At 37.5% G+C, this 121,896-nt stretch overlaps 5 protein-coding genes and 1 non-coding gene across 17 annotated transcripts; 3 read left to right on the top strand and 3 right to left on the bottom strand.

Moving 5' to 3' along the window:
• Positions 1-378: 378 nt before the first annotated feature.
• tns2b (tensin 2b) lies at positions 379-26,766 on the top strand. The gene is made up of 26 exons (XM_067373000.1): positions 379-705; positions 4,500-4,605; positions 4,808-4,845; positions 8,000-8,032; positions 8,975-9,009; positions 9,180-9,363; positions 9,449-9,499; positions 9,633-9,755; positions 10,282-10,346; positions 11,976-12,059; positions 12,138-12,250; positions 12,717-12,777; positions 13,282-13,357; positions 14,520-14,649; positions 14,740-14,802; positions 14,891-15,007; positions 16,901-18,196; positions 19,486-19,555; positions 19,662-20,488; positions 21,118-21,342; positions 21,447-21,524; positions 21,606-21,683; positions 23,427-23,595; positions 23,919-23,987; positions 24,259-24,288; positions 26,048-26,766. The coding sequence occupies exons 1-26, from the start codon at positions 592-594 to the stop codon at positions 26,190-26,192; spliced, it is 4,380 nt and encodes a 1,459-aa protein (XP_067229101.1). The 5' UTR covers positions 379-591; the 3' UTR covers positions 26,193-26,766.
• An 888-nt stretch (positions 26,767-27,654) lies between these two features.
• On the bottom strand, positions 27,655-27,726 carry trnaq-uug (transfer RNA glutamine (anticodon UUG)). The gene has a single exon. It is a non-coding gene; the product is annotated as a tRNA-Gln (tRNA).
• A 2,576-nt stretch (positions 27,727-30,302) lies between these two features.
• Positions 30,303-63,528, top strand: vdrb (vitamin D receptor b). Of its 5 annotated transcripts, none has more exons than XM_067372652.1 (9): positions 30,303-30,492; positions 45,495-45,639; positions 45,797-45,927; positions 46,921-47,105; positions 50,454-50,553; positions 52,401-52,587; positions 54,778-54,929; positions 58,553-58,669; positions 58,779-63,528. In XM_067372652.1, exons 1-9 carry the CDS (start codon positions 30,423-30,425, stop codon positions 59,030-59,032), a joined length of 1,341 nt encoding a protein of 446 aa, XP_067228753.1. In that variant the 5' UTR covers positions 30,303-30,422; the 3' UTR covers positions 59,033-63,528. The 5 variants fall into 5 exon arrangements, with proteins under 5 accessions (XP_067228753.1, XP_067228756.1, XP_067228755.1 ...); XM_067372655.1 differs by having other exon boundaries at positions 30,364-30,539; XM_067372654.1 differs by having other exon boundaries at positions 30,364-30,629.
• Positions 63,529-73,293: 9,765 nt separating this feature from the next.
• On the top strand, positions 73,294-98,113 carry hdac7b (histone deacetylase 7b). 7 transcript variants are annotated; one of them, XM_067373856.1, is made up of 21 exons: positions 73,294-73,491; positions 73,573-73,630; positions 75,277-75,379; positions 75,831-75,894; positions 77,636-77,733; positions 77,855-77,971; positions 78,113-78,213; positions 78,575-78,689; positions 78,773-78,942; positions 79,023-79,308; positions 83,928-84,061; positions 84,150-84,335; positions 84,415-84,470; positions 84,978-85,065; positions 93,458-93,577; positions 93,712-93,809; positions 94,259-94,377; positions 95,129-95,262; positions 95,346-95,430; positions 95,518-95,656; positions 97,334-98,113. In XM_067373856.1, the coding sequence occupies exons 3-21, from the start codon at positions 75,277-75,279 to the stop codon at positions 97,377-97,379; spliced, it is 2,259 nt and encodes a 752-aa protein (XP_067229957.1). In that variant the 5' UTR covers positions 73,294-73,491; positions 73,573-73,630; the 3' UTR covers positions 97,380-98,113. The 7 variants fall into 7 exon arrangements, 6 of the variants coding, with proteins under 6 accessions (XP_067229957.1, XP_067229958.1, XP_067229959.1 ...); XR_010893449.1 differs by having other exon boundaries at positions 73,294-73,630; positions 95,346-95,414; XM_067373857.1 differs by having other exon boundaries at positions 73,294-73,630; positions 77,636-77,724.
• A 202-nt stretch (positions 98,114-98,315) lies between these two features.
• On the bottom strand, positions 98,316-103,257 carry slc48a1b (solute carrier family 48 member 1b). 2 transcript variants are annotated; one of them, XM_067373863.1, is made up of 4 exons: positions 103,055-103,256; positions 102,812-102,943; positions 99,967-100,134; positions 98,328-99,859 (listed from the first exon to the last, which is right to left on the bottom strand). In XM_067373863.1, exons 2-4 carry the CDS (start codon positions 102,939-102,941, stop codon positions 99,723-99,725), a joined length of 435 nt encoding a protein of 144 aa, XP_067229964.1. In that variant the 5' UTR covers positions 102,942-102,943; positions 103,055-103,256; the 3' UTR covers positions 98,328-99,722. The 2 variants fall into 2 exon arrangements, with proteins under 2 accessions (XP_067229963.1, XP_067229964.1); XM_067373862.1 differs by having other exon boundaries at positions 98,316-99,859; positions 102,812-103,257.
• A 734-nt stretch (positions 103,258-103,991) lies between these two features.
• On the bottom strand, positions 103,992-115,604 carry bin2b (bridging integrator 2b). Its single transcript, XM_067373612.1, has 13 exons — positions 115,462-115,604; positions 115,159-115,344; positions 114,559-114,639; positions 113,677-113,731; positions 109,701-109,795; positions 109,522-109,617; positions 109,071-109,178; positions 108,886-108,971; positions 108,449-108,524; positions 108,078-108,160; positions 106,350-106,971; positions 106,174-106,269; positions 103,992-104,890 (listed from the first exon to the last, which is right to left on the bottom strand). The coding sequence occupies exons 2-13, from the start codon at positions 115,264-115,266 to the stop codon at positions 104,777-104,779; spliced, it is 1,620 nt and encodes a 539-aa protein (XP_067229713.1). The 5' UTR covers positions 115,267-115,344; positions 115,462-115,604; the 3' UTR covers positions 103,992-104,776.
• Between the last annotated feature and the right edge of the window lie 6,292 nt (positions 115,605-121,896).

The following is a 121,896-nucleotide window of genomic DNA, read 5'->3' as shown; positions in this document are numbered from 1 at the left end:
TGCGAGGCGAGTACTGCTAGGATGGAGCGGATGTGAAGGAACGAGAACAAATGCTTTGTTGTCTCATTCTGCCAATGAAAGATAGAGATGAGGAGGAACAGAAGACCTAATGCTTTCTGTGTGTGCAGACTTAGGGACTGGGTGGTGGAGAGACATTGGAATACAAGCCTTAGGGGTTGTGTGTGCGTGTGTGTGTGATGGCTCCCAGTGGGTGAGCAGAGCTCAAGTGCCAGAGAAGAGGAAGGGTCTGACGTAAGCCTGCCAAAAACAGCTGCGATAGAGACGGAGGAGGGCGTTACAAAGTGTGCATGTGAGGGGGCAAGAGACAGTCAGAGGGAGGACACCCCGAGAGACACTTGAGAGAGAGAGAGAGAGACATTGGAAGTAGGAGAGAATGTGTGGAAAAGAAGGTGTGAGAGATATGATTCTGTGTTGGAACTGGACGCTAAGACATTGAGGAACAAGGAGACGTCCTTGAGGAGACAGGAAACAAGGAGCAACCTGGACTGAAGACTAAGGAAAACAAGGGCTAAGAAAGTGTAAGAGGAGAAGGAAAGGATATCTAAGGAGGAATAAAGCAAGAGAAGTAGAATGGGTTGTGTCTTCAGCAAGCAGTGGTGGGCTAAACAGAGGAATTCCCAGCCCCCGGATCCCCCGAAAACACGAGACCTCACAGAGGATGCAGAGATTCTCAGCTTAAGAGAGGTACGCGTGTGTGTTTGTGTGTGTGTGCACATGGGGTCATATGTAGGTAAGATGATCTCCAGGCAATGATTGCTGTGGGTCTTCCGCAATGCTTATGTTTTATGTCTTCTGTAAATCATTCCATATTTGCAATCTTTAGAGTCAGGGGTTTTCAAATAGGGGTTTGTTGACCCTTGCTTGTCCATGGAGAACATGTAAAACATATAGAACTTGTTATAACAATGATATGTTTAGTTAATGTACTTGATAAGTTGATCTGATTAACACTTCATAATGACGTTCAGTTTGTTAAAATTACTTAATGCATTAGTATCATGAACTAACAATTTGTACAGCTTGTTTATTGTATTAATATGCTATTGTTTAACTTTAATTCATGTTCATTCATGATACATTAATATTCATTTTAAATAGCTTGAAATGTTAAAATGTATGTAGAAATTAACATTAATCTAGATTAAAAAATCATCTAAAAGTACTGTTTGTTAATGTTGCCAAATGCATTAACTATAGGCCTATAATTGTTATACACTGCCCAGCCAAAAGAAAAAAAAATATTTGTCTTTGATGGAAATAAATATTGTGATGTTATTTCCATCAATTTTTGGTCAAGATCTTGTATTGATAATGCAAGAGGTGAGCACTCTGTAAAGTCTCCTCCAGCACATCCCAAAGACTTACACTGAGGTTAAGTTAAGGTCAGGATTCAGAGGTGCCACTTCGTGTGTGGAAATGATTCTTCATGCTCTCTGAATCATTCTTTAAGTTTTAACCTGATGAATATTGGCACTGTCATCCTGGAATATGTCCATGATTACATCTTCTGACATGATTGTTTAAGAAATGAAAAGCTACACTCTAAAAAATGCTGGATTAAAAACAACCCAAATTGGGTTGAAAATGGACAAACCCAGCAATTGGGTTGTTTTAACCCAGTGGTTGGGTTAAATGTTTGCCCAACGTGCTGGGTAGTTTTATTTAACTCAACTGTTGTATAAAAATGACTGTTTTGCTTGCTTAAAATGAACCCAAAATATGCTGGAAATTAACATTTATTAATATGTTTAATAAATGAGCATTTATTAATAATATAATGAATAATAAACAATAAACTTTTATTAAATTGCTTATTAATAAATGTACACCTTTTGATTATTATTGTTGCCTCTAGTAATTATGTGTCTGATTTTTAATTTTGGATTCATTTTAAGCCAGCCATATAGTCATTTTTAATCCGTAGTTGGGTTTAATAAAACTACCCAGCAGGTTGGACAAACATTTAACCCAACTGCTGGGTTAAAACAACCCAATCGCTGGGTTTGTCCATTTTCAACCCAACTTGGGTTGTTTTTAACCCAGCATTTTTTAGAGTGTACACACTCCATCTGTTAGGGTTAAAAGAACTATTGCCAAACATAAAACATGCTAGAAACATAATATAATGATAGACTCATACATTCTTAAGCATTTGCCTATTTAAGTATAAAGTGTTTTTTTGTTGGCTTTTTTACTCCTGGGGTTCCTGAGTTGGTTGACAATCCATATGAGTGTTTATTTCCCCCCCTCAACAAAATTTCAGGTTAAAGTTTATATATGTAAGTGCTGTCAGTGGTCACTTCTTGTTTTAAGTGGTTCTGTTAATAATATTTACACTGCTGTCACTGCTCATAATGCAGTATAACGTACAATACAACAGAAAGTGAAAGAAGTAAAACTATTTTTGCTGAAGGGATATTCCTGTCAATGAACATTTACCCCCACACACAAGCGCTCACTCACAATCACACTTCCATATCCGTCATTAGGCGGCAGGCTGAATCTTTGGGGTCAGACAGCTTTAGTATGTTATGTGCCCTTAGAAAACGAACCTATAGGATGGAAAAATGAACCTCCTTAGAGATTTAGATGCATGTAAATAGAATATTTCCACTTCACATTTCACTGTAAGCTGTGACAAGCACTTACATGTCATATGTGTGACATAAAAAAGGAACATATATTCCATAACCACTCTCAAATAGCCAGATTATCATACCCATGCGAGCATACACACAAACGCATACGTTTCCTAGGGGTCCTGTGGTCAGAAAGACTGGTTAAAAATAGACAGTGGAATTCTGGGACGGTGGAAGCATACCTCGGCCTTCCCACCTGCTCCCGTCTACTCCTGCCCGGAATGTGAGTGTGTATGTGCGCTTAAGAGAATTCCAATTAGCAGGGCCAAAACTCTATTTCAGAATGTCTGCAGCAACAGTAGCGGTCTCTCGCTCTCTCTCTCTCTGTCATATAAGCCTGTACATTTGACTTTGGGAGAATTCTAGTAGCCTAACCTAAACAGTGAGTTCATTCTGCTCTCTTCAAAGAAGTAAGAAGGCATGGGGAGAAAGCTGTGTTGTTGGATATGTGGAGGGAAATGCTTTATCCATGAGCCAACCTTTGGCTGCAGAGAGAGAGAAGGGTGGAGAGCTGAAAAAGTGCTTGTAAAGAACCATATTTGAAAAGAAAGAAAGAGAATAAAGAAACTTAAAACCAGAGTTTCCCTTATATCTGTGTGTTTACATTAATATCTCGATGTCACAGGCTCGCAGTATACGTAAACATAACCTCTATGAAATGGAACTAGTTTGCACTAGTTTAGTGAACGGCTGTAGATGTGATTTTTAAAACATCCTCTGTGATTGTAGAACAGTTATATTTCCTCTGAAACATTTAGGTAGAGCGGTTAAGGTGTTATACAACGCGTATGAATCACGCGCTTCCTAATATAGAGATTGTTTACTTCCCATTTACAGCCTGTAGATGGCAGCATTGTCTAGCGGATAAACTTAATAATGTTTTATAAAGGCCTACACTGCGTTTCAAAGGTTGGGGACCATGAGATTTAAAGAAATTAATATTTTTATTCAGCAAGGACACATTAATATGATCAAAAGTGACAGTAAAGACTCTCTAAAGTAATTGTAAAATTGTTATAAAAAAAAATATATATATTTCAATTAAATGCTGTTCTTTTGAACTTTCTATTCATCAAAGAATGCTTAAAAAATGTATCATGGTTACCACAAAAATATAATAAGCAGCACACCTGTGTTTACTTGAGCATCAAATCAGCATATCAGAATGATTTTTGAAGGATCATGTAACACTGAAGACTGTTTTTACTGTATTGTTTTTAATTTTTGATCAAATAAATACAGCTTTTTTGAGCATAGGAGACTTAAACAACATTAAAAAATCTTATACTGACTGCAAACGTTTAGTGTATATACAAATGTCTTATAAAATATAATGTCTTTAAAATCATTACTACCATTTCATAAACAAAATATTATAATTGCTATGAATTTCCTATAGCATTCATAATATTATGTTGATGAAATGGTGTGTAGACGTAATTAGTTGTATTAAGTAGAAAAAGAATCACCTATTTGCGGGGTACAATAATAAAGAGTCATGTCATTCAGTGATTGTCAAATCATCCAACTGTCTTATGCAACATCTGTTCAGTGCATCAAAAACCGTTCTATCATCACATTACTCTTCACCAATTCAAACATACATTTCATTTATCACCTCCAGTGTATGAGTGATTGATTTATGCTCCTCATATTACCACGACTGGGGGCGTGTGGACATGTGTGCTCAGTGCTCTTTAATATCATGTTTGTGGTTGGCAGATGTGTTTGGGTTTATTTCTTGCCAAATGTACATAGATCCCAATATAAATACATTTGTGAAAACTGATCTGCTACTGTATAATTTTGAGGTCTTTGTGTGTGTGCTTACATATGTAGTTGGAGAAAATGGGTTCACACTCCTTTAAAGAGAGGAACTTCAAGAAGAAACGCCACTGTGCTGTCTGCAGACAAACCCTGGAGAGCCATGGCATGTACTGCAGAGGTGAAACACACATTCGCTTTTCTATCATTACTTTACATTTATTTCTGTTGTTTTTATACTTAGTATTTAAGTATCCTGCACCCTGCTCCAATGTATGTGATTTCATCTTTGTGGGACATTTGGTCACATTGTTGGCAAAACCTGACAAACCTGATAATGTCCTTCAATATTTATTAATGTAATCCACATTTTCTCCTTGCAGAGTGTAAAACTGCAGTGCATAACAAATGTGAGGAAAAGGTATGTTTCTTTCTCTGGCAGCTGAAATGCTGTTTCTACTCTTTGCTTATGATGTGAAGTACATTGAATTTGGCCAAACTTTGATTGAAACTGGATTTGGCTATAAACAATAAGGAAATGTGGCAGAAAAATAGATACGCTTATTGTCAGTGACTGTGCATATCTTTTAGTGCTATATGTTCATCTGTGATCATAGTGGCTTTTGGTCTTGTGATGTTTGCCACTCACAAATATAGTACAAATAGATCTAAATCAGATGAGTTATGAACTCTGGTTATCTTTGGTATTAATAGAAATTGCAATCAGTCACCGGATGCCATCAGTGCATCACACGGATATACACTAGCGTATCCACACGCTACACGCCACAGCTGTTCCTCTCGTTCTCTCCTTCATTATCTTTTCATGCACATTTCCCATTGCTTATGTTTTGAGTTTAATTCATTTATTATTATTTTAAGTAAATGTCTTGCCTCAACTTAAAATATCAAGTGTCAAAACAATGCAATCATAATTATTCATGCTGGTGAAAAAAAGGTCAATGGGACTGGAATACAAATCATTTTTAGTGTTGTGTTTCACTATTTAATTAAAATAATGCATTATGCAATTCACTATGCTAGCTATAGTTGATTTGAATAATATTGACTAATATTTTTACGTTTATATATATATATATATATATATATATATATATATATATATATATAATATACATGTATATATTATCTATATATATAAATTTATATATATTTTATCTATCTATCTATCGAGATATATATATATATATATATATATATATATATATATATATATATATATATATATATAAACAAAAAAAAAAAAATAGAGATAGTCTGAAAAAATGCTTTTCTTACTTAGAGTTTTTGTCTTGTTTCTAGCCCAAATATTTATTTTCTGGACAAGGAAAAAATTATCTTGTTTTCAGAAAAAAATAAGTCAAAATTAAGTGAGTTTTTGCTTATTTCAAACCGAAAAACAAGATTATTTTGCTTACTCCATTGGCAGATTATTTTTGCTTGTTTTAAGCAAAAACTCACTTAATTTTGACTTATTTTTTCTGAAAACAAGACAATAATTTTTTCCTTGTCCAGAAAATAGATATTTAGACTAGAAACAAGACAAAAACATTTTATATTATTTTATATATATATATATATGGTAACACTAGTAATATTGGTATACACTAACATTAGTACATTATAATTAACATGAACAATGAAAATTACTTCTAAAGGATTTATAAATCTTAGTAAACAAACATCTACTAATACATTATTAAAATCTAATTTTGTATCTTTTAATATTATTTAACCTGAGCTAACATTTCCAATGAACAGTTGTATTTGTATTAACTAACGTTAACAAATATTAATAAATATTGTGACAAATGTATTGCTCATTGTTAGGTGATGTATTATTTTAATTAATTAATTAATGGGACCTTATTAAAAAGTGTTACCGGTTCAGTTAAAGCAGGTATCATGAGCTAACAATGAATAATCAAGTAAATCTTTGGACATTTTTAAAGCATAATTTACTTGATCTTTTTCCAGTGCATGCCCATGGTTTTAGAGAGAGAGGGAGAGAGAGGAAGAGTTGGGAGGTAGCAAGAGAGTGAGAGGATCAGAAAGAGAGGAGAGCACTCGTGTGTGTGTGTGTGTGTGTGTGTGTGTGTGCTACAGGAACTCTAGAAAACTGGACTTATCTGAGAAAGGTACAGACACTTTTACTTTTTAAACAAAGGGGTTTCATATTGCTTTTTGCAAAAGTTAATATTGGATGATATAATCATTTTTTTTGTGTTTGAAGTGAGAAAATGATCTGTTTGGCACTACTGTAGAAAAGACAGATAATCACCATTTGATGAAAGTGTAAGACACACTGACACATGAGAGATACAATCAGATGGTTATTATGGATTATAGACGAACATTTATCTTTGTTTGTTTTGTGACTGAGAGTTTGTGAGCGTGATTGTGTCTGTGTCTAGCAATTAGTTGCTACCTGCTAAAACAGGATGTAGTTAATGAACCCCTGTGTGTTTCCTTATCCCACATAAAGGATTTGTTTTGTCTGCACTGTAACATGATTTTATCATTACACTCTTAAAAACAAAGGCTCTTTATTGGCATCGATGGTTCCATGAAGAAACATATACAGAATCTTTCCATTGCTTTATTGTGGAAAATGGTTCTTTTAAAAACTGTTCATTGAAAGATTCTTTGGGGAACCAAAAATGGTTCTTCTATATGGCATCACTGTGAAATCCACTTTTTGGAATCTTTGTTTTTAAGAGCGTATGTTGCAACATGTCAGCTTCCAACAATTGTATTTTTGAGAAGTCACTCTACTCTATAGAGCTCAAATAATGAATAAAATTACTTTTATAAGGCAGCAATGTAGAGAACATTACATTACTTTGGCTTGCATGGTGAAAAAAAATACTCCTACAGACTCATGATTAGAAAGAGCCACAGGCCAGCTGATCATCTGAAATAGAGTAGTGGAAATAGTTCACAAAGCCAGCAGGCATTTCATCCGTTCTGGATGGAGAGATCAGCTGTTTTTGTTTCTCTTTATATACGTGTCTCCACCCTCTGTCCACATCAGCCTCCCTGTCTGTCAGTCTGTCAGAATATCCCACATCACACTTTCACCCTCCAGTATCCAGAATGGTGGTCAATTAAGGGTTTCAGTGACAGATGCTCAAACGTTTACCTGCAGTCTTAAAAATATGGTTCATTTAATTGCATATGCTAACAAAAATGTATTAAATCCATATATAGTATATGCAAAGTCATGTGTGTTAGAGTCTGTAAGTTAAAATGTTAAGTACTAATTACTGGAAAGGAAGCAAAGTAAGCGTGTGCACCCACACACTCGCACACAGTGTTAAACAGTACCAGATGTCCCCTGGTGTGATAATAACCTAATGAAGACAGAGAGGATGTCTTTAAATGGAGAGTCACCCAGTGGCCCCAAAGTATGCTAGCTGCATATGTGTATGTTTAAAAGACTGGTATGTGTCTCTGTCATGGTCTCTGATGTCTAAACGCTCCATATCATGAGTCAAAGATGTTTGATTCAGTGTATCTGGTTTCCACAATACAAACCTTTTTATTTCTTCCAGGTCACTGTCCCCTGTGAAGTTATCTCAGATCCAGTGAGTATCGCTAATTGCTAATTTATAATTAACTTCCATAACGTCTTATGACTAAGGATGAATTGCCCAACATTTAGGCTAACTGTTTGGGGTTTGAGAGACTCCTTTTTAACAAATATCTTAAAAAACATATTTAACAGTGCATCTACATTGCATTTACATTAATTCAATAGTGGAACTGACATATCTAATGTCAACTTTTATATATTCAGTAGGTTAATCAACCTTTAAAATAGAGACGCAAACTTTTTTTTAAACTTTAGTTAGTGTGTATGTTGCTGTTTGAGCATGAACAACATCTGCAAAGTTACACTGCTTCAAGTTCAATGCAAAGGGAGATATTTTCTTTTACAGAAATCGCTTTTTAAAGACTACTAAAAACGGCTGGTAGAGACTACCTTTAGAGAAGAGGTAGAGTGTTGTTGCCATGCCGTCATTTTTCCGCCGGACTGCTTCACAAACAAGGGTCAATTCAACGCTTGATTTGCACAAAAGATTAACATGCTAGTCGATGAGTTAAATCAACTCCACAGCGACTACATAAACTTATCCACTAACCATTCAGAAATGTGCAGTTGCATTCTAAAAGATGTAACTTCTTCCTGATTCTCTCCATCAGTGTCCGACTCCGGTTTGAACAATGTAAGACTCAACACTGTTAATGATAAGTCATTTTGGCTGCGTGAGATTTTCCAGCTTTGTTGTTGTTGAGCAACTGAAGCACAAGCTGTTAAAAGGGGCATTATAGGTCCCCTTTAAATTACTATTATTTTTACAAAGACATAACTGCTGGCAAACACAAAAATAGTGAAGTCATTATTAACAGAAATGGAAGTTTAAATGAATTATGAAGTGTTTTTGATGTATTGCAATTTAAAAGCAATGTCTGTATCATGTCTGCCTGCCTTTTACTCACATTCTCTTAACTATGATCTCTCCTAGCCTCCATTTCCAAACCAGCTGAACATCCCTCCCAGGTAAGAGCAAATTTTATATAAAGCTAACTCCTGGTTAACTCCTAATAATCCTGGTTGGGATGGCATGTGGGTGACGAAATAGGCAAATTTCTTATTTTCAAGCATAAAGTTCCTTCAAGTTTGCATGTATTTGTATATGAGTACTTCTTTTTTGTATGTGTGTTTCACAGTAGAGACAGCATGGAGAGTGTTATGGAGAAGTTGATGGGCAGTCAGTATGATTTCGATCTGACCTACATCACTGAGCGTATCATCTCTGTCCTCTACCTGTCTGACCTGGAAGAACAGCATTACAGCGCTAACCTTAAAGAAGTGGCGGCCATGTTGAAATCTAAACATCAAGACAAGTTCTTGGTCAGTTGTATTGTTGTTTAAAATCATTGTTGAGTTTTAATTCCATATGAATCAGCACTCTTATGTCTCTTTTACTCCTTCTCAGCTTATAAATCTGTCAGAAAAACGCCATGACATCTGCAGGCTAAATCCAAAGGTATCTTCCTGCTCTTTGTTATTCCATTGTCTAGATTTGCAAACAACCACATTTCAAAGTCACTCTATAGCTTGCTTGTTTTGATGTATGTTCTGATTCTGTATTTTTGGGATGATCCCTTCCCCTACCTCAGGTTGAGGAGTTTGCGTGGCCCGATTTACATGCCCCGCCCCTCGATAAAATATGCGCTGTGTGCAAGACCATGGAGAACTGGCTTAACTCTGACCCCCACAACGTGGTTGTACTTCACTGCAAGGTTGAGATCAGAAGTTATTTAATTTTTAATAAAAGAGCTAAAAGTGTCTAAATGTCATCACAGTCTTATTAAAAGAATAGATCATCCAAAAATGAGAATCTGTCATCACTTACTTACGCCAAAGTTGTTCCAAACTCGTATGACTGTCTTTCTAATGGAAAAGTTTAGACTAATGTACTCTCTGGTCCATGCAGTTGCAACGAATATGGACTGAAGTGACAGAAAAGCACTATAAAAGTAACATAAAAGTAGTTCATACACTTGTATTCCTAGTATAATAGGATAATTCCTATGATTGTCTTCCCCATAGTGGGGTGATAAACGTTGTGACCGGATCAGAGTCAGCGAGTTAAACTCAATAACTAGATCAGTCTGATCCAACATATAGACTTGTAAATGATGACAGAATATAAATGTTATCAAAATTTCATGTCATAGAAATCATAACCCCAAATTAGTATTAGTTGTTGAACATATTGTTTCTTCCCTGTCCTTCTTCCTTTCTCTCTACCTGTTACTTTCTTAGGGAAACAAAGGAAAAACAGGGGTGATTGTGGCAGCTTACATGCACTATAGCAAAATATCAGCTGGGTACTTACACACACACACGCACACACACACACACACGCACACGCATATAAAACATAAACCATAAAACATGGGATTCCATGTTGTTTGGGGACTTTCCATAGACATAATGATTTTAATACTGTACAAAGTGCACATTCTATCCCCTATAGCCCTAACCCTACCCCTAAACCTACCCATCACAGAAAATGTTCTGCATTTTTACATTTTCAAAAACATTTAGTATGATTTATAAGTTGTTTTCCTCATGGGGACCAAAAAAATCTCCCCACAAGTTCAAAAATGTATGGTATTACTATCTTTAACTTAGGGTTTACCAGGAACACACACACACTAAAACTAACCAATTATGGATATTCATACATTTACACTACCATTCAAAAGTTTGGGGTCAGTAAGATTTTTTATTTTTATTTTTTTTTTTGAAGGAAATTAAAGGTGCCATAGAACTTGTTTTCAAAAGATGTAATATAAGTCTAAGGTGTCCCCTGAATGTGTCTGTGAAGTTTCAGCTCAAAATAACCCATAGATTTTTTTATTCATTTTTTTTTTGGGACATCATTAAATATGTGCTGATTCAGGCTGCGGCCCCTTTAAATTCTTGTGCTCCCCACCCCTGGAGCTCACGCTTGCCTTAAACAGCATAAACAAAGTTCACACAGCTAATATAACCCTCAAATGGATCTTTACAAGATGTTCGTCATGCATACTGCATGTATGCGTCGGATCATGTGAGTATAGTATTGATTTGGATGTTTACATTTGATTTTGAATGAGTTTGATAGTGCTCCGTGGCTAAAGCTAACATTACACACTGTTGGAGAGATTTGTAAAGAATGAAGTTGTTTATGAATTATACAGACTGCAAGTGTTTAAAAATTGAAATAACGACAGTCTTGTCTCTGTGAATACAGTAAAAAAATGATAACTTTAACCACATTTAACAGTACATTAGCAACATGCTAACGAAACATTTAGAAAGACAATTTAAAAATATCACTAAAAATATCATGATATCATGGATCATGTCAGCCACGACATCCAGACGTTCTGCCCTTGTGTAATGCCTTGAACATGAGCTGGCATATGCAAATATTAGGGGGGCGTACATATTAATAATCCCGACTGTTACGTAACAGTCGGTGTTATGTTGAGATTCGCCTGTTCTTCTGAGGTCTTTTAAACAAATGAGATTTACATAAGAAGGCGGAAACATTGGTGTTTGAGACTCACTCTATGTCATTTCCATGTACTGTTATTTAACTATGCCAAGGTAAATTAATTTTTTAATTCTATGGCACCTTTAATACTTTTATTCAGGAAAGACTCTTATGACAGTAAAGACATTTATAATGTTAAAACAGATTTCTATTTCAAATGCTGTTGTTTTAAGCTCTGCCATCACACAAGTAAATGACATTTTAAAATATATTTAACAGGAAACTGTTCTTTTAAATTGTAAAACTATTTCAAAGTATTACTGTTTTACTGTATTTTTGATCAAATAAATGCAGCCTTGGTGAGCACAAGAGATTCCTTTCAAAATCATTTAAAAATCTTACGCAGTGCCTATTTATTATAATTCATGAATGGTATTCATATGACTTGACTCTTATTGGTGTATGTGTGCAGGGCAGATCAGGCTCTCTCAACAGTTGCTATGAGGAAATTTTGTGAGGATAAAATCTCTTCCTCTCTCCAACCATCTCAGAACAGGTATGACCAATGTTTATTTCTGTTTGTTCCGGAATAACTTGTTCTAGTTTGGCCATGATGTTCTTTCTGTCATTGCAGGTATATATATTATTTTGCCGGTCTTCTCTCGGGTGCAATAAAGATGAACAGCTCACCACTGTTCCTGCATCAGATTCATATTCCAGCTTTGCATAACTACCAGTCTGGAGGAGGTACACAACATGTCTGTTCAATCAAACCCAGGCCTTATTTTGTATTGTCTGTACTGGGTTTGGGGAGGGGGAAAAAACTACAGAATTCTATGTAAATGTTTTGAATGTGTTTAAATATGTTAAAGTGATAGTTGAACCAAAAATGAAAGCATCATTTGGTCATGTCCAAACCTGTGTGACTTTCTTTTCTTGGCAGAATACAAAAGAAGATATTTTGAACAATGTTTCAATTGATTTTGCTTATACAATGAATGCCACTGGGTTTCAAAACAGCTTTGGTCCCTGTTGACTTTTATTGTATCAAAACAACAACAACAACAAGAAACACTGAGACATTTTTCAATATATCATCTTTTATGTTCTACATAAGAAAGAAAGTCATACAGGATTGGAATGACAGAAGAGTGAGTAAATAAATGAATGTAGCATTGTTGTTTTTCCTCATATTTTCCATTGCATTTTGAAGGTTACTCTCCCTTTCTGAAGATCTATCAGTCGTTGCAGCTGGTCTATTCTTCAGGCAAATAGTAAGTGGGTCTATTTTATCAGTCTTGTAAAGTGTGAAATATTTTTCAGGCATGGTGGTCACTGTGTGCTTTCTGATATGTTGACCTCAAGACTCCAAAAATAACCATTTTAATAACCACCATCCTGCTGTTTTTAGCTGCTCTAAGCTGGTCTAATCTGTTTTAAGTTGATCTTGATCTCGCTCTGGCCAAACTGATGTTGCTCATCTCCAAGCTGTGCCAAGCTGGTATTATGCTGGTCAACAAGCTGGTCTTCCAGCTGAAAAGTGCCAAAACCCCTCTAAAACCAGCCTAAAGACCTGCCTGACCAGCTTAGACTGTTTAAAAAAAAATAAATAAAAAAATAAAAATTCTGCAGGAAATCCAGGCAATGTGAGTTTAAGTCTGGCTCACAGTGTGTCCAAATCCCATTTCCCCTCTCTTCTCCTCATGTCATGTCTTGACTGACCTATGAAAACAAATCAGATATCATACTTTGCTGACTTCTTTTTGCTTATGTTACAGTGATATTCAGAGCCCTAACAGTAAGATGCTGTGTGTGAATATTGAACCAGCTCTACTGCTGAAGGGAGACATCCTGGTGAGGACTCTCAATCTTTTCACATGAGTACATTCTTGTTAAATTAGATGTTCCTAAAACCTGCTCACAAGCCACTGCTTTGAAAGGAGGTAATATTTCTAAATACATATTTAAAAACATCATCCCATTAATAAATGTATGATAAGACACCAGAAAATCGCACGCAATGCTTGGGGTTAGAATTTATCAAAAGCTTTAACTCCAGTATTAAACTTCAATTGAGAAGAAGTGTGCTATTAATTTGCCAAGTTATCTGACATAAAGGGTTAGTTCACCCAGAAATGAAAATTCTTTCATTAATTCTTCACCCTCATGTCTTTCCAAACCTGTAAGACTTTTTCATCTTCAGAAGACAAATGAAGATCTTTTTAATGAAATCTGAGAGCTTTCTGTCCCTCCGTTGACAGCCTATGCAACTGCCACTTTCAAGCCCCAGAAAGGTAGTAAAGACATCATTATAGTAATCCATGTGACTTCAGTGGTTTAACCTCAATTTTATGAAGCAACTTGACTGCTTTGTTTCCTTTAAAGGGATAGTTCACCCAAAAGTTAAAATTCTGTCATCATTTACTTGCCCTCATGTCATTTCAAACCCATATGACTTTTAAGATCATTTTAATGAAACCTGAGAGGTTTCTGTCCCTTCATGGAAAGTCCAGGTTAACCAAAACATAGAAAATTCAAAAAGGTCTTAAAGGCATTGTAAAACGAATCCATAGGAATTGAATGGTTTAATACAAGTCTTGTGAAAAGACATGATCACTTTATATGATGAACAGATTTAATTTAGGCTCAGGTTTCATTAAAATATCTTAATTTGTGTTTCAAAGATGAACAGAGGTCTTATTGGTTCGGAAAGACATGAGGGTGAGTAAATGATGACAGAATTTTCACTTCTCGGTGAACTATTCCTTCAAAGATAAAAAAGGTGAAAAACCCAAGCCACATGTCTGGATAAGAATCTCACAGACACTTGGTGGGCCATTAACCACCTAGCAGCCAACCAGAACACCCTCTCTTCCACATAGCAACACTTTTGTAACACCTTTTGAACACATTAAAAACCACTTAGCAACGCCCTGGCAATCACCCACAACACCCAAGCAATGTGTCGGTGAGTATTTCCTTCAGTAAAAATGTTCTTCTGACTGTCTTTCTTTAGGTGAAGTGTTATCACCGTCTCTCAGATGTGTGTAAGAGAGAATGTGTATTCAGAGTCCAGTTTCACACCTGTAGTGTTCATGGATCTCAGCTTGCTTTTGGCAAAGGGGAACTTGACCATGCTTGCACAGGTAAATATTGGCACTGTTTGTTTGACTGCCCACTCCAGTAATAATGTGTGTTTTCTGTATTATTATTCTGATATGTGTTTTTGTTTGTAGACGACCGTTTCCCTGCAGATGCCACAGTGGAGTTGCTATTTTCTTCTGGCCCACAAAGGAGAGGTAAACATCTGTCAGCTGAACTCTTCCACCATTCCTCCATCCGTTAGCTCTGTCTTAATGCTCTATGTGTGTGTTTGTGTGTTCTGAGGTGGAGATGTGCAGGGAAATGAGCCGGGAGTATCTGTGGATCATGGCACCACAGATCCTGTTGTGCGCTGGGACTCGTATGAGAACTTTAACCTTCACCATGAGGATAGTGTTGAGGGTATGTGCACTCAGTGTAGCTTGTACCTTGGCAAACCACAGGTTTTTTGCTAGACTGTTTAAAAAAATAAGATTTCTCATCACATCTTTTTCAAATCAACATAGGTTCACAAATGTTGTTCAGATAACATAATATCTTGAGATTCTGGTGAATAAACTAATCTTTTACTTTGCATCAAGTCAAATTTTTAGTTTAAATGAACTCAGTTTTAAGGAAACCAGGTTAGGCTACTTACTTGAAAGTACAGGTGCTGGTCATATAATTAGAATATCATCAAAATGTTGATTTATTTCACTAATTCCATTCAAAAAGTGAAACTTGTATATTATATTGATTCATTACACACAGACCGATATATTTCAAATGTTTATTTCTTTTAATTTTGATGATTATAACTGACAACTAAGGAAAATCCCAAATTCGGTATCTCAGAAAATTAGAATATTACTTAAGACCACTACAAAGAAAGGATTTTTAGAAATTACTGCAGCAATGCGGCGTGGCAGGGAGTCAATCAGTGTGTGGCACTACTCAGGTGTTATGAGAGCCCAGGTTGCTCTGATAGTTGCCTTAGATTTTCTATGGTGTTAAGGTCAGGCCAATTCGAGTTTGCTGGCCAATTAAGAACAGGGATACCATGGTCCTTAAACCAGGTACTGGTAGCTTCGGCACTGTGTGCAGGTGCCAAGTCCTGTTGGAAAATTAAATCTGCATCTCCATAAAGTTGGTCAGCAGCAGGAAGCATGAAGTGCTCTAAAACTTCCTGGTATACAGCTGCGTTGACCTTGGACCTTAGAAAACACAGTGGACCAACACCAGCAGATGACATGGCACCCCAAACCATCACTGACTGTGGAAACTTTACACTGGACCTCAAGCAACATGGATTGTGTGCCTCTCCTCTCTGCCTGCAGCCTCTGGGACCCTGATTTCCAAAGGAAATGCAAAATTTACTTTCATCAGAGAACATAACTTTGGACCACTCAGCAGCAGTCCAGTCCTTTTTGTCTTTAGACGCTTCTGACGCTGTCTGTTGCTCAAGAGTGGCTTTACACAAGGAATGCGACAGCTGAAACCCATGTCTTGCATACGTCTGTGCGTAGTGGTTCTTGAAGCACTGACTCCATCTGCAGTCCACTCTTTGTGAATCTCCCCCACATTTTTGAATGGGTTTTGTTTCACAATCCTCTCCAGGGTGCGGTTATCCCTATTGTTTGTACACTTTTTTTCTACCACATCTTTTCCTTCCCTTCGCCTCTCTATTAATGTGCTTAGACACAGAGCTCTGTGAACAGCAAGCCTCTTTTGCAATGACCTTTTGTGTCTTGCCCTCCTTGTGCAAGGTGTCAGTGGTCATCTTTTGGACAAGTCAGCAGTCTTCCCCATGATTGTGTAGCCTACAGAACTAGACTGAGAGACCATTTAAAGGCCTTTGCAGGTGTTTTGAGTTTATTAGCTGATTAGAGTGTGGCACCAGGTGTCTTCAATATTGAACCTTTTCACAATATTCAAATTTTCTGAGATACTGAATTTGGGATTTTCCTTAGTTGTCAGTTATAATCATCAAAATTAAAAGAAATAAACATTTGAAATATATCAGTCTGTGTGTAATGAATGAGTATAATATACAAGTTTCACTTTTTGAATGGAATTAGTGAAATAAATCAACTTTTTGTTGATATTCTAATTATATGACCAGCACCTGTACTTGAACTAAACTGAAAAACATAGTGATGTACAATTTTTTTTTTTTTGAGAATCATTTACTTGAGGTGGTCCCAAATGGGAGAAATCACGTTCTGGGACAAAAGATACAGACATTTTTCATACACTCCAAATTCATGAGATCGTAAATAATATGGTTTTGTCTATGTATTTCCCTGTGATCTGTAGATATCTGTCACACACGTGGGCCTTTAGATGGTAGCCTCTATGCTCAAGTGAAGAAGCGTCGAGCACAAGGCTCCAGTCCCAGCAGATGCCCGACCTCCATCAAAGCCTCCACACACTTACCCAGCCATTCCTCACCTACTCCTCCTACTCCTACTCATCTCTCCATCCAGCCTCCCTCACACAACAAAGACGCAATTCGCTCCTCTGCACCACCTGAATCCCTCTCTCCACTTCCAAGAGAAAAAAGAGAGAAGGACGAAGACAGGGAAAGACACAGAGAAACCGCTATACTTGACGATGGTGACTGCTCTCCCCTGAGACCAGATCGGCCCGTTCATTCTTGTTACGGTCGCCCGTATTCCCACACTCATTCATTTTGTGGCCCAGACCTGACTAGCCCGAATGCGCTTACACAAACGCTCCACCCCAAACACCACACACTTCCCTGCAGCCGCACCGGCCCACTGCCAGTCCGAGACCTGTGTGTATCCCAGCCGGATCTTTTATGGGAGAGAGGGCGCTGTCTGCACCATCCCTACCCAGAAACCATCAGACACCTATACTCATTTCCCCCTCAAGGAGCCAACCCTCATTCGCCACTTTCCCTCTCACAGTCCTCCCATTCCCACACACTTCCTGTACAGACACATGCATTCTTCACTGGGGAGGCATGTCCTCTGTTTCATTGCTCCGCCCTCCCTCAGGGCCATGCCCATATCCCTCCTTCTCTGTCTCCTAATCAGTCACTGCTCTCCAGTCCATACAGAGAGTTACGTTACAGCACAACATCGCCAACATCGTGCTCCTGCAGGGATTGTTCTCACTTACGAGAGGACGTTGCTCTCCACTCCTTACATGGCAGAGAATTAGAAGCTCTACCTTGGTCTAGAGAGGCGGAGTTCGGGATTAGGCGGGAGCTGCCTATCCACTGGAGGGATGGAAGAGTGGAGTCTCATTGGGAGGGAGTTCAAGAGGCTGAATACTGGCGGCGCAAAATAGCAATGTCACCAGTAACATTATCATATGGACATTGCCACGCTATCCCAAAACAAGATCAAGCGGTATATGTCACAGACACCCAACCCGAACATATTACCCCACTCAGTCCATATCCCAGCCCTCAAAGCAGTGGCTACCACAGTCCGCATCCACCTTGTCCCTGCTCTCCACAACCACTCAGAGAGAGTCCTGGTTACGCCTCCATCAGTCATTCCCCAAACTCCTCCCCCATTGCTGTCACACCATCTCCAAAACGATCCAATCACAACAGTGCCTCAGCTGAAAAGAGTCAGCATGGTAATCACATTGCATTTTTAAAACCATTTTTATTAGATGTATATAATAGAAATATTTGTGCTGTAATATAATGCAAATGAAGTGTCAGACTGTACACTACTGTTCAAAAGTTTGGGGTCAGTAAGATTTTCTTTTTAAAAAGAAATTCATACTTTTATTCAGCAAGGATGCATTAAATTGATCAAAAGTGTCAGTAAGGACATTTATAATGATTCCTATTTCAAATAAATGCTGTTCTTTTGAACTTTTTATTCATCGTAGAATCCTGAAAAGGATCATGTGACACTGAAGACTGGAGACATTTCTACTGAAAACAGATTGCCATCACAGGAATAAATTATATTTTAAAATATATAAAAATAGAAAACAGTTATTTTAAATTGCAATAATCTTTCACAATATTTCAGTTTTTACTAGAGATGCAGCAATACTAAATTTCTCCACTGATACCGATTATTCAGAGTGATATCTGCCAGTACTGATAATAATACTGATAGTTTGGGGGTTATACCTTCTTTTAAATTGATGATAATTTCATTAAAATTAATAATTAATCATTATATTTTTAATTATTCTATTTTGAAAAAAATGCTAATAAAAACTTTATTCTCTCCATTTCATCAACTTGTTTCAGAGTATCTGGTATCAGTTATAAACAAACACATTACTGAAATTTAATATTTATTAACTTTCTCAATGTTATTATTAATTATTATAATTACTATTAATATTGACCATCAAACTGGTTTCTTAGCACAAAGCACAAATTCAGTGCATTTTCCTGCCCTCTTTTGATTGACAGGATATATCAGCCCTGACTATCGGCTGTTTTTAAACTATCGGCTAAACTAAATTTGCTTTTATCGGCTGATACTGATTATTGGCCGATATATTGGTGCGTCTCTACTTTTTACTGTATTTTTGATCAAATAAATGTAGCCTTAACAAGCATAAGAGACCTCTTCCAAACCAAACTTTTGAACGGTGGTGTATATTGGGAGAGTTCAACAAAAAATGAAACTTCACTCTCAAGTCGTCCGAGCAAGTATTTTTTTCAACCATATATTTTGTACAGTGTACACACTGCTCTTTTCTGTACACACAATTTGTTGGTGATTGATACTGTCTAGCTCTGAAAAGGAAAAGTGACATAAAAGTTACATAGTAAAAAATTCCATATGACTAAATGATGTTAACAATGATATAATTTTAATTTTGGGGTGAACTATCCCTTTAACTCAAGCTTTCTTCCCATTTCTAATCTGTTCTATTTTTCTTTCTATTTGTAGATAGGAGTATTAAGGTCTTAGATGTTGATAAAAGTCACATTGAGGCCTTTTCTCATCCTACCCAGGACAGGTAATTATGTTTCCTCATGTACATTAATCTCATGTCAACCACAGTGTTTATTTTGATAGTTGAAGATTGAATTTAATGTACTATCAACCTATGTGTATTCTAACAGTAAACCATTGGAGGCAAGAGAACCAATAAAAAGCAAAGCCCCAGAGGGTGAAACTTTCCCTGGGTCTCTGATCACAGTCAGTGGAGCAGAGGAAAAGACGCAGAAAACGCCCATATTAGATTCTACATCTAACACCACTGTCATTAGTAACCCACCATCATCCAAGGGTGTGGAGTCAGTGCAGGTACAAACGCACAACCCCAGACCTCTCAGTAACGGTGTTTCAGAATCAGTGCAGGATAAAGGGGAGCGCCCCGTCTCATGCTACACCTCAACATCAACCTCAACAAGTCCTCAACCACCTCTTTGCTCTTCAGAGAGAAGCTCCACTTCTGAATTCTCTTCATTTAACATAAATGCTGAAAGGCAAAGCCTGACACCCTTGACCGACTGCAATGAGGAAAGCAGCAACAGTGACCTGACAACATCGTCCCCTGACCCTGATGGCTACGTCACACCCACGTTCCCTATAGCGTCATACTGCTACCCTCTTCTGACAGTGCCTCATGTACCATACACAGGCTACACAGCAATTACCATCCCGGCCTCCTTACCCCAACCTCCTCTTCCTGAAAAACAACGTTCACCCCCCATTCAGAACGTGTCTAATAGCACTGGCACTTCCTCTGTAAAATCAACTGGAAAACCTTCTGTTTTACCTGCCCAGATCCATGTGTCCTTCTCCCCTTCCACCAGTGAATTACCCACATCTAGTCACAAAGTAACCCCCTCTAGTGGTGTGGAGGAGCCAGAGAACCGCCTCAGCTCCAAGTTTGTTCAAGACAGCTCCAAGTACTGGTATAAACCTGGCATCTCCAGAGACCAGGGTGAGAACATCTACATTTTTATTGTTGCTTGTGTCAATATAACATATATACATTTATTTGAAAGATTTTGTATGTATTCTCTGTTAATTGATCCCATGATCATAGCATTGCTAGCCCTATGCGCTACAGTTTTACTATTAGTGATGCACAATATATTGGTACCATTAGAAACTTCTTTGATTTATGGGTATTGGGTGATATTAGCTATTTAACCGCAAATGCTCATTTACCCTGTTTTTACATTTAGATTGCCTTGCAAGATGTTAATGTTTATAATATCTTAATATCTTCGTACCTTTTAGTCAGAAGTGTTTAAACAAAATGATAAAGAATATTAATATTGGCCATTTATCAGTTATCAACTATATCATGAAAAAATAATAATCAAATTTTCTTATTGGTCAGAATTTTATCCAATATGATTAATCGATACTCAGTGCAAGTAATAAACACCCAGCAACTCCATAGCAATGCAATAAAAAATTTAAAATCTGAACATATTATGAGCAAATAAAATGTAGGAATCAAAACATTTAAAAATCTAGTTGTATTAAATGATCATTCTTTAGGAGCTGATGTATAAATATTGCTGTGACTTTATAAAAAAAAAGATCTCTTTCCTCATTTAGCTATTGCAGTATTAAAAGATAAGGAGCCTGGCTGCTTCCTCATTAGGGATAGTAATTCATTCCAAGGCGCATATGGATTGGCCCTCAAAGTCACCACACCTCCAGCCCACGCTAGTAACCATGGTGAGATGGGCAACCCACAGGAGCAGCTAGTTAGGCACTTCCTGATTGAGAGTGGCGCTAAAGGTGTGAAGATCAAAGGCTGTCAAAATGAAACATATTTTGGTGAGACTAAAATGATTATTCCTGGTTTATGGATGTTTTTTTGTAATGCTCTGTGTAGAAAACAGCGACCCCTGTTGTATTCTGATTCTTCTCTTTCCTCCCAGGCTCCTTGTCTGCTTTGGTGTATCAGCACTCCATTACTCCTGTCTCTCTTCCATGTGTACTACGGATCCCAGATAGAGGTCATACAGACATGTAAAATTTTGGAAATGCATTCTTTTTTTTCATAGGGAGTGTATAATGACTGTATAATTGTGTTTCAGACCTTGTTGGTGAATTGCAGGAGTTGCAAAGTGGAACTAATACCAGCACAGCTGCAGACTTACTGAAACAGGGGGCAGGTAAGTTTATTTTTTATTTTATTTTTCTATGTATAGATGGTGGGAGTAAAAAAAGCTATATATAAAGGTTTTGATCAAAAATACTTTAAAAACAGTAATGATATGAAATATTGTTAAACTTCAGCATCATTACTCCAGTCTTCAGTGTCACATGATCTTTTAAAAATCATTCTAATATTCTGATTTGGTGCTCAAGATACTGGACAGAGTGCTTATTAATATTTTGTGCATATGATACTATTTTTTATTCTTTTATGTATAGAAACTTCAAAAGAACAAGATTTATTTAAAATTTTGCAAGCAACACTGTCACTTCTGATCATTTTAATGCATCCTTGCAAAATAATAATAATAATAAAAATCTTACTGACACCAAACATTTGAATGGTAGTGTATAAAAAAACCCTTGGTGATAAACTTCATAGTTTATATTAGTTATATTTCAAAATAAAAAAATGAAACAAATTAATACAAGGTTCATGAAACTCTAGATGGCACAGGCTGATAGGTCCTTAAAGGAACACTCCACTTTTTTTGAAAATAAGCTCATTTTCCAACTCCCCTAGAGTTAAACAGTTGAGTTTTACCGTTTTCAAATCCATTCAGCCGATCTCCGGGTCTGGCGGTGCCACTTTTAGCATAGCTTAGCATAGTTCATTGAATCTGATTAGACCATTAGCATCTTGCTCAAAAATGACCAAAGAGTTCCGATCTTTTTTCCTATTTAAAACTTGACTCTCCTGTAGTTACATCATGTGCTAAGAACAACAGAAAATGAAAAGTTGCGATTTTCTAGGCCGATATGGCTAGGAACTATACTCTCATTCCGGCGTAATAATCAATGAACTTTGCTGCTGTACCATGGGTGCAGCAGGCGCAATGATATTACGCAGCGTCTCTCACAAATGTCTCCATGGTTGCAAGGCACGTTCCCTGTGCAAGCAGGGGGTCACAGGCGCTGCGTAATATCATTGTAATATCAAAATATCGTAATATCAAAATATCGCCGGAATGGGAGTAGCCATATCGGCCTAGAAAATCGCAACTTTTCATTTTCCATCAGTCTTAGTACACAATGTAACTACAGAAGAGTCAAGTTTTAAATAGGAAAAATATCGAAACTCTTTGGTCATTTTTTAGCAAGATGCTAACGGTCTAATCAGATTCAATGATCTATGCTAAGCTATGCTAAAAGTGGTACCGGCAGACCCGGAGATCGGCTCAATGGATTCAATAAACGGTAAAACTCAACTGTTTAACTCTAGGGGAGTTGGAAAATTAGCAAATTTTAAAAAAAAAGTGGAGTGTTTAACTCAGCAATCACATCATTCTCTATAGGGCACAGCTGATTGGTTCCTGCTGTATCTATAGCCAGTGAGCTTGTTGCTCAACCTTCAAATACTTGGTCAGCATTTGCTATAGCAGTTGCAGCACACTTTCAGAAACCCTCCACCTTCCCCAGCTCCACCTGTATAGATCTGCTACACGTAATTCATATTGTACAGCAGCAGCATGCCTTACTTGCTAATAGCAGCGTGTCTTGTATGAATTGGTAGTAGCGAGTCCCGTACTTGCTCTGCAGCAGCAGAAGTAACCGATAGCAGCAGCGTTGCAGATCTATGATTGCTAAACATATCAACAATTGTCATATCCATTACCATGGCAAACACTCCAAGAGATGTCATGACAGAAATGTCCCTTTTCTCCATCTAATATTCTACTCTCTCTCTCTCTTATTGTCAGCTTGTAATGTTCTCTACCTAAACTCAGTGGAAACGGAATCTCTGACTGGCCCGCAAGCCGTCTCCAAGGCAACCAAGTGCACTTTGACCCAGGAGCCTCGTCCTTCACCCACAGTCGTCCACTTCAAAGTGTCCACACAGGGCATCACCCTCACTGATAATCAGCGCAGGTACAGTACAAACACACATGTTGAATAACACTTATGTTTTGCTTCGCCAAGCAAAACAATTTACATTGTATCATGGCTTTATTAATAACACTCCCCAAGCATATTTTTAGCACCATCCTTCAAATATGAGATTAAAGTTACTTATTTTAGACATTCAAGTAAACTACAGGCCTTTACGGCTCATATCCAAGACATTAATCAGAGACACTGAAAAGTAAAAACAGTCTTCATTGTCATATTCTGTCCCAAAAAGGACACATAGCACAGATAAGCATCTAATCCATATCCTCTTTCTTTGTTTCTCTCTCTTTTTATTTATATAGACTCTTTTTCAGGCGACATTACCCTATTCATAGTGTGACTTTCAGCAGTGTGGATCCGCTGGATCAAAGGTAAAATTCAAGATGGAATCATTAGGAAAATACAACTCCAATCTACAACATACTGCATTGTTCATGGCCAAGCCAATATGTATCGCTTTGAACGTAGTCTAGTAAAGATGGCTAGACAAGAGGGTTTGCCTCTCATGCTGATCTAAGGCTGTCAACGTGCCATTATTTTTTTGCACAAGGGCTCTTCTGCTCTCTTTTATGCTTCTCTCTTACTTGCTCTGCTTGTACATGTTGCTTAGCCTCTGTGTGTGTGTCTGTGTCTGCGTGCCAGGTGGATTGATGCTGATAACACTTCCTGCAAGTAAGTGTTGCTACTTATACACTCATATATTCTCTTTCGGTGTAGCATTTCTTATGTTTTCGGGAAGTTTATTCCCAAATATGTAAATTTAGGAGTGAGACCACATTTTTATGCCACACTTAAGCAAGTTTCTTAATTTAAAGTGCCCCTTTCATGCTTTTTCGGATATTAACTTTCACGTAGTGTGTTTTATAGCTGTTTAGATCTGCAAAGTTTCAAATATCAAAATGCATGACAAATGGAGTTATTGTCTGCCAAAAGAAAGAACCAATTCTAAACTGCCTGAAATGAGTCGTCAGTTATTCCAGTCTTCCTGCACAAACCTGTATGGTTTGTAACTAATTTACATAATGCACGCCTATGGTCTTCACTGGCTGCCCAAGAACTATGACGCCATCCTCACTGTAAACAAGTAAACAAGTGCTAAGGGAGACTCTGGGGCTGAAATTCAGATTTGGTAATGGCTGTTTCATTCCTGACACGCACTTTAAGAGGTAGACCAATCACAACAGACATGGCCATCTGACCAATCAAAGCATGGTAGCTATCGTAAAGGGGGGGTTTAGAGAGAACGGATCCAGTGTTGCCTAATCTGTGGTTTTGGGCTACTTTAACCCTTTGAGTAGTACGGTCTTACATATGGGATTTATAATGTTCAGCGACGTCACATAACTGCCAGATTCAAACTGTGCTTTCGCGCTCTGGCTGCGAGAAAGACGCGCTCAGCTCTTGTCATATATCACAGCTATGCAGTGTTCTCAGCCACATAATGTTTTTTTTAAGGTTTCATGCATAAGCACCATTATTAGTTTATAAAATACAAATTGATGTCAGACATCAGTGGAAGCAGCAATAACAGTCAATTCAAATATAATTTGCCGACATTTATTCATATCAGCCACACATAAAGGGCCTAAGTAACTATAAAGTTTACTCTATTATTCTTCCAGTTCACCAGCCACTTACTTGCATATATTTTGGGAGAAACTGATGAATTCACCTGCTGTAAATCCGACTCTGCGAACTGCGGGGCAAACTAAGATGGCAGTGCCCATCTCGCATTATAGATCAAGTTAAAAAGATCATTTATAAAGGTTTTTAAATGACAAAACACACTCACTTACACATATTTGAGAATCGGAATATGAGATAGTTGATGACATGGTAAGCAAGTTTGTGAATATTTTAAATACAAAAAGGAAAAACAAAAGAATAGCGATCCATCTGTCATACAGTGTTATTGTTGCTGTGTTCAGCGTACGTGACATGCATGACACGTCACCATGGAAACAATAAGGAAAAATGTTCTAAAATAATGGTCGCCTTAAAAAAACTCACGCTTGAAAGGGTTAACATTGTTGCCTTAGGTTGTTTTTCATGTCCGCAGGTTGAAGCGACCACAAATAATTTGATAATTAGCCCCTGGAATGCGAATTTTACAAGGAGAACCCCACCAAAAACACGGATTTTTCCCCTCTGAATTCGATTTTTACAGAGGGACTCACCCGAAACATGATTGGGATAGTTTTGAGTAGTAAAGGCGGGTTTTGTTGTGAAAACCTGGCAACCCTGACTGGACTCTTGATTGAACCATTTCAGACACTGTGAGAAAAGAGGTGATGCTACAATGTGAGAAAATGAAAGTGTTTTTGACCTTAGATACATGTTAACCTATAAACAAAATTAGGAACCTTTAAAATTGCATAATAGGGGCACTTTAACAATCTGTCATGGTCTGACACATACTTGTTTTCTATAGGATGTTTGGATTTGTTGCACGTCGCAGTGGTGGTTTGGGAAACTTGTGTCACCTGTTTGCAGAGCTAGACCCAGAGCAGCCAGCCACAGCCATTGTGAACTTCATCAATAAAGTCATGCTGGGACCTCAACAGCTGCGAAAATGAACACAGTATAGAGAGATGGAGAAAAACAAAATTGAGAGAACAAAGGACAAGATGGTAGTCCAGTGGATATTGTCAGTGTTACATTTATACACAGAATCAGAGGAGTGTTTGACATTATAGACACAGAGAAAAATGACATTTATGACAACTCAGTATATGCAAGCTTCCACTTTTTCTCTCATGTTCACATGTAGTATAAATCAGTGAGATAAGGTCAGGGTAAAATTGAGTGCATTGTAAAGTGTTTTTAAATTATATGCTTTTTAATAAATAAAAATGGTTTATATGAGAAAAACAACAACTGGACATTTTCCTGGCAAAGTATGTCTAATGGAAAAATAAATGATAGACAAAGTTTTTAAACACTCAAATCTATTTTGGGTTGAGTAAATGGGACTTTTAATCCAGGATGCCAAAGTGTATGACTGTTATTGTGTTGTTCTGTTTTTATTTTCATTGATTTTCATTGATTTGACGTCCTTGTGTGTTTGTTTTCAGCTAAAATGGTCAGAATGTTTTGGTAGTTTGTTTTCTATTCAAAATGCCCTTTACCAGACAATCATGTTTTCAGCAACTGATGCATTTTTAAATTCATACTTTTTTGGTATTTAAATAAAGTATTAATAAAAATGGAAAATATGAATAACTAAAATGCCTAGACTCTCATTTTTAAAATAAAGTAACTGATTTCCAGTTATTTAGGTTTGCTGTCATGTTTGTGTGTTTTTTTTTCTTTTTTTTTTCTTCTTCTAAATTTGTTAATCATGTTGTGCTTTTCTTATGTTTAGTACAGACAAGCACTAGTCTTTGCTTGTTGCCAGTTAGGCGTAGTTCACTAGGTGTGGCATACAATCCTAAACTTGGTTTTATATGATTTTATCCTTGTAACCATCAGACTGTAATCTAAATATTGCTTATGTGCTGTGCAAAGTGTTAATTAATAATATGTTTTTATTTAATTGTGTGTTTATTATGAAATATATGTGTACGATATTAGCAAATGAAATAGGTCGCAATAGTTTGACAGGTAATAGAGTTGAAAAGAAAAAAATCACTGTAAAAGAGATACACAAATTATTTGATATTCACACATATACTTACTGTGACATATGTGTTAACAATAATGACCATTGCAACAAGGCACCAACTAGAGGGGCTGTTTACATTGTGCTGATGTGAATGTATTTTACTGTCACAAATTTTGATGACTTAAATGCCATAACCAGCTATCAAATATCAAAACCAGCCCATCCTCATCAATAAATGAAATATGAGTGTACTCCCGAGACTCTTCTTGAAGACACTGTCATTGCTTGTTTTGTAAACAAACACGTGCTCAATTAGCTATCACTTCACAGAGGTACATTGCTGATGCTTTGGCCTTTGGTTTTCTAATTCAACAAGACTGCATTTGTTTTCAATCTTCGACTTCAGTAGCTTTTTCTGCAATTTCAAAAGGACGAGGTCCCACCGAGATTTGAACTCGGATCGCTGGATTCAAAGTCCAGAGTGCTAACCATTACACCATGGGACCGCACTGCCATGTGGAGCGACTTCGAGATAATTATTCAATTATGTCGCTATTAGTGTTGTTTTATACAATTGTATCGTATTCAATCGTGTGTGTGTATGTATATGTCTTTATAGTGAATTTTCGGGCATATATTTGGTGCTTGGCTAGCTTAATTAGCTACGGCCGCTTCAGGTTCACGCAAACCAACAGTATTTTTGGCTTGTTAAATCGTTTTAACCGTTGTGTAAGTTATAACCTACTTACTTTCATATCTGTCGAATTTTATCAGCTTATTTTTTGCTTTCTTTTATTTATATTATTGCTAATATGTATTTCATATCGTATGTTGTTGCGCTTAACGCTAACATATAACGTTACTTTAACTGTAACTTAAGCTCAGTCAGTGGCGCGAACTGAAGGCACATCTCTCACGCACTCACAATCTCCCCTGTCAAAAAAGGTTTTAATCGTGTTATTTACTTATTTCTACCTTTCTACCGAACAACAGGCACATCAGATTATTACAAAACGGTATTCCCCTTTCATTATCCTGAAATCGTTACAAGAGATGACGGCCATGCACCAAGTGTTTACTTGTTAAATGTATTTATTTAATTGTGACAAAAACATCTGCAATAGATTCTTTAAGCATTTGCAAGAGTCAAATTTGAGGCTGAAAACTGCCTTTATTTTGGTCAAATTTTCCACTGTTTATCCAAACCTTTCTCCATGAAATCAAATGCTTTTTTTGGTGTTGTTATTGTGCCATTTATGAGTAAATATGTAGCAATAAAGATGAGTGTTTTCTTTTTTTGTTTCCCTTTGTGCACTTCCTATAACAGTACATTATACACAATTACACACATCTAACCCTTAACCAAACCCTGTAGTAAGTACGTTCATTAAAATGACTTAGTACTTATTCATGTAATTACACAGTAACCAGGATACCTTAAAATAAAGCGTAACCCAAGTTTTATCTAATTTTACAATGCCAACTATGAATCCAACAAACTCCTTATCTTGCACAAAAGTAAAGCACAAAAAAGGCATACTGTATTAATGCTGTTTACAAAGTCTATTGTTGATAACGTTTTATTGTTTATAGCTTTAAAAATTTGAATGATTTCCATGCAGAATCCTGATTGGCTGGCTGCCCTTGACTTTTGACCTAAAATGAAGTAACATTCTATGTTCCTCGCACATTCCAGCATGATCTTTGTAGTCTCTGAGCGGTTATGACCTGTTACATCACTGTAACCGTCAGAACATTTTGTGCATTACAAATGGAGAGAAAAGAACAAAGGTTTTGGAAAAAAAAAGTGAGTATGATCATATAGTCTTTAAATGCAGGAGTCTATCGTGAGAGGGATCTTTTATAGGTGAACACCATGACAGAGTCATCTGAAGGTCACAAGACCAGATTAAACATCAAAAGCACATAGCTTCACATATTATTTTGTTGATAGTGTAATGATTATGTACCTATTCCATAAGCCTCTGAATCTTTTATTTCTCTCTGCTTTTCTGTTTTAAGTGGACGTACAAAGAATGCTTAGTACCCTAAACGTGCCCCTCTATATTTCCAGACAATAGCCCATATGTTCCTGTGAGAGGACAACGGAAACAGCCAGGGGATAACCATAAGAGGCCCCTCTCTCTGTATCTTTTACTTCCGTTCATGCTTCTACGATCTTCCTTTCGCTACGTCACCCCATCACGTTCATTCACGTACATTCACCATCAATCTTTACTGCTCAGATATTATATACATACAAATGTAATGCACACAAACATGACACAGAACCATTCTTCTCACACTGGGTGCCACAGGGATGAATTTCCCCATGTGATCAGGCTTACACAATCAAACTTGTATGTTATTTTGCTCTTATGAATACACACAAGCACACAACATGTGCTGAGTTTAAGGCCTAAAACAGAAGCCTCTGCTATACTACTCAGGCAGACACACCCAAAAAAAACATGAACTCATCTCCTTACAAACCAAAATATTATATTTAAAAAGACTAGCCGTCATAGATGGCTGAACATTTCCATGAATTACTGCGGTTACTGTAGTGACTGGAAATCGCATACTGCTATTAGGTTAAGTAGGTTATTGGCTCGGCCATAAATTGTTTTGTGTTGTATTTATGTTTTTCTTAAAGGAGCAGTAAAATACAACAATAATAATATTTTTTTCTCATCATTTAGTCACCCTTATGACTTTTTTTTCCACAAAAAAAGGAGAGAGAGAGAGAGAGAGAATAAGGCAGAATGTTAGGGAATGATAGCCGTTTAGCTTTTTTATTTACGTAAAGTGAATAGTACAGTGACCGAGGCTCTTTTGTGCTCCAAAGAAGAAAGTCGGGTTTGCAACAACAGGATGAGTAAATGATTTTCAATTCATATAACGCAGTCAAACACCGAATTAAGTGGCTGACACACATTTCTCCTCATTTATACACGAACATAACGCTCGACCTCATGCGGACAAACTGTTTACCTCGTTGGTGCCTCTGACGTCACGACACACCCCTCGCGCGCGTGAGTGTGTGTGTGAGTGTGTGTGTGCGCGCGCAGTCGCTGCCTGTGAATGCAGTGGGGTTCGTGCGTGCGTGTGAGTGAATGTGTTTTGCTTGTGGAATGTGGGAGTTGTCCCCACGCGCTTTACGAACAACCGACCTGTCCAAACAGTGCGCGCGTGGCAGAGGATGTCACACCAACCAAAACAGCGGACGAACGCTCACAGCACAGTCTTTGGAGGAAAATCCACCGTACAGGGTAGAGTCGGGGCGGGGCGTAATTACACGGAGTCCCATCTATTTAGGGTCAAGTACAACATTTTTACAGTCCTAACCAGCGTGGGTTCAAAGTTTGTTTTGTGCCCGGAAACTGCGAATCACCCACAGGGCGCGGAGGTAGTGCTTTCAGATTCGACTGATATTTTTGTACTATTTGTGTTTAGTTAATTCATAGACTCGCGATAAAATCTGCACGGGATGGATTGCAAAGCAGCAATAGCCAGCGTAATTCGTTAGCATCTCATCAACTAGCTCCTCCGGAGGCTCCATCGCGAATACGGGGCTGCGGTGCGGCTGGACGCGGAGCGAGGCGACCCTCTGCGGGCTGCGCTGCCGAGGCGGTGGGCGTGTTTTCTCGGCGTGCTAGCATGTGAGCTGGCGCCAAGTTCTCGGCGTGAAAAAAACAAGATTTACAAGTTACGGGCTAGAGTGAAGCAGCAAAAGTCACATCACGCTTGATCGGAAAAGTTGCACGCAGGTACGAAGCGAACTGTTTACTCTAACACACATTATTATCAAAGTGAACCTTGTGCGCACACTAATGCAATTCAAAACAAAAGCTGCTAGTCTGCTAATGTTAGGTAACCTACTCAAGTGACTGTTTTTTTTTTAACATGGCACATGAGATCCAGATAGAGAGAGAGTTCATGTGGGTAGTTTCTGAGCTAAAACACGTTCGTCACTAGAAAACCTGTTTATTTATTCGTTCTGTGTCTTAGAGGCATTTTTCTCGTAGCACTGATTGAATGCAATTTAAACACCGATCTTGGCAAGTTATACAACGTGGAAAACTTTGCACATGCCTCCAAGTACACACAGTTCTGAAGAATGACTTAAAGCAGGACATTAGTTCTAATGAGCATTGATTCTATTCAAAGCAACATAAAAGCGTGTAATGAGTTTGATAGTATAGCTGCGTATCTGCTCATCTGTTGCAGTAATTTGTAACTGCGACATCATGCAGCCACAACGACAATATCTCTTCTATAGCTTTACCAGTACTTATAAACTTACTGCTTTGAAGATTTTGCTGACTTTTCTAACCAAACACTGTAATGTCAGAGATATACTGAACTAGGAATTCATAAAAATGCAGGCTTTAGTGATTCACAGCGGATACATGTTTTTTTTTTTTTTTTTTTTTTTTTGATAGCTATGGGTTTGCGGTATGACTTTATAATATAGTTTTCTTTGATAATATTTCCATACATTAATGCATTTCGTAATGCTTAATAGATCATTAGTTAATATACATTAGAATAGTTACAATGTAATTAAACTTTCATTCATATATTTTCACATATTTAAATGTACATTAAGACATGATTTATTATGCACTTGCCTATTGTTTATAATGTTTAATAATTTTAAGTGAAAGTAATTTTTCCAATTAACTATTTAATTGCTATTTTTGTACTTGTTAATTTTCTGCAATCACAATAATACACATTATTGTAGTTTTTCACATATTCAGAAAAAAGTGTTTTTTCTGATGGATGTTTTATAAAACCTTATGATGAAAGTGAAACATAAAAATGCTTTATTAAAAACCTAATAATGGTAATAAATCATATTAACCTCAGCAGTATTGTTAAACATAATGCCCTTCATATAGGAGAGAGAGGGAGCGTGTGACATGAAAGCACATTGTGCTGTTGGTATGTTGAGAATCTGTTGTAGTCCGCATAGTTTGTTTAACATGTCTGTTGAACTGGGCTAGGACTTTTTCAGCATTCCTACACTGTAAGAAATAAAAACGGAAAATGTACTGGTAATTTTCTGCCAGGACATTATGCAGTAATTTTACGGAAATTCCCGTTAACCCTAAAACACAACACAATGCATAATTTAAGAAAAAACAGGCAAAACACCTGTATAAAAAAAACAAACAAAAAAAAAAAAAAACAATATGGGAAATTTCTTCATATTTATACTTACATTGTGGCCTATTTTTACTGACTTTTTTTTTTCTTACAGTGTATTGGATAACTAGTTAGGGCATGTCAGACAAGCATGGTCAAAAGAAAAATACCTGGCCATATTAATTCCCAGATATAACGTGTTTATGTTTTGTGTTGCTATTATGCATTTGGTTGCTTTGTGAACGATGCTCCATTGTTTAAATTCATGGTTGCTATTTTCTAATTTGAGGGGAAATAGTATGAGATATCCAACCATGTAACAAGATTAGACGTGATACCCTGGAAAGGTTTCAAAACCCTCTTTCCCCCTTTATTCAGTACCACTGTCTTTCGTTTGTACACTACCATTAAAAAGTTTTTGGTCAAAACATTTGTTTTAAAAGAAATGAATACTTTTATTCAGCAAGGATGCATTAAACTGATCAAAAAAGACAGTAAAGTTTTTGATGTTACAAAAGATTTCTATTATGAATAAACAGTGTTCTTTTGAACTTTCTACTCATCAACGAATCCTGAAAAAAATCTCTCATGGTTTCCACAAAAATATTAAGCAGCACAACCGCTTTTAGCATTGATGGTAAAAATAAATGTTTCTTGAGCAGCAAATATGCTATTAGAATGATTTCTGAAGGATCATGTGACACTGAAGATTGGAGTAATGGCTGTTGAAAATTCACTTTTGCCTTCACAGGAATAAATTACTCTTTAAAATATATTAAAATAGAAAACCGTTAGTTTGAATTGTAATAATATTTCACATAATGACTGTTTTTGCTGCATTTTGGATCAAATAAATGCAGCCTTGGTGAACAGTTCTTCTTTCTTTGTTAGAGACCTTTTTTTTCCTCTTCAAAAACATTAAAATCTTTGATAATGTATACATATGTACACATTTTCCCCTCTTTCTCTTAATTTTTGTTAGTTTTACTAGATTATCAGTGCAAGAGAAGTTACTAAAACTACATGGCTTTGTGCTGAGCTCCAGAATGCACAGCAGTAGCAAAATCTATATTACTCTATACAGGACGTTTACATGTTCAGTATGTTCCAGAATTCCCATGCACCTGTGTGTTTTGATCACAATCATGATCGTTTCTGAGCCTGTGTCATACTGGACTTCCTTTCTATACATCTTGCACTATGTAGGTTGCACTGATATGTTTCTTTTGTTTAAAGGAATTGGATTGTGATGTTTAGGTTGTTATTGTGGCGGTGTTCATTTCAGAGGCTGGAATGTGTGGGCCTGTGTGTAGTTTCTGTAACTCTAGGCAGAAGCTGTGAGGCCTTGACTGTAGCCCTGTAGAGAGGCCCATTGAAGGGGAAGTTGGCTCTGTATGTGTGTATGCGTGTGTGTGCATGCAGACCACTGGGATTGGACACAGGGTAGAAAGACCCCCTGTACGGAAGGAGGGAAAAGGGAGGAAAGAGGAAGGAGGAGTCAGTTACACTTTTCTGGTCATGTGTGTGTTCTTGCCCCATGTTTGCATGAGCAGAGTGAGTGGTCGCATTACGGCAAGGGTAACCAAAGACGAATACGTAAAGCTGAGAAAGATTTCTCATTAGTAAACAGCCTAATTTTGACTTCAGGCCATTTTGTAATGTAACTTGAACAGTGCTGGCCTGATGCTTGTTTGTTTACTGTGGTGGCTAATGTTTTACAGTGCTATCTTTGTCTTTGCATCTTTTTATAAATAATATTTGTTTGCTTATGGTGAATTTAACAGTTCAGAAATAATTGATGTTCAGTGTGTGGAGGTTTTTCAGCATGATGGAATGATAAATGATTAATGTATGTCTTTGCACAGCATCTACTGTGGATTGGTACTATTTGCTCAGATGCTTGACATTGCTATATATGGCTTCACTAAACCTACATGGGTTGAGAATCAAATAGACTGAAAAAAGGAAATGTATGATCTTTTTTTTTTTTTTTTTTTTTTTAACTTTCATTGTTTTTTATTAAATCCTATAGATATTTAGCATTTTCTAGAAGTATGTAAGGCATATACAGTCAGTCAGTCATTACCATGAAGCAGGGGGATTTTGTTTCACTATAATTATAATGGTAACACTTTACAATAAGGTTAATTTGTTAACATTAGTTAATGTATTACCTAACTTGATCTAACCATGAGAAATACATTTGTTACTGTTTTTGTTAATCTTTGTTAATGTTAGTTATTAAAAATACAGCAGTTCATTGTTTGTTCATGTTACTTCACAGTGCATTAACTAACGTTAACAAATACAACTCTGGATTTTAAAGATGTTGTATGTAAAGTTGAAATTAACATTAACAATTATTAATAAATGTTGTAGGGTGTAGTTCATTATTATTTAATGTTAAAGTTGCTGTCCGCGATTTTTGGCCCACTAGCGGTTAATAAACAGAACTGCACGCGTCTTGCGGAGGAACATTCTAGCCAGAGCTACTTTTCTCTGTGTATGTCTATGGCGAGTCACGCAGTTACTGTGATACTCTGCGGCGAGTCCTACCAGTCCGGTCTGAAATAGTCTGAATATAAACACTTATTATAAGTGTACCATAATGATTCAGGATAAGACAAAAACACGGTTTGGAAAATGGATTCATGTTGTATATTATCATTATATAATTTTTGTAAATCTTTAACACAAAAAAGTTGTGGGCTGCAGCTTTAACTAATGAACATTATTATAAAGTGTTACTATAATAATAGACCCTTTTCACATTTCCGAGTTTCTCAGAAGCGGAAGTTGTCATAGTTGGGTAAAATTCTATAGCGGTGAATGAGAGAATACATTAAATATATTTTTTGTGTTTCCATTTGCTCAAATAGCAAAAGAAAAAAAATCAACAATAGTGTTTTCACAACTTTCATAAAGAGGAACAAAATGGAGAGTGATTTGATAACGGGAGTCAGAAGAGAGAAAGATGTCACTTTTACTGTCGCTCCCATGGCTGCTGTATTAGAAACACTCTCACAGCAGCATTAACTAGATTTTTGTAATTTGATGCAACGGTAATATAATACTAAGTATAGCGTTATAAATGTACCTACATTTAAAAAAAAAAAAAAAAGAAAATATAACGATATGATATTGATGATCGCTAAAACGCGTCATCACAATCTGTGAAAAGGGTCCATTAAGTTTTAGTGGTCATTACACGAATAATGCCGCTATTGACCAATTAGAGGTGGATGTTGCTGAGGCTCAGTTGAGGTTCTTCTTCAAACTGTCTTAAGTTGTTTCACACTCGGTTATGTGTACATCATCGACATTTCGAGATGCACGTTTGTCCTTTATTGGACAAGTTTTCTGATATACAGTCAAACCAAAATGTATTCAGACACCTTGAATATTTCATTCATTAATACAGTTCATTCACTATAGTTTAAAGAAAATGGTAATACAGATCTCAGAGTTAAACTGTTTTAGAAAAAATAATCTTAATTATGTCAGATAACACTTAAGCAAAACATGGTCAGGTCAAAGTGTCTGAATAATTTTTGGTTCCAAATTTGTATCAGTTTTACTGGTAGTCCACTGTATGAAGAATTTTTAGGTATAATATGTCACAGTTTACTTTATTTTGCAATCCTCACTTACATAAATGAACTATAGTGTCCTGCACCCACTTGTAAAAATATATCAAAAAATGTCTGAATAATTTTTGGTTTGACTGTATAAGTAATGCAAACAATAAAAATAAAAAAGAAATCCATAGGTTAAAGTAATAAAAAAAAAAAAAGTGGAAATGAAAAGTGCAGCATTCTCCACCCAAAAATGTAATTTCTATCAACATTTTCATTTACTCACCCTCATGTCATTCCAAACCTATGTTTTCTTCAGTGGAATATGAAAGAAGACATTTTGAAGAACAAAATGAATGGTTTTTGTTATCTTTAAACAAAGAATTCTCTAAATATTTTCATTTATGATGACAGAACTTTAATTTTTCGGTGAACGATCTCTTTAATACAGAAGAGAATGCTGCACTTTTCATTTCCACTTTTTTTAACATTATTTTGCATTACATATCAGAAAACTTGTAAAATAAGAGACAAATGAACATCCCTTTAAGTTGGGTTTATGCAAAGATTTTTTGTTTTTTGAGGATGTGATGTTGGCTCACATGGATTTGAATTTGTGTTTCTCCTCAAGTTGACCATATTTCTTGAGGTTAAATCTAAACCAGCTTGATTTCAAGGAATATATCGGCTGTTCCGGTTTCTGAGAGGTATGTTAATGTAAATGCTGCCTGTGGTTAAGCATCTACTATAAACAATTACTTATATTTACATAATGTGTATGTTTTTAGCCTATGCAGATGGAAATTTCTGAAAGAATCCAACAGAAAAATGACTTTACCATGTCCTCATAGAGTGTTGCTTGGCATGAGTCTAAGTTTGTATTTGTGTGGTGTACTTGTGGAATTTTGTGTGTTGTGTATGTGAGAGAAAGACTTTGTGTGTGAGTGTGTGGCAGTGTTATAATCTGGCAGTGTGTTTCCAGTCAGGTTCGCTTGAGGACAACAGCAGTTTCTGTGTGTTCTGGACCCGAATTGACCCAACTGGCTCTGTGCATTACACATACGCACACATTTCCGTGGCATGTGTGTGTGGAGAAAATGTGTAGGACAGTTTCTCTCAAAGTCTCTGTCTGTTTTTATGGTTTTTATGGGTCTGCTGATCGTTCTTGCATTATAGCCGTCAACGCCAGTTTGCCGGTTTGCTCAAAGTGTGAGAACATTTCTATGGAGTCTTAGTATGTGCTGTCGCATGTGTTCCTGTGTTTTCCACATGGTCTCTATGCCAGGCCTGGCATTCCTGCCTTGTGAGTCTGTCTCTGTCTGTTGTCATAGCTAATGAAGGTTTATGAAACCCTGACAGCATCTCTGTCCTGTCCTGCATACAGGCGCCCCTCCGCCTCTGCTGTAAGGGCTGGGGTGCTTTTCTCTGTTTACTTAAATTTATGACCTAACTATGCCTAAATGTCGCACTAGTTACAAAGTCGAACCACGTTATTCAGTTGCAGGAAGTATTTATTGCGAAGGAACCATAGTTACGTATGATGATTGAAGTATCACCATAGCTACATGTTATAGAGTTACTATAGCATGAACACTGTATGTTACACAATAACCACTTGCAATATGTTATGGAATATGCTAATCCATGCTTATCCGCAATGACTTTGCTCTTTGCTTTTTTTGTGTTTTGAGGAGTTCAAAGTCAATTCTTAGTCAATCCTCACTTTCAGTTTTGACTAAAAGATAGTGATCATGCATGTTATTTCATTGCTGATCTTCTCCGGTTTAGTCATGGTGTACATCATGTTCTTTTTTTTTTTTTTATGATAAACAGGCCATTGCACTCACAACCAGGTCATCCTTCTGAAGAGGGACAGTCTTTCTCGTACACCTTGGCCTACATACTTGTTAGTGCTATGTGATGCTTCAGTCAGTTCAATCATTAACTCTGCACTACCTTAAAGGGCATTGTGGTCATACATATAGTGAGGCCTCAGTCAAAGTGTCAGTCATGCCGTCTTCACATGTCCAGACCTAAAATATCCCAGGTGTTCTCAGATTTCCTAAGATGCTATGTGGCATAAGATGGAACATTAACCTGACTGCCCAATTAAGACACATTTAACATTTTCTGAAAGTCTCTTATCTCCTTCATGCTATGTGTGCATTGATAACAAGAGCCATATACTGAAGCAAGTGCGAATAGCGGAGATGTGGCATGTGCATTGTGCACAGTCCAGAATTTCAACAAAACACACACTGTGCACACGCAGTTAATGATTTTGGAGACTTGTGAAAGCAAAGACTAAATTTATCCAACAATTTTTTAGAAAAGGAAAGAGAATTCTGTGAGACTTTCAGCATTATATTCTTGTTTTGGTCTCACTTTATATCAACTGTCTTAAAGGGATAGTTCACCCAAAAATTATTCCATGATTTACTCACCCTCAATCCATCCTAGGTGTATACGACTATCTTCTTTCAGACAAACACAATCTGAGATATATTTTAAAATATCCTTAGTCCTCCAAGGTTTATAATGGTTGTGAATGGTACCCCAAATTCTGAAGACAAAAAAAACAAAAATGCATCCATCTAGGGCTGGGTGATATATCGCATGCGATTGTCACGTACGCATTTCGTCAGTAAAGCTGGTTCCCTGATTACCTCTAAATCGCCATCACCTGCTTTCAAATGGAGCGCCATTTAATAGACAGAACCGTAGATCACTGACAAGCTACGCAATATCGTGTTCATATCGCAGATGAATCGCCTTTGATAATGAACGCGATATTGCGTGGCTTGGGAACTGACGAAATACGCGTGACAATCGCATGCGATATATCGCCCAGCCCTACATCCATCCATAAAAAAATGAATCCATTCAACTCCAGGGGGTTAATAAAGGCCTTCTGAAGTGAATCGATGCGTTTGTGTAAGACAAGTGTCCTTATTTAAAACTTTATAAAGTATAATAATGAGCTTCTGGCGCAACAGCCATACGCATTTGACGTACATCCAAAAAACGTTAACTTCCGCGACGTAGTACACAATGCCATGACATTCTACACTACGCCATGATGTACAACGCATAGTACGTCATGTCATTGAATTTGGGGTAACATTCACAGCCATTATAAACCTTGGAGGACTAATTATATTTTTAAATATATCTCAGATTGTGTTCGTCTGAAAGAAGATAGCCATATACTCCTAGGATGGCTTGAGGGTGAGTAAATCATGGAATAATTTTCATTTTTGGGTGAACTATCCCTTTAAACTACTATGTACTAACATTTCAATTAAAGGGGTGATGACATGAGAAACCAAATTTGCCTTGATCTTTTAGCATATAAGAGGTCTTTGTACCATTTAAAAATTCCTGCAAGTTTCATAGCTTAAGACGTCCTCCCCATTATAAACAAAGCATTTATTTAATCAAGCTCCAAATACAGCTCGTTGTGGATCCTACGGGGCAAGGTGACATCATAGCTCCAGTCGTTTGCATATGACCGCCTCCAGCGCACGACAGCTATGCCTAATTTTGCATCATCGCATCATTGTCACGCCCACAGCTGTTCAGTCGATGTGCGGCGAGTGGATATGAAGAAGTAGCTGTTTACAATAAGATTGCGATGCCACGCAGATGTGCCATTCCTGGCTGTGGAAAAACATGTTTGAATATGTTTATTTTATACAAAATGGTTATTTTTTGCGAACGCCCCAGTCACGTCAGTGTTAATTTACGTGCGTGTTCACTACATTTCACGGATGAATGACAGTTTAAGAAAAAAATGAATTGCAGTATGATGCTGGCTTTGCCAGAACACTTTTGCTCAAAGATTAGGTTAATACTCAAACATGTAGATTAACATAATTATTATTAATAGTCTTTTAGAATGTGCACGTACTGGGTCTTCATGCAGCATTTATGTTCTTTCTCAGTGGGCATTGCACCACGATTGCCATAAGTGCACCTGTGAGTGTTTATAGCAATCGTATTTTTGGTATTTTTGGAATTTTATGTAGAATTGTCATTTTAAGGGTCTTTACAAATATTACTTTTTATCACTTGCTAATATAAACACTCACACAAGCGAATTATAAAAATATGTTGCCTCGTTTCTAGTACATGTGGTACATAAGTACAATTTTGCCATATCAATGCTGCATCTTCAAATATGACCTGTGCATGCACTTTGTCAGTGGTACACCTATCATTTCATTGAAATTAGTTAAATAATGTTCAACTGTTAGCAAGTTACTCGATAATTAGGCAACAATAACCTGTTTTCAAGTGTCTCGGGTTACAAATAGATATGACATATAATTTATTCGAAATATTTTCACATTTTCATGTGGACACGGGCTGATCCATTCTTAGTTGTTGTGTTCATTTTCATCTAATTCCAGCTCAAACATATAAGGCTGAATCATTGCAAGAGCCATCGCCTCATAGCAATCGGCAGCACCCGCTACTATTGTAAACAGTTCCGCACATGTTCTGATTAGGGGGCGTTAATAATTAATGCATAGGCACTGACTTTAGCCGATCATAACAGTGGCTGGTTACACTGAACTTTTAAAGGGGAAAACCCCCAAAACTGACTGTTTGAGTCAGAGGGAGAGAAACGGGTTGGAAAAAGTTTTTTTCCAACAAACAAACAAAAAACATGTCATGACCCCTTTAATAATTTGATACAATGCAGTTATTGTGTACATAAATGTTTTAACATTGTGCATATATTTAAAAAATACCAGCATGTAATTACAGCTTTGTTTCTGTAGTTACATCTATAATTACACTGTTGACCCTTCCCTTACACCTAACCATACCATCAAACCTTTCCCTAATCTTTCCTGTATTCCACCTCAATATCAGCAAAAGCAATTTTGATGATAGTACATATTAGTTAAAGACACCTAATGTGAAGTGTGAATAGGGCTGCACAATATATAATTTTAGCATTGATATCGCAATGTGCGCGTCTTTGATAGTCACATTGCAGGATGCGTCTATCGCAGGATTAATTGCAAAGTTTAACCATCATAGAGCGAAAGTTTATCATTTGCACGTGTTTTAAGTCCTGTCAGTTTAAATATTCAAGCAATTTTAAACCATTTGAGTGCAAGTAGACGTGAAAGAGAACTCAATTCGGAACTTGTGTGCTGTTTTCTGTGCACAAAAACAAAAATCCATTCACCTCTGCATTTGTGCTTGAACAGACACATAAATGCAAAATTATGTCAAAATGCCCATCTTGGTGGGTATCCTTCCTCGCAAACGCAATGCATTCTGTCTGAGAGGCGGCTTTCTGTGCACGCGCTTCGGTTGTATGTCAGTCAGCGCGAGCACCAACCACATTAGTTCTTTTTCACAGCTTATTGCACTCAACATCAAGCACATCTTGTTTTTTTTTTCCTTCATGCATGTTTCTTTATCACTCTTATGTGTATAACTTTAAGTAGTACTGTGCTACGTGGATGCATACCACGATATAAATGATCTAGTAATGATAGACACTTTATACCGTTGTCACGATATACCGTCATACCGCCCAGCACTATGTGAATGTAAATGAAACGTTGAGAAAGAAAATTCATTATATTATAATGAATCATTATATCCATGCATTTGGTCTTAAAGTGACAGCAGCCTAATGTTTCTTCTGCAGTTGGTGTCATTTATGTTAAGGCAGGAACACTCAAGCCGGCGGTCGGCCGACTAAGTTTTCTCAGTGTGTTCCGCACCGTCGGCTGAAGTTGGTCCTCGTCGGCTTTTTTTCGGCCGATTCGAGCTCGTTGGTCCATCGGGCCATCTGATCATTCTGATTGGCTGTTCAGCTACTGCCGCCTGCTGGTTCGGAAAGGCATTTCATCTCACGCAGGCGCAGAACTGACGTGCTACTTGGCCGTCGGCTGTTTAGCGTCGGTTTGGTGTATCAGGGCAACTTTGGACACAGACGCTGCCGACGTGAGCCAACCCCGCAGTCTGCTTTCGTCGCCACTAGTTCGTCGGCATCAGCTTGGTGTGTTCTGGCCTTTAATCAAACAACAGAATACAAAGAGAAACTCACTTTTGTAGCTTTACTAAATATTAAGTTCATTAAATTTATACATTGAAGATTATGCATTATTTTACATTTGATTATTACATTTCTGCACCTGAATACTGTTAGACTTGCCCGAAAAACATAAAGCACTGTTTATTTAATTTTTTCATCTTTGTTCTTTTGTATCACTCCCCTACAAAATCACCCCAATAATTCTAGAATGATTAATTCTGTCCAAATAGAGCTATTCAAGTCATGTGGTGAAATTGTTTTCATATCACAGTATATATCACAATGCCAGTTTTTTCCAGTATCGTAGAGTCCTAAGTGTGACCCTTGTTTTTATTATCAGATGAATAGTTGTATTAACTGGATTTCCCAGGAGTTTCCAAACATGGTCCTAACCGTCTTTTTTTGTTGAACCTTAAATGTTAAGCTCATTTTAGCTTATTGTGTAATGTGGAGCATTGCTTATAATATTAGTTGGTAAGGACTATATTGTATAGCAAGGCTAATCAGTCATACAGCTCACTTCACTAAGTCTACTTTATTATTTAAAAGATTTTTTTTTCCACAGGCTGTTGAGAAATTAGGCACAATCCAGAATAAAGAAACTCAATGACTTTTTTCTTGCACTTGACTGCATCGATATGCGAATGCTTATGTAAGCCTGTATAAAGTAAAAATGATTTAAGTTTAGTCATTACTTTATCATTACTATCTTTGAAATAAATACCACTTTGTTTTATATTTTCTTATATAATGAATGACTGACACATTTAAACAATTATTTGGGACCACTGTAGGCCTGTACTTCAAAGTTCACATACATTTTATTAAGCTGTTTTTTTTTTCTTCTTTTTTTGTTAATTGTTTATTTATTCATTTTAATTTAATTTATTATAATGTGATTTATTTCCATCCACTTTTTGAAGACGTCTGATTATTGACAACCAAAATCAATCATTATCATTACTGGAAAAGCCAAGAAAAATAACAACGTCCATCTGCAGGTTACCTTCAAAAATATGCACATAAGTAGTGCCATGTTTATGGCTGACTGCCAACTAAATCTTCACAAACGGGGATTGCAAATGTTTCACACATTTTGAATAGATGAATAAATGAACAGCCCAATTTAGATAAATGCATCATTATGTGCTGAAGTGTTTTGAAATGGTTTTATTAGTGTGAGTTTTCTGTGTGCATAAGAGTAATTTGAGAACTTTCTCTTGAAGAGGTCACATGTGTATTAGACCTGAACTGGTATTTCTTTTGTGGAACTTGCACTATATGAAGCTTTCAGCATATTTTCAAGTTGAAAGATTTTGAGTTTATACAGAAGAGCTCACAAAAAGGAGTGAAAACAGGAAAACCGTGACATCACTCTCTTTGCCGAGTTGTGTTTATTTGGTTTGCGCTGTTCCTGTTTGTACACACAGAATCGTGATGTCCCTGTGACCTTTCACATAGATTTCCACTTCATTGCTGGTCACGTTTACCACGACAGTGAAGGGGTTAATCTCGTGCTATTATCATAGACACATTTATTGTGACAATATTCTTATCACCTGATGCTTTTTAGCTGTTTGAGTTGGTGCGTCACTGTGACCTCTGACTCATCTCAGCACGGCTGCTTTTCCTCATGGTTTGTTCCATAGAGCTATAATGACTTTATGTTTATGTGTTTGCTGACCTTGTTCTTTTTTATTTTTTGAAAAAAGCTTCCGATGGATATATCGAAGCTGACATCTGTTTGTTTTCATTTGCACGGTCTCCTACAACCACTCCGATCTTCCGAGCGGTCTAGCCCTTCCTCAGTGGTGTAGCACTGATGGCTAATTAATATTCCCCTCTATCTCATACGCTCTTTATCAATGCGCATACATTAGTGATGCTTATATAAAGAACTCTGTTTTTCTCCCATTTGGTTTGTTACACTGGTCTCATAGCTTTAATCAGAATGATATATTGTTCTATTAAAGGATTGTTAATTATTCAACACTTACTAAAGAATGTCAGTTATGATTTGTGGTTTTGTTATGCTGTCGGTCATTGCTGAAGAAATAGGGAATTTCCTTTTTGTTTTGTTTTTTCTGCCGTACACTACTGGTAAAAAGTTTGGAATAATTAAGATTTTTAAAACAGTAATATTGTGAAATCTTATTACAATTTAAAATAAATGTTTTCAACTTTAATATATTTTAAAATGTAAATTATTTCTGTGATATCAAAGCTACATTTTCAGCATCATTACACCTGTCGGTGTCACGTGATCCTTCAGAAATATAATTTGCTTATTTGGTGCTCAGTTTTTATCAATTATTATTGGGGCTCAATTATTAAAAATAGGATAATGTTTCTTGTTTTTTAATGTTGAAAACAGTTCATGCTGCTTAATATTTTTTTGGAAAATGTGATCGGTTTTTCAGGATTCTTTGAATATGAAGCTCAAAAGAATAATTTGGTAACACTTTACAATAAGGTTCATTAGTTAACTACATTACTTAACATGAACTGATAATGAACTGCATTTCTACAGCATTTATTAACCTTTGTTAATGTTAATTTTAACATTTACTAAAACATTGTTAAAATCTTGTTACCATTAGTTAATGGACTGTTAAATAACATGAACAAACAATGAAAAACTGTATTTTCATTAACTAACATTAACGAAGACTAGCAAATGCAGTAAATGCTCATGGTTAGTTCATGTTAGTTAATACATTAACTAATGTTTAACTAATGAACCTGATTGTAAAGTGTTACCTATAATTTTAATGTGTTCTTGTTAAATAAAAGTATACATGTCTTTTTTTTTTTATCTATCTTACTTACACCTAACTTTTAAATAGTAGTGTATCACGGTTTCCACAAAAATAGTATCCAGCAAAAACCGTTTTCAACATTGATAATAAGAAATGTTCTCCAAATAAGCATATTAAAATGATTTCTGAAGTATCATGTGGCATATAAAATATAATAAAATAGTTATTTTAAATTGGAATAATTTTTTTCTACTAGCATTTGACAACCAGAAAGTGTCCAGATACCTTTTGTTTTAATTTTGAACAATATTTGTATTATTTTATATTTTGAAACCTAATAAACCTTTTTTTTTTTTTTTTTTTTTTTTTTTACCAAATGTTTGCTATATGTCAAAAATAAATGTCATTGGTTTGATATTTTGTTATATATTGCAGAGACATTTGAACAAGTGTTCAAATACTTTTATGGTTCACTTTTTTTTGTTTATTAGGTTAATCATTTTTCACATTATATAACTTTTTACTATATCTTTGATCAAATAAATGCTGCCTTGGAGAGCAGAAGACATTACAAAAACCATAATTAATAAAAAAACCTTAATTACAAAGTCTTTTGACCAGTAGTGTACATTACACAATGTTCTTCCCATCATCCCATAAATGCACAATTTTGTATGTATGTATGACTCTGACTGTCTCTTCTCCTCCTTCATCTCCTACAGAGATGGAGTCAGCCGTTAGTACATCCACTCAAGTGCCAGATGAGTTTGACCGTAATGTTCCACGGATCTGTGGTGTGTGCGGAGACAAAGCCACTGGCTTTCACTTTAATGCGATGACCTGCGAGGGCTGTAAAGGCTTCTTCAGGTACACACTCATATTTTCTCTCATCCAATTTGGTATTTACACATTTACACGGATGTTCATTAGGAAACACATTAACACATATTATCTGTAACCAATGTGATACTGCCAGACTATTTATAGTTTATGCGTGTGTGCGTTTTACGTGTGTGTTCATTAGGCGCAGTATGAAGCGCAAGGCCAGTTTTACCTGTCCTTTTAATGGAAGCTGCACCATCACTAAAGATAACCGTCGCCACTGCCAGGCCTGCAGACTCAAGCGTTGCCTGGATATTGGCATGATGAAAGAGTGTGAGTTACTAGCCAAAATGACACATCTTGGAACACTGATCACGAGGAGCCAAGTCACTTTGTTATATCATGTTTTAATTATAGTTTCGATTTTATTTAACCTGGGTAAGAGTCTCAACGTGTCTCAACTGTCATTTTTACAGGCTCTGCAGGAAGGGAAATTTATTTATAAGGTTGTACCAAACAAAAGCGAGGAAGGTGATTCTTTCACAAAAGGTCCTTTACACAAGGCAGTTAGCAAAGAGATACTTAGTATAAGGAAGTAGTTTTGCTATTTGTGATCCTGAGTGGCCATTCTTTGCAAGTCATTTTGAAAGTGGAAGGTATTTCAAATTAGGGATTTCAAAATGCTCAATTGCTCTTGTTTTGAAGAGTTATCAGCAGAAAGTGTAGCTTGTATGTTGTGTTGTTTTTTTTTTAAAACAAACACCACACACAGAAAGATAAGGTAATTTATCATAAAGCAGCAATATTGATAGAATTGTTTTATTGACCCCAACAATCATAACAGCTATAAAACCTGAATATTGCTAAAGGTCACAGTTTGATCCAAAATAAACTGGTAGTAATGCACATTTTCATATAGGACATTACCCCATGTTTTCAAATAAACTTAAAAATAAATAATTTTTTGAAAATGAATAATAATAATTATTCTCAGCTTAGTGTGGAAAATAAAGAGAAATATCCAGTAGATATAGCTGTTTTCTGATATTGTGTTTCAGTTTTTTTTTTTTTTTCTCCCCAAATATTTCTGCAAGTAATATCAGTCTGATGGAATTGTTCTCCCCCTTATCAGTGTCTGTGTGACTGAATTTAAAGCTATTGATTATCATCAGCAAACAACTAAATTATGATGAGTTATGATCATAATAGAACACTGGAAAACAACATACGATTTTAGTTTCTCATTCATTTTTTATATGCATTTTACCTGTAATAGAATTATATTACATGAGTATAGTAATGATACTCGTCTGTCTTTTCCTTCAGTTATACTGACAGATGAAGAGGTTCAGAGAAAAAAGGATCTGATCCAGAGGAGAAAGGATGAGGAGGCTCAGAGGGAGGCGCAGAAACCCCGGCTCTCAGACGAGCAGCGCCACATCATTGACACGCTGGTGGATGCGCATCACAAAACCTATGATGATTCCTACTCTGACTTCTCACGTTTCAGAGTAAATACTCATCTATTTTTTTTTTTTTTTTTTTCCCTCTTCTGCATATTCTCTCATTTTCTACCAGTAAAATGGCACCAATATGTTTTTGTACACTTTCAGTGACCAAAAAAACTCCAATAATAATAAATATCAAACCAAGTGCCTTCCTTAAACAAATTCTCAACCAACTGGAGCTAAATTGATTTTGTCAAATGTGAGAATTTTCAGCAGCCATTAAATGATCCTTCAGAAATAATTCTGTGTTAATTTGCTGCTTAAGAAACATTTCATAATATTATAAATGTTGAAAACAGTTGTGGTGCATATTTTTATGCAAACCATGCTATATTTTTTTCATTATTCTTTTGGCACTTTTCCACTGCATGGTACAGTTCGGAACGGCTCGATATGGCTCGATACAGCTCACTTTTTGGTGCTTTTCCACTGCATGGAACGGCTCGGTATGGTACGGTAAGGCTCGCTTAAACCGATACTAAATGTGACATGTAAACACTGCAGATTAATGATTGGTCAGAGAGAATCATCACTACCAGCGTCATTGGATTTGAAACATGAGACAACAAACCCGCTGGATTTAAATAGTAACAGCCACCGCAGTATCATTTGTTCGCGAAACGACTTGCTTTAAACGACTGTCGCACACAACTTGAAAAAAGAAATGGGTGTATCTTGGTTAGTAGATGAGGTGCAGAATCGTTGGTGGACAAGAAGTGGATCCATAGCAGTAGAAGCGGCACAACTATAACGATCAGTCTATCCCACCCACTTTAAAGCGATACTAACCGCAATGGTAAAGCAAACTGAAAGTAAAGCGAGCCGAGCCGAGTAGTACAAGCAGTGGAAAAGCGCCATTTGTTGAATAGAGTGTTCCAAAGAACAGCATTAAAATATACATTTTTATAACAATGTGACAGTCCTCACTGTCACTTATGATCAATTTAAAGCTCCTGTCCTTAACTTTTTTTGGGGTTAAAAATAATCCAAAATCAATTTTTGAGCAAGTACAGTGCTCAACCCCCTCTGAAAAGTAACATTTTGAACACAAAAACAATTCCCAAAATACTGACAAGGCTAAGTTTAATATAACATCTGTTTAACTTATAACATGAAAGTAAGGTTAATAATATAACTTAGATTACACATTTTTCAGTTTTACTCAAATTAGGGTGATGCAAAAATGAGTACACCCCACAACAAAAACTACTACATCCAATACTTTGTATGGCCTCCGAGATTTTTAATGACAACACCAAGTCTTCTAGGCATGGAATGAAAAAGTTGGCAACATTTTGCAACATCTATCTTTGTCCGTTCTTCAAGAATGACCTCTTTTAGAGACTGGATGCTGGATGGAGAGTGATGCTCAACTTGTCTCTTCAGAATTCTCCATAGGTGTTCGATTTGGTTCAGATCAGGAGCCACTGAATCACTTTCACACTGTTCTTCTTCAGAAATCCAGCAGTTGCCTTAGATGTGTGTTTAGGATCATTGTCATGTTGGAAAAGTGCACAACGACCAAGGGCACAGAGTGATGGTAGCATCTTCTCTTTCAGTATAGAGTAGTACATCTGTGAATTCATGATGCCATCAATGAAATGCAGCTCCCCGACACTTGTAGCCTTCACCTTTCTGGTGTAAAGAAATTATTTTCTTTCTCAGGTCTTGTGACATTTCTCTTCCATGTGGTGCCATTGCTGACAGCATGAAATGGGAAGTGGTTTTAACACCCTTTTATAGTCAGCTGTCTGCTGGACACCTGTGTAATGAATAATTAGACTCACCTGTGGTTGAATTCTTGTTAAATTACACATTTGTAGTGTAAAAGTTAGCTTTGCTCCAGAGACTTTCAGTGGGGTGTACTCATTTTTGCATCACCCTAATTTGAGTAAAACTGAAAATTTTGTTCTCTAAGTTATATTATTAACCTTACTTTCATGTTATAAGTTAAACAGATGTTATATAAAACTTAGTCTCATCAACATTTTGGAAATTGTTTTTGTGTTCATTGAGATATTGTTTAAAATCTTACTTTTCAAATGGGGTGTACTCATTTACTGAGCACTGTACATAACCAACCAATAAATGTTCAAAACATTTGTTACTTACTTGTTCAGACATTTTCTGGTGAAAATTCTTATTTTGGTCGTACTTCCAAGATGTAGAAACTGTAATTCCGAAGTATAGTGTCCACACCAATGTGGTGACTGACAGCAAACATTAGATTCATCCGCACTGAAGAGCCGTGCCGATGTAGACTGGGTAAACACAGCCTGATCTGCCGGCGATTTGATTTCGCCCAGCAACTCAGTCTGGAAACCCGTACATTCATTTCTACTGCTTCTGTTACACTTTTGCGGGAACCAATCACAGACTGGCTTATCCACCTAGCTCGCTATTAGGGGGGGTTTAACACGATGACGATAGAGAAGCAACGGCAAGCACGACCGTCAATCCAGTTCCTTTTAACCTCTTGACGATGCTGAATGACTTCTTTAGTTTAGCAAACAAATTGCTCAAATGGGTGTAAATACCACTCACTTTCATGTTTTTTTGCACAAATCGCTCAATGCCATTGCTGCTTCTGCAAACCGCTGATCAATGCTGCCAACTAAACCTGTCTGGAGTTTTCGCGTCGCTCTGCAAAGTACGTCACCCGGATCGTTGATCTGATTGGTTGAAGGACTATCCAATTGCGTGAATAATTCTTGTTGATCATGCCTCTTGTGCAGTAGAAAATACTTAGCAAACTCCCCAGACCAATGTTCAATTTTAAATTGAGCTTGGTCTGGTGATAGCCAGACAAGTGCCAATGCACAACCCATGTAAAAATGACAATTCCACAAATAACTGTAATTGCAAGTTTCAAACAGAGATGCTGACAAAGAGGCAGAACTTATGGACTGCAGCTTTAATATGTCCTTCTGAATAAAAGTCAACAAAAACATCTTACTAACCCTAAACGTTTGATCTGTAGTGTATATATGATATATATATATATATATCTCCTTGGAGAGCAACCATAGTTTAGTACATTAACTATAAACATTTTCCACTAGCATTTGACAACCAGAAAGTGTCCAGATACACTTTGTCTCAAGTTCAAACAATATTTCTTTTATTTTATATGAAACCTAACAAACCTTTTGTTTTTTCTGACCAAATGTTTGCTATATGTCAAATAAATGTCATTGATTTGATATGTTGTTATATAGGTAATGCAGAGACATTCATACTTTAAGTGTTCAAAAACTTCTATTATTCACTTTTTTTGTGTTTATTAGGCCTCCATACATTGGTAATTTGTTCAATGTGTTCATGTTTACGTGTGTGTGTTTTATGTTGCAGCCTCCAGTTAGAGAGGGTCCAGTTACACGTAGTGCCAGCCGAGCTGCGTCTCTTCATTCATTATCAGATGCCTCCTCAGACTCCTTCAGCCACTCTCCAGGTGACACACACACACACACAAATGTGTATACATGCTAAACAAATGCATACACACAGTCGTTTGTGCGTAAATCACCTGTAAACTTCATTCTGAGAAATGTTTTTCAGCCCAGTGTGAGGCGCAGGCAGGCGTGTGTGTATGTGTGTTAGAGGTATGTGTGTCTTATATGCACAGCAGGCTCGGTCCATCTCACCATGTCTGACGTCATAGGAGAGCCACTCTAATGACAAACAGACTATTCACATACACACACACACACATATATATGTTGGGTTTCCATGTTTTATGGGGACTTTCCATAGACATAATGATTTTTAAACTGTACAAACTGTATATTCTATCCCCTATAACCCTAACCCTACCCATTAAAGAAAAAAATCTGTATTTTTACATTTTCAAAAAAAACATCATTTAATATGATTTAAAAGCAGAATTCCTCATAGGGACCAAAGAAATGTCCCCACAAGTCACTGGTATTACTATCTTTGTGGGGACATTTGATCCCCATTATGTAGGGTTTACCAGGACCACACACACACAGGGCTCGTACTGGAAGAACAAGTTGTTTTTGTAACATTAAATATGACATTTTTTTTTTATAAATTCTGTACTAGGGATTATTGGTGTGACCATAATATTACATCTCACAATATGTGTACTTTTATATCATGTTTTTTTTTTTCTTTTTTTCTGGGTTTTATATATTTCTATAATATACATATATATATATATATATATATATATATATATATATATATATATATATATATATATATATATATATATTTATATAATATAAATATATATATATATATATATATATATATAAAAAACCAATTAGAAATCTCTGTTTTTGATAATAAACAGTTCAGATTCATTTTTCAAAGTGTCGATCACAGCATTACATTTTACATCTCTTCGTTATATGATATGATGATATTGTTTGCTCTATAGAAAAATGGAAATAAGAGATTTATTCTGCTGTGTTGACTGTTGACAGCTTTGTTTATTGTTATGAAGGCGTTTGCAGTGTGGAACACAGTACGCTGACAGTCAGTGAGCTTGTGCTGAGCTGCAGGCTTAACCAGTCACGTGTACCTGTGGAATCATGCAGGAAAGACATCTTCAATGATTCTAATGCAAGCTGTGCATAATTTATTACAAATCCGAATAACAAAAAGTCCAAATTGTTAAACAGTTACAATATCAAGGGTAACAATATCGATATGTTTGCCCCCCATAATCGTTCATACATAATACATAATGCAGTTTAATGACAGCAAATGAAATGTACACAAAATTGCTGAAATGTAAAAAGATTTTCACATTATTTCCATACAATTCACTAAACATTAACAGCAGAAGTTGTTTGTTGTCTGGCTGTATTATATAAGGCTGATGGCAGATTTTGGAACAGACACAAGGGGGAGATAACACTTCTGTTATTTAGCTAAGTAGACAGAGTTGTCGGCCAGTGTATCAAAATAGTGTGCCTGTCCTTTTTTTTTCTTGGGTCATTTAATTCAGATTTTTACTTGCCAAACCAAGGTTTTCACTGGCCCACCACAAAAATCATTAATAATAAAAAAAAAAATTAATCATTAATTTTATTTAATGCAAAGTAATCAGTCAAAGAATGATCACTTTCCTTTGATCTGTTGGCAACTGTTCAGAGTGTAAATTCTTTAGTCAACATTCAAAAAATGCTGGAAGACTGCAGTGTACCTGTTAGATGAATTGTTGAAGATTGCTGAGATGAAGCAAAGCATTAATCCTTATTTCTTTTCTCTCTCTCTCTCTCTCGCTCTCTCTCTCTCCGCCCCCCCTCTCTCTCTTCACATCTGTAGAGTCAGGAGATCGTAAGATGAATCTGAGTAATCTGTTGATGATGTATCAGGAGCAGGGTTTGAGCTCCAGCCCGGACTCAAAGGAAGATGAGGGCACCGGTCTTTCCATGCTTCCTCACTTGGCTGACCTGGTTTCCTATAGTATTCAAAAAGTCATCGGCTTTGCTAAGATGATTCCTGGATTCAGGTAAAGTAAATTCATGAGTTAATTTTAATTGATATGTGTGTGTATATATATATAATATATATATATATAATATAATATATAATATATATATATAATATATAATATATATATATATATAATATATATATATATATATATATATAATATATAATATATAATACACACTCACTGGCCACTTTATTAGGTACACCTCTTCAACTGCTTGTCTCAACGGGACGACTCAACCTTTTACCAGAGCGTACCGCTCGCGGGCGCCACCTAGCTACAAAAAAATGATAATCATGTTTTTCAAAATTGGTTAACAAAAATTTTTTTTTGTACTCCAATGTGTCAAAAGATCATACAGCTCAGATAATCATGTTATATGTCATTTGAAAGGTCTCACGGAGTAGGATACAACAAGCATAATTGTTTTGGGCTTTGACTAAACTTGAGCAAGTTTTTGTTCTTGAAGCACCGCATAACCCATATGTAAATAATAAACCTGTCTTCTGATGGATACTTCCAGCAGGATAATGCACCATGTCACAAAGCTCAAATAATCTTAAACTGGTTTCTTGAACATGAAAATGAGTTCACTATACTGAAATGGCCTCCACAGTCACCAGATCTCAATTCAATAGAGCACCTTTGGGATGTGGAGGAATAGGAGATTCACGTGGATATGGAGCTGACAAATCTGCAGCAACTGCATGATACTATCATGTCAAAATGGACCAAAATTACCTTGTTGAATCTATGCCACTAAGTATTAAGGCAGTTCTAGCAAGGTGTACCTCATAAAGTGGCCGGTGAGTTTTTCATCTCAGAACACATTTTCTGAGATGTGAACCGATATGTACAAGCTGCACATAACTGAAAACATTAAAGCACTCATAAATGTAATCACAAAGTAGAATTCTTATTGTTTTTTTTTTTTACTTTTTTCTGGAAAATTTCGTTCTTCCGGGTTGAAAAGCAAAATTGAAGCAACGTCACGGAGTCTGATGTAGAAGGGTGCATCCGGAGTGTGTGATTGGCTGCTGAGGCGGCATCATCTGGTTCTACGTCAGCCGGTTCTGAGCATTTTCTCTGCATTTATTCATGAGAATGAACTTGTATAATCCAGTCACTGCACTGTATTACGCATGAGATCACGGTACAGCTGAGAATTAACAGTGAGTTAACAACGCTCACAATCGATCAAAGATCATATACTGACTGGAGTAAGCATGTATTAAGTTTTATGGACATATTTCACATACTCATATATTTGATCACGTCTTCAAATGAAATATATGTACAAATAATGAACTTATGAACGCGATGACATGAGGAATTATTCTAATACACAGAAAAGAAGACAGTGATGTAAACCGAAAATTCAAAGACCAGTGGACAAAAAATAACTGTCCTTATTCTTTTGTGTTAAACTGATGTGTGACGTTTGTTCAGAGACTATAGTGCTTGTAAATGTAATGAAATTTTTATTAGACCTTTTAAATGTTCTTCCGTGTTTCTCCCTCATTCTTGGGAGTTTGTTGTTATATGGTTATATTTTTAAAACGCATAAAGGTGCCCTCAACTCTGTCATATTTTAATATTCACAATGAGTGTGTTGCAGGTCTGTGTTTTATTGGATGTTGTCTCCCCTTTTCCCACCCTCTATTCTTGACAATTTAAATTTTAATTCTCTGTCTTGTTTGAATTCAAAATTGAATTGCCTTGCTCAGTTCAACTGAGTGGCGCACAACCCCCCGATATCTGTGTGTGTAACAAGGGCGGGGTCTTAATTTCACAGGGCCTGGGACTATAACAATTTGTGGACCCTGAGCAACGGTGTTCTGTACATTCCTTTCATCCATTTAGTGGTGCTTGTTTGTGGAAAGTTCCACCATTTTCAGGTTATTGTTGACATGACTGTCATCTATTTGATTTCCTCAGGAATATAAAAATAGTTTTGACCTTATAAACTGTCACTCTCAGTACGTGTTTCTTGCCTGCCTCTGTGCACTTCCATGTATTTCCCAGCTTCCTCAGAATGTGCGTACATACATATGCATTAAGGACCGCAGGTTGCTGTGGTAACCATAGGAGTGTCATGTTATCTGAACTGAATTCACCCACGCCCTCTACATCTGCCATTCACAGAATCCAGCATGAGCCAACATTTGATGTGTATGTGTTTGTGTCTGTTCTTGTGTGTCTCAGAGAGCTGACAGCTGAAGATCAGATTGCTTTGCTGAAGTCCAGTGCTATAGAAGTGATCATGCTAAGGTCCAACCAGTCTTTCAGTCTAGAGGACATGAGTTGGAGCTGCGGAGGACCAGACTTTAAATACTGCGTCAATGATGTGACAAAAGGTACACATAAACTCAAGCTCACACTGATGGACATTGTTTCATGCTTTGACTTGCAACAGTTGCAGTGTTATTGTTAAACGATTTTTGTTAAATGAAATAAAGCTGATATAAAATATGAATAACTTAAATCATGATGTACTAAAATGATAGAAAAAAAATAAGTTGAATAAGTTGAAATAATAAAAAAACCTACTAAAAAAAGAATAACAAAATTACTAAAATTAAAATGAAAACTGAAAACATAAAAAGCTAATTCAAAACGTAATAAAAATACTGTAGTATGTAATCATACTACAACAACACTGAACAGTTGCATGTAATGTCAAAGTTTTCCTTGATTTTGAAGAGGAAGTTTTACTGCATTTTATATCTCATCAACAATTAATCTTATGATTTATGAAAGTGAATTGCAAGGTGAAATGTGTTATTTTTAAAATAATTTTTATACTGTTTTAATGCTTTAAGACAATTACAGTGGCTCCAAAAAGTATTTTGAAAATTACACCATACACGAAAATGTATGCAAATCTTTGTATTGATGATAAAATATCAAACTAAGTAAATCTTTTTTTTAAATAAATATAGCACAAGCATTTCACAAAAAGAAGTTTTTAAAATTAATCATTATGTATCACAAACTAACAATTAACTAAAGTTTTTTTTTTAATCTTGGTTTGTTAATTTATAAACATACTATTGTACATGAATTCATATTAGTTAATACGTTACCTTGAAATTAATCTTCAGATTTTTTAAAGTCGACCTTTACGTGATTAAAGTCGAGTAGACATCGACTAGTCGCTGATGACATCATTAATGAACAAATAAGCCTGAACCTCGAGCTGAGACTCGAACGTGGCTCGCCTTATGCACAGCTATGGCATATTGCTCTTACATAACAGCTTATTTTTATCAGTTCTTTTGTCTGGGTCGTTATATTTTTCACAGATTTCTGCTCATTCTAAATCAGATACAGATAAAGTAGCACAGTAAAGATTCCATTTATATGAATGCATTAGTGAGAGAGCATTTGTGTGTGTGAAGTAATTCTACCTGGCAGCATCTTTCTACTAATTGTGAAGCTATGGGTTATAGTTACTAAGACATATATGCCAGAACTTTTCAGTTTCTAAGGTATTTTATTGATAAATCACAGAACAGTGTTGACAATACATTTCTGTGCTACTGAATGTTTCTGTGCGTGCTACTGTCTATATGTGTGTGTGTGTGTGTGTTACAATGTAGCAGCGCATTAGTTTAGCATGACATGCTGCTGTACAATATAGCATACATCAGTTACCTGTAGCAGATCTACAGGTGGAGCTGGGGAAGGTGGAGGGTTCCTGAAAGCGCACTGCACTGCTAAGGCAAATGCTACTCATGTATTTGAAGACTGAGCATGCAAGCTCATTGGCTAATAATACAGCAGGAACCAATCATCTGTGTCCTGTAGATAATGTGATTTCGAGCAGGTAAAAGGACCTATTAGCCTGCGCATTTAGCGTTTCATGACAGAACTTTGTACCTTGTGGAGCGCTCCCGGAGTATGCATTTTATTTGTTATTAACTGTTTGATACACAGTGTAAATGTGGACTTCAAAGATTTCTTCTCCAGTTTTGCCCTTTATTGGCAATGATCACCGACTAATCAATGTCAAGTTTAAAGCGTCATGGCAGAGAATTGAAGTCGACAAATTAACATTAGAATTTAGCATAAATGTTAACAATATATGCTATGAAACTATGAAAGTATTGTTGTTTTATGACATTTTTAGGTTTCAAATTATTAATAATATATACATAAAAATATAATATAACAATAATATATAATATAATTTATATTATTAATTATAATAATTATTAAATTAGAAATTCTGATAAATGCAGATCAATACATGCTATGCTAAGTATTCTTTATTGTATTGCAATTATAATTTTTAAAATTATTATAGTAATTCTATAATATTATAATATAAATTATAAAACAATAGCTATATTGTTCAAAATTTTGAATATTTTTTGTGTCACTTTCAGGTTATCAGAAATAATAATAATAACAATAATAATTAAAAAAAAAGTTTGTAGATGTACAGCAACCCATGGTTATCAGGGTTTCCGCGGGGTCTTAAAAAGTCTAAAATTCTGAACTTTAAATTTAAGGCCTTAAAAAGTCTTAAAAACGGCCAGATTTTCATCCGAGGTCTTAAATTTCATTTAGTCAGGTCTTACATTTTTTTACCCATTTCCAGAAACGCTACCTGCTGAAAGTTATTACAAAGTAGCAAAAAAGTAGCGAGTCGTAGTTCTTTCTGGGGTATAATTGGTGTTGGTATACGCGGTGATAAAACTACAAATCCCGTGATAAATGCAATACCTGCCCGCGAAATACGTCTGCGTCTCCTCAGAGTTTGTTAAAGTTCGGCTACGTGTGGAAAATGGGAAAGTGTACTTTCAACGAGACATGGCTAGATCACAGCGATTTCTGCTGTTGGTTACAAGCGGTACCCAGCTCCAGGTACGAGGCTCACTGCAAACTTTGCAAAAAAAAAAAAATTCAGTTAGAGAGTCTGGGTGTGAAGCGGTGTAAAGGCGCTGGAGTCACACGCCAGAGCGGAGAAACACAAGCTAGCCGCAAAATCTTTTCAGCGGACTCGGCCAATTAGCCTCACCACTGCCGTCGTCCTCCTCAATGCCTGGTCCCTCCGGTCTCCAGCGCAATATCATCACAGCTCCGTCGAACAACCTTCGGGCTACTTTTGGAGCGACTGACACATCGAAAGCCGAGGTGATTTGTATACACACGGTGACCTAACACCACTCATTTAATAGCAACAGTGAGATTAACGATCTCTTCCAAGTGATGTTCCCTGATTCAGTAATCGCGAAGCCGTTCTCTTGCGGGCCCAACAAGATCGCTTATGGCGAGATTTGGATTGGGGGAGTTTATAAAGAGGGAATTGATTCGTACTCTTACCGGGCCGTATGTCGTAACGTTCAATGAAAGCCAAAATCAGACCAACAGGACCATTGTTCTGGAACAATGAAATTAAGTCGAGGTACCTGGACTCACAGTTAATGGGACAGTGCGGGACACACACACACATACATATATCAGATAATCCATGTTAGATAGATACTTACCTCGGGATAATTAGAGTATCTATCTAAAATGGATTATCTGGTGTGTGTGTGTGTGTGTGTGTGTGCTACATTGGTTGTTACATGGGTTGGAGTAGCCTGTTCAATCTTTATTAGGCTATTAATATGCTGTTTTGTAATGTAAATAAATAATGAGATGAAATCTATTCTATTTGAGGGCAAGTTTGTCTAAAAAGCCTAAGGTTTTGGGCATTTGGCACATTGATGTGTGTGGAAGGTTACTAATGTGATTGCTTTATCTGTAAATTAAATTAATGCTTTTTCAATGACTGAATTCATTGAAATAAAATGATTTTTTCAGAATTTCTTTGATTTGAATATTTTTTGGTAATGCGTCGTGTAGGTCTTAAATTTCAGTCTTTATGGTCTTAAAATGTCTTAAAGGTCTTAAATTTGACTTACTGAAACCTGCATAAACCCTGCTCATGAATTAATCCTGATTTTGTGTATGTTTGGGGACGCAGCTGGACACACTCTAGAGCTTTTGGAGCCTCTGGTGAAGTTTCAGGTGGGCTTGAAAAAACTCAATCTACATGAGGAGGAACATGTGCTGCTGATGGCCATTTGTCTGCTGTCTCCAGGTCAGCGAGTATCCCAAATACACAAAACATCAGACAGACTGAGATTTTAAAAACATGCCCATGCTTGCAAACAGGAATCTCATTTGTCTGTGTTTGTGTGTGCTCATAGACCGGCCCGGGGTGCAGGACCACGTGCGAGTGGAAGCGTTGCAGGACAGGTTATCTGAGGTTCTGCAGGCGTACATCCGCGCGCATCACCCGGGGGGCCGTCTGCTCTACGCTAAGATGATCCAGAAGCTGGCGGACCTCCGTAGCCTGAACGAAGAGCACTCCAAGCAGTACCGCTCCCTTTCTTTCCAGCCCGAACACAGCATGCAGCTGACCCCTCTGGTGTTGGAAGTATTCGGCGGACAGGTCACCTAGTAACTTCACCCGAGTCAGATCAAGATGTGCGGGTTAAACATTGTGACCCGGAGGGGTGTAGAGTGAATGTACGGACAATCACCTTAAAATGCATACAGAGTTTCCAGGACGAAGTTTGTGAGTGGTGTGTGTGTGTGTGTGTGTATATGTGTATCCCTCATCATTTACAGATCGGCTAGGGAGTGCCATAGATGTTTCCGTTTGTTTGTTGTATGTAAGGAGAACATTCTTACAAGAATGTCATGGTGTTTTTCACTGTGGCACCTCACTACAGTAATATTTTACTGTATTATCAATAGCCAACAGTATTACACTGCATGTGTAGGATGAGTGTGTGAGTGTGCGGTCCTGTTCAAAACCTCTGCATGGTCCCCAAAGCGCTGTCCACTACTGCTGATGTCCTGTCTCTTCACCTCCTGCCTTTAAATGCACAGGGTTAAAAATACTAATGCAAGCACACAGCTCTAACTCACCCCACGCCTAGCCACTTAACCAATCAAACGGCAGCTCCGCCCCCTTCCTCTGCCTCCACAGCTGATAGGTTGCTGAACAATGGCTGTCTTCTGTAATGTTTGCCTCTGCTGTGATTGGCCAATTATCTAACGCCTCTGCAAAGTGGTTAGTGCGGCATTAGCGCTTGCCACGCAGCTAACCTGTAAATAAGACTCGGTATCTATATTCTTACCTTTTTCGATTAGTGTAAATAGAGTTTAATATAAGCGCTTCTTGTGGCTTATGGTAGAATTTAGCAGAGGGAGACCCTGCAGCCCTGGCTGGCTATAATCAATATGTAAAGACTACAGTTTATACTGCATTTATGCAAACACACAGGAATTGGAACCATGAATTATGTTTTTTAAAAACTGAGAGCTTTACCTCACATCTGTAAATCATATAGGTTACATATATCTCAACTCTTGCATTCCATCATTCGTTTTTTTTTACTTTTTTAATATTCTTTTAATTTAACTAATTGTTTTCCCTAACAAAGATTTACCCTTTAGTTCCATTAGTCATCACATTTGATTTTCCTCATAACAAAATCCTAAATGCTTTTTATCATGAATTTGAATTTTACCTTTTTTTTATATTTATAGTACTTTCACAAAAAGCAAGAGTTACAAAGCTATAATAAAAAGGATTCTAGGGCATATTTCAACACAAAAGAAAAAAATCACCCCAAATGCATTTTAATAACTGTAATATGATATGGAATATAGGTAACACTTTACAATAAGGTTAACTACTTTTGTTAACATGAACTAAGAATGAACAGTTCTACTACAGCATTTATTGATCTTAGTTAATGTTAATTTCAACATTTACTAAAACATTATTAAAATCATAATTGTATTTGTTAAAGTTAGTTAACGCACTGTGAACTAACATGAACAATGCATTTTTATTAACTAACATTAATAAAGATTAATAAATACTGTATTGCTTATTGTTAGTTCATGTTAGTTAATACATTAACTAGTTTTACCAAATGAGACCGTATTGTAAAATGTTACCCGAATATATAATCTATATTACAATTATCTATTCATAACATTTTAAATATTTTCTCTTCATATTCTAGTGAGGATTTTTTTTTTCTCACAAGGGTAATGAAAACTTGTTAGAAAAATTTCTTAATGGAAAAATTAATTGAAAATAATATATATAATAATTTTGGGGTGAAATATGACATGGGTATCTTGGGTATCAGGTTTTGGGAGAATCATATAATCTTTTGGTTTTGAGCATCACACACTACTAGGAATGACTTTACTGAGAAATAAGACTGGTTCTCACTTTTTTTTTTAAGGTAACTCTAATAGCAGCATGCTGGATAATGAATGATCTTGACGTTTGTCATCAGTAACTACAGTTTTACATGCTACCTGGGTGTTTTTGCTAGTTGTTTGCACAGGCAGGTTCTTCAAAGCATTATCTAATTACAGCATAACAAAACTCAGCACATTCTTTTCTTATGCTGGGTTGTTATTATCTAAACAGTAATTACAGACACATAATACCATGTCAGCCATGGTATAGACTTTTTGTTGCATGTCTTTGTTCACCGTGTTAATATCACTCTGGCCACTGCCTGCATTGTGTCCTCTAAACCAAACACGGCTGCCTTAGCTTGGCCTCAGCTGTTCAGTTATTCATTTTAATTGATCTTTTTATGCTTTTTAAGTACGTAAGAGTCCTTTTCTCCACTGTGTATAATAGCTGTATGTGATATTTGCGAGACTGTCGACTCTCTGAGTCGCATTAGAGGGCTGATACTTACAGAGCACTATCTCTGTTGCTTTATATATCTTGTTCTCTCCACTTTCTCTTTTTTAAATCACGTCTGATTTGTATGAATCTTCTACTTCTCGGTCAGGGCTCAGGGTCATTAGGAAAAACTTTTCTGTGGTATGAGAGTTAATCATCGTTAATGAAGATTGTCTGTAGGTGCGAGTTTGGTGTCAGAACTGGGTCGGCGATTTAATGATCATGTAAGCTGAATTTAACTACCTGGAAACTGCGGTTCCTCAGCTAGGCGAGCGCAGTGCGCATGTGTCTGTGGAAGCGTGCGTTTATGAAGCGAGGGCGATGCATAGCATTTACCTATACACCAAGTATATTCATATTTGATTGGGTGTCACATATTCGGCCCAGCATAGATGGGTATTTGTGTGTGAGTGAAAAGGTTATCGTTTCCTCAGTATATTACTAATAAATAACTTAGTCATGGCACTTAAGATTTAATGATATGGAAGGTTTGCTTTATATATATATATATATATATATATCTTTGAGTATAACTTTGCAAATGTAAAAGATTAAAATATTTTCTTGTAGACTAGTTTTGATATTCTGATATCTGTACAGGTGGAGGCACAGGGCAGATGGTTGTGTGTGTATGTTTGGGTAGGTAGGTATGCAAATATAGGAAAGTACGACTGAATGCTAACCTCCTGCCCAGTGCAGGTGAATTATATATATATATATATATATATATATATATATATATATATATATATATATATATATATATATATATATATATATATATATATATATATATAATATTATTCACTATCTTATTGCTCTCTTTCAGACTGTCTACAAGTTTTAAAGAGAACAAGTGAATATATATTCACTATCTTATTGCTCTCTTTCAAACTGTCTATTTTATCGTCTTCATGCCTTCTCTCTATACTAAGCTGCTCAGTACTTTGTGGGATAAGGGTGTACACTCAATTTTAAACTGGAAAACAATGAAATCTTCCAGTTTTGAGCATTTTTGTAATCATTCACTTATTTGTTTTGTTCTGATTTCGTGACGAACGAGTGAGAATATATCCCTGCAGCAGTTACCATAAATTTATATCAGACAAACCAGGACAACATGTCATATTTAAACCGTTGCAAGAATACATTATGCATGTTGATGATGATGCTGATGATGATGATGATGATGATGGCGAGACGTGAGAAGGATGGGGAAATTGATGTTGGTCTCTTTTCTGAGTCCAAAATGTAACCATAACAAACTACCTCTCTGGGGAACAGACACATTTGATTTGTATTTTTTTATGATTCATGTTTGTATTTATTGCTGTGCAGTGGCTCACATGGACAACCCAGTACCTCATGTATGAATATCACTTAACAACAAAGACGCCTTAACAGTTGTTTTATCAGATTTTTTTAAACTATTATCTGCGTGTACAGTATTTGTATCCTTAGCTTTCTCCAACACGTTCAAACATTGACATACACGGACAGACAGACAGACAACATGTTCATTACACGTTCACAAGAAAGCTGAGAGCTGTTAAGGCGTGGTCACTTCCATGATTGACAGTGTTCAGTTGCTGCTGGGATTGGTTGGCCATCCTCAGGCCCCTCCCCCTCTTTATTCTGACTGCTCAGTTGGATTTTGCTGCTCTGCAAAACAATTACACAAAACATGACAGAGCATGGCCTTCTCTCTTTTTCTCTTTTTAAACGGTGATCTGTCAAGTGGACATCATCTACCCTGCGAATCACACATGCTCAAACGTTACCTCGTACAAAAATGCATATATACACTCTATGGTCAATACCTCATGCCAGGTCAATCCTAAAATGGAGTAGAAGATGGATTTGAATTGATGACAGGGTCATCTGTGACAAAGAGTTGATGAAGAGAGACATGCTCTTTACCTCTCCTCTTCTGTCTGGGCACCATAGGACAGGAGATCAATAGAAAGTTTGTGGCACTAAATGGCTCATAAGTGCTGAAGCACTTCTGTCTCTGAGTGAATGGGTACCATAAAGAAAACTGTAATGCAAATGCTAGCTGTTTACAGGCTAACAGTAGTATGCCTGCTCACCAGGACAAAACCAGTTGAATATGACCATTCATGAAACTGTTAAAAATGCCTGTTTTTTTTTCTTTTTCATCATAAAGTATTGTAAATTCATGTTCCTGATTTCATGTAATATTGGTCAAATGTTTTACAAATCAATAAAAGAATATAATAATAAAGGCTGGTTACTTTGATTTTCTGTCATATAGGGGAGAGTGGGGTAGGCTGTGTCAAGCAAAATTAACGATTTTGTAATGTCATATGTTTAGAAAGGGCCCATAGAATATTCTCAAACCTGTTTGTCAAAGCAAATTTCTCCCATGTAATATTACATTTAAAATACAAAGTTGTCCAGGTAGGCTATATTAAGCTCACTTGCATTTCATGTTTATGGCCACTAGATGGAGACTTTGTACACACTGTCGCTGAGGCAATCGGCCTGTGGAACAGATTATGCTGATATTCAACTGTGTGCTGCTAACTGCTAAGCTATGTTACTGTAACTTCACGACATTAAAAAGATAAAAGCAACAGCAGCATTAACTCTGGCCCTGACAGCGCTGTCGTCCTGAAACGGTCAGACTCAGTAGATATATTTGAATGGCCGTCAACAGAAAAGAGGCCTCTCAGTATGCTGGATAGACTTATTAATAATTAATATAACACAAATAATAAATTGATTGGCAGTGTGATAGTCTTCAAAATGTTTGTCGTGGCTACAGAAAAGTTTTCTTTTTAAGAGAAGGCATGAACATTTTGCAATAGCCTAAGTAGGATTCACTTGCGGCGTTTTAGCGGGAAGGGAACGCAGCTTCGGCCCTTCACGAAGTGCTCTACCACAAGGCCGTTATATTATAGGCTACTTTAATGTAGCCCTATCTCAGTTAATACCTATGGTTAATACAAGCTTAGATTATGGATTCGAATACTTTCACACAGCAGCAGAAAATGGTTGTCAGTCCTTTGAGTCCTTAAAGGGTTATAGTTCACCCAAAAAATGAAAATTCTGCCATTTATTACTCACCCTCATGCCGTAAGATCTTCATTAATCTTCGGAACACTAATTAAAATATTTTAGTTGAAATCCGATGGCTCCATGAGGCCTTCATAGGGAGCAATGACATTTCCTCTCTCAAGATCCATAAAGGTACTAAAAACACATAGATCTAAAATGCTTCAGGAAGCATCGGAGCACAATGAATCAGCATATTGATTCAGATCGTGTGTCAAACTGGCAACGACTGAAATCACGTGACTTAAGTGCTCCGAACCGTTGATTCGACACACGCTGATTCATAACGCTCTGATGCTTCCTGAAGCAGTGTTTTGAAATCGGCCATTATTGGGTTTTTTTTTTGCACACCAAAAATATTCTCGTCGCTTTATAATATTAATATTGAACCACTGTACTCACATGAACTGATTTAGATGTGTTATACCTTTATGGATTTTGAAAGAGGAAATGTCATTGCTGGCTATAAAGGCCTCACGGAGCCATCAGGTTTCAACTAAAATATTTTAATTTGTGTTCCAAAGATTAACGAAGGTCTTACGGGTGAGGAACATTTTATGTTAGGCATTTTATAACCAAACCAGCTTAGAACCCAAGAGGCAACAGTCTGATCATTTTTGGGTAAATACTGGACCATAGAATCCTTCACATCTTAATACACCCAAAATCGGCGAATTTCACTGCCAAATCAGAAGCGCAATAGAACAGTTTTTTAAATTGTCACCAGTAGCCAAAATTTTATGGCACCTACAGTAAATGTTGTATTTTCTTATATATGTTTTATTTTACCAGTTGTGGAATCCAACCATTCATCTGAGGTAGCCTACTTTGAATATTTCCATTTTTTGCAACTTTAAGTTACACATTTATTAATAGTAAATTAATAATAAATAAATTTAAGATCATCGATCATGTTTGCAGCGAACAATATATTTCAGACCTACTAGTGGAGTAATAATAGGCTAACAATAGTATCTAGGTCTGAATTTAAATAATTGTACGTTTTAATGGATCACGCTACAAACATAATGATCTTATAATAGATGCACTGCTGTGTCCATTATCACATAATTAACACTTTTGGACACTTTTGCTTTAACGGACATTAGACAACACTGCAAAATCAAGCTGTTATTTACATATTTATTGTCCAACATTCTCAATTTTTATGATACATGTCCTTAAATTAATTTTATATGTTGGTATTAATTCAGTGTTTATAATGCTTTTAATCTTTTGATCTTTTAAATAATTTTAACCCAAACTGACTGGGTTTCTAGAGAGCAAAGTTTTTTGAAAAAAGTGGAAGACTTAAACACAAAGTCTGTAAAATAAACTGTTAAAAGGATTTGATGATCAAGTGATAGTATTTTATTCTGTGTTGTCATCATTCAGTTTGGATTTTAGCTTTAATGTACATTTTTTAACAACGCAGCTGATATTGCCATAGAAAGTGGAGTGGAGTTGCTGTCACCACAAAATGGCGGAAACGCAGGCCCGCTGCTGGGCGCCGGTGTTTCAATGGAACGTTCTATTTCGTGTCGCTTCTTGTTAGTGTGTTCTTTGACCTATCACGTCCGTAAATTTTCAAGACTCACAACCGCATTCTCGGAATTTTCGCGCTGTGTGAACGGAACAGAACGGAACTAGTTGTCTGTAACGTCATACAGTGCGAGAGAGCCGTTGTTTTGTGTGTGGTTTCGCTTTCGGTAACTTACTGTGACAGAGACATGAGCTGTGTGTCATCTGAAGGAGTTCGATCCAATCACTGTTTTCTACCGGAGGCGGAGCGGCTCCCGTCAGTTTTGTGTTTCTTTTCCAAATTCAAATGCCGTGTCATGCGCGAGACGTCGCAAAGGACACTACACTCCCGTGTTTACATGCTGCTGTTGGTGAAAGGGTTAGTTCACCCAAAAATGAAAAATCTGTCATTTATTACTCACGCTCATGACGTTCCACACCTGTAAGATCCTCGAAACGCAAATTGAGATATTTTTGTTGAAATCCGATGGCTCAGTGAGGCCTGCATAGGGAGCAAAGACACTTCCTCTCTAAGATCCATAAAGGTACTAAAAACATATTTAAATCAGTTCATGTGAGTAGGCCTACAGTGGTTTAATATTAATATTATAAAGCAACGAGAATATTTTTGGTGCGCCAAAAAAAACTAAATAAATTAATTAGTGATGGCCGATTTCAAAACACACCTTCAGGAAGATTCGAAGCAATGAATCAGTTTGTCAAATCCGCAGTTCGGAGCGCCAAAGTCACGTGATTTCAGTAGTTTGGCGGTTTGACACGTGATCTGAATCATGATTCGATACACTGATTCATTATGCTCCGAATCTACAGTGTTTTGAAATAGGACAAAAGTGATGAGACTTTTCAGTTTTATGGACGTCGCCATCTTACGTTGGTCACTGTCGTTATGGTTACTAGTAAGAGAATATGGGCTTGACTCTCGTTGCACGTTCATACAGTGTTTCAGATGATACTGCAAGTTGCTGTGGTAATGGGACATTTCGAGACTCACACCTGTAAGTAAATGTGGTTGTCAATCCCAAAAACTGACGGTGTGAAGGTGGCCTATATATTGAAAAAATGATGGTTCTATATACTCTAATTTGGAAAGAAAATTAATACATATTTTGCGTTACCTTTTCTAATCTGTTGCGTTTATGAACACTAGTTTTAATAAGTATTAGTTAGTCACTAGCATTCATTTTAATTTTGAGTTGTAGCTATGTTATCTGGAATATGCAGAATGAAAAAACAAATCTTGTGAAAATTGTTTGGAAGAGACTGTCAATTCACGTTTCTGTGTTTAGGAGGCTCGTGACATAAATTTCCAATATGGCAGATGTATCAAGGTAATCGGCAAAATAATGTTGTATCTGTTAATCGAATTCGAAAAAGTACCCGGATGACTACTGCTTCTGAAGTGAGCATCCAATGGACACATTACTATCCCATGAGGCCAAAAGAGAGGATCTGTGAATGACAGTGAATGAAAACATGACAAATATAGTACATTCATACTATACACATGCTATATACTATATATGTGTGTAGTATGAATGTGTATGGAAGTACGTATAATTCAGACATAGTGTATGTCTTCAAGTTGCTTTCTTTTTGAGGAAATGGGATCTATGAGAGTAGATCCTCAAAAAATATTGGCTGGATGGGTGTGGGATTGCTGGGATTGAAATTTGAGTGTTTGTTTGTGGCTGTGAGTGGTAGATCTCATCTTTTGAGCTCCTCTCAGATATCTAATACAGTGCAGACATGTTTTTTTTCCACAGCTGACTGAGTACCTTCATCTCATTGTGGTGAGTGTGGGTGTGAGAGAGAATAAGGAGAGAATGGAGTTTATCAGGGCGCACAGTCACAAGATGAACGTTAGCAGAGCGTAGGTTGATTTTCGTTGCCATGCGGGGAACAGGAGATAAGGTGCCTTGTGCCACAGAGTAGATTGTTGGTCGTTACCCCAAACCCATGAGAAGAAGGGAGGGGAGACTGAACCAAAGTCAGTGAAGCTATGTGATGGGTGGTGGATTTCAAACTGTCTCCAAAATCAGAGACAGGCCTTTTCTACATCTCTCCAGGCCAGTGGTCTCAAACTCAATTCCTGGAGGGCCACAGCTCTGCACAGTTTTGCTCCAACCCTAATCAAACACACCTGATCCAGCTAATCAAGGTCTTCAGGATTACTAGAAACTTCCAAACAGGTGTGAGTTGGAGCTGGTTGGAGCTAAACTGTGCAGAGCTGTGGCCCTCCAAGAATTGAGTTTGAGACCACTGCTCCAGGCCTTTCTTGAGTCTTCACACAGGAAGCCTTAAATCATCATCAAGATGAACACTTTGAAAGAACACTTTCAGAGTGTTTAAAATACTTCTCCCACCTGCAAGCATCATAGCTTGACACTTTGGTGACTTCTAGTGCTTTCATAAACCCTATTTAAGGCTTGCATGAGAATGACCTTTGCATTTGACCTTTTAAGCCACTTTAGATCCTTCACATATATAATATGCCTAAAATCTGAGGAACAAAATTACAGAGGTGTTTGATGAGCTGTTTATTAATCGTATCTTATGCTTAACCTTTTTAGTAACATTTTATGGACTGAATTTTGTAACAAAAAACTAAATCAATTGAAAGCAAAACGATCAAACCATTGTTTTGGTCAGCAAAAACTGTAATTAAAAAGGTTTATACAATGACAACATATAAAAACATTGCGTCAATATCATTGTGCAGACTTGTCGAAATGAAAATATGCTTTTCGTGATTCAGTGCAATGTTTTGTTTGAAATCTACTTTAACTTAGTTTAATCTAAGCTTAATGTAACCCAATGTATGTTTGTTTTTCTTCTGGTTTACATATATATATTTGTGTAAGTTACACTAAAAAAGTATTAAAAAAATTAATTACTAGCTACTAATTACATCTTCAATAGTGTAATTAGATTACTTATTATTTCATCAACTCTAATCAACTTAGTATTTCATTACTAATTACTATGAACAGACATGAAACGGCTCTTTTAATTCTTGCATATAAATTAAAGCATATTAATAAATTACATAAATTATTCATGAACAGACTAAAGTATTTAAAGGGAGAAGGTTACGTTAAAAACGTACATTTTAACATTAAACATAAAATTTTTATGTTAAATCCACTATTGTTTTATATAGAATTGTTCTATAATTAACAGTAATTAATGTAATTACATCAGAAGTAACTGTAATTAAATTACAGAAACATTTAGAGTAATCCCTTTCTTTACATTTTCAAGAAAAAAGTAATTAAATTACAGTCATTAATTTGCAATGCATAACACCCAACTCTGTATATTAAGAAAATATAACCGTCTGTGTTAAAATATGCAGAATAGAACTTGTCTTGGGCATGCTGACCTTAAAGAGTAGTGGTGTGTGTGTGTTTTAATGTATAAACATGGTTCTCAATTGGGGTGGGGTGCAGCATGTCTTTTTTAGATAAAGTTGCATAAAAGCCGAAATATTAATGGCTGTCTTATCAACTCCTGTCCCTTCTCTATTTCTGTCTGGGTATTAATACTGTGGGTGTTGCCTTGGAAGCGTGCCCTAGCTAATATGAGTTTCCTGGTGAAGATCAACTGCCTACTGAGAATTTGGTTAGCTTTACTGTAAGTGTTTCAAACCAGGTGTTTGCCTAAAACACAGTCTACATTCTGTTGACTTTTAATCATTACATTTGGGACAGTGTTTTTGAGCCAACTGAAGTCCTACTGAAGTATTGGCATCAACTATTTAATGAAATAATTTCACTTAAATTTTTATAGGATTTGTTTTAGTGAAATTCTTTATGTGAATAGGCCTACTAGATCTGAAATATAATTCTGTTTTATATAATCATTTTTAAGTGATTTAATCATTTTTAGTTCATACTATAAAATAAACATTCTTTTTTTAATCAGCATTGAAAATACAAATACAAACACCACCATAATAATGCATAAATACTTTTTAAATATTTTTAAAAACCACACACAGGCATTACGATAATGAGATAATGAGTGAAATGTGCGTAATTGTCTTCAAAATTGCCGAGAGCAATGTGTCCTTCAATCTGACATGTAGAGCAGTTGTTCTTCGGGCAACCCAAGTTTGAGCCTCGGCTTGTGGTCTTTTCCACGGACCTTTACGACAAAAACGCAGCCCTGAAGCATCAACTTAACTATCCCCTGCGAAGGCTTCCTTCCCTTTCCTTTCCCTATGTATAGATAAAACATTATCAAAATTATTCCAGTTCGCATAGGTCCGCAGACACAACTAATTTTTCTGTATTATGCAGACCATACAAGTAATTGGGCGATGTCACTTTGTAAAAAGACCAAGCGTCTGCACACATACACATTCAAACGCGTAAATGAACGACAAGAATGCATTAAAGGTCTTCGGTTTTTAGTAGGAAAGGTGTCATTTAAGCGGCCCCTAAGTTAATAATTAACAATTTTTAAAATGGAAGTTATTCAGTCAAAAACCTACTTTAGCTTGAAAATAATATTTTCTTAGAGCAGCTGTAAAGCCAAAACAATCTATTAATTAATTTTCCTATTATCACTGTGAAGCTGCTTTGAAACAATCTGTATTGTGAAAAGCGCTATATAAATGAAGATGACTCCTTTCCCATTCCTGTCCCCTCTTTCTTTGCTTCTGCCCGTTCTATATATTGTCCCATCCCATAAAAAGCTCCTTTAACGTAAAGGTCCATCCTTCAAATGAGATGTTAAACTCAAGTCCTGACTCTCTGTGGAAAAATCCCAGTAGGGGATGTAGGGGAGTAAGGATGTAACCCCAGAATCCTGGCCAAATTTGCTCATTGGTCTCTGTCCATCATCATGGCCTCCTAATCATCCCCACCTGATTGGCTTCATCACTCTCCACCAATAAGCTGGTGTGTGGTGAGCATTCTGGTGCAATATGGCTGCCATTGCATCATCCAGGTGAATGCTGCACATTGGTAGTGGTTGAGGAGATTCCCCTCTTTCATATGTAAAGCGATTTGAGTGCTGTGAAAAGCGGTATATAAATGTAACAAATTACATTATTTAAAAGTACTGTACAAATTTTATAAATAAATAAATGCCATTTGACTCTGATTCAAGCCATCTCACACAAAGCACTTCAGATCATTGTAGTGTTTCATAACATCCAACCAGGGCAACAAGTTCAAACGTTAGTATGTGCTTAAAGCATACAGGCTAAACTTTAATTAGTTATAATGAAATATAATGATATGCTGTCTTGAAACAACCTTATATTAATGTTATATAACCATGAGAAGGCCAATTTAGTTAATCTTGGTTGTGTCAGTGTAGGCTTGTATGTAAAATTAGTAAATACAGGATAAGTCAATATAGAGCTATTAAAGTCAATCGTCCCACACATCGAGTGGAAAACCCCCACTGCATCGTGCCTCCTCAGTTTAGCTCATGCTCAGAATGTCAGTGTGTCAGTGAAATGTCATTCAAACACAGTCACAGATACACAGATCTGGGCAAATGGAAAGGAATGCGGTGAGGTCAGCACAGGTATTTACTGGAACGGCTTACAAAATAGTTTTTTTTTACTTTCAGAACATGATGGACACTCATGGGCTCGGTTTTGAAAGTGAGTTTGGGGATGCATTTGCAGGTGGTTGTGCAAGTGGCCTGGGGTGGTTCTTATATGGGGCAGCCTTCTCGCATCTGTTTCTGAGTAAAACCACATTGTCCTCGCTGCTGTCTCAGCAAAGAGCCCAGGTATCTGCAGAGACAAACCTGGATAGAGAGCACAAACAGAGAATGAGAAAGTCTCAGTGAAGGGGGGTGAGGTCAAAGTTTCCTGTAAAGCGGTAGAGCAGGTGCAAAACCAAACACAGACACATATTCACACAGGAACACTATATGCATGTTGAGCTCCAATGTACAAATTGGAGGGCCATTTAATATCATCATGCAGAGTTGATAACAAATAGTTAGTGATTATAGGGATTATATAAAGGAAATCATTCTTTTGATGCCAGTGCAAATGCAGCGGTGACAACTGATTAAAAAGCCACAGAACCACCAACAACTTCTACATTACTTGCAAACTGTCTCATATATCAGCCAATTAACCAGCTTAGAAAGGACAAAAAGAATAAGTTAGGTGAAGAATAAGAAGGTGAATCAAGGGTAAAATAAAGACAAGCAGATTAACTAATTTGTATTTTCCCACTATTAAGATCTCCTCTCTTTTAGTAGGATATAGCCTGCATATCTCAGGGTTAGTTCACCTAAAAATAAATTCTGTTATTAATTACTCTAATTACTCACCCTCATGTCGTTCCAAACCTGTTGGACCTTCGTTCATCTTCGGAACACAAATTAAGATATTTTTTTGATGAAATCCAAGAGCTTTCTGACTTCCAATAGACTGCAACAGATTTATTAAGGCCCAGAAAGTAAAGACATTGTTAAAATAGTCCATGTGACTAAAGTGGTTCAACCTTAATGTTATGAAGCGACAGGAATAGTTTTTGTAACCTTCTAAGCAAATTTTTTTTACAATATGTTTGGTTGTAAGGGAGACCGGGGCTGTGTTTTTCAAAAGCATCATGAGCTAAGTTGATCGTAGAGACCATTGGTGCCAATGCTTCTACAATCTAGGCTTTTAAGAAATGCAGCCCAGGATGGTTGCAACACTTTTTGTCTAATTGCAATTTGCAAATAATAATGGACAGTGAATGGATGAAAAGAATGACAGTCAAAAGGTTGACTGCATTTGGGTGCGTTTGTGAGTTCCAGATTTTTGAAAATGTCTTCATAAATACAATAAAACAAGTCGCCGTGAGGGCATTTGAAGTGGTCCTCACTATATGAGAAGTTCCTAAATTAGCCAAAGCATGTTTTGCATTAAATCTTCTTATATCAACAGGTTTGTGTGGGTTTGTGCTTAGCCAATGTCAGAACTTCTGTGCAGTATATATAAGCCATTGTGCCTATGAGATGTACTCATATAATGGAACCAACATGTTTGTGTTTTGCTTGACATTTTGGGACAACTAATCCATGTTACAATTATCACTGTGGTCCCTCCTGTTGTAAATCATCTTATGGATCTTATATAATTAGCGATTTGGTAAAAAAAAAAAAAAAAATTAATTAATTGCTTGTATTGTACCTCAATTTTTTTTCTCACTTGAATGTCTTTAGACTTTCCATCCCAGAATAACCTTTTACTGTACATTAGATGGTAAGTGTGGCACCAGATAATAGCGTGTGCCCTGCCTTCCTTATCTTTCAAATACACACTCTTCCTTTACGTGACTCTGGGGGTAAACCATTATGCATGCTACATTGTGGTTATTGCAAACATTTAAGATATCCATCATTTGCATGCACAGCTTAGGGATTCTAAATGAAATGATCGATAGATTTGTTATAGAGAGAAGCAAACAACTGTTGATGTAGTGAGAAGAGAGGAAGCTCAACAGGAGGGGCTTCAGAGTTGGCAGTGTGAACATAAATGTAACTAGATATCACTCAGCGAAATCACACCTTTGGAGCTCGCTGTAGTTGAGGGCTAGTGTCGCCTGCAGGTGGTTTGAATTCAGATCTGCTTTTCATTCTGTGAAGTGGCCAACCAGAGAGTGCAAATGCATGTTATGTGTCATTTTTAGATGAGCACTTGATGCCTGGAAACATATTAGAGGTGGAAAAGCTATGTAGACGTGACAGGTAAGAGATCTACATGTGTTTAAACTTTATTTGCTTTGTTCAGTTACCATATAGACTACTGAAATTTTGCACTATGAGCTGCTACTTCACATGCTTCCTGTAGCTTAATAGGTCAAATAAAATGACATCTGTGATCAAAGATTGAAGTGTAATGTAGCATTCCATTTTGGATGTAACTATTGGTCAGTTTACAAAAAAGAAACGTTGAGTCTTTTTGAGTATGATTATTTGGTTTCTTTAGTGTAGAATTAGCGGTCATCATGACTAGCAAAAAAAATATACACACAAGCATGGCAATCACCTCGCCTGCTATTTATGTGCATGACTTCACAAATGCTTGAAAGCCTTAAAGTGCGAGTTTTGCACTTGTTGGTCCTTCAGCTGGTTTTGTTCATTCTTAAATCATAATGGATGAATAAATAAAAGATTTTAAGCTGCAAAAATCAACCAGAACTTTTGGAAGTTAGACTTTAAGATTGTTCTGCATTGGGATGATTTTGTCATCTTGACTGAAAAAGAGCCATATAGGTCAGGCAAATTGTAGGATGAGAATAGCATACCATACTTGCATAAATCACCCCTAAATCAGACAAACAATTCTAATTTTAGCTTCAGGAAGTGGATGGGTTTCTTCAATGTGCGTTTTAATAGAGCACTTCCTCGTCAGCTGGAGGGTTACCATAGTGATCCAGCCCAGATTGAGTGCAACATGGTTTCTGCGGTAGCTTACAACGAAATGGTAATGATGTTTCGGTATGTGTTGAGTTCATAAAAAAAAAAAACTACATAGAAGGACACTACAGAAACTGAAAAGTGAGAAGACATTTAATGTCTTCTTACATTAGGGGAACTGTTGTGAACTAATTTTAACTGTATTGTTTTTTGTTTTGTTTTGGGGTGGGGGTTGGGGGGTAAAGTAAGCCCTTCATTGCTGAACCCATTGGAGTAAGGAGGGTTGTGATACTTTTTGGCTAAAAAACTGTAACTCAGTAACTTTTTTTGCACCATTCTCTGAAACAAGTTGGTTTGAAATCTTTATCTCTTCATTCAAAAATGTAATTATTAAGAGATATTTAATTGATAAATAAAATAGACTCATTAAACAAACATAACAGACTATGTGTTTGTGTTACTTGCAATCACGGTTGTTAAATGTCAGCTTATACACTGGCAAAAAATATGAGAAAGTTTTTATACATCGTCCCATTTTGTGCATTCTACATTACATTTAATTCAATTTAATTAAAGTAAATGTAATATCTGAGTAAAAGTTATATTCTGTTTCTGACACACAAACAATGCAATTATTATTTCTTATAATAAATCATAATTAGTGGCATTTTGTGAGAAGGATCTTTGTTCATTTCTGCTTCAGTCAAATGCATGCATTTGGGATGCTTCATGTCCAGGTAGTGGCATTGAAACATATGATAATAATCCACTTGCAACATCCGAATCTTATTTAACAAACTTTATACAGTTACATTTGTGATATAGATATTATCTTCATAGACCCCCACTGTTAAAGCCCCTGGTTAGCATGCATACTGCAGTGTAATTTTGGAACTCTGCAGCCTGCTCTGGAACCATTGGAATACAATATTCCAGTTTCAGAACTGATATTCTGTCTCATCCTCATTACACAGATGTCTCAACATCCACACAGGAAACTGGAGAGAGGGAGGGAGAGCGCACAAGTGGGAAAACAGCAATTTAAACAGCCTTTGAATAAAAAGAAGAGTGAAGAGAGTATGCTTGTTTTGTTTGTTTTTTTTTTTTGTTTTTTTACATATAATACTTTTTTATTGTATTACAGTGTCAGAAATTAACTTTTGTTGTTGTTAAGGATTGATATTTGGCTGGATTTGGCCTTGGATTGATTTTCAGGGGCATTTTTTACTTTATATAACAGTGGGTTGTCCATTTATAGCCAAAACTAATTAAATAGCAGCTGAAATGCTTACTACAGTGTCTGAAATCATATGGGCCTAGAATAGATTATTATGAAATTTTTCAAATGTCAGATAAACAAACACTGGAGTTCACCATACAGCGTTTTTTGCTCTGACATTTCACGTTTTAATATAACACTTTAATATCTGCATTTTTCACCAAGACGTTAATTTCTGACCCTGTTGTATGGTGTTTCTAAAAACAATTCCCTGGTCTGGTCTGATTTGATGATTGTTGTGATTGGCAGGTGCCGTTGCCAGTCCCTGGGTGAAACAAATTCTAAATCAGCATATTCGTAAAAAGCTGCAAAGGTTACAAACAATAAAAACCTGCCCTTACTGTCACCTTACTCCTTACTGTGGTCAGAAATATTGGTCCCCTTGGTAAATATGAGCAGAGGCGGCTGTGAAAATAAATCTGCATTGTTTATCTTTTTGATCTTTCATTCAGAAAAAAATCACAAAAATCTAAATTTTCATTGAAGTTTAGAACAAAACAAAAAAAATGCGGGAAAAAATCTCATTATGAAATAGATGTTTTTCTCTAATACACATTGGCCACAATTAGGCCCCCTTTTTTCAATACTTTTTGCAACCTCCATTTGCCAAGATAACAGCTCTGAGTCTTCTCCTAATGAGGTTGAAGATCACCTCACTTATTTTCTATAGGATTCAGGTCAGCAGACTGGGATGGCCATGGCAGAACTTTTATTCTGTGCTCAGTGACCAGTTTTTGTGATGATTTTGATGTTTGTTTTGGATCGTCTTGATGGAAGATCCAACCTCATCCCATTATAAGATTTCTAGCAGGGCAGTCAGGTTTTGATTTTTTATCTTTTGGTATTTTATCGAATCCATGGTGCCATTTATCTGAACAAGATGTCCAGGTGCTCTGGCAGAAAAATAGAAAAATTTTCAGTTTCATCTGACCATAGAACCCTGTCCCGTTTGAAATTCCAGTAATGTCTGGCAACTGAATATGCTGGAGTTTGTTTTTGGATGAGAGCAGAGGATTTCTTTTTTTTTTTCTTGAAACCCTCCCAAACAACTTGTGGTGATGTATTTGTTGTTTAACTTTTATATGATGTTTGATATATTTGTTTTGAGGGTTTCTGACCCCAATACTCAACTAATTTCTGCAATTCTTCAGCTGTGATCCTTGGAGAGACTTTGGCCACTCAAACTATGCTCCTCACCGCGCATTAAGACAATATAGACACGTCCTCTTCCAGGCAGATTTGTAACATTTCCAGTTGATTGGAAATAATTATTGCCCTGATGTTGGACATTTTAATGTTATTTTCTTACAGCCAATTTTATTATTATTATTATTATTATTTTGTAAAGCTCAACAATCTTTTGCTGCACAAAGTTTTGACATGAAACTCTAGGTGGCACAAGCTGATAGGTCTGATAACTCGATCTTCTTGGAATCATATCATTCTCTATAGGATACAGATGATATAGCCAATGAGCTTGCTGCTCAGCCTTCAAATACTTGGTCAGCATTTGCTGTAGCAGTTTCCAAGGCCATACATATCAACATTGTCATATCCATTACCATGCCAAACACTTCAAGAGTTGGCATGACAGAATTATATTCTTTGGTGAATATTGTGATGGATTATTAACAGAATTTGGCCTTTGTGTTACCATACATTTATACTCCTGTGAAACAGGAGGTCATGGCTGGACAATTTCATGTTCCTAGTCACCCTGGTGTGCTAAAAAAAAAAAAAGTAAATATAAATGGGAATATACTATTTTTACTCATCAGAATTTCTAGGGGTGCTATTAATTGTGGCCAACATGTATTGGGAAAAAACATTTCATAATGTAGTTTCCCCCTACTTTCAATTGTTTCACTTAAGTGAAATGTTAGATTTTTGTTAGATTTGAATGAAAGATCAAAACAATGCAGATTTTTTTCACAGCTGTCTTTGCTCATATTTAATAAGGGGGTCCATAATTCTGACATCAACTGTATATATATATATATATAGGTTGCATTTTAATCATGGAATTGGAGTTTGTTTTCTTTTTTTCTGTTCAGGGAATCTGGAAGTCAAGATCCACACCAGCTGTGTGCATCCGATATACCAGATACTTATTTTGAGGAGGAAAGTCCGTTAAGAAGAACAGGTGACACATGTACACATTCACACAAACATTTGAGCTTCAAATAAGCAAAAATCAAAGAGCTTTTTTACCTCCCTAAAAATTATATAATGAATGTAGTCTTAAATTTGTGTGTGTGCATGTTTGTGACAAGCCTCAGAGCCAATTCTGAAGCTGCGACCAAAGAGAAGTGTAAACTCAAGACAGAACCCCCTGCTGCGTAAAACCAGTGCGCCCCCTGCTGTCAGAGCATCTGACAGCATCTCTATGGGTGTGTGTATTGCTGTTCAATACTGTCATATTTTTCATTTCTATTATATATAAAAAAGCAAAGATATAATACATTTTGCAGTGAATATTGTTGTAATTTTGCTTCATGATTCTGTAGTGACCAGCTGTTTGCATTTTGTAGTGCTATCTTCCAGTTCTGTTTCAGCGTTTAAGAGAAGTTCATCACCAAATAAAAGGATGAGCCGTCAAGAGCCACAAACCTGTAGTGCATCACCACACAAGGTCTGTCACTGGTTCCAAAATAATTCATCTTTAATTGTTGTAAAGCTGCATAACAATTCTTTTTTAAATTGAAGGAAAACTTTTATTAAAGTTTATAGAAATGAATATTAAATATATTTTATATTTTAAAATGTAATTTATTCCTCTTATGGCAAAGTTGAATTTTCAGCAATCATTACTCCACACTTCAGAGTCACATGATCCTTCTGAAATCATTCTATGCTAATTTGGTGATCATGAAACATTTCTTATTATTATCAGTGTTGAAAAAAGTTCAGCATTGACCCAAATTTTTGAACAGTAACTTTAGTAGGTAATGCTACGCTAAGCCCGCACCTGCTGATTTTAGCTATTTCCTCAGGGTGAATCTCTACACATTGACATTCAGAACCACATCTTATGGTCTAGATGTCCTGCCCCTGTTTTTCAGCCACTGCACACACAAGTCTTTACCTTGCATCCACATTTTCTTACAGGTAACACACACACTCACTGATCTTAAGAGCAAAAAATCAGTGTAAAGAAATGGTTTGTGTAATTTGCACTTTCTCTCCCACAGTTCCTGAGCAATGGGCGGTGATGCCTCATAGGCCTTTGTGCAAATCCCAGTCGGCACCTTCTCATATACAGCATTATACGCACATACACACTCAGACTCTTATGTTTCCACACCACATGTACCATCAGCAGTTGCCACAGGAGACATTCCAGCACCGCACTCCAAAAAAGGTGAGACAAATGCACTTTTTTTTTTTTTTTTGCATGCAAACACACAGAGTTCTTTTTCACACGCCTTATCTCTTTGTAAGGTACCCGTTCGCTCAGTGTGGCCCGTATCTCCTGGAGAACTGGCAACGGACAGAGAAGAAGCAAGAGAGGCAGTGCACATTCCATCTCAATCCCAGCTTGATAACTGTGGTAGTAATCAATTGGGAGAACAGCACAGTGGAGAATATCGGGATTGGCGAAACAAAAAATATCACCGGAACCTTACACGTGTACATTCCTCTCCAGGCACTTTTGACGGAAGGCTGCCTTCACATTTAACCTCACCTCTGGCCCGGCATGTCAGGAGCAAACCAAACTACACCACAGGTAGGAGGAAAGAGCATGTCACAACAGAACATCTGCTTAATTCTGGAAAATGTCCTAGAAAAAATAATTTTGGGTGTTTAAAATCGAAACATATTTCACATACAAAAAATAAATATATAAATGTTTTTGCATAATTTAAAGGTCACTAATCAAATAAGTAAATTTGTGTCATTGAGCATGTGAATTCCTTTGTACAGATGGTCAGATGTTCTAGCTTCCATTGAAGCACAAGATTAGCAAGATTTAGACAAACTTGTGATCATGCAGCTCAAGCACTACTGTCATAAAAAAGGGTGACATGCTAACTACCAAACATTATATTCTAAGTACTAAAAGTTAAAGGAACAGTCCACTTTTTTTGAAAATAGGCTAATTTTTTAGGCTAAGTTTTAGTGCAATGATATTACGCAGCGTCTCTCTCACAAACGTCTCCATGGTTGCAAGGCACGTTCCCTGTGCAAGCAGGGGCTCACAGGCGCTGCGTAATATCATTGCACTGCTGCACCCATGGAACGGCAGCAAAGTTCCTTGATTATTACGCCGGAATGAGAGTATAGTTCCTAGCCATATCAGCCTAGAAAATCACAACTTTTTATTTTCCCTCGGTCTTAGTACACGATTTCACTACAGAAGAGTCAAGTTTTAAATAGGAAAAATATCAAAACTCTTTGGTCATTTTTAAGCGCAATGCTAACGGTCTAATCAGATTCAATGAACTATGCTAAGCTTTGCTAAAAGTGGTACCGCCAGAACCGGAGATCGGCTGAATGGATTCAAAAACGGTAAAACTCAACTGTTTAACTCTAGGGGAGGTGGAAAATTAGCCTATTTTCAAAAAAAGTGGAGTGTTCCTTTAATATTAAAGTGTAAGTTTGCCAGTTTTCAACCCGCTTTGTATTGTTACAATGTCAGTAGTATATGTAAATGAATAAAGTTTACCCTTTATTTGTGTTACCTTTAACCGCTCCAGGTCTTTTGCGAAAACTACAGACTAATACTTCCACATTTTTGTATCCCTGCCTACGAACAGTTGGATCAACAAAACAGCTATTGTCAGAGTAGGTTTATCATTAAAAATTGTATCGTAATTTGTCTACTCTTTAAACAGCATTATGGTAAAAATGGAACAGTAGCGAAACAGCTTTCTTACCTGTACGCGACAATGTTTTGCATAGCGGGGTTGGGCAGAAGGTGCAGCTTGTTCCTTTTCTTCCGAATTAACTGATGGAATGGGCTCAAACACTGTGTTAGTAGTCATCCAGTTTGAAATGATGACTCCAAACATGGAGGTTAATCAGATTTTCCATTGCGGCATTCTCTCCAAATTTACGATCCTTCTTTGGAAACTGAAAATAACAGTAACACCCACTAAACATTTAATCTTTGAATTCACCCGGGAACAATACCTGTTTACACCATTGTGACTAAAAGTTTGCTAAGAAGTATTTCCTTCTCAAGCAAGGCAGTATTTGGGCCTTATCATACAGCCGGCTCAATGCGGCGCCAGGCGTGACGCAAGTGTTTTTTGCTAGTTTTTTCAGCCCAATGCAGTTATCATTTTCACTTTCTGCACAAAGAAATAGTAAATGCACTTGCACCCATTTGTGTGCCCATGGGTGTGCTGGTCTGAAAACGAGGTGTTTTTAGGTTCATTGTTGGCACGTTACTATTTTGAGGCAACTGAAAACGCTGGGCATGCCAACCATTTTTCTCGTCCTTAAACTAGCAAAAGTGAATTCAGACACGCCTTAACTGACTTGCACCGTGCACTTTAGACCATGCACTTAGATCGGTAAAATAGGGCCCTTTCACTCTAGTCAATCCTGTTTGACCCTCTCAAGCCTATTCACAGGGTCTGCGTAACAATCAAAAACAGGGCCAATGACCATATCCCAAAAATCAAAAATCAAAATATGCCATTCCCATACCTAAAATACATATTTTATAGTCACTGTTATGCAAATAGAAAACCACTATATTGTAGGGTTTATAAACATAGCTCAGAAGCTCCCAGTGGGCCTCCTTCACAAAACTTTTAGCACAGTTTCATCATTGTAATAATATAAAATATTTAATTAACCCTTTGATGCACAACATGGGTCAAAAATGACCCGGCTGAGTTTTTATTTTCTATATCTTTGCAAGAAATTATTTTAATCATTCAGTATTCCAGATATTCCTCAATTAACTTGTTTTTGATCATCACAAATCCTCATTTTAATTTTTTCTTTCTTACTTTTTTAATAAAAATCATTTTTGTATCACTACCCTTCTAATGCGCAACATGGGTCAAAAATGACCCGTATTCATTTCCTATGTAATTTCAATCATGGTTGAGTGTTTCTTTGCTGAATCTTTAAAAGAAATGTATTTTATCATTCATTTATTCCAGGTATTCCTTAAATATCTTGTTTTTGATTGTAAAAAATCATTATGTTCATTTTTTCTTTCTTACTTTATAAACAAACACAGTTTTTGTCTGTCTACATCAATTTTACACACATGGGTCAAAAATGACCCGTATTCATTTCCTATGTAATTTCAGTCATGACTGAGTGTTTCTTCGCTGAATCTTTGAAAGAAATTTATTTTATCATTTATTTATTTCAGGTATTACTTAAATATCTTGTTTTTGATTTTCTACAAATAATTATGTTTATTTTTCTTTCTTACTTTATAAACAAACACAGTTTCTACATCAATTTTACACACATGGGTCAAAAATGACCCATATAGAAATCTTTAAGATTTGCAAATTTTTGCAAGTAGGAACATATTTACTGCAGACAACTGTTCATCTGCCACACATTTTACATCTTAACTAGGCTACTTTTGTATATTTGATGGATGTAAGTCTTATTATATTTAATATATTAGGCTATATATTTCATAATTTTTAATTTTTTGTCATAAATCGATGCAATTGGTCATCCTTTATGTCTGTCAGCGTTCCTGAAATGTAACAGTTTTGGACAAATACAAAAGTGACCCGAATTAGTTATTTTCTATATCGCATATATTACAATAAATTAATTTTATCATTCATTATTCCATCTATTACTCAATAACCAAATCCTTATTTTAATTTTTCCTTTCTTTTTGAATGAATTTTTTTGAATGTGTGTGTCATTACCTTTCTAAAGGCCAACGTATACTTCACTTTTTATGTGTACGTGAGGGTCAGCATACAGATTTTTGTAACTTTTTATAATTTCCAGCGGATTTCTGTAACTGTGTATGTGCAACCCTGCACATACACATTTAAATTGCGTTTGACTGTTCGCAAAGTACACTTTCAGCTTTTTTTACAGTGATGTCATCATCCACCTCAGTTCTGTTGAGGACCAGCCATTAACACTCTAGATAAAGAAATTCAAAATCACTGTTGATCGATACACTTATTATATATTTTCCCTGTTGGACAGAAACCTTGTTCAAAACTGTTACTTTTCAGGAACACTGATAGATGTAAAAGGTGACCAGTAGCATTGGTTTATGACAAAAAATACAAATTATGAAATATAATATACAGCCTATTATATGAAATATAATATGTCTTTCATCCATCAAATATACAAAAGCAGCCATGTTGAGACATGAAATGTGTGGCGGATGAACAGTTGTCTGCAGTAAATATGTTCCTTCTTGCGAAAATTTGCAAAGGTTTCTATATGGGTAATTTTTGACCCATGTGTGTAAAATTGATGTAGAAATACAAAACCTGTGTTTGTTTATGAAAAAAAGAAAGAAAAAATAAACACAATGATTTGTTAAAATCAAAAACAAGATATTTAAGGAATACCTGGAATAAATAAATGGCAAAATACATTTCTTTCAAAGATTCAGCGAAGAAACACTTAGTCATGACTGAAATTACATAGGAAATGAATACGGGTCATTTTTGACCCATGTGTGTAAAATTGATGTAGAAACTGTGTTTGTTTATAAAGTAAGAAAGAAAAATAAACATAATTATTTGTAGAAAATCAAAAACAAGATATTTAAGTAATACCTGAAATAAATAAATGATAAAATAAATTTCTTTCAAAGATTCAGCGAAGAAACACTCAGTCATGACTGAAATTACATAGGAAATGAATACGGGTCATTTTTGACCCATGTGTGTAAAATTGATGTAGACAGACAAAAACTGTGTTTGTTTATAAAGTAAGAAAGAAAAAATGAACATAATGATTTTTGTCAATCAAAAACAAGATATTTAAGGAATACCTGGAATAAATTAACGATAAAATACATTTCTTTCAAAGATTCAGCAAAGAAACACTCAACCATGATTGAAATTACATAGGAAATGAATACGGGTCATTTTTGACCCATGTTGCGCAGTAGAAGGGGTTTTCATAGCTTGTGCATCAAAGGGTTAAAAGCATTTTAGTAAAATATAATTTAATATAATAAGGTATTTTATGTGTGTGTGTGTGTGTCCTCACTTATATTGTGAAATACATTGATTGGTCCTCACTATTTTTTTCTCAGCCAAAAGAGGTTTTTATTTAAATCTAATGATGTTTCTGTGATGGGTAGCTTTATGAGTAGGGGTTGGGTTAGGTGACCTCACTAAGACAGCAAAGCAAACCTGTGTGTGTGTGTGTGTGTAGGTTTGGTGTATGACTTTCAGATGCTGAATCATGAGTGTGACTGTGGAGATATCAGCTTTCACCGGGAACATGATGACAGAATTACAAGTATCTGGTCAAGATTGCAACAGTGTGGCCTCAGGGATCGGTGTAAGGTAAGTAATGATGAACTAATCATATAGCTGTAACTATTATTGCAGTGGTGAGAAGTTACATTCATGTGTGTGTGTACTTGTGTTTTAGTGGGTTAAAGGCAGGCTGGCCACTTTTGAGGAACTACTGTCAGTTCATTCAGCACAACATATTTTTCATTATACTGGGCCCTCAAAAACAAAATCTTCAAATAATTTCTGCAGTACAGCAGCACGGAAGATGGCAGTCGGCGGTGTGATTGAGCTGGCTCTGCGTGTGGCTAGAGGAGAGTTAAGGGTGAGTTTCCTATTGTCCAAAATTCCTTCTCCTATAACCACAAAGATTCTCACTCCTTGTTTTGCTGACTCATCCTTAGAATGGTTTTGCTGTGGTCACACCTCCAGGACACCATGCATCACATTGTCAAACATAGTGAGTTTTTAAAGTCATGAAATGGTGTTGACAGCATATTTTGCATAAAGTATAAAACATACACTACCATTCAGAAATTTGGGGTCGGTATGATTTAGAAAAAAAAGAAATGCATAAATTTATTCTGCAATGATACGTTGAAATGATCAAAATTCAAATATAAAGTAACTTTTATATTGTTACAAAAATCTTTTTTATACATATTCTGTATATTAGGCAGAACAGTTATTTTAAATTGCAGAGATATTTCACAGTATTACTGTTTTACTGTATTTTTGATCAAATAAATGCAGCCTTGATGTGCAAAAGATCAAAAACATTAAAGCGTCTTACCTGACCCCAAACTTTTGAATGGTAGCTTATGTAGGTCAATATCGCAGTATATTACTATGTATTGTTTGGAGGTTTTTTAATCATGTACATCAATGAAACTATCACAATAAGTACAGGAGGGTTTTTCATAAGTAACACTACAAAAATTGATCTCTCTCATTCTGTCTGTTACAGTGGTTCCAGCATGTTTAATTCTGTGGCCATTGCTGCTAAACAGCTTCAGGACCGATTGAAGGTTAAAAAGATCCTAATAGTAGATTGGGTAAGACACACAAAAACACAGTATTTGCCTTTGTGGATTTATTTCCACACTTACTCATATTTCCACTTACTGATAAAGGGTGTCTGACCATGAGATTTTAGATTTTAGGTTAGAATTTATATAATTGTAAAGATAGTGTATATTTTTGGTACTGTGCATAATCAGGATTTCTTTTAAACCTAAAGGGTTAGTTCACCCAAAATGAAAATTATGTCATTAATGACACCCTCATGTCGTTCCAAACCCATAAGACCTCCGTTCATCTTCAGAACACAGTTTAAGATATTTTAGATTTAGTCCGAGAGCTTTCTGTCCCTTCATTGAAAGTGTTTGTATGGTAGACTGTCCATGTCCAGAAAGGTAATAAAAACATCATCAAAGTTGTCCATGTGACGTCAGTGGGTTAATTAGAAGTTTTTGAAGCATCGAAAATACATTTTGGTCCAAAAATAACAAAAACTATGACTTTATTCAGCATTGTCTTCTCTTCCGGTTCTGTTGTCATTCCGGGTTCACGACTCCGCAGTGACAGTGCTGACGTGTTATCCGGTGCGCCCGAGCACCGTCTGAGGGAGACGCACGCTGTATTCAAGCTATTCTACATTGTTTGTATTTTGGTATTGCTATATTTTTTAAAATGGTGCATAAGTGTGCATGTCGTGGATGTCCTAATCGCCAAAAACAACGACGTAAAAGTGCATTACCAACGCCGACAGATGAAAGGATTCAATGGAATCAGTTCAATGGAATCAATTCAATGGAATCAATTCAATGGAAAGGATTCCGGAAGAGAAGACAATGCTGAATAAAGTCGTAGTTTTTGTTATTTTTGGACCAAAATGTATTTTCGATGCATCAAAAACTTCTAACTAACCCACTGATGTCACATGGACTACTTTAATGATGTTTTCATTACCTTTCTGGACATGGACAGTATACCGTACATACATTTTCAGTGGAGGGACAGATAGCTCTCGGACTAAATCTAAAATATCTTAAACTGTGTTCCGAAGATGAACGGAGATCTTACGGGTTTGGAACGACATGAGGGTGAGTCATTAATGACATCATTTTCATTTTTGGGTGAACTAACCCTTTAATTACTCACCCTTATGTTGTTCCAAACCCACAAGACTTTCGTTCATCTTCGAAATGCAAAGATCTTTTTGATGAAATTAGAGAGCTTTCTGTCATTCCATAGACAGTCTACGCAATTGAAACTGGGATGCTTCAAAAAGTTCATAAAGAGATCAGAAAACTAATCCATATGAATTGAGTGGTTTAGTCCAAATTTAGTAGTAACACACGAGAGCAAACCTCAATGGTTAGCATGTTGTTACTTTCTCCGCTTCGGCAATTCACAGTGGGGTGTAACAGCTCGTTAGTTCGCGTTCGGGCAATGATGAGTGGAACCAAGTTTACCAATATGCAATTTTACTGATTCTTGAAGGGTAAAGTTGTCAAGGTTACAGTTCACAATAACTCCTGGGTGGATCGACTTGAATAATCTAACAGAGAAACAACAGAGATTCTTCCTTTTTGCATGACACAGCGAGAAAATATTTTCATCACACGAGCACGCTTGATGTGAACTACATTACCCATGCTAAGGACTACAACACCCGTAAATAGTGGTCTTAAAGCGATATCGTCTCGGTTACATAGGTAACCCTCGTTCCCTGAAGGAGGGAACGGAGACGTACGTCGGACAGACCGACGAATAGGAATCTCGCTAGAGAGGCCAATCTACTTCGAGTGTAACTAAACAAGCCAATGCACATTGGCATGCAATCATATGCATCAGCTGCTTGCCTCGCAGCGCGGGTATATAATGAGCAGCAGGTGCGTTGCATCTTCAGGTTTTCGCTGAGGAGCCGAACCGAGCAGGCGGCAGCATCAGCAGGACAACGCCTGTGGCGACGGGACGTACGTCTCCGTTCCCTCCTTCAGGGAACGAGGGTTACCTATGTAACCGAGACGTTCCCATTCAGTCGGTCACGTTCGACGTACGTCGGACAGACCGACGAATAGAATCCCTACCAAGCGCCACAGGAGCTGCCCTCTTCCAGCGCTCTGACGTGAGCCACCTGAACCCCCTTGCCTAAGGACGGTGGGACCAGGCTCACGCAGAGAGGGTCAATCACTGTTGTTCCCAAAACCCACTCAGTGCGACAATTGGATAACGGCGGGAAAGCGTAGCCTTACATGCGATAAGGAACGCTGCGGAAGCCATATCCTTCCCCGAAGGAGTTATATGGATAAGTACATATGGACTAACCTTGTAGGTTGTACAACATATGGAAGAACTGGGGTGACTCCACTCGATGAGAGATGGGTTCTCCCAGAGGGAAAGACACGGGCTTCGTTTAGGAGCAGCCGTGGAAAAAGCCATATGGGATCCCCGTAGGGTCACACATATGGAACCCAGCCTAAATCCGGTTCTCAAGGATACAACGGAGTATAGGCCTGGCGCCAGGCACGCTCCGCCACGTCGGCTGCCGAAGGGTAACCGGAGGACTCAGCAGGGTCTGCCCGTAGGGACTCTCTGGAGAATAGAATGCGCATGTAGCGCAGCAAGCCGACACTAAGCCGGGGCCTCTCCGTGCCTCTGACCTGAGGCGAGAACACGGGAGGAGACCGGCTCGACACGAAAGGCTATAGTATCTAGCGAACGTGTTAGGTGTCGCCCAGCCCGCAGCTCTACAAATGTCTGTTAGCGAGGCGCCACGAGCCAGCGCCCAGGAGGATGCCACACCTCTCGTGGAGTGGGCATGCAACCTGAGCGGGCAGGGCACGCCCTGAGCTTGGTAAGCCAGGGCGATGGCATCCACTATCCAGTGGGCCATCCTCTGCTTGGAGACAGCCTTTCCCTTCTGCTGGCCTCCGTAACAGACAAAGAGCTGGTCTGAGGTCCTGAAGCTTCGAGTTCTGTCTAAGTACAGTCGCAAGGCGCGAACTGGACAGAGCAAAGCCAGGGCTGGGTCTGCCTCCTCCGAGGGCAGCGCTTGCAGGCTCACTACCTGGTCCCTGAAGGAGTGGTAGGAACCTTGGAGCACGTAGCCAGGCCGGGGTCTCAGTACCACGTGGCTGTCACCCGGCCCGAACTCTAGGCACGGTTCGTCGACCGAAAATGACTGCAGGTCCCCTACCCTCTTGATGGAGGCCAATGCCACCAGCAGCAAAGTCTTCATAGAGAGAATCTTTAAGTCTGCTGACAGCAAAGGCTCAAAGGGAGCAATCTGGAGTGCTCTGAGCACCAGAGTAAGGTCCCAGAGGGTATGGAGGGGGACGAGGAGGATTTAACCGTCTCGCCCCCTAAGGAACCTGATGACCAGGTCGTGCTGACCAACAGATTTGCCATCTATGTGGTCGTGGTAAGCGGATATGGCAGCAGTATGGACTTTGAGGGTGGAGGGGGGACAGCCTACGCTTCAACCCTTGCTGCAAGAAGGAAAGCACGACTCCGATCGAGCATCTTCGGGGGTCTTCTCGACGAGAAGAACACCACTCGACGAACAGGTTCCACTTCGAGGCGTAAGCACGTCTCGTAGACAGTGCACGTGCCGAAGTGATGGTGTTAAGTACCTCAGGGGGTAAGTCACCTAGAACCTCCGCGTCCCGTCCAGGGACCAGACATGGAGTTTCCAGAGGTCTGGACGCGGGTGCCAAAGAGTGCCCCGTCTCTGAGAGAGGAGGTCCTTCCTCAGAGGGATGGGCCAGGGAGGGGCTGTCGCGAGGAGTGAGAGTTCTGGGAACCAGGTCCGGTTGGGCCAGTAAGGCGCAACTAACAAGACCTGCTCCTCGTCCTCCCTGACTTTGCACAGGGTCTGTGCAAGTAGGCTCACTGGGGGAAACGCATATTTGCGCAGGCCCCGGGGCCAGCTGTGAGCCAGTGCATCTGTCCCGAGTGTTCCCTCGGTCAGAGAGTAAAACAACTGGCAGTGGGAGGTTTCTGGTGAGGCAAACAGGTCTACCTGAGCCTCTCCGAACTCTCTCCAGATCAGCTGAACCACCTGGGGGTGGAGTCGCCACTCTCCGGGCAGCGCAGCTCGTGATAGCTCGTCGGCCACACGGTTGAGCACACCGGGGACATGAATGGCGCGAGCGACCTCAGATGCTTCCGACTCCACAGGAGGAGATGGCGGGCGAGTTGCGACATGCGACGGGAGCGTAGACCACCTTGACGGTTGATGTACGCAACGGTCGCAGTGTTGTCCGTACGGACCAGTACATGCTTGCCCTGAAGCAGGCCTTTGAGGCGGCTCAGAGCAAGGCGTACTGCCAGCAACTCGAGGCAATTGATGTGCCAATGCAGATGGGGTCCCGTCCAAACCCCTGAGACTGCATGCCCGTTGTACGTGGCACCCCAGCCGGTGGCAGAAGCATCTGTGAAAACCACAGCATGCCGGGACACTTGTTCTAGGGGCACTCCTGCCCGAAGAAACAAAGGGTCCGACCACGGACTGAAGGTTCGGCGGCACTCCTGAGTGATTGGCACCCGGAACGTGCCGCGTTGCCACGCCCATCTCGGGACTCGGCCGTGAAGCCAGTGCTGAAGCGGTCTCATATGAAGCAGACCGAGCGGTGTTACAGCCGCTGCAGCCGCCATATGCCCCAGGAGCCTCTGAAAGAACTTCAGTGGGACCGCTGTCCTGCCATTGAACGTATTCAGGCAGTTCAACACCGACCGAGCACGTTCCTCTGTGAGGCGTGCTATCTGTTCGACCGAATCCAACTCCATACCGAGAAAAGAGATCCTCTGCACTGGGGCGAGTTTGCTCTTTTCCCAGTTGACCCGAAGCCCCAACTGGCTGAGGTGACTGAGCACCAAATCCCTGTGTTCGCACAACTGATCCCGAGACTGTGCTAGGATAAGCCAGTCGTCTAGATAGTTGAGAATGCGAACACCCTGTTCTCTCATGGGAACAAGGGCTCCCTCCACGACTTTCGTGAAGACGCGGGGAGACAGGGCCAGCCCGAAGGGTAGGACTCTGTACTGATATGCTTGACCTTCGAACGCGAATCTCAGGAATGGCCTGTGTCGCGGAAGAATCGAAACATGGAAGTACGCGTCCTTCAGGTCGATCGCTGCAAACCAATCTCGGGGACGGATGCACTCGAAAATGCGTTTCTGCGTGAGCATTTTGAACGGTAGCTTGTGAAGGCTCCGATTCAAAACTCGCAGGTCCAAGATCGGTCGTAACCCGCCGCTTTTCTTGGGTACAATGAAGTAGGGGCTGTAGAACCCCGACCTCAAATCGGCTGGAGGGACCGGCTCTATCGCGTCCTTCGCCAGTAGGACTGCGATCTCCGCACGCAGAACACGGGCAACTGCAACTTTCACTGTAGTTAAGAGGATGCCCCTGAACTTGGGGGGCGCCGGGCGGGCTGAATCGCATAGCCGAGCCTGATGGTCCGAAGGAGCCAGCGAGACGGACTGGGGAGCGCTAGCCAGGCTCCCAGAGACCGCGCAAGCGGCACCAAAGGGGACCACCGGCGTACCCGCCGCGGGGCAGCGAGGTGGAACGCAGGGACGCGGCCCGGGAGGCTCTCTGTGTGAGGCGGCCCGAAGCGGGGTCACAGTGTGCTGTGCAACACTTACCTGCTTCCACGGGTGGACAGAGGGAGCAGTCGAGGTTTTGCCTACCTGCTGCTCGCTGCTGTCCGCTGGCGACAGAGAAGAGGTGGATGAGAGTGGTGAGGTTCTAGCCCTCCCACTGCTCTCCGAGCCCTCTTCGGACCCGGAGATAGAGGAAACTGCTCTTTTATTGAAAATTTGGGTACCGCTGGCCGTTGAGCCAGCGGCGGCGGAACAAAAGGGGAAACAAAAGATTCTCCACCCGGCCCTCCTCCGGGGGAAGGAGCGGTGCGGTCACCACCTCCTGAAGAGCAGTCCCGTCCATCTCCGGGTCGCCCGTCCTAGGGCCGCGTGGACTTGGCCTTGCCACCCTTCTTCGTAGGGGGTGGCTGGACGGGCTGGGCACCCCGCCCGCGACCGGCTCCACGACGCCGCTTGGATGGAGGCTGCTGCTGCTGGGGCGTCGGAGCGGGGGCGGCTGCAGGGGGGCGCCCTCGGCGACGGGCAGTCTGAGGTGCCGCCGGCGGTGGAGGTGCAGCAGCTGACCGCCTCGGCAGGATGTGACTGATCGCCTCTGACTGCTTTTGTACAGCCGAGAACTGTTGGGCAAAGTTCTCGACCGCGTCGCCGAAGAGGCCGGTCTGGGACACGGGGGAATTAAGAAACCTGACTTTGTCGGTATCCCTCATGTCCGCAAGACACAGCCAGAGATGGCGTTCCTGGACCACCATGGTGGACATCGCACGACCCACTGACCGCGCCGTAACCTTCGTCGCTCGGAGCGCGAGGTCCGTTGCGGCACGAAGTTCTTGTAGAACTTGCGGATCGTGACCACCCTCGTGCAGGTCCTTCAGTGCCTTGGCCTGATGGACCTGCAACAACGCCATAGCGTGTAAGGCGGAAGCGGCTTCCCCACAGGCCTGATAAGCCTTGCCGGTAAGATCCGACGAGTACTTACAGGCCCGGGAAGGGAGAGACGGCTCCCCCCGCCAGGTGGAGTTAGGGCACAGTTGCATAACAACGGCCCGTTCCACAGGGGGTATGCGCGTATAACCCTTAGCCGCTCCACCATCAAGGGTGGTGAGGAGGAGGACCCACCGACACGGCTTCGGGCAGTAAAAGGTGCCGTCCACGTGCCAGTGAGCTCTTCATGCACCTCCGGGAAGAAAGGCACTGGGGTGGGGGGCTGAGAACCAGCCCTTGCCACCCCGAGATACCAATCATCCAACCTCGAGGGCTCGGGACACGGTGGAGGGTTCCACACGAGCCCGACCCTGTTGGCGGCCCGGGAAAGCATAGCCATCATTTCCGGGTCTGAATCGGGCACAGTCGTCACTCCCGAGGGAGGCAGCTGCGCCGAATCGTCATCCCCAGAAGCGTCAGGCTCACCCTCCGATGCAGCGATCGACATCCGGTCGTCTTGGGGAGCTCCGAAGGATACGGATGGTACACACCTCTGGGGTGGTCCACCGCGTTCCCCCGGCAGCTCTACTGGCTGCGGAGCGCAAGAGGGGTAAGGGTTCCTAGGGGGTTGGTTCCCCGAAGGAAACGCGCTCACCGTGATCCTCAAGTCACCAGCCCCGCCGCCCGAAGCAACCCTCTGAGGAGGATTGGAACGAGGCGTCGGGACCGGGACTCCACCCCTTTGCAGAAAGTGGAGTCTCGACCGCAGCTCCGCAACGGTCATCTTCCCACAATGGGTACATGACTCGTCCACAAACGCCGCCTCAGCGTGCCTTAAGCCCAAGCACGCGATACAGCGCTGGTGACCATCCCGAGGCGCCAGGTAACGACCGCATCCAGAAACACACAAGTAGAACGACATCTTTAAAAAGACGCGAACTACTCGTGTAAGCTCTTTCAAGGACTGACTCTTTTAGGTGCTGAAGCACGCAGGGGAAAAGCCGCTGCAGCACAGACAGGGAAATGTGCAGCCTGTTGTGTGCACTCTCCTTGAAGGCGCTCTCTTACCAGCTGTAATAACAGCTTTTTAGCGCTCTAGGCGCACCGTTTCACCAGCCGTTAGAACGGCCTTCACGCTGATTACAGCTTTTGCTCAAACAAAAAAGGCAAAGAAAAACAAAGGAGAAATCGGCCCCGCTGCTGCGCTGTCCGCCTGCACCGCAACCAAGAGACGTCTCGAAGAGCAGACTCGTTCACACTCGTGGTTTCAGTAGCTATCTTCTTCAGTGTTGAGAAGGTTTGGCTCCGAAGCGAAAAGCTGAAGATGCAACGCACCTGCTGCTCATTATATACCCGCGCTGCGAGGCAAGCAGCTGATGCATATGATTGCATGCCAATGTGCATTGGCTCGTTTAGTTACACTCGAAGTAGATTGGCCTCTCTAGCGAGATTCCTATTCGTCGGTCTGTCCGACGTACGTCGAACGTGACCGACTGAATGGGAACTCTTATTTCCCCTCTCCCGCAACAATGTGAATCAGTTTTCTGATCTCTTTATGAACTTTTTGAAGCGTCAAAGTGGAAGTCATGTAGCTGTCTAAACTCTCAGATTTCATCAAAAAGATCTTCATTTGCATTCTGAAGATGGAACGACATGAGGGTAATAAATGACAGAATTTTTGGGTGAACTAACCCTCTAAGTTTTAAGTTTCACCTGATTTCTGATCTCCTTCTTGCCTTCAACAATCATAATTTTTGTAATTTCATTTGCCGATGCTAGAGGCACAAAAATGACACACTTCACCTTCAATGTTTTTTTTTTTTTTTTTTTGTGTGTGTATGAATCAATAAAGTTCCCAAAAGGTTTCTGTTTTTAATAATTAATCATTGTACTTCTCTGCACGTTTGTCAGGATGTTCATCATGGTTATGGAACTGAGAAAATATTCTACACAGATCCTAGTGTCCTCTATATATCCCTGCATCGCTATGACAATGGTTCTTTCTTCCGTGGTACTGGAGAACCCACCAAGGTTAGTTTGTGTACATCCTTCTATGAAACTATAGAGTGTGTGTGTGTGTTTGATATTTGAGCAAAGCTGTGCATTCTTTAAGTGTCACACTGCTATGTCTGCATGAGAATTTAAGCTAAATGAATGTATTACAGGTAGGATCTGATAAAGGGGAAGGCTATAATGTAAATGTGGCGTGGTCAGGCGGACTCAGTCCTCCAATGGGAGATGCAGAATACCTTGCTGCATTCAGGTACTATACTATTCTGCAGTCATTTTAGTGTGTTTAGGGTCATTTAAGTCTCACATTAAAGGGATAGCTTGGCCAAAAAATGTAAATTCCGTCATCATTTACTCACACTGATGTCATTCCAAACCTGTATTAATTTCTTTCCGCAATTCCATCTGGTGCCACTATTAAAGGCATAGTCCAATGTTTTTTCCAAACCTGTATGTATTTCTTTTTTCCGATGAACACAAAAGATGATGTTTTGAAGAATGTCAGTAACCAAACAGTTGATGGACCCCACTGACATTTTTTTCTTTTCTTTTTTTCCATACTATGGAAGTTAGTCAACTGTTTGGTCACCCATATTCTTCAAAATATCTTAAGTAAATGATGACATCATTTTCATGTTTGGGTGAACTCTCCCTTTAAGTCTACATGAACTAATCAGTCAAATATTGTGTCTCTCTTTATAGAACCGTAGTTATGCCTATTGCTCAAGAGTTTTCCCCAGATGTGGTGTTGGTTTCAGCTGGTTTTGATGCTGCAAAGGGTCACTCAGATTCTCTGGGTGGATACATGGTCTCAGCAAAATGTATGTATTAAAAAAAATACAAGCTGTGTAGAGTTTGTGCCTACAATTTCCAAATGATATTGCAATATTTTTAAAATATATATTATTAAAATTGAATGATAATTACGTTATATTACTCACATTTTATTCCAATTTAGTTTGCTGTTAGCATGTTATTACATAGTACTCTAATAAGCATGAAGATACTTAGCACATATAAATACTGGGCGAAATGTTTTTTATATTACTTTATTGCGTTTTAAAAATGATTGAATCATATAAATCATTTGTATTGATAATTTTCAGTACTGAATAAAATATAATTTTATTTATAATCAAGATTTCATTTGGCTTTTTAGTTCACTAGGTTTTGCAAGAGCATTTAATTATATTATCTGAGCTTGAGAGTGTTTCTGCTTTGTCTGCAATTTCTTGCTCTGTAGGATTTTCCCTAAGAATAAAAATAATGGTCTTTAAAAAGCAGAAGAGCTTATCATGACTTTGCATTTTTGTTGGGATTCAAAAGTTATGGTCACATTATAGTCATGATTTAGCCAATGTCAGCTATCTTGAATGTGTCAAGTCATTACACATTAAACTGTTATATAGCAAGTCATTATAATGCCTCCAGAATCACAAAGAGGTTTTTGTAACTGATGACTAATGTGACTGATACCTCTACGGTGTGACATTTGTGTCGGTATGACGTGTGCCACTGACTGAATATGCAAATGATCATTTGATGATTTTGGTTTTATGCGATATGTGTCAGGTTTCGGATTCTTGACCCGGAAATTAATGGAATTGGCTGAAGGTCGAGTGGTGTTGGTGTTAGAGGGAGGTTATGACATCGCATCCCTCTGCGATGCATCTCAATCCTGTGTCAGTGCTCTGGTGGGAAATGAGGTGTGTGTGTGTTTACAGATTCCCACATGAACATGTTTAACACCTTGAGTATTGCATGAATTGAGTATTGCATGTTTTTGCAGCCCGAGCCTTTAGCTGAGGAGGAATTACAGAGGAATCCCTGTGCCAATGCAGTCGATTCCCTGGAGACGGTACTGCATGCTCAGAGTGAGAATCACTCAGTTTGTGTTGTTTATTTTTATTTTCTGTGCATGGTCTTGATGATCTTTTCATACTTCTCTCTGTCTCTCTCAGGCAGGTACTGGCGTTCAGCGAGGTCTATGCTGGACACTGTGTCTCTGTCTTATGTAAAAGCAGAGAGGAGATACTCGGCGGGCACTGAAGCTGCTTTAGTTCTGGGTGGCCTTAATATGACTGTTCCAAGAAGAAGCCGGTAAGTCAACAGTATAGACTACAACAGATGTAAAAATCCCACTCATTTTCTCTATAACAATAACTGTTATAGACAGACCTGCTGTGAGCTCCAAGGTTGTTAATCAAAGTATATGCTTTTTTTTTTTTTTTTTTTTTGAAGCCATCAGTTTGCATTACTATTATTATTTCAACTTATTTTTTAAAGAATTGTGTTTAATACCAGTGGAATTCCTGGTGAGAAACTACATCACCCAGGATTCTTCTAAAATATCCACCAATCAGAGTGTCACGATGAGCAAAAGAGCTCTACAGGGAACACCCTTTCCCATGAAGCACCACGATGGATGTAATCGAGTTGGCCTCTACCTACACTCTCAAAATAGCTAAATATTTGTATATATATACACACACACATATATATATATATATACGTACACTACCAATCAAAAATTTGGAAACATTACAATGTTTTATGTTTTTGAACAAAGTCTCTTATGCTCATTAAAGCTGCATTTATTTCATTATAAATACAGAAAAAAACTGTAATATTGTGAAATATTATTACGGTTTAAAATTATGGTTTTCTATTTTAATATACTTTAAAATATAATTTATGTCTGTGATGCAAAGCTGAATTTTCAGCATCATTTCTCCAGTCTTCAGTGTCACATTATCCTTCAGAAATCATTCTAATATGCTGATACTCAGTTAATATGAATGTTGATAACAGTTGTGTTGCTTAATATTTTTTTGGAACCTGTGATACTTTTTTCAGGATTAATTGATGAAAAGGTTAAAAAGAACAGCATTTATTCAAAATATAAATCTTTTCTTACAATCTAAATCTTTATTATCACTTTTTATCAATTTAACATATCCGTGCTGAATAAAAGTATTAATTTCTTTCAAAAAAAAAAGAAAGAAAAAAATTACTGACCCCAAACTTTTGCACAGTAGTGTAAATTGTTGCAAAAGATTTCTATTTTAAATACGTGCTGATATTTTTTTCACTTTTTATTCATCAAAGAATCCGGAAAAAGTATCACAGGTTATAAAATAATATTAAGCAGCACAACTGTTTCCAGCACTGATAATAAATCAGCATATTAGAATGATTTCTGAAGGATCATGTGACACTGGAGTAATGATGCTGATAATTCAGCTTTGCATCAAAGAAAAAAATTATATTTTAAAGTATATTAAAATAGAAAACAATAATTTTAAATTGTAAAAATATTTCACAATAATATTATTGTTTTTCTGTATTTATTATTATGAAATAAATGCAGCCTTAATGAGCATAAGAGACTTCGTTCAAAAACATTAAAAATAGTAATGTTTCCAAACTTTTGACTGGTAGTGTATATACACATATATAGACACTGAATTTAAAATATACTGCCAATGAATACGTTTATATTTCACCATTATTTTGTTGAATTTTCAAATACTTTTTTGCTTCAAAGTTTATGTGACTGGTTGGTTTTATTCACGGCTTATAACACTTTAACAAAAACTTTTTTTAAATCCCTATGGGAAAATATACTTCCGGAACCAATGAAAAAGTGGTTGTGCACTGTTGCTCTCTATAAGCTTTCTTTATTGGCATTTTGGACTAACATGGCTAGAGATATACTCAAACTAACAAAACTCTTGAATATATTGAGCTTGCTATTTCTCTGTGTCTGCTTTGTAGTTCCCCAAATGAGCCAACGGAGCATGATGAAGATGATTCAATGTAGAAGCCAGTATTACTCCTTTTCTAGGAGACTTCATTCCTCTCCAAGCAGAAGCTGGACATCCTGTGCTTTGACTGATTGAAGCTACTGTAATATTACTTGGATGACTGAAGTGTGTGAGACAGGAGACAATCCTTTGGAACTAAGAGGAACAACAGAACCTAACTGTCATAATCACATCTTGTGAGTGATTTACTCAAATGCTGACTCATTTTTTGATTTTGCAATTATAGCTTTCCCTCTGGGAAATGTCAAACAAGGATATTATACAGGCAGGAAGAGAAAATTTATGAGAAACATTAAGTGAATTGTTTTCACATCCATGATATAGATTTTTTTTTTTTGATCAAGTATATCACACTACCATTCAAATGGTCAGGGTCAGTTAGAGTTTTTTATTATTATTTATTTAATTCAAGGACACTTTAAGCTTTGTATTCATCAAATAATCCTGTAAAACAAAACAAAACAAAAAAATCCACAATTTTTTTTTTTAAACAGTACAACTTTTTTCAGCATTTTCAGTAATAAGTGTTTCTTGAGCAGCAAATCAGCATATTAGAATGATTCTTAAGGATCATGTGACAAGACTGAAGTAATGATGCTAAAAATTCAACTTTGCCATCACAGGAATAAATTACATTTAAAATTAAATTAATAGAAAACATTTTTTTTTTTTTAAATTGTAATAATATTTCACAGTATTACTGTTTTACTGTATTTTTGATCAAATAAATGCAGACTTGCTGAAAATGAAGCTTCTTTCAAAAACATTTAAAAAATCTTACTGACCCCAAACTTTTGAACAGTAGTGTAAATGGTTATTGTTTAAATGTGAAATGATAAATGACTACAATTTTAGGCATTTAAGTTTTATACTGAAGTCTTTGAAATGGCAGTAGTTCTCTGGCCTTGGTGCATTTAAATAGGTCTTTTGACAATTTAATTCTAAAAGCTTTTGTTAATTGCACTTTATATTCATTAATTACAAATGTAAAAAAAAAAGAAAATCCTGAGACATTTTACATTGTTTATTATTATTATTATTGATACATTTCCCTTCAATGAACATGTAAGGCAGCTACCCTTGAATGTTAACTATGTATATAGCAAGCATAAAAAAGGGTACAAAGTACTTTGCTATATCATTTTGCAAGAACAGTTGGGCTGAAATTAATTTGAGGATATTCATTTTTTTTATTACTAAGTTGCTCTACAATTACATTTAAAGTTTTTTTGTAAAATGCCATCACATGATTTGCCTGGATTTTTATGTTTTGTATTTTTTTTTCCCTCAACGCTTTTCTGTTGTCAGAATTAAATAAAGCTGTATTTTTTAAAACAGTTTTGAAATCAAGCAGCATGTGTCTGGTTGCCATAACAGGTTATTTTATTAATGGCCCACTCACACATACATAAAGTTATTGATTTCATAATACAATATAATGGATATGTTCACAAAAGTGTCTGAAATGTTGTTAGGCAAATGCAAAAATCACATTCTAATAGTATAACACAATGTTTTTGTGTAAATATAAAAAGAATTCTCAACATAATATACCAAGACAAATGCATGCACTATTATCTGAGTGAATGAATTTACACTAACCAACTCTCAGCCCTATTACAGATGACAGACATGTGAAGGTACAAAAATTGATTCATTCAATTCAAACATGTGCTGGATGTTGTTCCCTAATGCTTTGGGGTAATAAACGTATAAACAAAAAAATGAAAACCAATAACAAAACGGCTTTCCAAATAACGTATCCCTCTTCAATAAAGCCTCAACATTCCCACACAAGGTTTTCGACTGATTAAACCACATTTTATAGACAATAAAGTGCTTTTTTAAAAACAAATAGACAGCTATGAAGCGGCAAGAGAAATCGGTCTTTTAGTGACAGACCAGCTTAATAAAAACTTCTCACTTTTCAATATCCCATTGTGAAACTGCAGAAAAACATTCAGGACAAGAAAAAAGCAGCAAGGAGAAAGACAAAAGACTCCTCTTAATACCTATAAACGTTACATACTCAAAGTGAAAAGGCTCAGAAACATTGATATTGATCAGAGCTATTAAAAAGTCCAAAATTAAAAATTACCAATAACATCCTTCAACATACTCTTGCGTCTAACATGATCTACAACAGACTGCCTGGACAGACGACAGTAGAAAGAGAGAGAAGTGATACACTAATGTCGTATACTGATATACTAAAAACACGAAAGCTTTCTGACTCTCCTCGTTGACGTTGAGTGTTCCTGGTCCATTTCAAATGGTAACAGCCAAGCATGTTGTAAGTTTGTATGCTTGTTTCTCTGTGGGCACGAGTGTGTGTACATTTAAAAGTCACTGAGGATAGAGATGTCGGCAAATTCTTTGCGATATCGATGAGAATAGAGGGCCAGTAGGAACGCCCACTTCAAACTCATGAAGCTCCACACACACGACAGGTACAGACTAGCAGGATCTGTGAGGGCTGTAGACACACACAGAAAAAAAAGTGAAACAGTTTTCTCTTCAAAACTTTTAATCTGAGACTGACATGAATGAACATTTACACCTAAATGTTATAAATCTACTCACATTCTTTGTGGGAGATGGCAACACTGAGGAAGGAGATGAACGCTACGATTGATACCATGGAGAAAATGGCGCCTATGATTAGGAAGAACTTCAGTCCCTTTAACCATGTTCTCCAGTAGTCCTGAAGGTACATTATGTGTGTGACAAGAGCCCATAATGCCAAAACACCTGGAGAAAGAAATGTAAACACACAATGAGCAATATGAAGTTCAAATCACATACTGGTTCTGCATGTGTAACTGAATCTATGACTCTGCATTCATTATTGCTGTGTCATTCTCACATGCATGTAAACTGCAGCGTTCCTGTTCCTTAGACAGCACTAATTTGCTCTCAGTTCTGCATGTGCTAATAGAAAGGCAGAAAAGCATTTTGTGATATTACACAACAAAGCAGAATCTCCCTGACCAACACCACCATATTTCCATTTTTTAAACAGCGGTTTATGTGGGTAGGATGTTTACTAATCAAAAGTTTTACTTGCCCTCAAAAAAACCAAATACTATAAATAATAGGTCAGGTCATGTGAAATGTCAAGCAGTGACAGCAGTGTGACATGCTCTATAATTCTTGTATAATATTCTTATAAATGCCATTTTTGTGACCTCACACATAGAGGGATATTTGCATTTATAAAAAACGACCGTTTAACCCTCGTTACTCCCTCCAGTTACTCTGAGGTCCTTAGAGGACAAAAAGGTTTGTCAAAAAATTGTCATAAAAAAGTTTTGAAGCACAGACTTAAAGGGATAGTTCACCCAAAAATGAAAATTCTGTCATTAATTACTCACCCTCATGTCATTGTACACCTGTAAGACCTTTGTTCATCTTCAGAAAACAAATTAAGCTATTTTTGATGAAATCCGGTGGCTCAGTGAGGCCTGCATTGACAGCAAGTAAATTTACACTTTCAAATGCACAGAAAGCTACTAAAGACATATTTAAAACAGTTCACGTGACTACAGTGGTTCAACCTTAATGTTATGAAGTGATGAGAATACGTTTTGTGTGCCAAAAAAAACAAAATAACTTTATTCAACGATATCTAGTGATAAGCAATTTCAAAACACCGCTTCATGAAGCTTTCCAAATATTTTGTTTCGAATCAGTGGTTTGGAGCATGTATCAAACTGCAAAAGTCACATGATTTCAGTAAACGAGGCTTCGTTACGTCATAAGTGTTTTGAGATTTCAATGGTTCACCACTGGGGGGCATGACTTTGGCAGTTTGATACACGCTCCAAACCACTGATTCGAAACAAAAGATTCATAAATCTTCTAACTGTTTTAAATATAACTTTAGTACCTTTCTGAGCGTGTAAAAAATTAACTTCCTGTCGGATTGGATTTAATCAAAAATATCTTAATTTGTGTTACAAAGATGAACGAAGGTGTTGCGGGTGTGGAACAACATGAGGGTGAGTAATTACATAATTTTCATTTTTAGGTGAACTAACCCTTTAACCCCTCTTACTTGTTGACAACCTGGTTGTGTGTTCGGGTCATTTTGACCCGGAGAGGATTTTCTTTTTCCTCGAAAATGCTAGTTTAACGTTATATCGCATTGGACTAAAACTTACTGACTTTACCAAACCATGGTTATAACTTCTTCCACAACATTTGAGAATTTTTGTGATTTTTTCCACCTTCTTACACTTGTGATATTCCCAGTCAAAAATGGCCGGCCTACAATAATATACTTATAAAGTAGAGAAAATGAGGGTGAAATATAATAAAAATTATATAATAATCCGATAAAAATACACACTTTTGCCAAAATGTATGCAGTTGGCATTAACACAGACATAATGATTAAAAAAAAAAAAAATGAAAAAGACAAAAATGTTCCTAAGGACATACTAAGGTTAAGTGAACTGCAAAACAGTTAAAAGGTGATTTAAAGGAGTGACCACATCTGAAATATGCTCTGCTTTACAATATTTAACCTAAAATTTTGTTGAAATAGTTAATGGACATGTGATTGGTCAGCCATCCAGTAACTGAACAGACCAAAATTCTGCAAAATCATACCATCATTTGCTGTAGAAAATAGGCAGACCAAAGTGTAAAACTCGCACTCCAAGTACAAATGCACATACTGTACCAAACTATGTGACTTCATTGCATAACACAAACTCAAAGGCCCTGACTTTGAAGAGCACAGTGATGGATCAAAGTGCACTGAGAAACAAAGGTTTAGTGAAAACTGCTGGTCTGGGCCAAAATCTCAAAGCTTTCGCTTGTATTTGTTATGGTAAAGGTGATTTGTTAAAGGCATACCCTTCTCATCCCAAACACCAAAATACTGGACTAATCTGATTTATATAAACAATAAAGTTGTCATGCAGCTTCTACTTGTTCTACATAACTTGCTGAACATGTTGAATCTGAGAATAGATGTGTGTGAATTACCTGTCAAAAGATTTGGGTCAGTAAGATTTAAATTAGTCTCTTATTTTTTATTTAATCATAAAAAACAGCAATATTGTGAAATGTTATTACAATTTAAATGAACAGTTTTCTATTGTAGTATATTTTTAAATATAATTTATTCCTGCAATAACAAACTGAAAAAGATATTTTACTATTTTATTCTCTTTGCTCAAGTTCCCCAACTTGCTACCACACGAAAGGCACAAAGAAAGTAGCACTTAACAGCAATATTTACTTAAAATGCATTTCAAAACATCACAAAATCCATTTGAACACACTGTCCTAAAACTAGTGATTTGCCAACCTAGACAACATTTTGGCATCACAGGCGCGTTCAGTCAGTCTATGATTGTCAAAAATGCTGTCTAGGTAGGCTGCTCACCTGCATTTGAGACAGAGTCAAAGAATGTACCTGATAATCCCCCCATCGCGGCTGTCCACGGCTGTTTGTAGGCAATGTTCCACACTAGAAACGCCGAAAATCCCACCAACATCCCAACACACGAGTAGCCCACGCGTACATAGGTCTTATTGATCGCCATTCCTGTCGTTAAATTCGTACATTAATAAGGAAAATATAATTGAAAAATACCAAAACAACAAAGAACTATCCAGTTACTAAAAATAGTTGTTATGGAGCATCCGCTCTTCTGACCTGGAGACAGCGTCGAACCAGCTGCAGTTAATGAACTAAAGTCATTGACCGGGGTTTTATGAACGACAGTAAGACCGCCTCAAACGATCAATCCACGGTTATTGTCATTTACAGCTCCATAACCCGCGATGTTTGTAATTGTTGCTCTTCACCGAGGTCCAGCACAGGAGCAAAAGTGAAATTATGCGTCCGTTTAACAGGAAACAGCGACTCCTACGGGTATGGATGAAAATGACACGTCTTTAAGAGGCGGATTGATGGAGAGATGTGCAAACTAATAAGTTTATGTTATCTTGTTTTTCTTAAATGCGGTAGCTGTAGTGTTAAAAGTAAAAGTAGTGGTGGTGGTGGTGGTGGTATTAATATAAATTATAATATCTAGGACTTAGTAATCACAGTTGTAGTGGAAGAAACGTCAAATGTGTAGTGGTGGTAATAGCAGTAATACCTTATTCCTGTAAATTACCCAAATTCTTAGTTGCCCTTTTTAGAAACTTTCTCTGCCATCTATGTAGATAACAGTTAGCGTTTTACTGGGTAATTTATTACAAATAAATGTAAAAATAAATTTAAAATATTTTATGTATTCTCTACACTCTACCAAATGTATATAGTACGTTACAATATAAACTGCATGGGTACATATTATGACGCATGAAAATGCATATTTTTAGTCGCGTCATTTCTGTTGTATGAGTGTTCATGTTCTGTGGTGTGTGTGTGTGTGTGAGTGTGAGAGAGAGCTGCTAACCCTGTGTCAAATGTTTACGCGCCAACGAGTGTGTAAAACTGTAATTCCACTAATGCCCACTAGATGTCACCAAAACTTCAAACAAACGATCGATAATCATACTTTCCGCGAAAATACTATAGTTTTGTCCATCTACGATAAAACTATGGCAATTTCGGTAGTCACACACTGTTTCTCGCACTCATTTATTATTGTGGTATAGCAGAAGCCTATACAGCCAGTAAACTGGTACCTGTGTCGCCACGCCTAGTAGCCTATATTTTATCACATAAAGTCAAAATCAGTATTTAATGATTGTTGATATTGAGTGATGCAAAATAAATTATGCCAATTAAAAAAAGACACTTTTGAGCACTGGGCATATAGTAACAATTCAATACAGAACTTTATTATAGTAAAACAATAGATTTTCTCTGTTCATTTAAGAAAATGGTTTCAAAGTAATACTCACATAAACACATTTTTTGGTCCTGTAAACACTGTAAAAAGCTTGGTAGTCAATCTTTAACACTGAGATATAAGAGAAACAACATTGACAATAACATTACACCGTTAATACACACATAGAGAATAGACCACAGCTAGTTCAAGAAAACACCAGAAAGTGTATTAATATGCATTGCTTGTGTTTTGAAATATTTTTGCATAATATGTGCTTTTTTTCTGATACAAATAATGTGGCTTCATTCATAAGAATGAAACTGAAGATACAACTGCATGAATGATGCATAAAGCCAGTGATCAAAATTCGAATCTATAAAAGTAAGAAAGGCACAAAGAAACTCTGAAAACAAAGGCTATGCAGTCTTGAGGATGCAACAGGAAGTTGTAAAGACACCATATAATAAAGAAGTCGAAGTGTATTTCATGTCTAGCAGAAAGGGCAGACAGTTCACATTACGACATCCAGTCAAAAGTGCACTCAGACGGGCACTTAAGGGACGTCGGGTTCACCCTCATCATGACATATCTTAATCAGAGGTGATGCGTTCAATCGCGGTCTCTTTGACAATGCCAGAGAGAAGTGTGAGATCCTTGTACTGGATCCAGTCCTGCTCCCTCACGCCCCAGACGGTGCCCTCCGGCTGCAATATAATATTTACATTACATTACAAGAAGGTTAAAGAGTGCTAATAGATTTCCGACTAATTCATTAGAATGAACAAATAATTATCAAAGCTAATAATAATAATAATAATAATAATAAATGAAGAAATAATAAGAACACATTTACAAAAAAAGGACAAAGAAAGCAATGAACATCCATTCAAGCTATTCACTGATAAACTGATTAATACAAGTCTCTTATGTTTATCAAGGCTTCATTTATTTAAAAACACTTTTTTTTTTAAATGTTTAATATTTTACTATATTTTAAAATGTAATTTATTCTTGTGATGGCAATCTGAATTTTTAGCAGTCTTCAGAGTCACATGATCCTTCAGAAACCATTCTAATATGCTGCTCAAGAAACATTTCTTATTATTATCAATGTTGAAAACAGCTGTGCTGCTTAATATTTGTGGGGAAACTGTGATGCATTTTTCAAGATTCTCTGATGTATAAAAAGTTCAAAATAACAGCATTTATTGGAAGAAAAAACAAACAAACAAAGAAACTGAAATATTATAAATGTCTTTACTTCTGTTCATCATAATCCATCCTTGCTTAATTAAAAACAAAATCTTACTGACCCCAATATACTTAAGCACACAACAGCTTCCTTAAAGGGTAAGCTCACCAAAAAATGAAATATCTGTCATTAAGTACTCACCTTCATGTCATTCCAAACCTGTAAGAATTTTTTTCACCTTCGAAACAACAATTTAAGATATTTTTGATGAAATCCGAGAGGTTTCTGAACCACCCATAGGCAGCAACGTCATCCCTTTTCAAGGCCCAGAAAGGTACTAAAGACATTGTTAAAATAGCAATGCACTGTGTTTACAACATGAACAGAGTAGGAGACTGACAGTCATTAAAGTCGTTATTTTGTTTTGTTTTTGCACACAAAAAGTATTCTCGTCGCTTCAAGGCATTAAGGTTGATCCACTGTAGTCACACTGACTTAGTCTTTAGTACCTTTCTGGGCCTTGAAAGTTGCAATGACATTGCTGCCTATGGGTGGTTCAGAAACCTCTCGGATTTCATCAAAAATATCTTAATTTGTGTTCTGAAGATGAACGATGGACTTATAGGTTTGGAACGCCATGAGGGTGAGTACTTAATGACAGAAATTTAATTAACAACCATCAATGGTGATGGAACCAACAACCTTCCTATTTCAAACCTTGTTCCCAGAAAATAGACACTCCTGAAGATAAGTAAAAACTGCTATGCCATACAACAAATATACATGGCACCTCACCTTTTCTTCTTCATCAACATATATAAGGATCACATCTCCCTGTTCAAACAGCAGAAGCACACCTTCATCTGAGTCCTGATTCTCCAGAGCAACAGCCTAGGAAAAACAACAATGATTACCCACACAAACACAAATCAATGACTTTGCTTGTCCGAACACTTCCAAAGACACTGTACCTTATAGAGGAAGCCAGGAGGATTTTCATACTCAGCCTTTTGGGCTATAACGTCTTCCTTTGCCCTGTCTATTTTATTGCTTCCCACTGTATTTTGATCCGTCTCTCCTTCATTTTTCTTGGAGAAGCTGGATTTTCGAGGAATGGGGACAGGTACAATTTTGTCTTCATTGCCCGATAAGGGCTTAGCCTCATTGTCTCCATCTGTAGATGCATGATGGCTGTCTTCTGATGATGCTTCCGATTTACTTTCCTCCACTTCACCGTGCTCTGTGGACACTGAACCTTGATGTTCCTGGCCGTTTGCTTGCACAGACTCATCAGTGGTACTTTCTGAGATGTTTTCAGTGGCTCCCACAGATCGAACCCCTTCTCCCTCCGAACACAAAGACTGCCGTTTGGGTGTGTTGGGTTCACTGTCAAAAGAGTTTGTCTCAGAGTCCGATATTTCAGATGCTGTGCTTCCTGTGCTCTTTGAGGAAGTGTGCGAGCGTGTGTCTGTGAGGGTGTCGGGCATGCTGGGCATACTGAGCTTGCTCATGGCTGGATGATCAGGAGGGAAGGCGGTGTTACAGGGGATGGGCGCGGAGATTGTGACAGACTTTCTCTTCTTAGATTTAGAGCTAGTCACAAGAGGAAGAAAAACAAGGCATATAAAAAGACAATACAGACCGCAAAGTTTTCAATTTCTATGGAAGCTACCGCCACAGAATAAAAAATAAATAAGGAAGTTGCAACATTCTTACAATTTTGATATAAATAAAGAGTTTTAAAAGGGCGATACATTTCGTGCAATTCCTAGTTTGTATCTTGCAATGTTAACTTTATTTCTCGTAATTCTGAGTTTATAACTTGCAATTCTGAAATTTTTCCTCAGAATTGATACAAAGAAGATAAGTGCAACATTTTCTCTCACAATTCCTACTTTTTTCTCTTAATTGGTACACCGACTTCCTGCTATTAAAGACATGCAATATACAATGAAACATGTGAGCACTTAATCTACACTTACAACTGCACAAGTGGCATCTGTAAACAAATGATTAACTTTTCTTTGCCACTTTTGCAATTGTTATCTAAGTACACTACTGTTCAAAAGTTTTGGGTCAGCTCACCAAGGCTGCATTTATTTGTTAAATAAATTCAGTAAAAAATAATTATTACAATAAAAAAAAAAAAAAAACTGGTTTTCCATTTTTATTATTCATTTTATGTTATGGCAAAGCTGAACTTTCAATCTAATATACTGATTTGGTGCTCAAGAAATATTTATTATTATCAATGTTAAAAAACAAATGCTGTTTAATATTTTTTGTAGAAAATTTTTCACTTTTTTAATCATGATTCTTTGATGAATTGAAAGATAAAAGAACAGCATTCATTTAAAACATTTTGTAACAATATAAATGTCTTAACTGACACTTTAATTTACGGTGTCCTTGATTATTATTATTATTATTAATTTTTACTTTTCCCTCAAATTCGCACAGGTGTCCTAGCAGAGTAACCACAGATGTAAGATGTTCATTATGTTACATTAAGTTGGCAAACACAGTGTTGTGAAAGGTTTTACTGAAAAAAAAAGTGCTTGTGTTATCCTTCTTGGAAACATTTTCTTATTTTATGCAATTATATTATGCAATTTAAGTATGAATCAATAGTCTAAATGGTAATTGGGGCCATTGTAGATCTTCATAGAAATATGATAAAGATATATATAAAGATATACCTGTTAAGGCCTTTGACGATGAAGGGTTTGGTGGAGTGTTGATCCTCAAGCTTCTTCATCATATTATAAATATTGTGATTTAACTGAAAAATTAAATTAAATTCTGCCATTCAGCAACAATGACCTCTTAAAATTTAACATTAAATTAACAAAATGTTACTAAAAAGAAAATGTTGCAAGTCATAATGTGCTGTATTTTTCAAGTTAACAGCCACTTCAATGACAGACAGAAAGAAGAAGAGCACACTATGCAAGTGAATGTCCTTCCCAGAAGTACTCTGATGCACCTTCTCTTATATTTGAAAATCTGTTAAGTACAACAGCAAACATTAAGCCCAAAGTACAATAAAACACAAATGTTGCATTTTTACCACACTCATTTCCTTGTAGAAGACATCCCGCAGGTTTGAGATGTTCTGGAACATGGTGACATAGCAGCTTATACGGCTGAAAACAGGAAAACAGTGTAGCCAAATTAGGTTACATTATTATTAGTACCACCACAGTCCTTTTTTTATTAGAGAGCTCAGTGACAGAAAGGAATTAGCTGAATGCATTTATCTCTTTTAAGGGTGTGTTCACACTTTGTTTGGTTCACCTGGTTCTTTTGATCTGGACCGAGACTTTTTCAGCAGTCTCGGTTCGCTTGTTTGTTGCGCACCAGGGTTTGGATGGTAGCATTCACTCACACTTATTCAAATAAACCGCATTAACAGAGCAATCACACCAGGGTTCGTTTTAATCGAACCAAATTTGGCAAGTGTGAATACACCCTTAGTATAATTTTTGTTAATAAAGCTGTACCAACCTTTGATAGAGGACAGGCAGCTCCTCTCTTAACTCCTTGTTAATGTCTTCAAACACCTCCTGGGCTTTATTGAACTCCTCCTCAGCCTGAGAAGAGTTCAATACAATTAGCTAAGCTAGAACTATAAACGAGCAATATGAACCATTTTTAAAATAGGATATTTCAATGATCAAATGTTAGCTGACCTTGGATATTTTGGCCTCATCTCTCTTCTTGGTGTTCTGTAGCGCCTCCAGATGATGACGAGCTGAATCATAATCAACCAGCTTCCTTCCTCGTTTAGCCACTCTTTCCTGTAAGATCACAGTATTAAACGATTTAAAGCGACAGTAAACTTGAGAATTGATTTTGAAGTACCATGTAAATACTATGAGAATCTGGTAAGCACTCAATGCTGTGTGGTATTAGCATCTGATACTATCGCTATAAACTAAAGCTGTTTCAATGTTATAGCTCCCGCAAGGAATCTTTGTTTTGTTAAACACTAACAAAAAAGTCTAAGAAAACATTAGCTAACAGCCAAATTGTCAATGCTACTGTAAGACCAAGCCTGAAAACCTTTCAAAAGACCAAGGCTATAGATAGTGACCACATAATGTATTATGTTCAGGTTTGTAACTTGGCACTTATACACACTTTGACATCTTGAAACTGTCCGGTGTAATTCTCCATTGTTCGAACGACTTGATCACTCAGCTTCTCCTCATAGTCATTCCACAGGAGATCCTCACTCTGTAATACCAAGCCAGTGAGATGATGAAGACAAGGAAGGTAGAGATTTTACTATTAAATGCCACTAAAAAGGCCTGGTCTACCTCAATAATGACAGTCAGATCTTCAACACCATGCCAGTCTGGTTCATAGATATCTTTAAGAGTCTGAGACAGGCGCTTGGATGAATCATGCATCACTGAGAAACAGGGAATGTACAAAACGTCACATGAGGACTTCTTTCAAAACTGTTACATAATTTGACAGAAGTACTAAAACTCTATATCTATCTCCAACAAGTCACTGCAAGTAACAAAGGTGTGACTGAATTAACAAGAAATTTTGAAATGAGTATTCTGAAGTATTTTATCGTAGTCATCAAGCACTGAAAAACATACAGTGCTGGACGGAAGTGTGATTAATAATTATATTCACTACCAGCATATTCCATGGTATATTATAAATAAATAAATAAATAAATAATGAATTTACTTCTCTAATAGTTACTTCTAAACTGCCACATTCTCAGATTTAGCATAGATACTAATTCATCATTATAAAACGGATTTGATTCTGATTGGTTGAGCCGTGTCCGGGCCGTTGTAAAATTCCCGAAAACATACAGCTGACCGCATTACGTAAATATCGCTGCGCCACTGAATGTACATGTTGCTGCATCAGTCTTATAAAGGAAAACACATGTCTGATTTTTTTCATTGCAGCTGCATTATGAAAAAGAGTATTGTGAGAGAGATATCGAGTGACCGGGTGCATTACCTGCATTCAAATTTAGCATTTTCCTTCAGGTCAGTTCTATGTTAATAATAAAAATCCATTTGAATGTCCGCCGCGATCTTGTCCTTTTAACAGTTAATGGCTTTCCCCGTGCCCTGCTGACACTGACAGCGTTAGTCAAAGCATTTGTCATTTGTGTCTAGTTCCGTGTTAACAACAAGTGTCAATATAAAAGTGATTCGCTCATAAAGACAATCTTTGCCGCCATCTAATGGTGTAATAATGTAACTTCTGTTGCTGTTCACGGTCAGGGACTATTTTTTTCCAGTGGAAGGAAGCCTTTTAATGATTTTACTTCATGAAAGTTGCATTGATACATAGTTTTTTTGGTGTTAATATTTGTATTGTGTGGTAACCGTTTTATAAAAGCAATAAGCCCTGTAAAGCTGTGGTTTACAGTGAATTTATAACAGCTAAGGGGGTAGGGCTGGATGATTTATCGAAAAGTAATTGAAACCGAAATTCAGAACCTCTAACCGACGTAATTTTCCCATGTCGGTTATTTTGTTTTTTAATCCTGTTAATACTACGCCCTTAAAACATACTATTGCGTGTGTAGCCACGTGACTCTGCCCCGTCCAGTCAGTGGCATGAAAGCAACACGGAGGTGAACACCGAGTCAACACACAGAGACGGCACGCAAGTGGTGAGCCTTGCGTCTTCACTAAACATTGTCAGTTGTACACTGCACTCCAAAAGTTTGGAAACACCCCTGGCAAAGTGTGGTTTTGGACGATATCAGCATAAATCCTTATTTTTGCAAATACATTAAAGTAACTTGACATTATCATTGAAGACCAGCAATATTAATTTTCATTTTGATTACATAATAATGGCATTATGTACATGTCAAAGTCAGACATGCCCCTTTGCTAGCTGTGATGCCTGGTTACTGGTTTAAACTTGGCCCAGGTTTGTAAAAAACTTTTGGGTCAGCACACCTTAAAGGTGCCCTAGAGGTGCCTTTTCAAAAGATGTAATATAAGTCTAAGGTGTCCCCTGAACGTGTCTGTGAAGTTTCAGCTCAAAATACCCCATAGATTTTTTTTAATTAATTTTTTTAACTGCCTATTTTGAGCCATTATTACATATCACCGATTAAGCGTGCGGCCCCATTAAATCTCCCGCAAGCTCTCAACTGCCTTAAACAGCAAACAAAAAGTTCACACAGCTAATATAACCCTCAAAATGGATCTTTACAAAGTGTTCATTATGCATACATTGATTCCTGTGAGTATAGCATTTATTTGGATGTTTACATTTGATTCTGAATGAGTTTGATGCTGCTCCGTGGCTAACGGCTCATGCTACACTATTGGAGAGATTTATAAAGAATGAAGTTGTGTTTATGAATTATACAACTGCAAGTGTTTAAAAATGAAAATAGCGACGGCTCTCATCTCCGTGAATACAGTAATAAATGATGGTAACTTTAACCACATTTAACAGTACATTAGCAACATGCTAACAAAACATTTAGAAAGAAAATTTACAAATATCACTAAAAATATCATGTTATCATGGATCATGTCAGTTATTATTGCTTCATCTGCCATTTTTCGCTATTGTCCTTGCTTGCTTATCTAGTCTGATGAATCAGCTGTGCACATCCAGACGTTAATACTGGCTGCCCTTGTGTAATGCCTTGAACATGGGCTGGCATATGCAAATATTGGGGCGTACACCCCAACTGTTACATAACAGTCGGTGTTATGTTGAGATTCGCCTGTTCTTTGGAGGTCGTTTAAACAAATGAGATTTATATAAGGAGGAGGAAACAATGGAGTTTGAGACTCACTGTATGTCATTTCCATGTACTGAACTCTTGTTATTCAACTATGCCAACGTAAATTCACTTTTTGAATCTAGGGCACCTTTAATAGCTTCAACAATCGATTGCCAATTAAGTTTAGAATACAATGAACCAATTAGAACCCAGTTTAGGTCAGATAGTTGCTAATGGTAGATATTTTGATGAATCGAAAATTTAAGTTTTTTCTATGTATGAACTGTTTATGAAATAAAATATGTTTTCGTAGTTTGTGTTGTCCATTATCATTGCAAAATTATCACAAATTAAAAAGGATTCATGCCAATATTGTCCAAAACCCCACTTTTGGAGGGCAGTGTATGTGTTTTAAAGTTAGCCAGTTTGGACATGTAAGCGATTATAGACGATCAGATGTGTATTATTAAATCGAGCTATCGTGCTCGCGCAGCTGCACTGTGGCACAAACACTCATACAAACAGCAGCTGCGCAAAACGTGAAGATTGCGCGCACAGAGAGGAACGCAGAAACTAGTTGTCAGCGCTGTAATGTGATTTATCACTAAAGTAGCTTAGAAACTCAAAACGCATTATAGCATATATTTTTCTACTTCTGACGGAACCATTTACAACCCACAGCTTCACAATTAATAGAGACGGTATGACTAATTCACACACGCAATCGCTCTCATGTACTGGTACTGTGCTAATTTATCTTTATCTGATTCACAACGAGCAGAAATCATTAAGAAATGTTACAAACCATAGATAAAATAACTGCTGAAAGTGAGCTGTTATGTCAGAGCACTCTTTCAATAGGAAAAAGTATCCCACTTTTAACAGTCAAGCATATTTACAGTACAAACCTAGACAGTGAACTATGAGGGCAAAAAAAAAAAAAAAAAAAAATTAAAAAATAAAATTAAAAAAATACTCCACGTCATGCTTAACAACGCCCCTTAGCTGTTGTAAATTCACTGTAAACCATGGCTTCTTGGGGCTTACTGCTTTATTTTAGAACACCTGTGAAATGGGGCTAAAAACACATGCGGTGACTTTGGTTTCTATCAAAATTGTGCGTATGGTTTTCACATCGAGACCACGAATATCTTGCATCTTCCTCAAACTCAATCACCCCTTCATAGTTTCATAAAGCTCTGCAAAAATACATCTGGGCAGTACGGCCCTAATTCAACTGGGAAAGTCACCTATTCTTGTAGACGTTTACACAATAAGCATTTTCGGTTCCATCATTAACAGACATTCACTTCCCCAAATGCTGAATCAGAGAAACACAACCAAGACCATCTCACTTTCACACTCACCCAGCAGCCTATCTGAGCACAATTAGCAAGTAATTGTGCCTTGCTCTGAATCAAAAATCTGAATCATTTAAAACAAATATTATGAAATAAAAAGTCCCGTAGAGAAGACAGTACAACAATTAATTCTTGAATTGATTCAAAAGATTCAGTCAGTAAATTTCAATACAAAAAATGGCTGTATTAAGACAGTACCTTTAACCGCATTGTAGTACGCTTTAACATCCTTATAGAGTCTGACGCCATCTGTCTGGAAAGAGAAAAGAAACAATCACATGTTGTCTAAAGGACAAGGTTTATTAAGTCTCATTTAAAAAAATGTTTCAAGGCAAGGGCATTTTGAAATGTGTATTTAAAGACCTTTAACAGGCATCTTATGGGAAATGAAACCTTTTCTGAACAAAAATAGAAAATGTGTAGGTGGTAAGGAAATTAGTTCCATAGATTTTACTATTGGGGTCAGTGAAGCTACCGTAGGTGGGAAGTGGATTGATATAAAAGATAAAAACTTTAAAAAATATTAAATATGTACATGTATGTAATATGTAAATGTACATATTTGTATTTATAGATAAAAGAAGCAGCCTCTTGACTTGGTTGCATCTATAGAGTGTAAACCATCTACAATTATTAAACAAATTTAATATATTCTCAGTGTTGCGAAGCATGCAGGACATGGAATAGGATGTCAAGTCCCAAAGTGAGAAACTATGTCAACACTAGTCTACTATAATAAAGTTTGTTAGAGTTATTAATGAAAAGCATTACCAATCAGGTATAGCATTCTATAGGGGGTACTTGGGTTGGTTGAGGGAATAAATGGGACCAAAATAGGCCAGAAAAGGTCAACCCTTGATACTGTACAGAAAAGAGAGAGTGCTACAGTCACTTATTGACATTTTCAAAAGGTGGAGTTTCCTGTGCTACTTTCAATAATCATTCTCTCAGTGTTCATACAACACAACTCACCCAGTCTATTTAAACCGGCCTAATGTAGAGCGATGACCCCATTTAATGCAGACTGGCACTTGTTTGAGGTAACAAAATCTGCTGTTTGTCTTTCTCTCACAGACATACCTGCTGTTTGTTCAAGTTGGCAGAGCACTCCTCAAACTGCTCATCTTTGGTCTCCATGGTTTTGCCCAGCTTCTGCAGGACCTACAACCAAGTTGATCACAGCTGCAGTCAGACATGATGTCAGGCAGAAGAAGATCAAGAGCTGTGACTGTATGGCCACAGAAATACGACTCGCCAAGCAGTTCCACCTCGAAATATCAATTGCAGTAATTGTTCCTTGTGATGAGGAAAGATCAGAAATGCTCAAGAGAACTATCTAGCGAACACTAAATTTCCTAAATGAAGACATTATAGTTATAATTTTTTTTATAATAAGAAATGCTAGTGAAGTGTGCATTTACAAGAGATTAAAAACTTGAAGAGGAGGTGAGCTTAGGGAGGAAGTGATTGGGCAGGAAGTGGCAGTCATTGTGTTCACAAAAGTGCATTTGGAAAAAAAACTAGCTCTACAACTCAAAATATCCTGTGTACATTTATATAATTTTTCTTTAAGACTTTTAAATACATTAAAGCAAATATGTTGCATAGTCACACACAAAACACACATCCAGAGCAACATGACCTGAGAGAGCCAAGGTCCTGACTCAAAACCCCACCTACCTTCTCTTGTGCTCGGTTCATTGATTTCTGAAAGCGTTTGGCCAGGATGCCAGCTCCCGCGCCAATGTTGCCCCCAATGTTGGCACCTTGTTGTTTTCCCTCTGCCATCTTCACTTCTGATCAGCTGGTACACACGCTATCCTTCTCTCTGATGTCTCAGCGCTTCCTTCTATAAACTGACGGTTCCTGGGCGGAGTGAGCAGAGAGATGGGTGTGAAAGCAAAGCGTGGCAGGGTTAGTTTCCACTTGAGTAAAGTGAATGATAGGTAGAGTTGCGTATTAGTTTTAAAGACTCAAACTTACGGGACCCTACGTCACGTCGTCACACTAAAACCGATTGAGCAACATTCCACTGTCGTGTCCAAACGCGTTTGGTATATTGTCATCGACGTGCGACTGCACCATCGAGAACTTAACTAGTCATCAGTGTTTCCTGTGGGTTTAACGCTAGCAGAAGTGACGGCGATATTTTAGTATATTCGTGTCGATCTAAAAACCTCTAGCGCTATGATATGCTGTGTACTTGAGTGAATCTGTTTGCTGGACAATCGTTTTAATGGCAAAATACTCGCTAGAAACTGTAACATTATAAAACTAATCATAAGTTGACGTGGGTACTTTTGGAAAACAGCCAGACTATCGCTGAAATAGTCTCAGTGATAGACTCTGTAAACAAAAAAGAAAAAAGAAAGAAAATGCGTTCGCGGCACGCGCTTGGACTGCTCAAAATGCCGCGAAATATCATACTAGAATACTACTCATACTACTTTTAATAGTATAGTAGTGTGTAGTATGCAATTTCGAATTTTATTTTTTTCGGTCTAACATTCAAAATTGGTCTAGAATCTTCTACTATAAATCTTTAAAAAGTATAGCCTAATATTAGATGACACTAAGTTTTTATTATTATTTTTTTTTCTCTCAAGTCCTTTTATTTTGTTGTTGGCTACGTGATAAATCAAACACAAACAGTAAATCTCTACTTTTTAAACACAAAATTTAAACAGATTTTTTTTTTTTTTTTTTTGCCACCTGATGTCACCTGTTGGAGTTTGGGTCACCTTTGGCTTGCTTAGTTGGGGACAATTGACACTATTCTTGTAGAGGTGCTGTGTAGCCAAAATTATATACCAGTTATCACTGTAAAGCTGCTTGACACAATTTGCATTGTAAAAAGCGCTATACAAATAAAGGTGACTTGACTAATGTAAATCATTACCACTCAATCCGTATGCACAGAACAAGGCAAAGCTGAGATGCGATCCACCTATAACTCTTTGTTCTACAAGTAGATATATTATCAGCTTTCATTCGCAGGCAAAACAAAGAACTGTCTTGTTCTCTGTTTAACTCGGCTGGAACACGATACCCGCATACAACATTTGTGGTGTTATGACAACGGTGTGGAAAACATGCATTTGCATTGTAAATCATTTGCTGTCAGTATACTGTATTCTCATTCTTTCATTATGCATTAGGCTATAGCCTAGAGTTTGAATTTAATTGTTACTTTTTATATCAATCAGTTAAAATATAATATCCATGCAGATAAATACGACTCAAACAAATCAATATTAAACAGATCCCAGTTGAATCATATCACTATTTATTTATTTGGCAGCAGCTATTAATAGAGTCTGACGAATTCTGATTTTGTCTGAATTACATAAGCAGTATTATATAAGCCTTTAGCATAGTCAGCTCCCTGCCCTTTATTTAAACTACTCAAGGTTTATCGGCTGTCTTAAATTTAATATCACAAAGCAGCTCTCCAATACTCTATATTTACTTAGGGTTCTTAAAGTGACCGTGACATCAAAATAAATAATTCATCACTTTATGGAATATGCCTTATTTATTATAAATGTGCACATCACTATTTTTTTTTTAATGTATGTCCTCAAAATCTTAACCAAAACAAGTTCCTCTTCAAGACTACCTGACCATTTTAAACAAAAACAGCTATACAGCTCCAACATCACCACAAGGTGGCAGTGATGATTATCTTTAATTTAATTGTATGTTTTTTACTGTAAAACCAATGTATTTTTTTTATTTACATGATCTGTAAATTGAAAAATCAAACATTTAGCCTACTGTAAAAACATATTTTTACTCTTTTGTGTGCTCCCTTTAACGATTCACTGGCTGCATGTTTGGTTGTATTTAACATTCGATTCAACAGTACAGTGTCAATTACATCATCAACAGTTTCCATGTGCAAATTAGATGATCTGTCTCTTTGTGTAGAAGCTTTTAAATATGTGAGACAGAGAGAATGATGAGTCAGCACAGTGTATCAGATATTTCACTTTGCAGCTGCTTTTACCACCCTTTTATGTTTCCTTGATGCTCAAGCTCTCATAAATGCCAACCATAAATCATTCACTGCCTGTGGCTTTAAATCAAAGAGTTTGTTTTCAATTAAATCCCCTTCTAACATGAAAATAGTTTATGTTGTTATTTAGATATCTTCAATTAGTAAGCAGCCTGACAAGAGTCACATTTATAGTGTCACTTTTTATTGAAATGTGTTATTTTGATCATAAATTAGCTGTTGCTTTTTGCTGACATGTAAGCAGTTTTCCATCAAATAATAATTATATAATTCTAAACTAGAATCTTGTTGTCTGATTGCATGTCAATCAAAACTCACCAAGCCATAATAATTCAGATGGTTACACTTCGGAAGTCGCCCATCCCAGTGTTAATGATGTAAGCTTTTTACTGACTCTGACGCACTTATGCTCCATTTAGAGTGACCTAAATTCAGTGAAGCATCATTCATGATGCCGCATTCTACTGCAAGCTCCCAGAAGTACTGTGTGACCACAAAAACTAAATAAATCAAAACTATTAACAAAACTCCTATTCCATGAAATGACTTATGAACATGATGTGCCTGCACATGTATCGATATTATATTATATAATAATATATATATTATATCAAGTCTCAGTTTAACCATTCAAAATTGCTGTGATGTTTTGGTATGCGGTTTAGGTTTTAGGTCTCTTATGCTCACCAGCTGCATTTATTTGATGAACAATACAGTAAAAACACAGTAAAATTGATGATGTTACAAAAGATTTCTATTTCAAATAAAAGTTTTGGAACTGTCAAAAACTCTTATCAACATTGATAATAATTGAGCAGAAAAATCAGCATATTAGAATGATTTCTGAAGGATCATGTAACACTAAAAGCAGCTGAAAATGTAGCTTTGCCATCACAATAATAAATTACATTTTAAAATAGAAAAAAGTTCTTTTGAATTGTAATAATATTTCACAACATTACTGTTTTTACTGTATTTTTAATCAAATAAATGCATTAAAAATCATAATTTTCCCAAACTTAATCAATGAAGCACGATACAAGCAAAACAACTTGATTATACATATAGATTGCATTGGTTATGGACACTACCACCACAACTATTGGAATTAATTAAATATAATAAAGATGGTAAAAGAAAATAAATATTATTATTTTATTCTTAAATGAATGTGCCATACAACACTCCTTTAATATGACATTCATATAGACATTCAATATAAAGGAGAAAATATCGCATTTATTACATTTCACTATAAGACACACACATATGTGGTTATGTAATGACCTTATAAATCTGTTTTCCCTCCATCCTCGGGGTCAGTGAGTACAAAGACTCGCCCATCACACAATTCTATCCTACTAACACACAAACAGAAGACCCTCCCCCAGAACATACCATGAGCATAGAGTGCACATTCCCATCCCCCATGTCTCCTTATGCTCTTCAAGACTCTTAATGTCTGTCATTATTCCAAGCTTATGCAGCAATTAGACATGTTTTCCTCCTTTGCCGCAGCCAGTATACTTAGCATTTTTCATGACCATGGTAATGGTTTTAATTGTGAGAATTGAGAGTGTTAGGCCCAAAATAGGCAGAACAGATATTGTCAGTCTATAAACCCAGGCAGGTGTTTGGGTGTTGGTGTACGGGAACAAAATGTCCTCTCACGCATGACTGCCTAATACAATGGATAATAGCAGTCTATGGAGGGTGATCGCTGTGTTTTAAGAGAGGATTTATCTTGTCTGAACTGATTAGTATAATGTAGCTGTTTGTGGTATCAGGCGACAAAAATCAAACAAGTGTTTAGTAGCCGGACTGTGGTAATCAAACTGAAGTCTGGTCACATCACAACGACCTTTGACTACAGGATTACATTAGGATTTATGTTTTGTCTGTCAGGACTAAAAGTTATGTCAGGGCTTAAACAAAAACATATACCGATTAGCCAAAACATTATGACCACCTGCTTAATATGCTGTTGGTCCTCCCACCGAGGCATGTACTCTACAAGACCCCTGAAGATGTCCTGTGGTATCTGGCACCAAGATGTTAGCAGCAGATCATTCATATCCTGTAGGCTGCGACTGAGCCTCCATGGATTTAACTTGTTGATCCCACAGATGCTCAACTGGATTGAGATCTGAGGAATTTTGAGGCCAGTGCAACACCTTGAACTCTTCATCATATTCCTCAAACCATTACTGAACAATGGGTGCAGTGTGGCAGGGTGCATTATCCTGCTGAAAGAGGTCCCTTCCACCAGGGAACACCATTGTCATGAAGGAGTGTACTTGGTCTGCAACAATGTTTATGTAGGTGGCACGTGTCAAATTTACGTCCACATGAATGGCCAGACCCAGAACACTACCCAGAGAACATCACCTCCACCGGCTTGACGTTGTCCCACAGAGCATCCTGTGCCATCACTTTCCCAGGTACACATGTACACAGCCATTCACGTGATGTAAAAGAAAAACATGATTCATTGGACCAGGCGAACTTCTTCCACTGATCCAAGGTTCAGTTCCGATGTAAGATTGCCCATTGTAGGTGCTTCTGACTGAAGTCATCAAAGGCACTGCGGCTACACAGCCCCATACACAGCAGAGTGTGATGTACTGTGTTGTGACACATTCCACCCAAAACGTCATTAAAATTTAGTGCGACTTGTGCCACAGTAGACCTTCTGCTGGCTTGGAGCAGACGGAATAAGACGAGTCCCTCATCGGACCACTGTTGGTAAATTCTCAGCACTGCTGACTGGGAGCAAGCCAAAAGCATTGCCGTTTCAGAGATACTCTGACCCAGTCGCCTTGCCATAACAATTTGGCTCTTGTCAAAGTCGCTCAGGGGTACGTTTCCCAAAAGCATCGTTAGCCAACTATGGTTGCAAGTTCCATTGAATTGTGTTGGTAACGACAGAACTTGCAACCATAGTTGGCTTTGGGAAACGCACCCCAGATCTTCATTCTTGCCCATTTCTCCTGCATCCAACACGTTGATTACGAGAACTGAGTGTTTGCTTTTATCTAATCTATCCAGACTTAATATTTCAGTAGCCCCTCACTGAAGAACACACGAGATCCAGGGAGCGGAGACGGGTAGGTTAAGGGATATATAAAGTGGGAGGAGTTGGATCCAGATCCAGGGGGTGGAGATGGGTAGGTTTAGGGATATGTAAAGTGAGAGGACTTGGATCCAGATCCAGGGGGTGGAGATGGGTAGGTTTAGGGATATGTAAAGTGGGAGGAGTTGGAACCAGATCCAGGGGGTGGAGATGGGTAGGTTTAGGGATATGTAAAGTGGGAGGAGTTGGATTCAGATCCAGGGGGTGGAGACATGTAGGTTTAAGGCATAGACTGTAAAAAAATATGGACGTAGCGTCCGTGACGTCACCCATAGAGTTCTGAACAGCAGTTTTGAAGCGAAAATGAGGACGCGGCCATCTTAGCTGCGCGTCACCGCACGTCACTCCCGGATAACTGAAAATGGGCAAAGAGGCGGGGAGGTGGTTTGAGCTGATGTGATTGGTTGCTGAAACCACGCCCGCCTAGCTCGACGTGACCATGTTAGCAAGCAAAGGAGCTATCTAAATTATTAATAAAGATAAGTTTTAACATCAGAAAGTTCTAAAGGTTTACTGTCAATTTACGGTGTTTTTTTAAGATATAGATGCTCCAACACCAGTAATTTGTGTTGGGTGTGCAAATAACAACATGGAAAATCAAATGGGACTTCATACCTTTTATAATAGAGATCGCGAGATGAATCCAATCTGTGGCACTTGGGTAAAATATAAATGTCCATCGCAAAACAAAACAAAAAAAACCATTTCACATTTCTTCTGAATGATCTGCTCTCTGTCATCGTTCTTCAAGAAAGGATGCAATCTGAGCAGCGATCGTATCTAACAAACAAATGAGCCTGTGTCCAAAGTATATATTTTTTCAAAATAGTGCAGCAGTTTTAGTTATAATATCCAAGCAGTGCTGTCAGAGTTGTATATCCTCCTGGTATTGTCATTGTAGAAAATCTCGCAATCAAAACTTTCAGCCAATGCCACGATCCAACAACGTGTGTTCTGTGTCTCTTCCGCATGCATGCACACAGATACACACATCAGTCTCGAATATTATGCAGCAAGCCATATTTTATAATTGTATAAAATAATCGATAAAAAAAGCACAAAAACGGCTGAGATGCCAAATTCAGCGGCAGCTGAGGTTACATGACGGCTCACAGACAGCAGCAATCTACCTGTCACTCAAGTGACCACGCCCTTAATTATGCAGAACTTTTAAGGCTTAATATAATTTAAACGGATAAGTTATAAAAAAATTCACCCCCCTCAGAGTTGTCATGAAGGGCAAAAATAGCAGTATAGACCAAAACCA

The sequence above is a fragment of the Chanodichthys erythropterus genome, chromosome 21 (assembly GCF_024489055.1).
Source record: "Chanodichthys erythropterus isolate Z2021 chromosome 21, ASM2448905v1, whole genome shotgun sequence".
Classification (NCBI taxonomy): domain Eukaryota; kingdom Metazoa; phylum Chordata; class Actinopteri; order Cypriniformes; family Xenocyprididae; genus Chanodichthys; species Chanodichthys erythropterus.
The sequence above is the reverse complement of the archived record's forward strand: the minus strand, read 5'-3'. Positions and strand labels throughout refer to the sequence as shown.

Coding starts and splice junctions, on each gene's coding strand:
- hdac7b (XM_067373856.1), top strand. CDS start 75,277: ATGTCTCAACATCCACACAGGAAACTGGAGAGAGGGAGGGAGAGCGCA. Junction 78,214..78,574: donor GTAGTGCATCACCACACAAG/GTCTGTCACTGG, acceptor CTATTTCCTCAG/GGTGAATCTCTACACATTGA. Junction 94,378..95,128: donor ATACATGGTCTCAGCAAAAT/GTATGTATTAAA, acceptor GATATGTGTCAG/GTTTCGGATTCTTGACCCGG.
- bin2b (XM_067373612.1), bottom strand. CDS start 115,266: ATGGCAGAGGGAAAACAACAAGGTGCCAACATTGGGGGCAACATTGGC. Junction 109,618..109,700: donor ATCTGACTGTCATTATTGAG/GTAGACCAGGCC, acceptor TTGGTATTACAG/AGTGAGGATCTCCTGTGGAA. Junction 108,161..108,448: donor TCTACAAGGAAATGAGTGTG/GTAAAAATGCAA, acceptor TTAATTTTTCAG/TTAAATCACAATATTTATAA.
- slc48a1b (XM_067373862.1), bottom strand. CDS start 102,941: ATGGCGATCAATAAGACCTATGTACGCGTGGGCTACTCGTGTGTTGGG. Junction 100,135..102,811: donor CGCGATGGGGGGATTATCAG/GTACATTCTTTG, acceptor TTCTTTCTCCAG/GTGTTTTGGCATTATGGGCT. Junction 99,860..99,966: donor TGCCATCTCCCACAAAGAAT/GTGAGTAGATTT, acceptor GTGTGTCTACAG/CCCTCACAGATCCTGCTAGT.
- vdrb (XM_067372652.1), top strand. CDS start 30,423: ATGTCACACCAACCAAAACAGCGGACGAACGCTCACAGCACAGTCTTT. Junction 54,930..58,552: donor CGTCAATGATGTGACAAAAG/GTACACATAAAC, acceptor TTGGGGACGCAG/CTGGACACACTCTAGAGCTT. Junction 58,670..58,778: donor CATTTGTCTGCTGTCTCCAG/GTCAGCGAGTAT, acceptor GTGTGCTCATAG/ACCGGCCCGGGGTGCAGGAC.
- tns2b (XM_067373000.1), top strand. CDS start 592: ATGGGTTGTGTCTTCAGCAAGCAGTGGTGGGCTAAACAGAGGAATTCC. Junction 13,358..14,519: donor TGCTGAAGGGAGACATCCTG/GTGAGGACTCTC, acceptor GTCTTTCTTTAG/GTGAAGTGTTATCACCGTCT. Junction 14,803..14,890: donor TTCTGGCCCACAAAGGAGAG/GTAAACATCTGT, acceptor GTGTGTTCTGAG/GTGGAGATGTGCAGGGAAAT.